Source organism: Myotis yumanensis, unplaced genomic scaffold (genome assembly GCF_028538775.1).
Source record: "Myotis yumanensis isolate MYYU_CA2020_CCGP unplaced genomic scaffold, mMyoYum1.0.hap1 SCAF_1, whole genome shotgun sequence".
Taxonomy (NCBI): domain Eukaryota; kingdom Metazoa; phylum Chordata; class Mammalia; order Chiroptera; family Vespertilionidae; genus Myotis; species Myotis yumanensis.
The window spans coordinates 80,018,083-80,160,929 of record NW_027223752.1 but is presented as its reverse complement, the minus strand read 5'-3'; the positions used below and the strand labels follow the sequence as shown (position 1 = coordinate 80,160,929).

At 44.2% G+C, this 142,847-nt stretch overlaps 6 protein-coding genes and 1 pseudogene across 9 annotated transcripts; 4 read left to right on the top strand and 3 right to left on the bottom strand.

The window, feature by feature from the left end:
• The first annotated feature begins 12,895 nt into the window (after nt 1–12,895).
• On the top strand, nt 12,896–13,385 carry LOC139003705 (jun dimerization protein 2 pseudogene; annotated as a pseudogene).
• A 26,972-nt stretch (nt 13,386–40,357) lies between these two features.
• On the bottom strand, nt 40,358–42,092 carry RNASE10 (ribonuclease A family member 10 (inactive)). Its single transcript, XM_070405866.1, has 2 exons — nt 42,052–42,092; nt 40,358–41,016 (listed from the first exon to the last, which is right to left on the bottom strand). Exon 2 carries the CDS (start codon nt 41,009–41,011, stop codon nt 40,358–40,360), a length of 654 nt encoding a protein of 217 aa, XP_070261967.1. The 5' UTR covers nt 41,012–41,016; nt 42,052–42,092.
• Nucleotides 42,093–77,843: 35,751 nt separating this feature from the next.
• Nucleotides 77,844–86,596, bottom strand: PNP (purine nucleoside phosphorylase). The gene is made up of 6 exons (XM_070425868.1): nt 86,480–86,596; nt 84,264–84,433; nt 81,293–81,396; nt 80,697–80,872; nt 80,395–80,585; nt 77,844–79,968 (listed from the first exon to the last, which is right to left on the bottom strand). The coding sequence occupies exons 1-6, from the start codon at nt 86,488–86,490 to the stop codon at nt 79,751–79,753; spliced, it is 870 nt and encodes a 289-aa protein (XP_070281969.1). The 5' UTR covers nt 86,491–86,596; the 3' UTR covers nt 77,844–79,750.
• A 15,291-nt stretch (nt 86,597–101,887) lies between these two features.
• PIP4P1 (phosphatidylinositol-4,5-bisphosphate 4-phosphatase 1) lies at nt 101,888–106,133 on the top strand. 2 transcript variants are annotated; one of them, XM_070425845.1, is made up of 7 exons: nt 101,888–102,160; nt 102,480–102,670; nt 103,058–103,164; nt 103,820–103,925; nt 104,108–104,160; nt 104,264–104,354; nt 105,302–106,133. In XM_070425845.1, the coding sequence occupies exons 1-7, from the start codon at nt 101,998–102,000 to the stop codon at nt 105,443–105,445; spliced, it is 855 nt and encodes a 284-aa protein (XP_070281946.1). In that variant the 5' UTR covers nt 101,888–101,997; the 3' UTR covers nt 105,446–106,133. The 2 variants fall into 2 exon arrangements, with proteins under 2 accessions (XP_070281946.1, XP_070281955.1); XM_070425854.1 differs by having other exon boundaries at nt 101,889–102,139.
• APEX1 (apurinic/apyrimidinic endodeoxyribonuclease 1) lies at nt 104,810–109,080 on the bottom strand. The gene is made up of 5 exons (XM_070425833.1): nt 108,991–109,080; nt 108,598–108,717; nt 108,195–108,388; nt 107,168–107,360; nt 104,810–106,988 (listed from the first exon to the last, which is right to left on the bottom strand). Exons 2-5 carry the CDS (start codon nt 108,653–108,655, stop codon nt 106,471–106,473), a joined length of 963 nt encoding a protein of 320 aa, XP_070281934.1. The 5' UTR covers nt 108,656–108,717; nt 108,991–109,080; the 3' UTR covers nt 104,810–106,470.
• Nucleotides 109,081–109,394: 314 nt separating this feature from the next.
• OSGEP (O-sialoglycoprotein endopeptidase) lies at nt 109,395–117,957 on the top strand. Of its 3 annotated transcripts, none has more exons than XM_070425805.1 (11): nt 109,439–109,702; nt 112,081–112,200; nt 112,366–112,541; nt 114,503–114,598; nt 114,733–114,782; nt 114,903–115,002; nt 116,917–116,982; nt 117,066–117,156; nt 117,383–117,458; nt 117,552–117,650; nt 117,779–117,957. In XM_070425805.1, exons 1-11 carry the CDS (start codon nt 109,588–109,590, stop codon nt 117,816–117,818), a joined length of 1,029 nt encoding a protein of 342 aa, XP_070281906.1. In that variant the 5' UTR covers nt 109,439–109,587; the 3' UTR covers nt 117,819–117,957. The 3 variants fall into 3 exon arrangements, with proteins under 3 accessions (XP_070281922.1, XP_070281906.1, XP_070281914.1); XM_070425813.1 differs by having other exon boundaries at nt 109,441–109,702; nt 114,924–115,002; XM_070425821.1 differs by lacking the exons at nt 117,383–117,458; nt 117,552–117,650; nt 117,779–117,957 and adding an exon at nt 117,284–117,374 and having other exon boundaries at nt 109,395–109,702.
• Nucleotides 117,958–129,099: 11,142 nt separating this feature from the next.
• KLHL33 (kelch like family member 33) lies at nt 129,100–138,466 on the top strand. Its single transcript, XM_070405852.1, has 5 exons — nt 129,100–129,209; nt 129,526–130,287; nt 134,367–135,291; nt 135,409–135,576; nt 135,700–138,466. The coding sequence occupies exons 2-5, from the start codon at nt 129,546–129,548 to the stop codon at nt 136,250–136,252; spliced, it is 2,388 nt and encodes a 795-aa protein (XP_070261953.1). The 5' UTR covers nt 129,100–129,209; nt 129,526–129,545; the 3' UTR covers nt 136,253–138,466.
• Nucleotides 138,467–142,847: the final 4,381 nt, after the last annotated feature.

Genomic DNA, 142,847 nt, shown 5'->3' with positions numbered 1-142,847 from the left:
ACATTCTTTCTGATTGGTGCTTTGGGTTTCTTAAGATATATTCCTAGAAGTGGGATCACTGGGTCAAATGGCATATCCATATTTCATTTTTTGAGGAAACTCTGTACTGTTTTCCATAATGGTTGCATCAGTCTGCATTCCCACCAGCAGTGTACTGGAGTTCCTTTTTCTCCACATCCTTGCCAGCACTTGTCATTTGTTGATTTATTGATGGTAGCCATTCTGACAGGTGTGAGATGGTACCTCATTGTCATTTTGATTAGCATCTCTTGGGTGATTAGTGACTGAGCATTTTTTCATATGTCTCTTGTGGACCTTAATATCTTTTTATAATTATTTCCTATAATTAAAATATGAAAAATGGGGTAAGGAGTAGTGATGGAGGATGGTAGGGAGAGTGTCTATTTCTCTTGCATACTTCTCTGCAATCCAATATGCTCATCTTTTTACCATTCCCTATCCTTGTCTTCAGACTTAGAGCTAAGGTCCTAATTCATCAATCAATTGATGTAAATAAGGGCCTACAATTTATTCATTTATTCAATAAGTATTTACTTAATGTCTATGTATGCCAGTCACTTTGCCAGCTATTGGGCCCTCAAAGTGAAAAAGAAGTATCTGGTTATAGGTTAAGTTGTTCCTAAAACCACAATTCAAACAGAGTTAGGCATACATAGTTAACTGATGAGGCCATGTTTGAAAGGATTCTAGTTACATGAGGAAAATTACTGAAGAGAAAATGTTCTGCATGATTAAAAAAGAAAAGAAAATGAAAACTGGGACAGAGAAGCAAGAATGGTGTTTCACTTCCATCTACCCCTCCATCCCATACTCCACATATACATAACACACACCTGGTCTTTTTGACCAATGTTTGAACACTATGGTGAGACAAGTTTTTTTGTGTGTTTTTTTCAGTTTTTTGTTTTTTTATTTCAAGAAAAATGATTTTAAATATAATAATGCTACATGCAATAAACCTTAATGTTTTAAGAAAAATGATCTTAAATATAATAATGTTACATGCAATAAACATTAATATCTCAAGAAAAACGATATTAAGTATGTTACATGCAATAAACACCAATTATTCAAGAGAAATGATCTTACATATAATAATATTACATGCAATAAACATTAATATTTCAAGAATAAAAGGATTTTAAGTATAATAATATTACCAAAACTATACTAACATAGCATATCACAAAAGTTGTAGGAAATATTAAAAATCTGCAAATAACAGGATTACTTCTATTATATTCTAGCATATCCCCCCCAGCTCCATTTTTTCTATCAGTTTATGTTGTTCATTATATTCCACAAATGAGTGAGATCATATGATATTTATCTTTCTCTGACTTGCTTATTTCACTTAGCATGATGCATTTAAAGTCTATTTTGTCGGATATGAGTATTGCTACTCCAGCTTTTTTTTCTTTTCCATTTGCATGGAAAATTTTTTTCCATCCCTTCACTTTCATCTTGTGTGTGTCTTTTGTTTTGAGGTGAGTCTCTTGTAGGCAGCATATAGTTGGGTCATGTTTTTATATCCATTCAGCAACCCTACACCTTTTTGATTGGAGCATTTAATCCATTTACATTTAGGGTTATAACTGAGAGGTACTTGTTTATAGCTATTTTAATTCTGTATGGCTAGGTTTTCTCTCTGTTTCATATTGTCCCACAGCTCCCTTAAGCTGTCCTCTTTTTTGATTGTTTTTTTTCTTTTCGGTTCTCTAATTGAGTGATATTTTCAACTCTTGTCTCCCAATTCATTTATTAGATCCTCAGCTTCCCCTAATCTACTGTGTATTCCATCCAATGTGTTGTTTAATAGTGTTATGTCATTCTTTATGTGAGGCTGTTCTTTTTTCAGAGTTACTATATCTTTTTTCCTACTGTTGAGCATTTTTAACATCATTACTCTGAACTCTGTTTCAGATAAATTTCTTTTTTTTTTTTTTTTTAAATATATTTTATTGATTTTTTTACAGCGAGGAAGGGAGAGGGATAGAGAGTTAGAAACATTGATGAGAAACATCAATTCAGCTGCTTCCTGCACACTCCCCACTGGGGATGTGCTCGTAACCAAGGTACATGCCCTTGACCGGAATCGAACCTGGGACCCTTGAGTCCCCAGGCTGACGCTCTATCCACTGAGCCAAACCGGTCAGGGCTTCAGATAAATTTCTTATCTCTGCTTCATTTATCTCTTCTTCTGGAGATTCGCTAGTTCTTTCATTTGGGGGTTGTTTCTTTGTTTCCTCATTTTGGTTGTCTGCTTGGGTTTGTGACTATGTATTAGGTAGATCCTCTATACCTCTCAATCTCTAGTGCAGTGGTTCTCAACCTGTGGGTCGCGACCCCTTTGGGGGTCGAACGACCCTTTCACAGGGGTCACCTAAGACCATCGGAAAACACAAATATAATTACATATTGTTTTTGTGATTAATCACTATGCTTTAATTATGTTCAATTTGTAACAATGAAATTGGGGGTCACCACAACATGAGGAACTGTATTGAAGGGTTATGGCATTAGGAAGGTTGAGAACCACTGTGTCTAGTGCAGGACAGTGTTAAAGGCTGTTTCTAACTAATTGGATCAGACAAAGACTCAAAGCCTCCAGAGACCTCTCTACAGACTAATAGGATTCCAACTTGAATTGCCTCCAGGGAATGATCCTCAGGTGGGGTGAGAGTTTTTCAACAGGGTGGGGCGGTTGCTTCTGCCTGGAGGCTAATTGTTACTTTTAATCTCTTAAGTGGCCTCAAGGCAAGGTCTTTTCTAATAGGTGTGTCTTCCCCCCAGGCAAGGCAGATGTCTATGTGAGAAAAAATGTCCTCCACTGTGTGAGGGAATGACTCATCCCAGGAAACTTGGGGTGTCTGCCTTCTGAGCTCTATCCCCTGAGTCCCCAGTCCTGGGTTCTGCTCTCACAGCTCCAGTCCACTTCACCCTCCCTCTGCCAGAGCACAAGGTGGGTGGCTCCACAGGGAATTTTTGTGCATTGGCCCTTTAAGAGGGTACCTGAACTTTCAGCTGCCACTCCCTGGAAGATAGCACACCACTGCTTTTCACAGTTAGATGTTATGTGGGTACCCTCCTCAGTTTAGTGCTCTCTGCTGGGGAGCCCAGCTTCAGGATTAGATCCCAGACTTCTCAGTAACACCCCCCACAGTTGAGATATCTCTCCAGGACTTCAGTTGGCATCTCTGGGTGCCCGGCCAGCCCTTTCGTGCCTCCGCCCCTCCTTCCAGTCTCTATGTGATCTCCACCTTCAGTCCTTGGGTATCAGGGTTCTCTCCTGTGAGTTTTCCATTGATTATTTAGGAAGCCTTTCCATATTTCAGTTGTAATTCCAGCTTGTTCCTGGGAGCATATCCGTGCAGCATCCTCCTACTCTGCCACCATTTTTAATCTCTGGTGAGACAAGTTTTAAGTAAAATATGTTAGAGCTATTTTGATGAGAGACTGAGGAACAAACAATACTGTTTTGGTTTTCAGGAGATGAAGAGTAATACAGAATGATAAAGGTATAATCTCTACCTTTCCCAATGAAAAAACATACACATCTAAATCGTCCAACTACATAGTTTTGATGCTGTTGGAAGAAAGCATATCCTATCTAATAAAAGAGAAACATGGTAATTAGCCATACCTCCGCTACCCTTCCCATTGGCTAATCAGCATATCTTTATGCAAATTAACTGCCAGCCAAGATGGCGGCCAGCAGCCAGGCAGCTGACGTGAACAGGGAGGCTTGCTTGCTTCAGTGATGGAGGAAGCCAGGTTCCCTGCCTGCCTTGCCGGCCTCTCAGCTGCTCTCTAAGAAATATTGTAACAAATATAGAAGCTAAACAAAACCCCAGAAACCTGCTTTAGTCAGCCGGGCTTCAGCCAGCAGGATCGCAACACTGTTTCAAATACAGAAGGTAAACAAAGGCCAAAAACCTGCTTTCAGCAACGGAGGCCTCATAGCTGGAGCCGAGCCTCTAGAATTTAAAAAAATAAAAAAAGGAGCGGTTGGGAGCTTCAGTCACCCGCCAGCCTGGAAACAGCCCTCAGCCCCTCACCCAGACTGGCCAGGCACCCCAGTGGGGACCCCCACCCTGAAGGGTGTATGACCAGCTGCAAACAGCCATCATCCCCTTATCCAGGCTGGCCAGGCACCCCAGTGGGGACCCCCACCCTGATCCAGGACACCCTTCAGGGCAAACCAGCTGGCCCCCACCCGTGCACCAGGCCTCTATCCTATATAGTAAAAGGGTAATATGCCTCCCAGCACCGGGATCAGCGGAGCCGCGGGGCATCCTGGCCCCTGGAGCAGCATGACAGGGGGCAGCGACCAAATCCCCTGATTGCCCTGCGGCTCTGTGTGTGACAGGGGGCGGGGCCACAACCTCCCTATCTGCCCTGTTCTGTTTGTGACGGGGAAGGCGCCCCAACCCCCTGATCAGCCCTGCTCTGTGCCTGATAGGGGGGAGCTCCCCAACCGCCTGATCACCCTGCAGCTCTGTGTGTGACAGGGTGCGGCGCCCCAACTCTCCCCCCACCACCACGGGCCCTGCTTTGTGTGTGACGGGGTAGAGCCATAACCTCCCCATCGGCCCTGCCCTGAGTGTGACAGGGTGTGGTGCCCCAACCCCCTGATCCGCCCTGCTCTGTGGGTGACAGGGGGGAGCTCCTCAACCCCCTGATGGGCCCTGCTCTGTGTGTGACAGGTGGGGAGCTCCCCAATCCCCTGATCGGCCCTGCTCTGTGCGTGATGGGGGGTGGCGCCGCAACCTCCCCATCGACCCTGCCTTGAGTGTGACAGGGGGCAGTCCTCCAACTTCCCAATCAGCCCTACCCTGCACGTGACTGAGGGTGGCATCCCAACCTCCCAATCCTCCCTGCTCTTTGCATGACAGGGGGCGGCGCCCCAACTCCCCAATCAGCCCTGCTCTGAGCCCGACCAGGGGCTGCACCTAGGGATTGGGCCTGCCCTCTGCCACCCGGGAGCGGGCCTAAGCCGGCAGGTCATTATCTCCCGAGGGGTCCCAGACTGCGAGAGGGCACAGGCCGGGCTGAAGGCCCCCCCCCCCCCCTCCCCGCCGAGTGCACAAATTTTTGTGCACTGGGCCTCTAGTCTATATATATAAAAGCCTAAGCACCATCTGTCTGACTGGCTATGACATGCAATGACCACCAGGGGTCAGACACTCCAGCTGGTAGCTATGACGCCCACTGGCCACCAGGGGGCAGACACTTAACAGAGGAGCTGCCAAGCTGCAGTTACTTGGCAGCTGAGGTTCTAGGGTGATGCACCCGGAACCAGAGAGGAGGGAGCCCGATTCTGGAGTGCATCACCTGTGAACCACCCTCTTTCAACCTGGGACCCCTCAGGGGATGTCAGAGAGCCGGTTTTGGTCTGATCCCCACAGGTCAGGCCAAGGTACTCCACCTGTGCACAAATCTGTGCACCAGGCCTCTAGTATTGGTATAGAAGCCAAGTGTCATGGAGGCACTGGCAGCCATGGCATTGATCAAATTCCCATAAGTGTCTTCGAGGGTAAAGGACACCATCAAGAAGGCATGGAGTAGAAGAAAAAAAGATACTATCTGATATATATGACCTACTAGTCTGGGAGCATCTTGAGACTTCCCCTAGAGAATATTAAATATAAGAGATATGACATGGATAAGATTTTCAAGTATGTAGAGAGTTATAGTAGTGCAGACACTGCCCATTGTACCTCAATATGCATAATCCCTTTCTTTATCTAGGAGTTATATTAGAAACCTGAAATTTTACCTGAGCACATAGCCACCCAAAATAAAAGAGGTATTTCCCAGGTGTGTGTTTGTGTGTGTGTGTTGTTGTTGTTGTTGTTGTTGTTGTTGTTGTTTTTCAATTAAAATTGACCATGTGACTAATTTCTAAACAATGGGGTGTCTTCGGAAATAGTGAAATGAGTAAAACTTCTTGGATATATCCTTGAAGGGAAGTGGAATCCCATTATTTTTCCTTCTCTTTTTCCTAATGACTGGCATATAGACATACTGATTGAAGCTAGAGCAGTTATCTCAGATCCTGACATGGAAGCCCTGTGCTAAGTTTGGCAGAGCAACAAAATAGAAAGAGCCTGGGTATCTAACCCCATGGAGCACCATACCAGAGCTGAACAGACTATCTCTGGGCTTTAGGAAAAGAAATGTGAAAGAGAAACAAGTACCTGTCTTGTTTCAGCCACTGCTTTTTGAAGTTTCTGTCACTGTTAAACCAATTCTGATTAATATATACAGAAACTGGGGCGAGGGAGCAAAATTATGTAAGGTGTATGTTGTTACCATTTAAATTAGCCCATCAGTAACCCCAGACTGATGAGGTCTGAGGAGATTTCTGTTGCCCAAGCACAGGCCTGGTGTAAATTTTAAGAATTACATATAGTGATCCATATATATAAAAGGCTAAGTGACCATCCAACCACCTGACAAGCCAGTACCTATGACATGCATTGACCACCAGGGGGCAGACCTCAATGCAGGAGCTGCAGTGACTTGGCAGCAGCAGTACTCAGGTTACACACCCAGGAACTAGAGAGGAGGGAGCCCAATTCCTAGAGGGGCTGCACGATTCCACCTTCGGCCATGGGTTATGTTGCTGCTGGGGCACTGTTGGCCCCAAATCTGGTTTACTGCACACTTGAGTTTGTGTTCTACACCCTGTACAACAGCAACTTTGCAGAGTGCCCTCTTGCACTCTGGGACCCCTATCTATCTACACTAATAAAAGACAAAGATGCTAATTGACCATACCTTCACTATGCCCCAATCCACGCCCACCAGCCAATCAGAGCGACTACATGCAAATTAACCCAACCAAGATGGTGGCCAGCAGCCACAGAGCTGGAGCAAGCAGGAGGCTTGGTTGCCCAGGCGATGGAGGAAGCCAAGCTTCCGCCTGCCCTGAGCTGGCTGTGGCCTCCGCTCATGGCAACAAAGTTTCAATTATAGAAGACAAATAAATCCCAGAGACCTGATTCCAGCCAGCCTCCAATGGGAGCTTGGGTGGCTGAGGGCCGTGGCCAGCCTGCAAACAGCCTTCAGCCACTCACTCAGTCTGGCCACACCCTTATGGGGTGAGGGTCCCCACTGGGGGGCTTGGCCAGCCTGCAAACTGCCATCAGCCACTCACCCAGACTGGCCAGGCAACCCAGCAGGACCCCCCCCCCCCCGATGGGGGTGTGGCCAGCCTAAAAATGGCCCTCAGGCCCTCACCCAGGATGGCCAGGCATTCCTATATAATAAAAGGGTAATATGCAAATTGACCCTAACAGCAGAAAGACTGGGAAAGACTGGTCACTATGACACACACTGACCACCAGGGGGCAGATGCTCAATGCAGGAGCTGCCCCCTGGTGATCAGTGCGCTCCCACAGGAGGAGCTCTGCTCAGCTACAAGCCAGGATGATGGCTGCCAGTACAGCGGTGGTGGTGGGAGCCTCTCCTGCCTCCTCAGCAGCGCTAAGAATGTCTGACTGCAGTTTAGGCCTGCTCCCTGCTGGCAAGTGGACATCCCCCAAGGGCTCCTAGGCTGCCAGAGGGATGTCTGACTGCCAGCTTAGGCCCAATCCCCCAGGGAGCAGGCCTAAGCCGCAGGTGGTCATCCCCCGAGAGGTCCCAGACTGTGAGAGGGCACAGGCTGGACTGAGGGACCCCCCCCCACAGAGTGCACAAATTTTTGTGCACCGGGCCTCTAATCTATATATATAAAAGGCTAAGTGACCAGCTATTAGTCCGATGCTCACTGGCGATTTAAAAATAAATGTTGTATCTCTACAACATTGTGATTCTTCTAATTAATTTCCTTTCAGTATGCATGAATCTATGCACTGGACCACTAGTCTACACTAATAAAAGAGAAACATGGTAATTAGCGTACGACCGCTACCCTTCCCATTGGCTATCAGAGTATCCTTATGCAAATTAACTGTCAGCCAAGATGGCGGCCGGCAGCCAGGCAGCTGGAAGCGAACATGAGGCTTGCTTGCTGCAGTGACTGCAGACTCCAACGTTCCCCACCTGCCTTGCCGGCCTCTGAGCTGGCAGTTTGAAACATTCTAACAAATATAGGCTGGGATCTCAGAGCTGAAGTTATACATTGTTTCGATTATAGAACCGAAACAAACCAGATACGAAGCCTCAGAGCTAGAGCCAGAGCTAAAGCTGGCCCAGAATAAAATTTAAAAAAAGGAGCGGTTGGGAGCTTCAATCAACAACCGCCAGCCTGAAAGCAGCCCTCAGCCCCTCACCCAGACTGGCCAGGCACCCCAGTGGGGACCCCCACCCTGATCCAGGACACCCTTCAGGGCAAACCAGCCGGCCCCCACCCGTGCACCAGGCCTCTATCCTATATAGTAAAAGGGTAATATGCCTCCCAGCACCGGGATCAGTGTGACAGGGGGCAGCGCCCAAACCCCCTGATCGCCCTGCGGCTCTGTGTGTGACAGGGGGCGGGGCCACAACCTCCCTATCTGCCCTGCTCTGTTCATGACAGGGGACGGCGCCCCAACCCCCTGATCAGCCCTGCTCTGTGTGTGATAGAGGATGGCGCCGCAACCTCCCCACCCCCACGGGCCCTGCTCTGTGTGTGACAGGGTAGAGCCATAACCTCCCCATCAGCCCTGCCCTGAGTGTGACAGTGGCGGCACCCCAACCCCCTGATCAGCCCTGCTCTGTGCATGACAGGGGGCAGCGCCCAACCCCTTGATTGGCCCTGCTCTGTGTGTGACAGGGGGCAGCACCCCAACCCCCTGATCAGCCCTGCTCTGTGCGTGACAGGGGGCAGCACCCCAACCCCCTGATTGGCCCTGCTCTGTGCGTGATGGGGGGTGGCGCCGCCACCTCCCCATCGACCCTGCCTTGAGTGTGACAGGGGGCGGTGCCCCAACCCCCCAATCAGCCCTACCCTGAGCGTGACTAAGGGTGGCATCGCAACCTCCCAATCCACCCTGCTCTGTGCATGACAAGGGGCGGCGCCCCAACTCCCCAATCAGCCCTGCTCTGAGCCCGACCAGGGGCTGCACCTAGGGATTGGGCCTGCCCTCTGCCACCCAGGAGCAGGCCTAAACCAGCAGGTCGTTATCTCCTGAGGGGTCCCAGACTGCGAGAGGGCACAGGCCGGGCTGAGGCCCCCCCCCTTCCCAACCCCCGAGTGCACAAATTTTTGTGCACTGGGCCTCTAGTATAATTATAAAAAACAGAAGCACAACAGCTGACACTGTTAGACAAATGGCTAATGTCTTCTACTAACTACTGTCCAGTCCCCATTCTTTAACTCAAAGGAGAACAACAAAAGCAAATTCAAATATCAGGATTAGTAAAAACAACTCTTATTTGGGAATTATAATTTGGTATGCATCACTGACCCTGAGCTATTTATAAGCCTGGAGAACTACAGAAATCCTTTGTGCTTCATTAGCCTTTTAGATGATTCCTCTTAATCTTGAGACTATTACAGTCAGACATGAGCCTCTTTGGTCAATCTTTTGGCTTTCTAAGCTCCTAGCCAAGACCCAAACTGAGATTCTCAGTGCTCTGCATCCTCCTATCCACCTAATGATTTACTACCATGGGTCACAAGTCAGCTTTGTGAGATATCCAAAGTGCAGCCAGGTTTCTACTGAATTTATGAATTTAATAATAAAATTTGCAAGTTAAATTTTAAAGGCAAAGGAAGAACTATGGGCTTTAATTTTTTATTTTAACCAAATTAATTCCCATTGTTAAAACCAAAATAAACATCTTAATAGGTATTCTGGAAAAACTGTTTTGAGGGCACCAAAAAATTTGAATCAACCCTCATACCTTCTGCTCCTCAATAGCCTTATACCATTGCCATGCCCTTGGTTTCTGCCCAGTGCTTAGCAGTACAGAAAAATCCCAGTGGTGAATGTGTTCTGGAACCTGCCCTGTGCCTTTGGTTTCTGGCTGAGAGCTAAGACAAGTGGAATGATAACTTTACTGGGAGACTCTGAGACATAGCCTGGTCATGATGAAAAGACAGAGTTGGCAAATTAAAAAAATAATAGAGGCAATAAGGAACATTCTGATATAAGTAGTATCTGCACACATTGACCTCATTATTCAGGATATATCAAAGTTTAACTGTTCCTTGAATGGGAACAGGTACTGATTTCCTTCTTATTTCAAAGAGTAGTGATAAAAATCATGAAAAAAACAAGTCTAGGCTTCAGTAGCCTATAAAATAAAGCTACACTTCCATTAAAACATTTTTTTAAAGACTACAAATGCCCACATCCCCAGTGAGGAATATAATCTCTCTTTAATGTACATGGGTAACTTTTGAATCTACTGGGAGTGCTGACTTTACATAGTCGGACAGGTGCTTCACATCCCTCCCATTGCTCTCTCTGTCCGGGTTCATAGCCACTGACTTTCCTGTCACAGGCCTGTCTCCATACTGGTGATGCTGTTTCCAACATCACCTCAGCGCTAGGGAGAGAACACTGCTTCCCATTTACTTTTGGATCCCAAGATACACTGTCCTTTCCTTTATTCAGAGCAGAGCAGCAATTAGATAGAAATGTCTTTAATTTATTTATTTATGTATTTATTTTTATTAATCCTCACCTGAGGATGTTTTTTCCCATTGATTTCTACAGAGAGCGGAAGGGAGGGGGAGAGACAGAGAGAAACATCAATGTGAAAGCGACACATCGATTGGTTGTCTCCCGCATGCATCTCAGCCTGGGCCAGGATCTAACCTGCAACTGAGGTATGTGCCTTGACCAGAATCAAACCCGCAAACTTTCAGTCCAAGAGGCCGATGCTCTAACCACTGAGTAAAACCAGCTAGGGCTAGATAGAAATATCTTTTATAAAAAATATTTTTATTAATTTCAGAGAGGAGGGGAGAGGGAAAGAGATATAGAAATATCAATGATGAGAGAGAATCATTGATTGGCTGCCTCTTTCACGTCACATACTGGGGATCAAGCCCACAACCTGGGCATGTGCCCTGACTGGGAATTGAACCGTGACCTCCTGGTTCATAAGTCAACACTCAATCACTGAGCCACACTGGCAGGCTAGAAATATCTTTAAATTAAATTTTAAGAAAATTGGAATTAACAACTCAAACAGTAATAAAATATGCAGAAGTTAGCATCCTTATATAAACCTTTTTATTTGCCTTTGAGGATATTTCCAAAGAATAGAGCAGGGGTCCTCAAACTACGGCCCACGGGCCACATGAAAATACAAATATTGTATTTGTTCCCATTTTGTTTTTTTACTTCAAAATAAGATATGTGCAGTGTACATAGGAATTTGTTCATAGTTTTTTTTTTAAACTATAGTCTGGCCCTCCAACGGTCTGAGGGACAGTGAACTGGCCCCCTGTTTAAAAAGTTTGAGGACCCCTGGAATAGAGTGTGATTCTACATGAGTATTTGATTTGTGATTATCACTGAAATGTGCATTTACACTTTGCGTACTTTTATGTAACTGTGTTATACTTCCGTTTTAATATGTTTAAATTTTTTCTGGATGAGAGCAAAATTACATTTTAAAATCCAAGGTACATTGACCAATTTTCTCCCTCAAAGTTATATCAATACATACTCTCATAAAAAGTTCCTCTAAATTCTTCTAACATTAATATCAAATATATCATATTCCATTCTAATATAAAAATTCTGATTTTGTTTGTCTGGTTATTAATGGGGTTAAACATCACAAAAGCTAACTGCCAACTTATTCTTTTCTTTTGTGAATTTTCTATTTATATTCTCTGCATATTTTTTCACTGGGTTGGTTATGTTTAATTTAGGAGCACGTATTATACAATGAATATTAATCCTTTTTTCAGTATATGCTGCAAATAGTTTTTTTTATTCTGATGTTTCTTTTAAAATATGTATATGATATCCTTTGTCATCCAGAGGTCTTAGAATGTATGCTCTGAATTACAATTTTGCATATTCTTTAATATTATAAATACATTTTCCTATATTTTCTGCTTGTGTGTTTATAATGTGATTTTTAATTGCCTTACATTTAAAATATTTAATTCATGTGAAATCTTTTTTAGCATATGATGCAAGACAGAAATTCAACTCCCCGTTCTTATATTTTTTAATCTTTAACCCAGTTTTAATAAACACAGTATAAACTTAAACACCAAGCACATTACATTCGCCATAACATTTTGCTACAAATGTTGAATAATACATATTCACACACATTCATGAGATGTGATGATAATCCAAACCAGGGGTGGGAAACGTCCAGGCCGTGGCCCTATAAGGTCCATGAAAACATTTGGTCTGGCCCTGCCAAGGAATTAGAAGTGAGTTAATTACATGTTTGACCAATATAGCAGGCTAATTTTTAAGTTGATAATTTTGTTTGGCCTGGGAATCCTATATAATAAAAGCCCAGGAACCATAAGAGCATAATGACCAGAACCACCAGAGGCCAGAACCACCACAACCCCTTGTAGGGCTGGCCCCACCCTCCAGCAAGCGGTTAGGGGTGATCAGGTAGGCAGAAGGTCCCAGGCAGGGCTGGCCTTGCCCCCCAGCAAGCGGTTAGAGGAGATCAGACAGGCAGACAAGTGATTGGGGTGATCAGGTAGGCAGGCGAGTAGTTAGGGGCGATGAGGCCCCACGATCCATCGCCTCAGAGAGGGAGACCCAGGCCACAGCCTGCAGGAGGGTCGCTCAGTGGCTGCGACAGGAGGCGCTGGCAGTGGTGGATGCTGCAGGGCAGGGCTGCACCACGCGGCTCCTGAGTGGCCATGCTGCCTGCAGCCTGGCCCAGGCCCCAGGGTCGCAGCCTCCCCCCGCAGCTTCTGCAGGGCTGGACTGCCACTCCTCCTGCTATGGTGCCTGGGCAGATCCCAGACCCTTCCATGACTGCAGGCTCTCTGCCAGGGCTCGGCCCCCTGACTGGACTCCCCAGCTCGGCCCTGACTGCAGAGGAGCTGAAATAGACTGACATCCACCACATTGGGCCATGATCGCCCCTTTGCGCTTCCTGGAGGTGAAACTGGGCAAGAGGCCTCAACCTGTGAAAAGGGAGCTAGACGAGGAAGAGGAGCGGAGGAAAGGCGCCGGAAAAAGAAAAAAGTGGTGGCAGCCCGATGCCAGAACAAGAAGAAGGAGCAGAAGGAGTTTCTGCAGCAGGAATCTGAGTGGCTGGAGCTCATGAATGCGGAGCTGAAAACCTAGATGGAGGAGCTGAAGCAGGAGTGGCAGCAGCTCATCCTGATGCTCAGCCGGCATCGCCCCACCTGCATCGTCAGGAACTACAGTGTTAAGACCCCCGACTCAGAAGGCAGCCCACTGCTGGAGCAGCTGGAGAAGAAGTGACCATTGCCTGGGAGGAGGAAGAGGAGGTGGAGAAGATGAGGGGAGGAGGAGGAGGAAGAGGGTCCCAGAGGGCTCTTCCTTTGCTGCATGAAAAACTCTTCAATGAGGCTCAGCACAGCCAGCATCAGCCAGGCTTTTTTGTGAAACTCAGATCAGCCACACCAGGGGAAGAAACCCAGGCTGATGAAACCCAGGACCGAGCGCTGAGACCAAAGTAGTCCTGAGGGGGGCCTGTTCTGCCTGGGGCCAGGCTTGCAGGAGGCAGAACAGAGGCTCTGGGCTGAGAGACGCTCAACCAGGCAGCTGTTGGCACTTCTCCAGCATCTCCGCCAGGGCACCCACCCAAAGGACCTCTGAGCAGCCAGGAAAAACCATGAGTTGCAACCAAAATTAGGCTGAGTATGGAACTCAGAGTGAAACTGCAATCTGCCTGCCCCCAGACCTGACCCTGACCCTGACCCTGACCCTGATCCTGGTACAAGGCTGGAGAAGAGCACAGTGCCAGGCCCTGCTGTACCCGCCCACCGTGGTCCAGCTCAGTCCTGCCTGGAGTGGCAGCCGGGGTGCACCCTCACCGGCCCTGCTGGAGTTGCTGTGGGCACGAAGGACAGGCGCCCTTCCAAAGCACACACTCACTGGATGTTTACAGACTGGTTGTCCTGGCAGGGCTTTCCACTGCACATGTTTTTTATACTTACTTTTTATATATATATATTTTTTACAAAAAAAAAAGATTTTATACAAGCAATATATAACTGGATTTCTATAATCACTCGATGTGATACAGTATAAATATGCTATGGTTTGTTTGTTATGAACAGACACGCAGCCGCTATGGCGGTTGCATGTAAATTCTAAGTACTGTAGTGTCTGGGTGTTGGGGGTGTCAGGAGCGGGGTGTGGTGCATTTCCATCCTGGTAAACTTTTCATAGTACTCAGTTCTGTATCGCATCGCTCAGTAAACATTACTCTTACTTTAAAAAAAAAGGAAAGAGGGAGGCCCAGGCCAGCCAAGCCATCGCACCCCACACCTGTTGCCTGCAGAGGGAGGTGACCGGTGGCAGGGGATGGGGGGGTGGGGGGAGGCAAAGCTGCACAGATGGCAAGCAGTGGCAGTGGAGGGGGGAGGGCCAGCTGCTTGCAGCTGGGGATAGGAAAGCCCCGATAGACCCTGATCTCAGGCCAGGCCTAGGGACCCTACCTGAGGGGTCCAGGATTATGAAATGGTGCAGACCAGGCTGAGGGACAGCCCCCCCACCCCCCACCCCCCCCCCCCACCCCGTGAGTGCACAAAGTTTTCTGCACTGGGCCTCTAGTGATGTTATAAATATCCAGATGACCCTTGGCAAAAAAAAGGTTCCCCACCACTGTCTTAAACAGTTAAATAATAAGCAGTGAGCTTAGCTAACATTGAAACAGGGACAGTGAATAATAATAGTAAATAATTTCTTCAAAAATAAAAATTTATCTTTTCACGTCTCTGTATATTATACATCAGTATAGATAGCAAGATAAATAATAGATACACATGCAGAGTGCTTCATGAAACTCACACCACATATCTCCTAATTTTACAATTTTTCATGGGGAAATTTAGTTGATATACACACTTTAGTTCCTGCCTTTCAGGCATGTTTCTAAGTTTGTTATAATCTCTACTAGAGGCCCAGTGCAGATTCATGCACCGGTGGGGTCCCTCAGCCAGGCCTGTGATAATCAGTGGACCTCCACACTGCAGCAGCCTGGCCTTACCTGTCAGCTCATTGGGCTCCAGACCGCTGTCCATGTCAATCCACACAGCACGAAGTAGTGTGTGAAGTGGCAGGCGGCAGGGAGGATCCCGAGCCTGGGCTGGACACCACACCGCTCCCGCTCATCCTGGCCTTCCGGCCCCTGCTGTGCCTGCTGCCACCTCTCACTGCTAGGTTCCGCTGTGGTCTGCGTGCATCTGTCCTAGGGCAATACTAGCGTGCCCATGACCATGCAGCCACCACTCGTCATTGCAGGCTCGCTCCTCCCATGGCTCCGGAGAACTAGCCTCAGGCTTTCGCCCAGTCAGTCCCAATGCTGGTCCCGATCCTGGTCTGGATCCTGGTCTGGATCCTGGTCCTGGTCTGGATGGGGGCGAGGTGCACAGGGGGAGTGTCCATGGGAGAGGCTCATGCCACCGCAGCTGCGCTCGCCAGCCATGAGCCAAGCATCTGGCACCCATTGGTCAACTAAGCAGTGCTCCTGCTTTGGGAGTGCACTGACCACCAGGAGGAAGCTCCTGCATTGAGCAACTACCCCTGGTGATCAGTGCACGTCATAGCTACTGACCAGTCACCCCGTTGCTTAGGCTTTTATTTATATAGACTAGAGGCTCGGTGCACGAAATTCGTGCATGGGGGGGAGGGGTCCCCTCAGCCTGGCCTGCACCCTCTCCAATCCAGGACCGCTGGCTCCTAATTGCTCGCTTGCCTGCCTGCTTGATCACCCCTAACCATCTCTGCCTGCTGGCCTGATCGCCCCTAACCATCTCTACCTGCCTTCCTGATCACTCCTAACTGCTCCCCTGCCTGCATGATTGCCCCTAACCAACTCTGCCTGCCTGCCTGACCACCCCTAGCTGCTCCCCTGCTGGCCTGATCACCTCTAACTGCTCCCCTGCTGGGGAGATGCAAATTAAAGCAACAATGAGATATCACCTCACACCTACCAGAATCGCTATCCTCAACATATTAACAGCCCTAGCTGGTTTGGCTCAGTGGCTACAGCATCACCTTGTGGACTGAAGAGTCCCAGGCTCAATTCTGGTCAAGGGCATAATGCCCAGGTTGTGGGCTCAATCCCCAGTAGGGGGCATGCAGGAGGCAGCCGATCAATGATTCTCTCTCATCATTGAAGTTTCTATCTCTCTCTCCCTCTCTGAAATTAATAAAAATATTTTAACAAAAAAAAAAAACAATAAGCCATAAGTATTAGTGAGGATGTAGAGGAAAGAGAATCCTAGTACACTGCTGGTGAGAATGCAGACTGGTGCAGTCATTGTGGAAAATCATATGGAGTTTCCTCAAAAAATTAAAAATGGGACTCCTATTTGATCCAGTGATCCCACTTCTAGGAATATATCCTAAGAAACCTGAAACACCAATCAGAATATATGCACCCCTATGTTCATACAGTACACTTTACAATAGCTAAGATTTAGAAACAGCCCAAGTGCCCATTATCAGATGAGTGGATAAAAAAGCATTTACACCATGGAATATTATTATGATGGTAAAAAAGAAGGAACTCTTACAATTTGCAAGAGTATGGATGGACCTGGAGAGTATTATGCTACGTGAAATAAACCAGTCAGAGAAAGATAAGTATCACATAATCTCATTCCTATGTGGAATCTAATGAACAACTCCACTGACTTTCAAAGGATAGTCCAATGTGTCTCCACTACTTTACTATTCCACTATTTCAGCTTCTGGCATGGTAGAATAGGTGGTTTCACACCAATCCCTTGCTAAAATAATTGGAAGAGCTGAACAAAAAAATGTTAGATCTCTTTGAAGGTATCAGAGAGTACCAAGTTAATGATGAATTATGGGGTTGTTTCAGGAAAGGAGATAGCTGAGCCTGACATTTGGGGTCACTGTCCCCCTTAGGCAATGCCAATTTCAAAAGTGCCATTTGGGAAGGTGAGGTGAACTTTACTCAAATTCACAGGCCTGAGTAAACAAAAATTAAAGTTTAAGACCCCAGAATGAGGAGACATCTGATAATATCGGGGGTATTCGGTTAGAATGCTAAGATATTTCAGGATTAGAATGAACCAGAAATAGACTTACCCTCACATGGACTAAATCCCAACCTCAAACCTGATTAATTAATTTAACTAGGATTGTTAATGGTACAAGCCCTACTTCTTGCAAAAAAACAATTGTTTTCTCATGGAGGAAACATGATCGCCCCTTTGCGCTTCCTGGAGGTGAAACAAGGTGAATACATTCCTCAGGGTCTTCGGTTAAATTTTTCAGAGCCTCAAATTCCCTTTCCAATTTTTCATTATATACCATAGTCAACATACAATAAAAAATAACCACTATACAAGAAGGCAAGTTATGAGAGTAAACCCAAGAACAAAAGAGACTGAGAAAACAGACAACCCCCACATAATTAAGAAAACTGAGTTATTAGGTACAAATTTTTGTATTACTAATATGTCTAATACATAAAAATATGTCCATACACAAATACAGTGTGGTAGTCTAGTTCTAATACTACTAAAATGACCTCTAAGAGGCTGCCTCTGCTTGTACATGCCCCTCATTATCTCCTTCCCTTGAGTGTGGCAGCGCTTGTGAGTATGATGGGATAGTCACTTCATTATGTTATGGTTTAGGGAACAGTTGACTTAAAGAAAGAGAGATTAACATCAGTGGGCCTAATTCATCTAGGTGAACTGAAAAAAGGAATTCAGCTTGTGAGGGTGTTGATACGTGGGGATTTTCCACTGCTGGCTTTAAGATGGAGGGACAACTTGGCCTGGAATAACAGGTGGCCCTGGAAGCTGAGTGTGACTCCTAGCCAACAGCCAGCTTTAAGACAACCAAAAGGAACTGGATTCAGCCAACCACTTGGATGAGTTTGGAAGCAAATTCTTCCCCAAATTCCCCCAAGAGTTCAGGTCAGCTGACTCCTGGAGTATGAGACACTGGACAGAGAACCCAGCTGAGCTAAAATTCAGAGCTACAGAACTGTGGGATAAGAAATATATGTTGGCCGAAACCGGTTTGGCTCAGTGGATAGAGCGTCGGCCTGCGGACTGAGGGGTCCCAGGTTCGATTCCGGTCAAGGGCATGTGCCTGGGTTGCGGGCACATCCCCATTGGGAGATGTGCAGGAGGCAGCTGATCGATGTTTCTCTCTCATCGATGTTTCTAACTCTCTATCTCTCTCCCTTCCTCTGTAAAAAGTCAATAAAATATATTTAAAAAAAAAAAAAAGAAAAAAAAAAGAAATATATGTTGTTTTAAGCTACTAAGCTTGTGGTAATGTATTACACAGCAATAAAATTAACACAGGTTGAGATTTATGGTAGGCAACAAAAACAATGCCAAAATAATAAATGGAATACCAGAACTAAAAAATACCACTGAAATAAAAACTTAATGCACGGGTTTAAAAGCAGATAGATGCGATTGGGCCCTGCAATGTAGGCAGGTTCCAATTTTTCCACATCCTCAACAATAGTTGCTATTTTCATAGTTTTTAATGATGGTTAAATAAATTGTGGTGTCCTATCTAATAATAGCCAAACATGGTAATTGACCGTACCTTCGCTACGCCTCCCATTGGCTAATAAGCGCAATAAGCAAGCCAGGCGGCCGAAAACAAGCTGGGTGGCGGAGGCGGGAGCAAAACAAACCGGGCAGAGGAGGGAGGTGGGAACAAAACAAGCCAGGGTGGGGGGCAGAGGGAGGCGGGAATGAAACAAGCCAGGCCGGTGGGTGGAGGGAAGTGGGGGCAAAACAAGCCGGTGCACAAATTGTTGTGCACCAGGCCTCTAGTCCTATATAATAAAAGGGTAATATACAAATCAACCAAATGGCAGAACGACCAGTCACTATGATGCACACTGACCACCAGGGGGCAGCCGCTCAATGCAGAAGCTGTCCCCTGGTGATCAGTGCCCTCAGCCAGAAGCTGGGCTGACAGCTGGCAAGGGCAGCGGCAGTGGTGAGAGCCTCTCCCACCTCTGCAGCAATGCTAAGGATGTCCAACTGCCAGCTTAGGCCTGCTCTCCGTGGAGTCAGATATCCCCAAAGGGCTCCTGGACTGTGAAAGGGCACAGGCTGGGCTGAGGGACCCACCCTGCCCCAAGTGCATCAGCCTTCTAGTATTCGTATAATAAAACTAAAGGTCCAGTGCACAAAAATTTGTACACTCAGGGAGCTGGGAAGGTCCCTCAGCTCAGCCTGCACCGTCTCACAGTCCAGGACACCTCAGGGGATGTCCACCTGCCAGCTTAGGCTCGATCCCCCAGGGAGCGGACCTAAGCTGCAGCTGGACACCCTTAATGCTGCAGAGGAGGCGGCTGTGGAGGAGGTGGGAGAGGTTCCCACCACTGCCGCTGTACTCTCAGCCGTCAGCCCAGCTTGTGGCTGAGTGGAGCTCCCCCTGTGGGAGTGCACTGACCACCACAGGGAAGCTCCTGCAATGAGTGTATGCCCCCTGGTGGTCAGTGCGTGTCATAGCAACCAGTCATTCCTGGTCGTTCTGCCATTAGGGTCAATTTGCATATTACACTTTTGTTATATAGGATATTATTCAACCATAAAAATAAAAAAAAGTACTGACACATGCCACAGTGAGGGCCAAACTGGAAAAGATTATGCTAAGTGAAAGAAATCAGACATAAAATGTCAATATTTGTGTGAAATATGCAGAATAGGTAAGTCCATAGCGACAGAAAGCAGACTGGTGTTTGCCAGAGGGTGAAGAGAGAGAAGAATCAGGAGTGACTGCTTAATGGATACAAGGTTTTCTTTTAGGATGTAAAATGTTTGACATCTATATAGAGGTGGTGGTTGCATAACACTCTGAATGTACTAACTGACACTGAATTGTACACTTTTACATGTTAATTGTATGTTATATGACCTTTACTTCAATAAAAAATCAAGTGCATTAAGTAATAGCCAATAAGGGCATTTAAAATATTAAGCATAAAAAACATTATTAAGAGAGTTGGTGAATGATGAATAAGGTCTTTAGATAAGACAATATGATAGCATGTCAATTTCCTGATTTTGATAATTGTGGATATTTAAGTGAATGTCCTTAGAAATTCATAGAAATATTTAGTGATAGAGAGGCATCATGTTTGAAACTTACTTTCAAATGGTTCCCCCAAAAGTGATTGATAGAATTCTAAAACAAATGTGATAAAATGTTAACAATTGGGGAAACTGGGTTAAAGATATAGGTAAGTTGTTTTTTTTTACTGTATTTTGCAAATGTTCTCTAAGTTAACTAATAATTCTCAGAAGAGGCAGAAGAGTAATGTGAATGGTCATTAAGCACTTTAAAAGATGTTCAATCTCACTGGTAATATGGAAATGTAAACTATTATGACAATGAGCTACAACTGCATATGCATCATAACTTGGAATTCTTCCTGTACTTATATATTCTAGAGAAACACACATATAAGTGAAGGAAGATGCACAAGAAAGTTCATTAAAGCATTATTTGTATAACAAATATTAGGAAAGTTAAATACCAGTTTATAAAGGGAAAAACCCCACTATACTTATACAATATCATAGTAAAAATCAATAAACAGATCTACATATATTAGTGTGAATAATCTCAATTAAAATGTTGACTGTTAATTGTGAGTGGCAAAATGATATGCATAACATGAGATAATCTATGTACATTAAAAAACATAAAATATTACAGTATATGTATATATATATTGTTTATGGTATATCCAGAGTTAATAAAAGCATTAAAAATCCACAGGGAAAATAATCACCAATATCATTTTAGTAGTTTCTTCTGGGGAATGAGGAGAAAAGAATAAGGGAGTAACATTAGCTGCATATACATCCTCTTTTTTAAAAAATTGATAAATAAAATACATGAACCAAATATGACCAAACATTAGCATTTAAAAATATTGATGAAAACAATTGATGGAAGTGTCTGCGTGTGTTATATTACTATTTTTATTCTTTTCTATATGTTTGATTTATATTATTATTATTTTTTTTTTTTGAATTTTAGAGGATATTTATTAAAGCTGAGGGCAGTGAAACAAGAATGAGCTGGGAAAATGAGCCTAGACTTTGGCTCACTAAGTCAGAGAAAAGAGGACCTTGGGGACAGGTTCAGGGGGGTTGCCTGGGATGAACTTATTATTATATTTTAAAAGAAATAAAAAAGACATAGTTATAGAGTTCTAAAATGTGGAGAAGGAAGATGGGGAAGTGGGAAATATCTAAATTTTTTAAGGGAATTAGGTGAAAAGAATCATTCTCATAAATTTGTTTATGAGATTAGGTTTGGAATAATATAAAACAGTGACAAGAAAATAATTAATGAGTCACCAACTTGTATCTATGTTAATTTCTTTCCCTCCCAAATGTTAAGAGCTATATATCATAACATTTGATATTGAAATTCAACTGTGTTACAGAGATACATCATTTTGATTTTTATCACTTGAATAATACATGTTAATTGTTGAAGACTAAGAATAGTACTCAAAGATTAATCATATTCTATCATCTATGGAAGTTATGATTAACTTATTAGTATATAACCTTTCACATTTTATTCAGTAAAATGAGTGCTAAAATACTCAAATGTATTTAAAAAGCTTAAGACATGTGAGAAAGTGAAACACCCATTTTCCAGTTCTGATCATGAGACTAGTATGCTGGTGCCACCTGGTGGTAAACTCACACACATTATAAATGCTGGCACAGGGGCAATGAGGGGTGGTGGTATTTTTTTTAATTGATCTTTACTGTTGAAAGTATTACAGATGCCCTTCATTTTTTCCCCATTGACCCCCCCACCCTAAATCCAATTGCCCCCTTACCCCCACCCAGGCCTTCACCACACTATTGTCTGTGTCCATATGTTATGCATATCCTATTAATAAAAAGATATGCAAATTGTCCCCTCGGGAGGTTGACCAACCAGGAATTCGACTGCTAGTTATGACCTGCTCTGATCACCACGGGGTAACGTGGAATGAAGGAAGGCCCCGGTTGGCAGCATGAAACCCTACCTGTGCATGAATTTCATGCACCAGACCTCTAGTATGCATATAAATTCTTCGGTTAATCTCTACCCACCCACCCACCTACCCCTGAATTCCCTCTGAAATTCATCAGTCTGTTCCATACTTCTATTATCTCTGGATCTATTTTGTTCATCAGTTTATTTTGTTCATTAGATTCCACATATGAATGAGATCATGTGATACTTGTATTTCTCTGATGGCATATTTCACTTAGCATAATACTTTCCAGGTCTTTCCATGCAGTCTCAAAGGGTAAGAGATCCTTCTTTTTTACAGTTTCATGGTAAATGTACCACTGTTGTTTTTTGTTTATCCACTCATCTACCAATGGGCGCGTGGACTGTTTCCAGATCTTAGCTATTGTAAACAGCACTGCTATGAACATAGGGGTGCATATATTCTTTCTGATTGGTGTTTTCAGTTTCTTAGTGGGATCACTGGGTAAAATGGCAGTTCCATATTTCATTTTTTGAGGAAACTCCATACTGTTTTTCACAGTGGCTGCACCAGTCTGCATTCTCACCAGCAGTGTACTAGGATTCCCTTTTCTTCACATCCTCGCTAACACTTATGGCTTGTTGATATTTTTTGTTAATATATTTTTATTGATTTTAGAGAGGAAGGAAGAGGAAGAGAGAGATAGAAACTAATGAAAAAAAAAATAGGATTCTACCGACTCTCCTATCTACCAACTCCAGGATTTCTGTGAGGAGCAAATGAGATGAGGCACGTGAAAAGACTTCACAAACATTTGGTTAAACTGTAAAATGTTTGCACCTGGCTATAAAGTAAGTTGGGTTCCTGGGTTGAAGAAACTCCAAGAAGGCTAGTCACTAGGGATAGGAAGCCAGGCATTGCTACATGATGTCATTACCCAGTGTCCACAGTGACCATTTCCAGGCTGAACTGGGATGTGGGCTGCATTTTGCACCAGGGTCTTGGCAGTGTTGGCTGTGATTTGGTGGCATGTCACTCTGGGTTGGTGGCATGGCCTGTGTCCCACTTGGGGGAGGCTGAGTATTGCTTTGTCAGCACCAGGTCCGTGGTGCTGTTTATTTTTAAATGGCCAGTGTCTGTCATGGCAGCTCCTTCATTGAGCATCTGCCCCCTGGTGGTCAGTGTGCATCATAGCTACCGGTCAGACGGACAGACACTTAGCCTTTTATATATATAGACTAGGAGCCCAGTGCACAAAAATTTGTGTACTCCAGGTGGGGGGGAGGTCCCTCAGCCCAGCCTGTGCCCTCTCGCAGTCTGGGACCCCTCGGGAGATAACGACCTGCTGGCTTAGGCCTGCTCCCGGGTGGCAGAGGGCAGGCCCAATCCCTAGGTGCAGCCCCTGGTCGGGCTCAGAGCAGGGCTGATTGGGGAGTTGGGGCGCCGCCCCCTGTCATGCAAAGAGCAGGGAGGATTGGGAGGTTGGGATGCCACCCTCAGTCACGTGCAGGGTAGGGCTGATTGGGAAGTTGGAGGACTGCCCCCTGTCACACTCAAGGCAGGGTCGATGGGGAGGTTGCGGCGCCACCCCCCATCACGCACAGAGCAGGGCCCGTAGGGGGTGGGGGGTTGGGGCGCCACCCTCTATCACCCACAGAGCAGGGCGGATCAGGGGGTTGGGGCGCCGCACCCTGTCACAGACAGAGCCGCAGGGCGATCAGGGGTTTGAGGAGCTCCCCCCTATCAGGCACAGAGCAGGGCTGATCAGGGGGTTGGGGAGCCTTCCCCTGTCACAAACAGAGCAGGGCGGATAGGGAGGTTGTGGCCCCGCCCCCTGTCACACACAGAGACGCAGGGCAATCAGGGGGTTTGGGCGCTGCCCCCTGTCACGCTGATCCCAGTGCTGGGAGGCATATTACCCTTTTACTATATAGGATAGAGGCCTGGTGCACGGGTGGGGGCCTGCTGGTTTGCCCTGAAGGGTGTCCTGGATCAGGGTGGGGGTCCCCACTGGGGTGCCTGGCCAGCCTGGATGAGGGGATGATGGTTGTTTGCAGCTGGTCACACACCCTTCAGGGTGGGGGTCCTCACTGGGGTGCCTGGCCAGTCTGGGTGAGGGGCTGAGGGCTGTTTCCAGGCTGGCAGGTGACTGAAACTCCCAACCGCTCCTTTTTTTCTTTTTTTTTTTTATTCTGGGCCAGCTTTAGCTCTGAGGCTTGGCTCCAGCTCTTAGGCCTAGGTTGCTGAAAGCAGGTATCTGGTTTGTTTGGGTTCTATAATCGAAACACTGTTTCAACTCCAGCTCTGAGATCCCGGCTGGCTGAAAGCAGGTTTCTGGGGTTTTGTTTAGCTTCTATATTTGTAACAATGTTTCAAACTGCAAGCTCAGAGGCCGGCAGCGGCAGGCAGGGAACGATGGAGTCCTCCGTCACTGAAGCAAGCAAGCCTCCTGTTCGCTTCAAGCTGCCTGGCTGCCGGCCACCATCTTGGCTGGCAGTTAATTTGCATATCGCCCTGATTAGCCAATGGAAGGGTAGCGGAGTGACACCAATTTGCATGTTTCTCTTTTATTAGTGTAGATAGTTACTTATCTGTTGCAATTTTAATTCTTTATGCCTATGTTTCTTTCTCTCTATACTTCTTCTTATTATTGAAGCAGTCCCTTTAACATTTCTTGTAATACTAGTTTAGTAGTAATAAATTCTTTAGCCTTTTTTTTTCTGGGAAGCTCCATATTTCACCATCTATTTTGAATGATAGCCTTGCTGGACAGAAGAGTCTTGGTTTTAGAGCCTTGCTTTTCATTACCTTGAATACTTCATGCCATTCCCTTCTGGCCTATAGAGTTTCTGATTAATAATCAGCTGATAGCCTTATGGGAGCTGCTTTGCAGGTAAAAAATTGCATTTGCCTTACTGCCTTTAAGATTCTCTCTTTGTCTTTAATTTTTGGCATCTTAATTATGATTTGTCTGGGCATTGGCCTCTTTGGGTTCTTTTTGCTTGGGACTTTCTGTGCCTCCTGAACTTGTGTAACTTTTTCCTTCAGCAAGTTAAGGAAGTTTTCTGCCATTATTTCTTCAAACAGGTTCTCTATCCCTTGCTCAGTTTTTTCACTTTCTGGTACTTCTATGATGTGGATATTGTTATGTTTCATGTTGTCCCACAGCTCCCTTAAACTGTCTTCCTGTTTTTTAATGTTTTTTTCTCTTTTTGTTTCTCTGATTGAGTGATTTTTTTTTCTACCCTGTCTTCTAATTCGCTGATCCAATCCTTGGCTTCCCCTAATCTGCTGTGTATTCCTTCTTATGTGTTCTTTATTAGTGCGATGTCATTCTTCATTTCTGACTGGTCATCTTTTAGTTCCGATATATTTTCTCATGCTGTTGAGCATAGTTGTAATCATTATTTTGAACTCTATATCTGATAAATTGGTTATCTCCATTTCATTTGTCTCTTCTTCTGGAGAATTTTCTTATTCTTTCATTTGGGACTTGCTTTTTGTCTCCCCATTTTGGTTGCCTGTTTGGATGTGTTTCTATATACTAGGTAGATCTGCTTCAACTCCCAGCCTTTTTAGAGGGTCTCTTGTGTAGGACAATGTCAGATGCTGTGGTCTATCTTTGAGAATGTGACTGGCTCTGAGTACCCTGTTTGGAGCTATCAGCAATCCACAGCTTGTGGCTCCCTCTGCTGGGGCTGAATGCTTTTGGACAGGACCAAGAGGCACATCAAAGTTGCTTTTCCTAGCCCTGGGCCCAGAAGCAGATCAGGCAAAGACTCAAAGCACCCAGCAATCCACCTCTGATTGTTTTTCTCAGTCTCCTAATGAACCTCAGTCTGTAGACCACAGCAAGGCATAAACTCCACAGAATGGGGAGAAAGGTTTTCTAATATGGTGTGACAATTACTTCCTCTCCCCAGGCAAAAGCTTCCTTAATGTCTGCCTGAGAAAGATGTCCTCTGCAATATGGGGAATAACTGCACAGGAATCCAGGTGGCTGCTCTCCAAGCTCTATCTTTAGACCGGAACTCTGGATTGTCCTCACACAGCTCTAGTCCACTCTGCCCTCCCTCGGTGGGAGCCCAAGTTGAGTGGCTGCACCCAACATTTTGTGTGTTGGCCACTTAAGAGGGTGCCTGCATATTCAGCAGGCACCCTGGCAGACAGAAACCCTACTGCTTTTCACAGCCAGATGATATGTGGACACCTTTTTCAGTTCTGGTGTTCCGGGCTGGGGAGCCCAACTTGGGGTTTAGACACCAGAGTTCTCAATGAGAACCCCCCTCCAGAACTTCAGCTGTTGTCTGTGAGAGCCCAGCCAGCATTCTTATGCCTCCACACTTCCTACCAGTCTTTATGTAGTCTCCACTTTACATCCTTGGTTATCAGGGTTCTCTCCAGTTATTCTTCAGTCGATTTTTCAGGATGGTTTTTCTATATTAGTTGTAATTCCAGTTTGGTCCTGAAAAAATATCTTTCAGGCAAACGGAAATGAAAAAAAAAAAAGTAGCAATACTTATATCTAACAAAATAGACCTCAAAGTGAAGGCCATAACAAGAGATAAGGAAGGCCACTTCATAATACTAAAGGGATCGATACAACAAGAGGAAAGAGGATAAAACTCTGGTAAACATATATGCACCCAATGCAGGAGCACCCAGATACATAAAAAAAAAAAAAACTTCTGGAAGATATTAAGGGAGAGATCAATAGCAATATGATCATAGTAGAGGACTTGAATACCCCACTGACATCACTGGATTAATCCTCTAGACAAAAGAAATCAGCAAAGAATCAGCAATCCTACGAGTAAATGACTCACTAAATCAGATGAACTTAATTGACATCTTCAGAACATTTCACCCCCAAGCTACAGAATATACATTCCTCTCAAGTGCACATGGGACATGTTCAAAGATAAACCACATATTGGGCCACAGGCAAAGTCTCTTCAAATTAAAGAACATTGAAATCATATCAAGCATCTTCTCAGACCACAATGGCATAATATTAGAAACCAACTACAATAAAAACAATTAAAAAATTCAAACACTTGGAGGCTGAATAGCACACTATTAAATGACGATTGGGTTAACAAAGAGAACAAAGAAGAAATTAAAAACATTTTGGAAATAAATGACAATGAAAACACAACAATCCAAAACTTATTGGACACAGTGAAAGCAGTCCTGAGAGGGAAGTTCATAGCTCTACAGACCTACCTCAAAAAAAGAAGAAAAACTGGTAATAAATTATCTAACGCTAGAACTTAAAGAATTAGAATGAGAGCAACAAGAAAAGCCTAGAGTGAGCAGAAGGAAGATAACAAAGATCAGAGCAGAAATAAATAGCATAGAGACCAAAAATAATAATAATAATAATAATAATAATCTAAAAGATCAATGAAAACAAGACTTGGTTCTTTGAAAGGATAAACAAGATTGATGAACCTCTAGGCAGACTCACCAAGAAGCAAAGAGAGAGGATAAACAAAGTCAGAAATGAAAGGCGAAATAACAACAGACCCCACAGAAATACAAAGGATTTTAAAAAATACTATGTACAACTCTATTCCAACAAACTAGACAACCTGGAGGAAATGAACATATTCTTAGAAAAATACAACCTTTCAAAACTCAATTATGCTGAGTTAATATTTGACAAAGGAGGCAAGAGCATACAATGGAATCAAGACAGTCTCTTCAATAAATGTTGTTGGAAAAATTGGTCAAGTATATGCCAAAAAAAAAAGAAAAAAGAAAAGAAATTTGACCACCAACTTACACCATACACAAAAATAAACTCAAAATGGATAAAGGACTTAAATGTAAGACAAGAAACCATAAAAATCTTAGAAGAAGCCATAGGCAGCAAAATAGCAGGCATTTGTCAACAAATCAACAAACAAGTGCTGGAGAGGATGCGGAGAAAAAGGAACCCTCTTGTACTGCTGGTGGGAATGCAGACTGGTGCAGCCACTGTGGAGAACAATATGGACTTACCTCAAAAAACTAAAAATGGAACTCCCATTTGACCCAGTAATCCCATTTCTAGGAATATATCCCAAGGAAACAGAAACACTAATCAGAAAGGATACATGCAGCCCTATGTTCATAGCAGCACAGTTTACAATAGCTAAAATTTAGAAACAGCTTAAGTGCCCATCAGCAAATGAGTGGATTAGAAAACTGTGGTACATCTACACAATGGAATATTATGCCGCTGTTAAAAAGAAGGAATTCTTACCATTTGCAACAGCATGGATGGAACTGGAGAACATTATGCTAAGCAAAATAAGCCAGTCAGAGAAAGATAAATATCACATGAACTCACTCATTTGTGGAATATAATGAACAACATAAACTGATGAACAAAAATAGAACCAGTCATAGAAGCATTGAACAGACTATCCAACCTATGAGTGACGGGTGGGGGGGGAGGGGGCGGGGGGTGGGGAGAGGGGCAGGGCGTATGGAGGTAAGAGATCAACCAAAGGACTTGTATGCATGCATATGAGTATAACCAATGGACACAGACTGGAGTGGGGGGTGAGAGCGTGTGCTGGGGGGTAAGGGTGGTCAGGGAGAGGTCACTGGGGGAAAAAGGAGATTTATGTAATACTTTAAACAAGAGAGAATTTAAATTTAAAAAGTAATAAAATAATTTTTAAAAATGCAGTTAAGACTGATCTGTCAAAAATAAAGGAAGAACAGAAGAAATCCCTATAAAAAGGACTAAATGAAATGGAAGCAAGCAAACTACTAGATAGAGAGGTGAAAACAATGATTATAAGGATGCTCAAGGAATTTAATGATACAAGGATCTTAGTGAGAATGTCAAGAAATTAGTGAGAATTTCAAGAAATTAGTGAGAACATCAAATACATTAAAAAGGACCAATCAGAAATGAAGGATACACTAAATGAAATGAAGAATAATTTACAGGGAATCAACAATAGAGTAGAGAATGCCAAGAATTAAAAAACAAAAAACCACCCAATCATAACAGAAAAAAACAGCACATCTTTAAATATGAAGATAAGGTAAGGAGTCTCTGGGACTACTTCAGGTATACCAACATTCCCATCATAAGTGCCAGAAGGAGAAGAGTGAGAGCAAGGATTTGAAAACCTATTTGAATAAATAATGACAGAAAACTTTCCTTACCTGGTGAAAAAAAAAATGGATTTATAAATCCAGGAAGAGCAGAGAGTCCTAAACAAGAGGAACCCAAAGAAGCCCACACCAAGACACATCATAATTAAAATCCCAAAGGTTAAAGACAAAGAGAATCTTAAAAGCAGCAGGAAAAAAAGCAGCTAGTTACCTATAACTGTCAACTAATTTCTCAACAGAAGGAGTGCCCATACAACTGTCAACTGATTTCTCAACAGAAACTTTGCAGGCCAGAAGGGAGTGGCAAGGAGTATTCAAAGTGTTGAAAAGCAAGGACCTACAACCAAGATTACTCTAGCCAGCAAAGCTATCATTTAGAATTGAAGGCCAGATAAAGAGCTTCCCAGACAAGGAAAAGCTAAAGGAGTTCATCACCACCAAATCATTATTACAAGAAATGTTAAAGGGACTTCTTTAAGAAGAAAAAAAAGTAAAAAAAATGTGAACAATAAAATGGCAATAAATACATATCTATCAACAACTGAATCTAAACATCAAAATAAGCAAACAAGAAATCTAATGAACAAAGTAAAGTAATAAATGGAATAGAACCAGAGGCCTGGGAACATGGAACAGACTGACAAATCTCAGAGGGAAGGAGGGAGGGAAGTAGGAAGAAATTAATCAAAGAACTTATATGCATACTAGAGGCCCAATACATGAAATTTGTGCAAGGGGGAAGGGGAGGAGTTCCCTTCAGCCCAGCCTGTGCCCTCTTGCAATCCAGGACCCTTGAGGGAATGTCCAACTGCTGGTTTAGGCCTGACTGGGCCTAAACCGGCAGTCAGACATCCCTCTCGCAATCCTGGACCCCTCGTTCCTTACCACCCGCCTGCTTGCTCTTTATCGCTTGGCACACCACTCCTTAGTGCTGCTGTGGAGGCAGGAGAGGCTCCCGCCACTGCACTCGCCAGCCGTGAGCCCGGCTTCTGGCTGAGCAGCACTCCTGCTGTGGAAGCACACTGTCCACCAGGGGGCAGCTCCTGCATTGAGCGTCTGCCCCCTGGTGATCAGTATGTGTCATAGTGACCGGTTGTTCTGGTCATTCTGCCGTAATGGTCACTGGGCTTTTAGATATATAGATATGCATTACCCATGGACACAGACAATAGGGTAGTGAAAGGTTGTGGTGGGGTGAGATCTGGGTGGAGGTGGGCAATGGGGAAAGAAAGGAGGGGACATCTGTAATACTCTCAACAATAAAGTTGTTTTTTTTATATGTCAGGGGTAAGAAAAGAATCAGTATTAGGATAAAAAGATAAAATAAAATAAATTTCCAAGAATTTAGTCCCAAAATACAAGAAAAACATAGAAGAAAGAATAAGAATTATAGAAAAGCAATTCAAGAGATCCAATATTTAATTCATGTAGTTCCAGAAAGAAAAAAAAAGAGAGGAAAAGAAAAATTGAAAATTTAATAAAGTAAATTTCCCAGGCCTGAAAATTTGTGTGTCCAGATGAAACCCTATCATCACTGTCACCAGAGAGGGACCGGGCCTAGAGTGGATCTGCCTCAGGCTGGCTTGTAGTGTGTGGATTCTTGAGATGCAGGAAACATCCAGGTGATTTTGAGAGTATGCTTATTAAAGCTGGGGACAGTGAAACAAAGGAAGGACTTAGGGTAGAAGAAGAAACAGGAGAGAGCCTGTGCGGTACCTGACTTTGGCTCCCTAGAAATGTTAGAGGAAAGAAGTGAGCTAAGGTGGGGCTGCTGTTAACTCACTGGGAAGGGAACCTTTAGGGCGTAAGCCCAGGAGGAGCGGCTGCTGCTCACTTGTCCTCTGGTTGCAAGTCTCATGGGTACCCTTAGAGTTTAGGAGAAGGAAAGTAAAAAGTTCATCTCCAGGAAAAGGCATGGACATGTTCTAGACCAGTGATGGCGAACCTATGACACGCCTGTCAGAGGTGACACGTGAACTCATTTGTTTGGTTGATTTTTCTTTGTAAAATGACATTTAAATATATAAAATAAATATCAAAAATATAAATCTTTGTTTTACTATGGTTGCAAAAATCAAAAAATTTCTATATGTGACACAGCACCAGAGTTAAGTTAGGGTTTTTCTTTTTTTTTTAAATATATTTTATTGGCTTTTTACAGAGAGGAAGGTAGAGGGATAGAGAGTTAGAAATATCGATGAGAGAGAAACATCAATTAGCTGCCTCCTGCACATCCCCTACTGGGGATGTGCCCACAACCCAGGTACATGCCCTTGACCGGAATCGAACCCGGGACCCTTCAGGCCGCAGGCCGACGCTCTATCCACTGAGCCAAACCGGTCTCGGCTGTTAGGGTTTTTCAAAATGCTGACACGCCGAGCTCAAAAGGTTCGCCATCACTGTTCTAGACTCTAGAGAGAGCCAATACTGGGTTGTTTTGAGGGGTTTTATCTTTCTTCTGTGGGAAAGAATCTTAAGGGAGGGTTTTAGCAGAATATCCAACAGCTTCCCAGTGTGTTTTTATTATGCTGATGTATCAAAATGAGCTCTCTGGTCAGCTTCAGTGCTTTGCTTTATCTTGGATCTGTGTGACTCTAATAGAATTTTTGTTATTTATTCCTCCGCCTTTGTCCATCCTTGGATTTGGCTGGTACAAATGGCATCAACTGTGTCTCTGTTCTCTATCTCCCTGACCAGGGTGACTTAAGTTATATATTCTCTGGTTAGGGAGGAGAGATACAAACCATTTGTTCTCAAGTGTCCCTGGTTAAGGAAGATAAGGTCTTGTGATTTACTAGCTATCTGTAAGTTGTTCAAATTGTTTGGCCTTATTAAATTATTTTGTCTCGGTTTCCCCATTCCACTTGCCCAGGAATTTTCTTGTGTGTTTTTTTAAATATATTTTTAATTGATTTTTCAGAGAGGAAGAGAGAGATAGAAACATCACTGATGAGAGAGAATCATTGATTGTGTGCCTCCTGCACGCCCCACACTGGAAATCGAGCCCACAACCTGGGGATGTGGCCTGACTGGGAATCAAAACGTGACCTCCTGGTTCATAGGTCAACTCTCAACCACTGAGTCATGCAGCTGGGCCCTAGGAATTTTCCTAGCTTCTTATTATCCTGCTTTATCACCACCAACATTCCTCCTCCAGTGCAATATGGCCTATACATACTCCCATCGATGTGAAAATTGAGAACACAGGCGTAACAAGATCCTTAAAGCTTGTTCACGAAATTAAAAAGACTCATGGCACCAGACTTCTCAACAATAGCATTGTTGGTGATATAATATTTATTAGTTTCAAAAGAAAAATAATGGTAGCTTCAATAGAGGAACCTGGCAAATTCCACCTGAGCCAAGATCAAACAGATCAAACTGGAATTGAAAGGGAACTGCTAGACTGCAGTGGGACGAACACGCCGCATGGCTGTGACATCTCTGCTAAAGGTGCAGAATCTGAATCCAATCAGGACAAACATTGAGGGACAGTCTACAAAATAACTTGCCTATAATCTTCAAAAGAGTTAAAGTCAAAGAAAGCCTAAGGAACTATATCAGACCCAAGGAGAATAGAGAACTACGACAACTAAAAAAACCCACATGACTCTGAATTGAGTCTTTTTGCTATAAAGGACATTATTGGGACAAATGGTAAAGTCTGAATAAGGTCTGCATTAGATGTTACCATAATGTCAATGTTAATGTCCTGGTTTCGAAGGTTGCATGGTGGTCATGTATGCAAATATCCTTGCTTATAAGAAGGACACACTAAAGTATTCAGGGATAAAGGAGTTCTTTGTCCAGGACTTGCAATTTTTCTGTGACTTTGGTATTATTTCAGACATTTAAAAATATATTTTTAAAGTATAATACAACACTGCAAATAATATTTGATTCTAATTTTGCTTTTAAGGATATTAATGTTGTATTTATATTTGCACATAAAAAGGCTAAAAGTATATGCACCAAAATATTTAGAGTGATTAACTTTGAATAGTGTAAGTACATTTGACCATAACCCTTTGTATTTTTCTAATTTTCTACAATGAATTTTGCTTTTTTCTTGATTAATTAAATTACTAGGAGAAAAACTAAGAACATTAATTAAAATTACACTAAATTTTAACACTGAAAGTTAATCATTGATGACGTTTTGACATATATCCTTCTAGGATTTTTTAAATACAAGTATATATATAAATTTTTAATGCATGCATATTTTCATAAAACAGAATCATAACAAATACACTATAAACTTTTCTTCACTGAACACATCTATATTCTCTCATGTTAATAAATGTAGATTTTCATTATTACTTTAAAGGGCTGAATAGTATTTCACTGTTAGACTACTTATTTAAATAACCCCTATGGCCGGACATTAAGGATTTTCCACTTTTACTATTATAAACCATGCGACTGTGAACATCCTTATTCATGCAGCTTTAAGTACTTGCCAAATTAAGTTTTTAGGATATATTGTGAAATGTAAAATCCCTGAATCAAGTAATATGAAAAAATATATATAAGGAGCTTTTAGTACATCTTACAAAATTACCCTTTTAAAGAGGGTATGTATTTTTTAGTTTATATTCTTAACAGTCTAGTACACTAACCCATAACAACATGGAATGTTATTTTTCTTTGTGAGGAATATATATGATCGGAATAAGTAGTAATCCAACATTTCTGGAGACAAGTTGATACATTTCAAAAGTCCATAAATGTCCTGGAAATAAGTCTATGGTTATTAACTAAGTTGATAGGTCATTTATTAACTGGGGTGGGAGATAAATGTAATCAACTTTAGGTCCCAGATAAAGAAAAGAAAGTAATGACCATGAGTGGAGAAATTAAAATAAAACCCACAATGAGCCAGGGTGGAAATCTTGCATTTCATAACTATCCTGTTTACTTATTGCTGTGTAACACATTACCTCAAAACTTAGCTACTTAACGCAACAAATATTTATTCTGTCACAGTTTCTAAGGGTCAGGAGCTTGGAAGCAGGTGGTTCTGGATCAGGGTTTCTCATAAGTTGTAGTCAAGATGTCAGCGGGTATTGCAGCCCTCAGACGGGCTGGAGGGGCCGGTTTCAAGAAAGCTCACCGCATGGCTCTCGGGAGGAGGCGTAGGTCCTGCCTGCTGCCAGTCGCAGGACCTCAGTTCCTCACCACGTGGTGCTCTCCCTCGGCTGCTTGAGCGTCTGGCTCCAGCTCAGCCCAGCTCAGCCCAGAGCAAGTGATTCAAGAGCAAGAAGCCCAAGGCTGACTGGCTGCCCCGAAAAGCCATCTTTGCATTGTTCCCGTGGCTGCCTCTCCGTCGCTGCAGTCACCTCCGCTTCGTCTCCAGAGTCCTCCAACACCCGCTTTAAAAAAAAATCCGCTGCATCGGATCACCCGCGTGCCCCAGACACGGACGTGAACACCAGCTCCGAGCTCACCACCAAGGACTTAAAGGAGAAGAAGGAAGCTGTGGAGGAGGCAGAGAATGGGAGAGCTGCACCTGCGAATGGGACCGCTCATGAGGAAAATGGGGAGCAGGAAGCTGACAATGAGGGAGAGGAAGAAGAGGGAGGAGGAGGAGGAGGAGGGAGAAGGGGGGGGAAGGAGGAGGGAGATGAAGAGGAGGATGCTGAGGCAGCGAAGGGCAAACAGGGCAGCTGAAGATCATGAGGATGACGATGCTGACACAAGAAGCAGAAGACGGATGAGGGTGACTAGACAGCAAAACAGGAAAAGCTAAACTTAAAAAATATATAAAAGCCTCCGTGAGCTATTCACCCTCCACTTCCCCTCTAGAATGTAAACGTGGTCTCGTTCAGTAGAGACTCCCGCCCGCCTGCCCACCCACCGCGGTAGCATCACCGCCCAGCCAAACCCACAATGTCAATTTGCAACAGGGGAGAAAAAAAGAACCAAAACTTCCAAGGCCCTGCTTTAAAAAATAAAAATAAAAAAAATAAACCACAACTTTAAAAAGGAAAATGTGTTTGTATTGACCTTTTATATTTTTGTACATATTGTTAGAGGTCAGCCATTTTTAATGACCTTGGGATGACCAAACCAGCCTTTGGTGCATTCTCTGTCCAACTTCTGGCTTTATTTGTGATGTGACCATGTTCATTAAAATCTCAAAGGAGAAAAAAAAACTTTATTAAAAAAGCAACAACAACAAAAATCTTATTCCAAGCATTCCAGTAACTTTTTTGTATATGTACTTAGCTATACTATAAGTAGCTGGCTTGTATGAGATCTTTAAGAAGGCCAAAGATAAAAAGGTTTCTTATTTATCCTTTTTGGGGGGGGTTCTATGATATTGCTATTTATTGTGGGGTTTTTGTTGTTATTGTTGTTGTTGGCCTGTTTGATGTGTGTGTGAAACAATGTTGTCCAACAATAAATGGTACTTTTATTTTGCTGAGTTGTTCTAACAACAACAAAAAAAAGGGAGGAGGAGGAGGAGAAGTGGGAAGGAGAAGGAGAGGACGAAGTCCAATGCTTTCTTTGACCTACCTTGGAAGCAGCATGTCGTCACTCACTTTGATCATGTTCTGTTCATTAGAACTGAATCACTAAGTTGAGCCCACACTCAAGGAGAGGGGAATTAAGCTCACTTTTTAAATTATTTTTCTTGTTGAAAGTATTACAGATGTCTCCTTTTTATTCCCCATTGACCCCTCCCCCCACATCTGCCCTTTCCCCTGAGACTTAAGCCTATCTTTTTAAAAAAAATATATTTTATTGATTTTTTACAGAGAGGAAGGGTGAGGGATAGAGAGTTAGAAACATCGATGAGAGAGAAACATCGATCAGCTGCCTCCTCCACATATACATATACATGGAGCACCTAAAATTTACAAGACATTCTGTTAGTTCTGCTTCAGGATACTTCCCACTTACTGATGAACAAGAACCGAGAGTTTATTTACTCGAGATCAGCTGGTAGATGATAGAACTAGGATCTGAACATAGGCTGTGCAGTTCCAGATTCTGTGTGTTTAACCACTATGAGACACTGACATCCTAGAGTCTACCTTACCTGCCTACCTGAGGTGACCTTCAACCTGAACCCTTGCCCTTCAGCTCCTTGAAGACCTTCAAGTAAAATGAATTTTCCATCCCTTCCTTAGAATATGTACAACAAGCATGTCAAATTCCCGGCCCACGGGCCACATACGACCCACAATGAATATTTTTGTGGCCCAGCCAATATAAAGGTATATAAGAAATGTTTTAATAAAAATTTTATAACTTAATTTTTATAATATCCTGTTATACATAATTATTAATAACAAACTTACAATGTTCATTAATGACTGATTACTATAATCATGTTGCATTCATTTCCCTTACACGCCTTACGCGCAGGCGCACCATTCTCTCCACTAATACTAGCAGTGAATACTTTAGCAGCCAATTGCCATGTCATTAGTCAAGTCTTGGACTGACTTGTTTGGTGTATGCAACAGGAAATATTTTGCTTTTGGAGAACAAGAAAAATAGGTTTATTTGCATTATGCTTATTAATTTGTGCAGTTATTCAGTGTCTGGTAAGTTAATGTTCAAGAAAAATATTAATTTTTATTAAAATGTTCTATTATTTTATGTTAATGACTAGGGGCTAGTGCATGAAATTCGTGCACTGGAGGGGGGGGGGGTCCTTCAGCCCAGCCTGCACCCTCTCACAGTCTGGGACCCCTCGGGGGATATCTGACTGCCAGTGGGCCTAAGCCAGCAATTGGACATCCCTCTCACAGTCTGGGACCCCTCGGAGGATGTAGCAGTGCGCCAAGTGGCAGGCAGTCAGGGAGGACCCCGAATCAGGGCTGGGCGCCGTGCCACTTTTGCTCATCCTGGTCCGCTGCGCCTGCTGCTGCACCTGCTGCTCAGCCAGAGCCATGAGCCTGGCTTCTGGCTGAGGGGTGATCCCCCTGTGGGAGTGCATTGACCACCAGGGGGCAGCTCCTGCACTGAGTGTCTGCCCCCTGGTGGTCAGTGCACATCATAGTGACTGGTCATTCTGGTCGTTCCGCCATAATGGTCACTTAGGCTTTTATTATATAGACTAGAGGCCTGGTGCACAAAATTCATGCACGGGGATGGGGGGCCGTCCCTCAGCCCAGCCTGCACCCTCTTTAATCCGGGACCCCTCGGAGGATGTCCAACTGCTGGTATAATGACTTATCAAATGAAGATTTAGAATTATGGGTAGAAAAAAGATGTATATTTGTTTATTGTCCAATCAGTACACAGGCAGATTCTTTGTCCTATGCAGGCACAATCTCTTCCTGTTAAATCTAGGAACCATTTCTTCATTCTTGGATAATTTTGTATCTTTCACAAGAAAAAAGCAGCACATTAAAAAAAAAAAAAAAAAAAGGTTACATTGTTGATAATGGCCACAAATGCAAGTCTTACCTAGCACCATAGTCCATTAGTTTGCTGGAACAAAATACCATAGATCAGTCATCTTATAAACAACAGAAATTTATATATATCATAGTTTTGGAAGCTAGAAGTCCAAGACCAGGGTGTCAGCATGGTCATGTAGGGCCCTCTTCTGGGTTGAAGATCCTCATACAATTCTCAGATGGCAGAAGGGACTAGTGGGCTCTGGGGGATCTCTTTTATTAAAGCACTAATCCCTGCCCTAGCTGGTTTGGCTCAGCGGATACAGCATCGGCCTGCGGACTCAAGGGTCCCAGGTTAGATTCCGGTCAAGGGCATGTACCTGGGTTGCGGGCACATCCCCAGTAGGGGGCGTGCAGGAGGCAGCTGATCGATGTTTCTCTCTCATCGGTGTTTCTAACTCGCTATCCCTCTCCCTCTCCCTTCCTCTCTGTAAAAAAATCAATAAAATATATTTTAAAAAAAATAAAGCACTAATCCCGTTCATGAAGACTCCATGACCTAATCCCTTCCCAAAGGCCCCACTTTCTCACACTTTCACATTGGGCTTTAGGATTCCAACATGAATTGGGGGCGGGGGAACACAAATTCAGACCAAAGCACTTGGAGTATGCAGGAGAATGAGAATAATAATTCGTTTTCTGGTCATGGGGAATTTGCCTTTTGGAATTATATAGTGTAAACACAAAATAACACATCTTCTAATTATATCTTCTCTTGAACTCTTTAGGCCAGTGGTCAGCAAACTGCGGCTCGTGAGCCACATGCGGCTCTTTGGCCCCTTGAGTGTGGTTCTTCCACAAAATACCGACTTCTGTGCATGGGCCACGAAGTTTCAATCGCACTATACGTGTGCGCCCGCACGTGGTATTTGTGGAAGAGCCACACTCAAGGGGCCAAAGAGCCACATGTGGCTCTCGAGACACAGTTTGCCGACCACTGCTTTAGGCCATGATCACTGCATTCCTAGGATGTGACCTCTTTCATAACTGACCACACCACATCCCTGCCTTCCACACTTGCCACCAGCCAGAAGGACAGGCAAGGAGCCCCTGGGCAGAGTGAAAGAACAGTCCTGTTTATGCAAGTAATGACTATCCTTCATCTTGCACAGATTAGGACCAACTCGAGAAAGTATACCATCATCCATCAATCAGAGCCAAGAGAGGACATTGATTGGAAGTGCCCCATTGGCACTGCAAAACAATGGCCTCGCAAGTCCTTGCAGGAAACAGGAGCAGCCCCCCCATACTTCCATGTGTGTGGAGCCTGCAAATGGGTGTAGTAGCCACTCTGGTGCCAGCAGTTGGGGGTTCAAAGGAAAAGAAATGTGTACTGCTACCCCTGCCACCGTCAAGTGCTACGGAACAGGAGTAGCACTTGGATGGCTGAAAGCCTCCAACACATGTGCTCAAGTCCAAAGATCAGTAGTGACCATTGATAAGCCAGAGTCCCAAATTATCCTATGTACAGGATGTGTTTGAGTCACCCAAAATCAATATGTCAGCACCATTCTGGTGACCTGCTATCATGTGATCCCACAAAAGAAATACTACACCAGCCAAAAGGAGCCATCCACTTACCAGGCCACCCTCCTGGAACCAGGGCCTGGCTTCAGGGGCCTACGATGACCCCCTGGGCACAAGTTTCAGAACTCTTTGGAGGCAACTGATTGAAAGAAATGAGACTCAGGACAACAGGTGTCAGTTCAAGCTCAGGGTACCTCACCTAAATGTCACTGCTTGTCCCAGTCAGTCCCAGACACCAGAGGGCGACTTTCTATGTGAGGCGGGAGGAGAGGAAAGAAGAGCGCATGTCAGAGAAAATTAGCCATGTTAGGAATTTGTCCAGTAGGTGAACCAAAAGCATTTAGGGTTGGGAATGAAATGTGAAAGGGTCCCAAGTTTGACTTCTTCTTAACCAAAAGCCACGCAATTCATTGTGTGGTGAACTATTAAGACACTAGAATGAGTTCTGTCTTGGTCTGCAAGACCATAACACCTTACCAGCAGACCCCTAAATTCCTAAATCTAGGCCCTATTCAGACCCCGTCCCCTTGACTTGGGGTGGAGAACACACAATGCGGTGTACAGATGGTGTGTTGTGGAATTGTGCACCTGAACCTGGATAATTTTGTTAACCAGTGTTACCCCAATAAAGCCAATAAAAAGGAAAAAAAGAAAGAAAAACACCCATTCCACATAGTTCTCCAGCTGCAGTCAGAGATGCAATTACTTTTGTTTGCATCTGCAGTGGAGAAGTGCCATGTGGGAAGTCCAGGTTTATCAATCTAGGCTTAGGGTGGGTAGCAGGGAAAGACGTGGGTAAGGGATGCATCAAACTCTTGTAGTCCACACCCAAAGGCAAACAGACCAGGAACAGGCTAATGACCAGGACCACAGGAATACATTTCTTCACCAATCTCTTTCCAGGGCAGGAGATAGGAGGCGAGGAAGAACCTATCTAGATATCATTAACCTACTTTGCCACTGCTAATCCCAGGAACACAATACAAGCGGTGTGAACCCTGGGGCAAAGAAGAATTGTGTTTTCATGAGGGGATAATAAAAAAAAAATAGGCCAGTCTTTCTTCCCAGAACTTTTATTGCAGAATACCTAAGAGGAGGAAATCAGCATGAGAAAGAGGAAGTGGAAAGAGGAAGAGGAGAGGTGAAGAAAAAGAAGAAAGTAAGTTGCTTCACTATCTATTAGGTATTACCTGGACTTTCATGTCACTACAGGATATAATAATGAACTTTTCAAAAATGAAAGTTAGGTAATTGCAGTGAGGAGTGACTTGGCCTGGTTTGGATAACCTGCAAAATGTCAAATCAAAAGGACGGGAGCTTTTGTGACATTTGTGTCCCTGGAGCTCACAGGCAATGACAGGACCCTTACAGACAGCTTTGACTGTATCTAGCTCCTCGTGGATGAACGTGTACTGGGTGATGCATGTGTGGTTGTGCTCCTTCATCTTGTGTGCCATCATGGTATTGCATTCCCGGGCCATCAGGTCAAGCCTGGGATAGTCTCTGTTGCTCTGAGAGAGAGCCTCAGCTCTGAGCATCTTGTTTCCTCCAACTTCATCTTCATTGACGATGGTCTCTTCAGGCCAGCCAGGTTGTACCACTCCTTTGTTGCTAAGCAGCAGGGTTTCTGTTGTTCGGGTGCCCTCTCCCTCCTTAGTGACTCCAGCCTTGTCCTGTGAGTCACTGGACCAAAATAATTCATTCAGGGATTGATCACTATCCTCCAGGACTGCTGCAGCCATCCGAAGGCCCAAACCCAGGCCCATCCCAAGGCCCAGCAACAGCAGCAACATCATAAAAAAGATTTGCACCAGAGTCATCTTCATTTTGCCTAGAGGGAAGGAGGGAAAAGGAAGGACTGACTTTGAGATGAAACTTGACTCCACTAGAGACCCTAGGCTCCTTAAACCCTGACCGCAAAGCCTTTGGGGTTTCCTCTCCCTCTCCCCACATTACCCCATGCCCCGCAAGTCACCTCCTGTCCCTCTCCTCCACCACCTTCCCTGTTGTTGTGTAATGACCTGAAGATCCTGCAGAACAGGAAGAACCAGGGGAAGTGGTTCTAAAATTGGTTCATCTGTGGGGCAACAGTAGAGGGAAGTTGACTCTCAAACAGAAATTAGTTCCAATAATCCAAGAGACTGGTTGAGAAGACAAACAACTACAGTGTCACACTTTCCTTGAGAGAAATTATTATAGACTAGAGACCTGGTGTACAAAAATTCGTATGCTGGGGGGGGGGGGGGGGGTCCCTGAGCCCGGCCTGCGCCCTCTAGCAGTCTGGGAGCCCTCAGGGGGTGTCCACCTGCCAGCCTAGGCCCACTCCCTGGAGGATCAATGATTCTCTCTCCCTCTTCCTTCCTCTCTGAAATCAATAAAAATATTTTTTTTAAAAAACCACAAATGTTTGTTTTTTTAAAAAGGCCTTCCCTAGCAGAAAAACATGGCTATAATCTGTTGAGTAGGTAGGAATATTGTATCAATGCTTGATATACTGAATTTGTAAAATTGTACTATCATTATTTAAGAGAATCGTTGTTCTTAGGAAATGAACCCTAAAATATTAAGGAGCAAAGGGGCATGGTGTATGCAAACTATTCTCAAACCCTGTGTGGTTCAAAATATAGGTTATATGTATATGTGTACTATGTATGTGTACATGTGTTTAGAGTGAAAGAATTATTTTTAAAAAGTGGAAAAGCGTTTTTTTTAAATAATGTATCTGGATAAAGGATATTCAGGATTCCTTGAATCATTATTGTAATTTTTCTTTAAAATTGAAAATATTGCAATTATTTTTTAATTTTTAAAAGAGAAAGTCTAGTCCATGTTGTTCCCTGGGGCACCCAACACCACTGTGACTTACCTGCACACTTAAGTAGCTTCCAAAATTGTTTCCTCTTGTTTAACAAGTTCTTCTCTCCCAGGGTTGCCTTCCCTCTGAGAAGTGCATTGGATGTTGGTCTTCAGAAAAATGATTACCACCTTGTGGTCCACGTGCTCTTAAACCCAGACTTATTCCTAAGCCCACTCCCCGCCCACTTCCCCCACCCAGCACTGATTAAACATACTAAGCCAATTCTCCTTTCTGCTCCCACAAACTCTTTGAAGTAAGGCTATTTTGGCATGAAGACAGACCCAGACATCCAAGACAGGAAATGTCTTGAGCTTGGGAAACTGCAGTTTGATTTTGTCAATAAATTGTTCCATTCCTGAGTTACACCCACTCTTTTGTGGTTTATAGCACCCTGATCTTGTCCATGGATTTTAAACCAAGTAATTTCCTTATATTCTTCATATGAACTTCCTTTAATCATTTCCTGTAACTTCTGGAATGTCAAAATCTTTGGCCTTTATTTGGGTCATCTCACCAAAATGGCTATTTTGCTTTTCACATTTTAGAACATTTGAACATTTTGAGTATATGAGTCAATCATGAGTTTTTACATACCTTCCCTATGAAGCCCATCTCAGCTTTCCACTCTCCACTCCTCTGCCAATTTCCGATAAGAATATCTAGATTTTTCAATTCTGATCATTTAGCCCTAGAAAAGAGAATATCCAAAGCTGCACCATCACTACCAGTCCCTATAACCTGGGTGAGTAAAACTAGAAAGTTTACAATGCTTATTCCAGTCACTTCTTTAACTAAAAGTGACATCGTGAGTTAATATTTTTAAAAGCACTTTGGAAATTAATAAAGCACCATCCAAACCCTGTCAAAGACATAAGCAAGCCCCTTGACGGAGAATGTTTTATTTTATCATTCAAGCTAGAGTTTTCAAATGGTGGTCTGAGAGCCTTTTCAGTGATCTGCAAAGTCTACCAAGTTGGTCTTTGTAGATATTGATAATTTACAGCAATAATTATTTACAGCAATAATAATAAAAACAATGATATCAATAATATTGAGCACTTACTTCATGCAAGGCATTTATTGCATTTTACCCTCACAATTTGTTTGTGGTATTCCTCTTTAGTGCCCAGTTTGCCCATTTATTTTGATGAGGTCTATTTGCAACATAGAGAGGGAATAAAGAATCCCCTGATGAATCTGGTTGCCTAGAGTCAGCAGGGGTAGCATATTCAACTACGTGCATCACCTGTCTCTTTATAACTCCAGTAGTTTTCTTCCTATTAAGGATTGTTTGAAAGTAACCCTTAATTAAATATGAAGAAATGACCTCTGTGTTCAGTCTAAGTATATAACCTTTAGACTGGACAGGTTTTTATTTTTGTTTTTTCCTCTTATGACTAGAGTTTTCTCCTCTTCCAAATTTGCATAATACTTCATAGGGATGTTGTGAATGTTATATAAGATACTGCCTATAAAAGGACAAATGTATTCTATTGCTGTTATTGCTATTACATATTACCAACACATGCTCATTATTCCATCAATTCCATTTTCCTATTTAGAAATAACACATACTAAGTACTACAGCTACCAACATTGCTCACTGCTTCTAGAATAAGTCAAACAATATCCTAGAATCTCAAAGTAGGAATTAAGGCTTATATGGACTGACACTTCATTTCACAAATAAGGAAGTAACTCAAAGAGGTTAATGTCTCAGATGCTATAGATAAGTAGTGGCAATTCTGATAGTAGAACTCCTGACTTTTAGTTAAGCAAAATTTATGATGATAGCTAGATAGATAAATGATAGATAGCTAATAGAGTTATATATAGAAAGATAGATACTATGATTAGAAAATTGACAATGAAGCCTTTTAATACTTAGATTCTAAGCATAAGCACTACTTCTCATTTCAAATTAATCTAAAATATGGACTTTCACTTGCAGTCAAGATGAAATAACAGCAACTGGAATTTGCCTGAAACTCCCATAAAAATGAACAAGTTATATAAAAAAACAGATTTTCAAGACATTGGCAAACAGGCAATGCAGGATAGTGATCACTGAGAGATGGGAAGCAAACAAAATGGGCTTACTCCCTGGAGCTTCTGGGCCATGTGGCAAAGAGAAAAGGAACCCAGGCAGAGGCTGTCAATCACGCTAAGTTGGGAAGATAGATTGGGAGTCCCAAGAGGTCAATGCAATTAGAGTTCACAGGGCAGAGTGTGAGAGGGGGTACAAGACTGCAGAGGAAGAACTCCAGAGATCTACAGTAGAAAGATATCACTACACGTTTATCAGAATGACTCACATAAAAAAATAGTGACAATATCAAACACTGGCAAAGATGCGGAGAAACTGGATCTCTCATACATTACTGTTGGGAATGTAAATTGATACAGTCATCCTAGAAAATAGTATGGCAGATTCTTAAAATAATAAATATACACTTACATATTTACAACCCAGCAATCACATTCCTAGGCATTTATCCCAGAGAAACGAAAACATGTCCACACAAAACGCTGTACACAAATGTTAATAGCAGTTTCATTTGTACTAGCCCCAAACTGGAAACATACCAAATATCCTTCAATAGGAGAAGGGCTAAACAAACACTGATACTTATATACCATGGAATACTACTCAGCAACAAAGAGGAATGAGGCAGCCACAGTGCTCAGTGGTTGAGCATCGACCTATGAACCAGGAGGTTAGGGTTCCATTCCCAGTCAGGGCACATGCCTGGGTTGTGAGCTCTATACCCAGTGTGGGGTGTGCAAGAGGCAGCTGGTCGATGATTCTCTCTCATCATTGATGTTTCTATCTCTCTCTCTCTCCCTTCCTCTCTGAAATAAAATAATAAATAAATAAATAATAAACAGGAATGACCTGTTGGTGGTACACACAACAAATTAGATGGATCCTAAAGGCATTTTGCTAAATGGGAGGGGGCGAGGAGATCAAGTGGTCATGTACTATATGATTCCATTTATATGACATGGAGAACATAGTAGTGGTTGCCAAGGGTTAAGATGGTGGAGATGGGGATGTAGGTGTGACTATAAAGAAGTACCACAAGAGAGATTTTTGTGGTGATGAAATAGTTCTATATCTTGACTGCAGTGGTGGTTACATGAATTCACACATGAAATAAAATGACATAGAAACACACACACACACATACACACACACACATACACTTTGCTAATGTCAATTGCCTAGTTTGATATTATAGTAGTTAGGTAAGATGTAATCACTAGAGGAAACTGGGTAAAGGATACATGGGACCTTTGTGAGCCATCTTTACAACTTCCTTTAAATCAACAATGATTTCAAAATAAAAAGTTTTTTAAGTGTTAATACTCATTATAGAAGCTCTACATCCTACATAATAAAGAGGTGATATGCAAATTGACCATAACACCCTCACACAAGATGGCCGCCCCCATGTGGTCACAAGATGGCCACCATAAGATGGTCCACAGGGGAGGGCAGTTGTGGGCAATCAGGCCAGCAGGGGAGGGTAGTTGGGGGTGAACAGGCCAGCATGGGAGGGCAGTTGGGGTCAATTGGACTGGCAGGGGAGCAGTTAGATATTGATCAGGCTGGCATGGGAGTGGTTAGGGGGTGATCAGGCTGGCAGGCAGAAGCGGTTGGGGCAATCAGGCAGGCAGGCAGGCAAGTGGTTGGGAGCCAGCAGTCTCAAATTGTGAGAGGGATGTCCGGCAGCCGGTTGAGGCCCCATCCCTGTGGGATCGGGCCTAAACCAGCAGTCAGACATCCCCCAAGGGGTCCCAGATTGGAGAGGGTGCAGGCTGGGCTGAGAGACCCCTCCAGTGCACGAATTTTGTGCACCGGACCTCTAGTAATAGGATAGCAAAACACACAAGACCATTATTTACATTTTGGTCTATTTCCTTGCAGTTTTCTCCCACCCCACCCAACCCTGTGTGATGTTAAGTTCAGCATGTCTACTAAAATACAAGTTGAGCCCTAGTCTGTTTGGCTCAGTGGATAGAGCATCAGCCTGTGGACTGAGGGGTCCTGGGTTCAATTTCAGTCAAGGGCACATGCTCAGGTTGCAGGCTCCATCCCCAGTGGGGGCCATGCAGGAGGCAGCCAATCTGTGATTCTCTCTCATCATTGACATTTCTATTTTTCTCCCTTCCTCCCTGAAATCAATTATATATATATATATATATATACAAGAGGCCCGGTGCACAAAAATTTGTGCACTCGGGGCGGGGGGGGGGGGGTCCCCCAGCCCAGCCTGTGCCCTCTCGCAGTCTGGGACCCCTCGGGAGATAACGACCTGCTGGCTTAGGCCTGCTCCCGGGTGGCAGAGGGCAGGCCCAATTCCTAAGTGCAGCCCCTGGTCAGGCTCAGAGCAGGGCTGATTGGGGAGTTGGGGCGCTGCCCCATCATGCACAGAGCAGGGCGGATTGGGAGGTTGCAATGCTACCCTCAGTCACGCTCAGGGTAGGGCCAATTGGGGGGTTGGGGCACCGCCCCTGTCACACTCAAGGCAGGGTCGATGGGGAGGTTGCAGCGCCACCCCCTGTCACGCACAGAGCAGGGCCCATCAGGGGGTTGGGGTGCTGTCCCCTGTCACGCACAGAGCAGGGCCCATCAGAGGTGTTGGGGCTCCGTACCCTGTCACACACGGAACAGGGCTGATCAGGGGGTTGAGGAACTCCCCCCTGTCACACACAGAGCAGGGAGGATCAGGGGGGTGGGGCGCTGCACCCTATCACACTCAGGGCAGGGCCAATGGGGAGGTTATGGCTCTACCCTGTCACACACAGAGCAAGGCCCGTGGAGGGGGGTTGGGGCACCACCCTCTATCACCCACAGAGCAGGGCCGATCAGGGGGTTGGGGCACCGCCACTGTCACACTCGGGGCAGGGCCGATGGAGAGGTTATGGCTCTACCCTGTCACACACAGAGCAGGGCCCGTGGGGGGGTGGGGTTGGGGCGCCGTACCCTGTCACACACAGAGCAGGGCGGATCAGGGGGTTGGTGCGCTGCACCCTGTCAAACACAGAGCTGCAGGGCAATCAGGGGATTGGGGAGCTCCCCCATATCAGGCACAGAGCAGGGCTGATCAGGGGGTTGGGGCACCTTCCCCTGTCACAAACAGAGCAGGGCGGATAGGGAGGTTGTGGCCCCGACCCCTGTCACACACAGAGCCACAGGGCGATCAGGGGGTTTGGGCGCTGCCCCCTGTCACGCTGATCCCGGTGCCGGGAGGCATATTACCCTTTTACTATATAGAATAGAGGCCTGGTGCACGGGTGGGGGCTGGCTGGTTTGCCCTGAAGGGTGTCCTGGATCAGGTTGGGGGTCCCCACTGGGGTACCTGGCCAGTCTGGGTGAGGGGCTGAGGGCTGTTTTCCGGAAGCGAGTGACTGAAGCTTCCAACCGCTCCTTGTTTTCTTTTTTTTTTTTATTCTGGGCCAGCTTTAGCTCTGAGGCCTCACCGCTGAAAACATCGATACAATGTTGCTAAAGCCCGGCTGACTGAAAGCCGGTTTCTGGGCTTTTGTTTAGCTTCTTATTTGCAACATAGTACATAGTTGCTTAGAGTTGCAACTGAGAGGCCGGAAAGTGAGGCGGGGAACATTGGAGTCCGTAGTCACTGAAGCAAGCAAGCCTCATGTTCGCTTCCAGCTGCCTGGCTGCCGGCCGCCATCTTGGCTGACAGTTAATTTGCATATACTCACTGATTAGCCAATGAAAAGGGTAGCGGTCGTACGCTAATTACCATGTTTCTCTTTTATTAGTATATATATATATATATATATTATTTCTCTTTTATTAGTATATATATATATATATATATATATATATATATATATATTTAAAACCCTACAAGTTGGTATGTTGAATGGCAATTAAATAGAGTGAGTATAGGAGTCTGGAGTTCAGAAGAGTGTGAGCTGCAGATGGAAATTTAGAGGACTTCAAGACATGACTAAGTCATGAGACAAAATGAAAGTGAGTGTCAAGAGAGGGTTGGCTTTTTACTTTGTTTTATTTCTTTAAATGGAAAAATAACAGCATGTTTATTGATAATAAAGATCAAATAGAGAGGAAAACCTGATAATGCAGGAGAGAAATGTTGGAACAATGATTCTGAGTATTCAGACTCTAAAGATGGATTGCCTAGGTTTATGTGGTGTAAAGGTGTTATTTTATCTGTAAATTACACTTCAGGATAGTAAAGAGGACATATAACATGTTTGCTATAAAAGACTGAATCTGGAGAATGGTTGAGAATCACTGGTTTAAAAGAATTAGTAATGGGTTTCCTCCCGGCCTCTGGCACGCAGCAACAGTCCCTCGCTTTCCCGGTCCTGCCGGCAGCCCACTGTGTAAGAACCATGCTTTCTGTTTCTTTTTCAAGTCCCTGTGGGCATGGATATGGTTGTGAAACTCAAGAATGACCTGGGACCCTCCATTCTGTGGATCAGTATCTCAACATCAAACTGACATCAGAATTGAAGGAAGCAAGATGGCGGCATAGGTAAACATCTATACTTGCTGCCTCTCACAAACACCTCAAAATTACAACTAAAAGGCAGAACAACTACTCCCCAGAACCACGGGAAAGCTGGAAGAGTGGAAATTCCACAACTAGAGAGGTGAAGAAAACGAATTAAGACTGGTAAAAGGTGCAGAAGCACAGGAAGTGCTGCTCTTTTAATTGGGAGGGAGATACAAGCTCCCACTTGCTCTGAACTGTTAAGGGCAATTAGAATACACTTGGCTTGCCCTAGCTGGTTTGGCTCAGTAGATAGAGCGTCAGCCTGCAGACTGACGGGTCCCAGGTTCGATTCCGGCCAAGGGCACATGCCTGGGTTGTGGGCTTGATCCCCAGTAGGGGATGTGCAGGAGGCAGCCGATCAATGATTCTCTCTCATCATTGATGTTTCTATGTCTCTCTCCCTCTCCATTTTTTTCTGAAATCAATAAAAATAAAATAAAATAAAAAAAGAATACACTTGGCTTAATTTATGTCATCTGGAACTCAGGGGGAGGGCAGAGCCACTCCCTGAGGGCGGGATCAGTCAAAGACTGGACACCACTCAGTCTGACTCTCCTGCCCAGTGTTAAGGGGATGGATCTCATGATGTCAAAGGCCCACCCAGATGTGATGTAACTTCCTGTAATTCGAATATATAATAAACAGCTTTCAGAGCTGGCGCTCTCTCTGTGTGCTCTGTCCCTCCAGAGAGCAGGCACCACACCCAGCCCAAGCTTTTAATCTATTTTATGTCTGTCTTTCATTATTCTTTAATCCCGAAAGCACCTCCTAGCTTGCTCAAACCAGTTCAAGTCTCCTCCTCCATGTGGGATGGGGAGAGGAGACCCCAGCCCCAGCACGCCCGACATATCTGAACTCCAGTTCTGGGTGAGACTCTGGGGGACCCAGACACATACAGGGAGAAACTGGACTGTCTGGCATTGGGACAGGAACATGAGGGCAGCTTTCTCTCAGAGGTGCTCACATCGATCATTGTTCAGCACAAGGGTGTGGGTGCGGAGACCCAGGGACCTCTCCAGTGCAGGGCTGACTGGAAGCCATTGCTGTTTGCTCCACCCTGGTGATTCCCAGAGATCCCTCCCCACCCAATTTACAACCCCACCCAAGCTGTGCGCATCGGCTTTTGCATATGAATGGCTTGTCCTTTCTCCGCCTAAAACCTGTCAAACTGCAGCTGGGTCAGAGAGTCCCAGAGCTTCTAAAAGAAGGCCCAAGGCCTGGCAGCAGCCTGCCTTGCTTCACAGCTGGGCCTCGTCTGGGCACTTCCAAACCCAATACAAAGAGGAAGAATCTGAAGATCTCTCTGTAGCTCCTGCTGGGTGGCCCCAGACAATGGCTGACCTTGCACCTCCTTGGAGATCCAAGAACCAATGTACCCAGTGGCCAGAGTGAGACCATACCAGACTTAACTCTTCACATCCATAATAGACACACTCAAGAGGCAAACTCAGTGAGCATCAAAGCCCCACTGAAGCAAGTCCTACCCCATAAGGGTGTCTCCTGTGCAACAGATCTTCCAGTGTAGACACAGCTGGTCATCACAGCCAATTGGCCTGGAAGTCAATTCCTCCCAGTGATACCAACAGCAATCAAGGGTTAACTACAAGACTGTGCACACAGCCCACAAAGGGGTGCACGAAGAGCATCCACCTCAGGTGATTGGGGAGGCTGACCCACTGGGCCCTATAGGACACCTACCACACAAGGCCGCTCTATCAGCTCAAGGAGACTTAGCAGCTACCCAGTACATAAAAACAAACATAGGGAAGCAGCTAAAATGCGGAGACAAAGAAACACGTCACAAATGAAAGAAATGGAGGAAAGCAACTACTGGATATAGAGTTCAAAACCACAGTTATAAGGTTACTCAAGAATCTTCTAGAAACCTCTGCGAAATTTAGTGAGACCCTCAATGATATGAAAAAGGACCAATCAGAAATTAAGCATACACTGAAATAAAGAATAATATGCAGAGATTCAAAAGCAGACTAAAGGATCCCAAGAATCAAGTCAAAGATTTGAAATGTGAAGAAGCAAAAAACACCCAACTGGAAAAGAAAAAAGAATCCAAAATATGAAGATAGTGTAAGGAGCCACTGGGACAACTTCAAGCGTACCAACATCCAAATTATGGGGTTGCCAGAAGAAGAGAGCAAGATATTGAAAACCTATTTGAAGAAATAATGACAGAAAACTTCCTCTACCTGGTGAAAGAAATTGACTTACAAGTCCAGGAAGCACAGAGAACCCCAAACAAGAGGAAGCCAAAGAGGACCACACCAAGACACATCATAATTAAAATGCCAAGGGTAAAAGACAAAGAGAGAATCTTAAAAGCAGCAAGAGAAAAACAGTTAGCTATCTACAAGGGAGTACCCATATGACTGTCAGCTGATTTCTCAACAGAAACTATGCAGGCCAGAAAGGAGCAGCAAGAAATATATTAAGTGATGAATACCAAGAACCTACAACCAAGATTACTCTATCCAGCAAAGCTATCATTTAAAATTGAAGGTCAGATAAAGAGATTCACAGACAAGAAAAAGCTAAAGGAGTACATCATCACCAAAGCAGTATTAGGTGAAATGCTGAAAGGTATTATTTAAGAAGAAGAAGAAGAAGAAAAAGGTAAAGAGAAAAAATTATGAACAACAAATACATGTCTATCAATAAGTGAATCTAAAAATCAAATGAAAAAATCTGATGAACAAAATAAACTGGTGAATGTAATAGAATCAGAGGCATAGAAAGGGAGTGGACTGACAATTCTCAGGGGGAAGGGGGTGGGGGGGTTGTGGGAAGAGATTAGACAAAGAGCTTACACCTATGGACAAGGATAGTGGGGCGGTGGCCTGGGGTGGGGTGGGAACTGGGTGGAGGGGAGCTATGGCGGGGGGGAAAAAAGAGGAACATCTGTAATAATCTGCCCCGCTTGCTGGCCTGATTGAACAATAAAGATTTTTTTAAAAACCCATCTTGCCAGTGATGCTTTCTTGTAATATTACATAGTGTGATTCTTCTTGCAGAAATAGTTCTGAAGATTATGCTCCATTCAAGCATGGCCAGCCAAGGTGGTAAGTAGAGACTGAAACCTAACCCATGCTCTGCTCACCAAATTATACAAACTGGCCCAGGGTTGACTTCCCCCTGAGAAGGAGCCTTTCTTCCAATCCACACAAAAATATTGTTTTGGCTTTCTAGGAAGCCAAATAGATGGCTTTACATTTTACTTCATTTTCACATAAATGACCTCATATAACCCTTACAACATCTCCACCAAGTAAAAAGAGCTAAAATTATTTCTCCTGTTTTGCCATAAAATTGAGGCCCTGAGATATTAAGTGACTTGCCTAAGGAAGAACAAGAATGAAACCCTGATCCATTAACTCCCACCCATTGTTCCTTCTCTTACATTCTCGCCTTGCCCTTAATAGTCTGCTCAGTTTAGGTCATTTCCTCATGGATCTAGAGAACAATTGGTTACCATCAATGCCCAAAACTATCTTGCATATCTAAGATGGATATTTTCAGTTATTATTAGAAACCATAAAAATTCACATTTGTAAAATGAATTCACACAAACCCGCTACAATCCACAGAACCCAATCCTTCCAACTTCTGCTAGATCTTTCAGTTATAAACCTCTTATCCCCTCTCTAACCACTGCAGTTCCCCTGATTTGGGCTCTCACTTGTTCAGGCCCTGCATAGTCCCAAGTCTATCTGTTAGATGATCTTCTGGGGGAGTTATCACACTATGACTTGTTCTTTCTGAGTGATTTTGGCAGCTTCTGTAAAGTTGGAGGAGTTTTAGTAATAGCATACGATCAATAAAACAGACCACAACCATCCCACTCTTCAGAACAAAGTTTACAGAAAGAACTATCCAAAATCATATCTAACTTATGAATCCCTTTGCCAAGTTCTCTGTCTTCTCACAGCCTACACCTATGCTAGGAAAGTTGGATTGCATGCTCTATAAAAGTTCTGTTCATCCATTTTTATGGATCAGTGTGACATTCACTGATTTCTTTGAAATAGGCTTAATAATAATCTTTAGAGACATTTTCTCTAAAAATATTTTTGAAATGGCTTTATTAGCTAGTTTGGAACTGGGAAAATGACCCTCAGGTCCAGCTGCCCACCACTAAGAAAGCCAAACTTGGGAGACAGGTGCTGGTGAGAGGGAAAGTGGTTTATTCAAGTGTCCACTACTGGAGAAGAAGGGGGAATGGAGACAAGGGGTGGAACCTCCTATGTCTCAAAAATCCATCTTAATATCTCTGGTCAAATATATATATATATATATAGATATATATATATATCTGGTCCAGCCAGTGATTCCTATAGGGAGTTGGTGGGAATTCAGAAGGTGGAAACTTCCTTTTTTAGCATGTAAACTCCAGTTTTGATAAGAAAATCCAGTTAGAGTAACAAGCTGGGTTTAGTATTTATTAAAATTATATGGATAGCTTTATATAAGTATAGTATATCCATCCCCTGTTACAGTTTTGCATGTCAAATAAACAACCAAATTTCCCTGTAGGTTGCATTATTCTTCTTAAGAATCTTCATAACCTTTCACATTTGAAATTTATCAGATATAAATTAACCCTGAGCATTTTTAGGTTCTGTCACTTACACATAGTTTTTGTTTTACTCTAATATTTGCCTGAAGGTTCTCCTATAAATTACAGGCCAGAATTTATATCTTCAACAAAGAAGGGCCCAAGAAAAGGGACCAAACCAGATACTTCACACTATTAGTGCCTTGAAGTATAGACTCCTAAGTACGGGTTTTGAGTTAACATTACATAGATAACTTTCATACCAAACCAGTGGACTAAGTCAAGATTTCCAGAACTCTTTTTAATGAAAAAGCAGACAGTTTCATGGAATTGCTATCTCAAGATTTAGCAGAACAAGAATTAGTTATATAGGACTAAATGAACAGAAAAGGAAAATTTGTGGTTATTCATTTGGAATATTGTTTTAATGTTCTACTTTAATGTTATTGTTGTTTTAACATTTTATTCTAAATATATGAAGAAGGCTTTTTCTTCTTCTTAAACTCTGTAATTCATAACAAATTACTAGGCTCTGTTTTTTTTAACTGAAATAACCATTTTTTATTGAATTTATTGGGATGATATTGATTAATAAGATTATATAGGTTTCAGGTGTACAATTATTCTATAATACATCATCTATATATTGTATTGTGTCAAGTCAAATCTCCTTCTATAACCATTTATCTCTCCTTTACCCTCTTCAATCTTTCCCTGCCTTTCCCTCTGAGTGAAATTAAAGCATCCATCTTATATAAAAACTGCTGTTTGAAATTTTAACCCTGCTATTTTGGCTTCTGTAAATGATTGCTTGCTTAAATAATAAGGAATATAGACTACTCCCATTTCAGAGAGGCCATTAAATCTTCCCCAGACGAAGTTATCAGTGCTGGCACCAGGCCAAGCCTTTGTTTGAGGTCTCAAATCCCCAGCACATAGGGGCTCTTTAAGAACTTGCAAAGGGGACCGGAAAACCCCATATTTGGGAGACAAAGAGGGTAAAAAGGTATAAATACAGGAAACTTCCTGTGTGACTTCACCCAGATTTCCAGAGATTTTTTTCTCTGGGCCCACTCATAATAATAATAAATGTAACTCCATCTCTCTAAGTGTTGCTTGGTTCTTCTCTGTTCTTCTGTAACAAAAGAAACATTTTTAAATGTTATCTGATTCTCATTACCCCTTATACCCCAGCCAAGAATTTAAAAACTCTTAACAAGACTCCGTACTTGTTATTATAGCATAGTTATTTGCATAGGTTCAGTAAGAACTTGTCCTCCTTTTTACCAGGATATAATGGAAAAGTAAGTTATGCAACCAAGATTTTTTCCAGAATGTTATTTATTTAAATAATTTTTTATTGATGAAAGAGAGAGAAAGAGAGAGAGAGAGAGATAAACATCTATCAGTTGCCTCCCATACACTGACTGAAAACTGAACCCAAAACCTGGGCATGTGTGCTGGTCAGGAATAGAACCAGAGACCTTTCAGTGCACAGGGCGATGCTCAGCCAACTGGGCCACACCAGCCAGGGCCAGAACGTTATTTTGGGAATGATGCTCACTTAATCCATTATAATGAACCAATTCCTACAAAGGCTCTCAGAAAAACTTGCCTAGGACTTGGCTATAGCACCCCAGCTTTGCAGGAGATAAGGAAGATAACTTCCTGGCACACCGGGAACTTTAAGGCATTGTGGGGATTTGGGGAAGAAAGGAATTTACCCAAATTGTATTATGGGTGAAACTGGGTGGAAAGGGTTTATTTGGCTTGGTTTCTCTATATTCAAGATAGCAAAAAATAGAGGCTTTTAAAAGGCCAACTTGAGATTCCTTTAGAAAACTTTCAGAAAGAAGTTAATTCTGTGGCCTTCTCAATAATATATGGCTCTAGCCGTAACCGGTTTGGCTCAGTGGATAGAGCGTCGGCCTGCGGACTGAAAGGTCCCAGGTTCAATTCCGGTCAAGGGCATGTACCTTGGTTGCAGGCACATCACCAGTAGGGGGTGTGCAGGAGGCAGCTGATCACTATTTCTCTCTCATCGATGTTTCTAACTCTCTATCCCTCTCCTTTCCTCTCTGTAAAAAATCAATAAAATATATTTTTAAAAAAATATATATATGGCTCTAGATTCACAAAGCAGACATAAGGAGGCCTGTATAGCAACTTAACACTCTTGCTGCAACTATAATCTATAATAATAAAAGCATACTATGCTAATTAGACCGGACAGCCAAACATCCTTCCAGGCCTCCTTCCAGAGGAAGTCGGGGCTGCGAGGGCTGAGCCCCTTGCATGAATTTCATGCATCGGGCCTCTAGTATATAAATAATCAAGCCACACCAACAGTATTGCCCTTTTGCTTTTTTTCTTTCCCACTGAACTGAGAGGTTCTTATCCTAGCTCTCTTCCTTTCCTCAGTACCCAGCACAGTTTCTGGCATAAAGAATGTAGTCAACATTATTTATTAGAAGAATAAATATCAGGCTATGAGATTTTATTTGTACCTGGTGTGACTCTGAGGTAGCCATGGGGAGCTAGAGAGGCAGAGTTGAGGGCTGAACACATTAAGCTTGGTTTCCTCTGCTCGACTCCCCACTTTAAAATACACTTATAATTAGCTTTAGAAATACCCTAAGAATAAATGAATACATCAATAAAAATAGTAAAATAGGGAGGAGAAATGAAACAAGATGGGAAAAATGTTAATTATTGTTGAAATTGGTGGGAACTTAGGGATTAATTATAGTCTTCTCTACCTCAGTGTATGTTTGAAAGTTTTCATAATGAAAAATAAAAAGAAAATCACCTTGAAGGAAAAGGAAATTACAAAAAGGAAGTTTGTGGGCTTGCTTTGTGAAAAAAGAATTGAAGGATGAGTGAGTTCAGGCCGTTTTATTTTTATTTGGGGGATTTTGCACCCAGTAGTTTAAACCACTTCCTGACCTACGTCTGCTTTCCTCTTCCCACTGCCCAGTTCTGGGAGATAGTATGCAAAATAGCAGAGGTTTCAAGGAAGAGTGAGCCTAGGGAGGCAAGTACTAGTATACAAGTGGCACTATTTCAGCCCTGGGTAGTGGCTAGCCTCACCTCACACACTAATGCTGAGTCATATCAGGTCTGAAACTGGGCAGCAGCCAGCTATTGCTGTCCACCAATTATATATGCATGAGGAGGACTTGACTAGACATAGTTGATAAAGATTTACTCAAGTATCTTGCAAACCAGAAACACAACTAGGCAAAACCAAGAGTGCTGCAAAGAACAACGAACAGCTAAGAGTTCTTATAGTTAAACATTCATTCTTGAGAAGTATCAATCCTGCATTCTGGATCAGCCCAAGATTATAATCTTCCAGATGTCTGATGGTCTGGATAATGAACATCAGGTCGTCTGGACATATGAACATTCTCTCCCAAGTCTTTCAGGGGATAATCAGAAGGTTATCTACAGGAAGAGTTCAAAAGTTTAAGTTCCCAGGCTTGTTAGCATAAGAGTAGAATAGTTTCTTCGTGCTTCAGCCTACTTGATTTTTTTTTATATATATATTTTTTACAGAGAGGAAGGGAGAGGGATAGAGAGTTAGAAACATTGATGAGAGAGAAACATCAATCAGCTGCCTCCTGCACACTCCCTACTGGGGATGCGCCCACAACCAAGGTACATGCCCTTGACCGGAATCGAACCTGGGACCCTTGAGTCCGCAGGCTGACGCTCCATCCACTGAGCCAAACTGGCTAGGGCGAGCCTATTTGATTTTAGTCAGTGTAAGAGACAGGCCTCTATGATTCATCTTCATAGAAAAGAAACAGCATGTGGCCAGTTGGTTACTGAATTTCCCCAGGGCAAACAGAAGGTGAGGAGTGGGTGGGGAGAGGGTATGAGAACTGTGCGCATGGCTGGTAGTGCATTTTCCAGGAAGATTCCACTAGACAAAGGGAGGTGTAGGCAATTAGAAAAGGCCTCAGCCCAATTTTTTTTAAAATGGCCCAATAGGAGACAATAAGGCCTGGGGAACATATGAGGACACAGGTGACCCCATTGAACTCAGCCAATGAGGAACCAGAGGAGGGGCTGAATAAATAGACTATGTTCACCACTCCAGGTGTGCCTGTATAACCAGACAGACACCCACTCTCAAGAACATATTAAAAGTCTCGTTTTTGCCATACTTCTGCCTCCAAGTCCATTATTTGAATTCGGACAGGTGAGCATTTCTCACAGTTAGTAGCTTGACAATAGTGACTCTTTGTATTTGTTCACTTTTTTCTATCATGAGCAGAATTGAAATGGGATTCTCAAGGGCTGAGGGAGAGACAGAAGAGGGGTGAATGTATGTGGGGGAAATCAGTGCTGGAGATCAGGGGAGAGACACCAGGAAGGTTAGCACTGTGGCCCCTATTTGTCATCCTCTACCTCCAACAGTAACTCTGGAGGGAATCAGGAGCAAGTGGAATCAGCCTGCCCTGGGAGAGAGGAAGAAGAAGAGAGAATGGATGTTGCTCATTTGCATGAGACTACAAAAATGCCTTCAGATTCTCTTCAGGGCCCCATGGCTCACACAGGGCCAGGCTTGTTGGATAAAAATAAATCACCTAATGACATGATTCTTTTTTTAAAAAAATATATTTTATTGATTTTTTTTACAGAGAGGAAGGGAGAAGGATAGAGAGTCAGAAACATCGATGAGTGAGAAACATCGCTCAGCTGTCTCCTGCACACCCCCTACTGGGGTTGTGCCTGCAACCAAGGTACATTGCCCTTGACCAGAATCGAACCTGGGACCCTTTAGTCCACAGGCCGATGCTCTATCCACTGAGCCAAACTGGTTAGGGCTGATTCTTAAAGGTTCTTTCTATTACAATCCGAAAAAATATCCTTTCCTATTAGCTGTTCACTTTTAAGATTCCACCATTTGAGATACATTCCTTTAACAGTCATCTTCTTTCCCTGACTTTTTTTTTTTTTTTAATGAAATTACTCCCATCACCGAAGTGGTTTTGTACCTGGACAACTAATAAGTCCAGGCTACCTGTCACTACTTGAGTCAATTAAGCAGAGACAGGGTTAAATCATATCTGAGTATTTATTCCAATAATGCAGGCAACATGATAGAGCAGCAGGTCATTGACAAAAATCTGCAACCCCCCATAAGTCAGCTGCTTATATTGAGTAGGACAAAGATTACTTGGGGAAGTAGGAATTACAGGCATGGGAAGTAGACAATGTGGCCTGGGGCGCATTATTTGTGCAACAAGTTGTTAATCTTTCCATGATAATAGGCAGTTCTTAAACGGAATGGACAGCATTCCAAGGTTGACTCCCAGTTCCAAGGTTAACTGCCAGGTCCAAGGTTGACTCCCAGCCAAGTTAGAATGAGCTTTCCTTAATCAGAACAAAACAATCATAGTTAACAGAGCATGATTGATATTTCTTGCTTTATTTCTTACTAGTAGCCCTGCGCACAAATCCGTGTGCCAGTAGCTTGCTGCTGCCCTCCAGTAGCTCTCCGCCTGCTGCCCCATCCTCCTATAGCTCCCTCCGCCCCTCTGCCCCCTGTAGCTCTCTGCTGCCTGCTTGTAGCTCACTGCCCCACCCTCCTGCTGATCCGTGATCCAGTCGTTATGCAGCCGGTCATTATGCTTCATGGCATAATGACCATTTGCATATTACATCTTTATTATATAGGATAATAGCTAAGCCTCAATATTCTATTTCTGCCCCTAACAGTTTGGTTGTTCATTAGTGCAGCTTCTTTACTCTGCTTTTGACTGAGTCTCCAACTTGGGCAGCAGAAGCAGCATGGCCAATGAAGAAGCAGCCTAAGACTTCAGAGCTGGGTAAAGAATATGGCCCAAACCAAACAGAATGCTCACAAATCCATGGCTGGGAAAGTGCCCCGCATCTAGTAGCAGGGTGAAAAAAAAACCCTCATCATTACAGGCCCAGGACCATTGGGTTTAGAGAAATCCATTGTTACCAGAAATCCACTGAGTTTCAGAGTACCACCACCCATGTGCTGCAAAAGGCTACTTAGCTTACCTGGTGGGTTTATTTGAAGATATTAATCTATGTGCCAGCCATGCTAAGAGAGTCATCATCATATTCAAAGACATCTAGCTGGCTGGCAGGATAAGGGGAGAGAGAGCTTAAGTGAAGGCAAATCTGTAAAATACTTTGGTTTAATTTGTGACTTTTTGGTAAGAAATTGTTTATAATATGTTGCATTTATACTTAAGTTATTCCATCTTTTACTCAGGATGAATGCAAAAAGTGACTGTTCACAGACCTCTGTGAGGTGAATACTATTGCTCAGGAGGGACAAGTTGCTAATATGAAGAAGGGTTGGGTAGTACTTCTTGCTTCTCATGATCATATTTCTGTATTGACTTGTTGGGTAACTATTAAGGTACTAGAATTGGTAAATATGTACAGGGACCTTTTGCAATAAAACTGGTTATGACTTGTCGAACCGGTTTGGCTCAGTGGATAGAGTGTCAGCCTGCGGACTCAAGGGTCCCGGGTTCGATTCCGGTCAAAGGCATGTACCTTGGTTGCGGACACATCCCTACTGGGGGCTGTGCAGGAGGCAGCTGATCGATCTCTCTCATCGATGTTTCTAACTCTCTATCCCTCTCCCTTCTTCTCTGTAAAAATTCAATAAAATATATATTAAAAAAAAAACTGGTTATGACTTTACACAAGTGGTTAAATTTGGGGCTGTTAAGCCTGACCATTTATTGCTGTGATCAAATGTGGGTTTTTTCAAGGGTGAAGAGAGAAGTCTTAACCACAGCATAACTGGCCATTTCCTTTAAAAAAAGAAGAAAGAAAGAAAGAAAGAGAGAAAGAAAGAAAGAAAGAAAGAAAGAAAGAAAGAAAGAAAGAAAGAAAGAAAGAAAGACAGGCTTCTGGTCAAGATGGCATACTATGTAACCTTGGTACTCACCACCTCCCACAACCACATCAAAATTTACAACTAAAATATAGAAAAACCATCATTCAGAAACACCTGAAGTCTAGCTGAATTGAAGTCCTACAACTAGGTAATTAAAGAAGCATATGGAGACTAATAGGACAGACACCAAGCAGAATCTTGGAAATAGCTGGTCCCACATCCACATGTGGTAGTTTAAAATGGGGAAGAATATCTTGGCTGTGTGGGTTTCTAGGAGAGAGGGGTCCCTGTCCCATACCAGGCCCCCCAGCCCAGGGTCTCAGTACTGGGAAGAGAAGTCCCCACAACTTCTGGCTGTAAAAACCAGTGGGGATTGTGGAATGAGTGACACAGAGGCTGCAGGAGTCCCAGGCAGCTCCTCTTAAAGGGTCTGTGCATGGACTTACTTGGGCAGCACTGGGCAGCAGCTTGAAAAGAACCTGGGACATTCAGGGAGAAACTAACTTGTCTAGAATCAGGGCAAGAGCTTTCTCCCAAACAGAAGTGTTGACAGAGGCCAGTGTTCCTTTATTGAGTCCTTCCTGCCATAGAGCTGACAGGCTGCGCCATATCTGAATCTCCATCAATCTGGCTCACACTTTTCCCCCTGTTCTGATAATTCTCTTAGAACCTGGTTGTCCCTATTTGCAGGTCATCCAAACCATTTTTCGTATAACTGGCTTCTCTTGCCCCATGTTTTGGACTTTTCTAAAATCTCTCAAACAAGCAGTAGCTGGCTTCAGCATGCCCTATACCTCTCAATAAGTGGCTCCAGGCCTGGCACTAGTGGGTCACAGCTTGGCCTCTCCTAGGCACCTCCAAGCTCAACACAAGTAGCAGCCATCTGCAGTTTGCTTTGTAGCACATACTGGGTAGCCCTAGGTGGGGCACAGGCAATGGCTGACTTTTCACCTCCCAGGAGGCCCAGTGCCAGTACACCTGGTGATCAACTTCATCCATGCTGGATTACAACTCTTCCATATTCACCAGTGACACACTCAAGGGATGGACTCAGTGAGCACCAAAGCCCAACTGAAGCAAGTCCTGCTCCATAGGATTGGCTCCTGCATAGCAGCTCTTCTGCTGTAGTCACAGCTGATCTTCACAACCAATTGGCCTGGAGGTCAGTCCCTCCCAGTGACACCAGAATTAATCAAGGCTCACCTACAATAGGACAAAGCACACCTAACACAGGAGTGGACCTGGCATGCCCAACTCAGGTGTCTGGGGAGGCTGAGCCACTGGGCCCTATAAGACACCTACTATTCAAGGTGATTATATGAAGTCTGGCAGACATAGCAGATCTATCTAATACTCAGGAACAAACACAGGGAAGCAGCCAAAATGCAGAAACAAAGAAACATGTCACAAGTAAAAGTACAGGAAAATTTTCGAGAAAAAAAAAGAATTAAATGAAATGGAAGCAAGAAAACTACCAGATACAGAGTTCAAAACAATTTATAAGGATGCTCAAGAAACTTAATGAGAATTTCAAAGAACTTAGTGAGAATTTTAAGGAACTTAATGAGAGCATTAACAACACAAAAAAGGACCAGTCAAAAATTAAGCATACAGTAACTGAAATAAAGAATAATTTACAGAGGATCAACAGGAGAGTAGAGGACTCTGAGAATCAAATCAAGAAGTTGGAATATATTAACGAGCTCCTTAATGAGCTCAGTCTCAGAACGAATTAAACTCGTAAGTCAAGGCCCCACTGTATAAGCATAACCAATGGACATAAGACACTGGGGGGTAGGGGAGGCTAGGGGATTGTCAAGTGTGGGGGGAAAAAAAGGAGACATATGTAATACTCTTTGTAATACTTTAAGCAATAAAACAATTTTAAAAAAAAAACAGGAAATGCCCAGCAACAACAAAAATAAATAAATAAATAAATAAGAAGTTAGAATATAAGAAAGCAAAAAGTATCCAATTAGAACAGCAAAAAGAATAAAAAATATGAAGGTAGTGTAAGGAGCCCCTGGGACCATTTCAAGTGTACCAACAACATTTGCATCATGGGGGTACTGGAAGGAGAAGAGAAGGAGCAAGAAATCAAAAACCACCTGGCTGGCGTGGGTTAGTGGTTGAGCAATGACCTATGTATGAATCAGGAGGTCATGGTTTGATTCCCAGTCAGGGCACATGCCCAGGTTGCAGGCTTAATCCCCCATCAGGGGCATGTGGGAGGCAGTCAATCAATGATTCTCTCTCATTGTTGATGTTTCTATCTCTCTCTCCCTTCTCCTTCCTCTCTGAAGTCAATAAAAAAAATTTTTTTTCAAAACAAAATAAAAAACCTATTGGAAAAAATAATGACAGAAAACTTCCCTTACCTGGTGAAAGAAATAGACATACAGGTCCAGGAAGCACAAAGAGTCCTAAACAAGATGAACTCAAAGAGGCCCACACCAAGACACATTCTGGAGGAGAGCAGTTGAGATGAGCTCAGGAGAAAGAAAGAATCCTGAACTCTGAGAGATGCCCTTCTGACAGGCTTCCAGGTTCCCATGCTCTTGGCGGGTCCCTTTTTTACCATCCCCAGTATACAGTTGCCTTGGTTTAGCTGACCAGCCAGATAAATGATTGAAGTTCTGTCTTTAAAGATGACCAAGAGAAATAAGAAAAGGGAAAGCATGCAGAATCTGTAATAAGACATATATACATATATATATATACACACACACACACACACACACACACACACACACACACACTCACACACAGAGCCAGGGTCCGTCACATCCAAAACGACTGAAGGCTCAACCTAACGCCCAGGCTGTGAGCACAGTAGGCTCTGGTGGTTGGGGACTTGTGGCAGCGAGGATGGGGCCTAGGGAGGCGGGGTCGGCACTCGCACTCACTCACAACCACACACACGCACAGACACACACAGCGCCCACCAGCTCACAGCCTTTTCTCCCTTTCTTTCCCTTCCTCCCAGCTTGCTTTTGGAGTCTCTCTCAGAATGAGGCCCCAGGGCAGGCAGAGGGTGGAGCTGCCCCCACTGGCCCCACCCCCTCCCAGCTGGGAATGAGGAAGAGGGAGAGAGGATAGGCAGGGAGGCCTGGGGGACTGCTGAGAAAAACAAAGAGAGACAGAGACTAGGAGAGACTGGGATGAAGAGATGGAAACAAAATAGCAATATTAAAATTTTTCCTCTAATTAATTCCCTTTTAATGTGCACGAATGTCATGCACTGGGCCATTAGTTGATAAATAAGACAGATGCAATGCAGATCTGACTGAATTAATAATGATCTTTTTAAAATTATATATATATATGTATATATATATATATATATATATACATATATATATATTTCTTTATTGATTTCAGAGAGGAAGGGAGAGGGAGAGAGAGATAGAAACATCAATGATGAGAGACAATTATCAATTGGCTGCCTCCTGCACACCCCCTACTGGGGATTGAGCCCGTGACCCAGGCATGTGCCCTTGGCTGGAATCGAACCTGAACCTTCAGTCTGCAGGTGACACTCTATCCAAGGAGCCAAACCGGCTAGGGCTGTAATGATCTTAAGTGAGATAATGGTAACGTTGCCATGTAGGAGAATGTCCTTATTCTTAGAGATGCATGCCTATGTATTTCAAAGTGAATTGACATGATGTTTGCAACAACTTACTTTCAAATGGCTCAGGAAAACAGAAGGGTGTGTATGTGGCAGAATGTTAACAATTGATGGCTTAGGTAGAAGGTATGAATACTAATGTGTATCACGCTGTTCTTTCAACTTTTCTCTAGGCTTGAAGATTTTCAAAGTAAAAAGTTTGAGACAAAGTGGAGACTTAAAATTTCCAAAAAATATATCAAATTCATAGTAAGTAACAGTGAGAGGACAAAGGAGCTATTTATTTCTTCTTTATATTATCCAATTGTTCTACTCTAATATGTATTTTTATAATCCCATAAAATTTTTAAATTAAAGTTTTGAATTATATACATATATTTAAAACCCATAGCTGGGATGCTTCCTTCTGCCCCTGTAGCCTCTCTCAGGGCACCAAACACAGCCCCAGGAAAGCAAGTTCCCTGCAAAGCACATTTCTCAACAAGCCCTGCTATTCATATTACTAGCCCTATACCCTCTTCCTGACAAACACTTTCCTCACAAACTACTGCCCACAAAACACCCTCCCCCTAAACTACCTTTCAGAACAAAAGGCTTCTTTCACCACTGACTGAAACTCCGTGCTCGGCTTCCAGCCCAAAGTTCCTGTGTAACCCTTCCTGCTCTCATCCTCCCTGAGACACTGGTAAACTCCTGCTGAGATGCTGCTGCTGATTTTTCAATTGCTTAACTAACGGTTGCCTTCCCTGCCCAATAAAGCAGTGAATTGCTTTCACTTTTGCTTGGGATCAGTCACAGTTCCCTACTCTTCCTAACCTAGCCACCCGCCATCCCCCACTCCCACCCCAGACTCATCACCTACCAGCCTGCAGCTGGTCTGCAGAAATGGAAATACTTGGATATGTAATTATTGCAACAAGAAAGTACAGTAAAACATCCTGACTTCCTTCTGTATAACTAGAGTGTTGAGGAACTGTACCACTGTTATTTAGGTTTTCGCAAACCAGTCCTAATATTTCAAGAGACTTGATTTGAACACAATTTTAGAGGTTGTAAGGTCAAAGATTTCCCTTGATAGCTTTGCTAAATATTCATCTAGCCCCCGTTTCAACAGTTCAAGAACATAACAATTTCTTTTTTTGTGGAGCTCTTCCTAATATTTAGTGGGATCTGTCTCCTAGTTCTGGTCCTAACTCTTCAAAGTTGCATAGAATAAATTTGGTTCTCATTTTATATCATTCTTTTTTAAAAAATTTATTTATTTATTTATTTGAGAAAAAGATCGATTTGTTGTTCCACTCATCCATGCACTCATTGGTTGATTCTTGCGTGTACCCTGACTGAAGATCGAACCCACAACTTTGGCAAAATGAGATAGATGACTCTCTAACCAACTGAGCCACCTGGCCAGGGCTTAACAATTTTTTTTTAAATAATAGAAGACAAAAATTGATTGATTGATTGACTGATTGATTGATTAAATAATAGAGGACATTTCCTCATTACCTGATTCATCTTTAATGTGCCACCAACCTTAACTTCCTTGAGATCTTTCATATTCAGCCTAAATATGTGATGTGTTTTGACACATCATCCAGCCACATCATTCTCTGTAGATTCAAAGATACAAAGACAAAAGTCCTGAATCTGAGTCCTAGCTTAGCCATTCCTTTGCTTTGTGTGATGGTGGAAAAATCAAGTAACCTTATTCTATGCCTCTCTTTTTTCATCTGAAAAATGAAAATTAGAATAAAATTAATGATACTTACTCAGTAGCCTCTATAAATATCAAAACTAAAATGGAGCCTGGCTGGCTGGCTCAGTGGTTGAGCATCAACCTAGGAACCAGGAGGTCATGGTTCAATTCCCTCCTCCTCCCCAGTTTGCAGGCTTGATCCCCAATGGGGGGCATGTGGGAGGCAGCTGACTGAGGATTCTAACTCTCATCACTGATGTTTCTATACCTCTCCCTTCCTCTCTGCAATTAATAAAAATATATTTTTTAAAAACTAAAAAGGACAAAGAATGGAAATCATTTGTAAACTGTAATGCATTATGTACATGGTACATTCTGTGTTTATTCACATAAAAAGTCTATTGTCTTCCTCCCTCTCATCACAGATTAAGTTCTTCTCTACTTGCCTTTTTTGTTAAAATTTGGCCACACACTTTTGGTTCAGCATCAATGGCCCTTTTGAAATCATAGTGGCAGTGGTTACTCCCAGGGGAGTCAATCTATTTATGATACAGCCTCATTTTTTAAAAATGCTTCAACACAAATAGCTACAATTTTTCTCTATACTAGCCATTCCCCCACACACAATCAACTTTATAACTGCTTTTTTCCCTCCAGCTCTTAAAACCTGGCGACATTATACAAGTAGCCTTTGGGGTCTCTAAGCTAGATTTTAGCACTGAGGTTCTGGGAAGGGAGGAATGTGTTCCCTCTAATACCTTTGAAGAGTATAAACAGAGTCATTAGCCCCTGCGGGGACCACCTTATAGAGCAGTTTCTCTGTTTCTTAGCTCTCTACACTCTATGAACAGGCATCAAGTCAAAGTTAAACTCCCAATGTTGGACTCATTTCCTTTCACTATCAAGGCTCCCTATCCATCTTCTCTCCTCCTTCAAATCACACCCAAGTCCTAGTTGGTTCCTTTCCATTTCAAAACATTTCCCAACAAAAAATAAAAACAAAAGTTCCTTCTCTTGACTCCACATTCAACTACCACTCCTTATATAGCAAAATTTCTCAACCGGGTTGTTTGTACATGCGGTCTCTATTTCCTCATGTCTCATATCTCCGGTGTTTACTCCAATCAAGGTGTTGCTCCTCTGATACTATTTGTCAAAGTCAGCAGTGACCTTGACCACTCTCTTTACTTGCCCTCCAAGACATCCTACTTCCTGATTTTCCTCCTACCCTCCTAATGGGTCTTTCTCAAACCCCTTTGCTGGATCCTTCTCCTCATCCTGATTTCTGTCCTGGATGATATCATCCAGATCACTTGCTTTAATGCCATCTATATGCCAATGACTTCCAAGTTTATATATCTAGCTTAAAACTCTTATTTTTTATCCTAGACTAATTTATTCGACTGCACACTCCACATGCCCAGCTGAAGGTCTAGATTTTCCAAACATAACAGCTGAAAAAGCAAAATTACTCTTCCCTCAAGGTCTCATCTCAGGAAATGGCAATTTCATTCACCTGATATATCAGGCCGAAATAGAAGATATTCTTGATTTATCTCTTTTTCTCATTTCCTACTTCTCAGTCATATCTGCTATACCTTCAAAATATCTCCAGAATCTGGCCTCTTCTTATTACCTCCATCACCACCACTGGTCCAACCCCAAACCAACCTTCAGTCTGATCTACCACAGTGGTCTCCTATTTGATCTCCTTACTTCCATTTTTGCCTCATACTGTTGATTTCCTACAAAGTATCCAGTGAGGCTTTGTTAAAAGGCAATCAGGCCCTAGCTGGTTTGGCTCAGTGGATAGAGCATCAGCCTGTGGGCCGAAGAGTCCCGGGTTCAATTCTGGTCAAAGGCATGTATCTCGGTTGCAGGCTCCTCCCCAGCCCGGTCCCTGGTCAAGGCGTGTGCAGGAGGCAACCCATCAATAGTTCTCTCTGTCTTTCCCTCTCTCTTCTACTCTCTGTAAAAATCAATGGAAAAATTATCCTTGGCATGTTCGATTCCAGTCAAGGGCATGTACCTTGGTTGTGGGCACATCCCCAGTAGGAGGTGTGCAGGAGGCAGCTGATCGATGTTTCTCTCTCATCAATGTCTCTAACTCTCTATCCCTCTCCCTTCTTCTCTGTAAAGAAAATCAATAAAATATATTTTAAAATAAAATTTTAAAAAAGGTCAATCAGTTAAAAGTCTTTTCAGGCTCTGGCCAGTTTGGTTCAGTGGATAGAGTTCAAAATAAATAGAAAAAAATGACAAATATAAATACAACACAAGATTGTCAAGTAAATGTATGGTCATCTGAGTGCCCACTATAATGAAAAATGTCAATATTAGGTATAGATTGATGACAATACCTGACACAGACATCACTTGAATAAATCAAACGGGATTCTTTATCCAAAAAAATCACACAATAAAGTCAGTGACTCAAAGAGATGAACAAGTTTTTCAATTCAGACAGTATAAACATCTTAACTCCAACATCTCCACCACAACCTTGCATTGAAAACGCTAAGTGACAGTCATATTAGACTGTAGAAATGTAACAGCCTTTCTCAGTCCAGCCTACTTGTTCTCATAAGCAAATGTCCAGAGCCCTTCCTTGAGCCCCTCGTGTGTCTAAGAATTATACAATGCACAATAGTATTGCAGGGTACAGTTAGTTTCTCTAAAGTATCTCTTTCAAACTCTCTAGGCTAGTATATTCTGTTCTGAGAACAATCCTGAACCCTGTACTATGGAAACATAACAAAGACCAGTTTCCTAGGTGCTTGGGAGTCCTGCCAACAAGCCCTTAGGCCAGCCATTGAGTTATCCTGAAGTGAAGAGTCAGTAGATAGAAAATATTTTAGAAGCTGGGTAGCCATAAAGAATGAAAAATTTAGAAAAACGAAGACCAAAGAGGGAAAAAAGAGGGGAGAAGTGGTTTCTATTCATTTTGTGAAGGAGGAGGGAGAGTTGGCCAAGTAAGCATCCAAGGAAACCGAATAACTTTCTCCTGTCCTCCCAAATTCAGACACAAACAAAATCTTGCATTTCAGGGGCTTCACAGAGTCCCTAACAGCCTCTCTATAGGTGTGCAGAGTGAGAACTTTCCCACGTCCAAAACAAGCATATCCAAACAACCACTGTGACAAATATCAACTTGGTCCCCTAGTGGAGATTAAATTATTTTCATACTTTGTTTGATGGAGTTGGTGGGATGCTAACAGTGGTGGTAGCTATATATTATTATTTGGAGGAGCTGTGGGGATTAATATTATGAACTGGAATTGACCTTAGACAACTTTTGATGGTAAAAAGAACACTTGACAGAACTGGAACGGGTCAGGCTACACATAAAGTAGCATTATATTTCTACCAGTCTTTTATTATAAAACTAGAGGCCCGGTGCATGAAATTCATGCGGCGGAGGGTTGCGGGGGGTCCCCTCAGCCCAGCCTGCACCCTCTCCAATCCGGGACCCCTCAAGGGATGTTGGACTGAAGTTTCAGCCTGATTCCTGTAGGCTGCTCATAGTGCCGCTGCAGCTGCGCTCACCAGCCATGAGCCCAGCTTCTGGTGCACAATGGTCAGCTGAGCAACACAGTGCTCCTGCTGTGGGAGCACACTGACCACCAGGGGGCAGCTCCTGCATTGAGCGCCTGCCCCTGATGGTCAGTGGGCGTCATAGCTACCAGCTGGTCATCTGGTTGCTTAGGTTTTTATATATATAGATTAGAGGCCCGGTGCACGACATTCGTGCACTTGGGGTGGGGGGTGTCCTCAGCCCAGCCTGTGCCCTTTTGCAGTTCAGGAGCCCTTGGGGGATCTCTGACTGATCTCCCTGTGGGAGCGCACTGACCACCAGGGGGCAGCTCCTGCGCAGAGCATCTGCCCCCTGGTGGTCAGTGCGTGTCATACTGACTGTTTGGTCTATTTGCATATTACCCTTTTATTATATAGGATTAGAGCAGGAGCTTGGGTAGAAACATTACAAAATAAAATAGAAAAAGAAAAGACTAAGGCTGACAAACAAAATGGCATAAAAAACATTAATAACAGAAAGAAGAAAAGAGAACAAGAGAAAACAAAAAGACTGACAAGTGAGATAAAGTAAGCTTCCTGGAATGAACAAACTGAGATGGAAGTGAAAGTGAAAACCTGATGGAAGAATGGGACTTCTTTGACTGTATGCATTCAAGAGAACAAAGGCAGAGTAATCCCAAACAACATCAAATCTAATTTAGGCCAAAATTTAAAATCTGGCATAAAGATTAAAGACAGGAAATTTTTCATTTTTATTAAAATTCAAATTTACAATGACAGAAAAAGCAGGCAGGTAGCCAGTGTTTGTTCAAAGGGTGTCCCTTAGAAACAAAAGTCATTATGAAAAGCAGAGGCCTATTTACAAAGAAAAAGGCAATGCAAATCTAAGCCAAATCAATTTAAATAGAAGGCACAGCACAGAATGAATGGTTCCAGTCTCCCCATCTTCTGGCTTTGAAGGGGCAGCAAGTAACATTATCTCTTTGTCTGTATTCCTATTAGTAACCAACAAACAAAGTGGGTAATGACTAAAAAAATTTAAGGCCATGTTCTTCCTTTGCTTCTAAAAAGTGCGAGGTGACAGATATGCATCTTTGACAACACTGACCTAACTCAACAAGAAAGCACACTGATTTATTGATGTGAAAAGATATCCAAGATATATTAAGATACAATAAAATAGCAAGATGCAGAACAGTACCTATAAAATGCTAACTTCTGTGTGTAATAACAAGAGAAGAAAAAAAAAGAATACATATTTTTATTTGTTTATGTTTTTATAAATCCTGGAAGAACACACAGAAACTAATAAAAGTAGTTACCAGTGGATGGGGCAGAAAGGGCAGATGGAGGACAAAATGAAGGTAAAACTTTTCACTGTATGCATTTAAAGTTACTTAATTTTTTAACTATGTAATTATATCACCTATTCAAAATTTTAATCTAAAAAAGAGAAAACTAATTTAACTTAAATGTATATTTTCATTTCTAATTCTTGCACTTTGCCTTTACGTTTTATTTTATAACAGCCTATTATTCTTATTTTACTTTTTAGAGAACATTTATGAGTTTATTTTAGCCAAACTGACACATATGCAGGGGAGCAAGATCTAAAATGCTCCCAACAGCAAATTCTTTTAAACAGTACAAAATACCTCAACCTGATTAAAAACCAAATTCTTAACACCACCAATTATGCTATTCTATACAGCTATTTTGGGGTGAAAGTAATTCTCCCATCAAAACAAGCCTTTCTGCTTTCAGTTAAGCTTCAATTCATCAAAATACTACCGTGTGATTTTCACCTGTGGGCCCTAAGTTTAAAAGCCTTCAATGATTCCCATCTTGCCTCAAGAATAAAGTTCTTACTTCTCACCTGGAATCAGAGCCCTAAACCATGTAGTCCCTCTTCACTGTGGACAAAAAGGAGCCACGTGCTAACCTGACTAGCTCAGGGAAGGCTTGCATGGAAGCCTTGCAAAATCAGAGACCTAAAGTAACTTCAAAGGATGGTCCGAAATTAAAACTTTTTAAACTAAAAAGCAGTTTATGGTGGCTAGTCATATCCTAGACCGGTATCTTCCCTGACAAAGGTCAATCTTTACCTGAACTAAGTCTGTCTATTGCCTTTTTGCATCTATAATAATATATCATTGGAATGTCAAACCAATTTTCCTTTTCCTGGACCCCTCAAAGCACAGGCACACTCTGCAGAGACCACAAATCCTCTCACTGGTATTGAGTTAATTGTTGACTGTTAACTATCTTGTACCCACCTACCTAGAAGAAGTACTAGTATGTGTCTATCATTTTACTTTGTATGCAAGCCCAGAAGTTTCCCCGCTTTGCTTTCTCCCACCTCTCTGATCTATCACCAGTGGATTTCACGTAACTTGCTTACATCTCCTCTTTTTTATTGTAATGTCTAAAACAAGGTGCAAAACTGACATTCTCCAGAACTTTATCTCAATCCTTTGAGAGTCTGCTTCCTGACATTTGTCAACAATTTGGCTCAAATAAACTCACAAAAAATTCTCCACAGGTTTGAATGTTTCTCACATTCACATTCTATGGAGTAGTCGGCAGGATTCTAAAGAAGCTCACCCAGACGTTCTCCCTCCAGGAAGCACACCCTTCCCTCTCCATCCTTTCCCTTCCCCCTCCCCAGGAGGAAGAAAAAGAAGGAGGAGGAGAAGGAGGAGCTCACCCAGGACCACGCTGCAGACCCGGGCCTGGTCCTAGGATTCAGCAAAGGGCCCATTGAGTCTACCGGTTCCCCACCCATTGGGTAAACTTGGGTGAGTTGTTTCTTAGATCCAGGAACTTCCCTTGCTATTGCTAGAGGGTCGGACTTCATTTGAGCTGTATTTTTAAATCCTTGAGGTGGAGCTAAGGGTTAACAGAACTCAGGCTAAGGCAAGACAGGAGGAAAAAAAAAAAATGGGTGGCTGGTTTTTAACTCTGGCTTTTCAATTGGAATTGCTTTCTGAGAGTCTAAGCAAAAAATCCTTCACTGTATAAATGAGAGCTATACCCGTTCAACTCCAGAGATAAAGGGCACATCCTCCCTCAGCCCGAATCTTAGATGTTCTTAGGCAACAAAGAATCCTTGTGGAGGTGTCAGAGGTCATTCCTCACAACATGCAGGAGCCCCAAATGGAAATCCCAAATAAACTGTAATTAAACTGATTGGCTCTTCCAGTGGAGCAGCCATAGTTTTAGTCGATCAGTGCCCCAAGCCCGTCTGATTGTTTTAGACAGCCGGGAGAGAAACTGAGGCATGTAAGAGGGTTACATGGGACTTGAGGGATGAGAGCTTCGTGGAGTTCAACCCATAAGCAGCACACTTTGACCCACTACATAACAGCCCTGGAAAAGTTGCTCAGACAGCAGATATAAAAACAAAGACAGACAAACAAACAAAAAACTAGAATTAACATGAGAAATTGTGCCTCCAAGGTTGGAAACTCCCAGCCCTCAGCCCTCATTAATACTCCTGATAGGAAGTCTTTACTTGCAAGTGCTTTACAGAAATGGGAAGGTTTAGCTAGAAAATAACTTAAAATTGCAGTTGTCTTTGGGTACATGCAAAAAAAATCAGAAAAATGCCAGCTCTAAAATGAAACTGAATGAATGAATGAATGGAAAGAGTATCTTGATTTGGAAATTAGAAGCTTCTAAGGAGAAACACAGATAAATTCTTTTTTTATAGCTCCATTATATCTTTTGCTTTCTGAGCTTTCTTGTCCTTTCCCCTCCTTTCTTCCTTCCACTCTGTCTCTTCCACTACCACTGACTTATGGGAAAATGAGAATAGGAATTCTAATAGCTCCCTTTGGAAAAAAAGCTTGTCTCAGCTAGACAGAAACCAGCAACTGTTCCCAATTTTATCCGGGACCCTGATGGATTCACAAAGAAATTTAACTGTTAGAACATGTAATCCTGGATGTTCTGACCTATTCCAATTAATACACCTACTGATTTCTGAGAGCAAGGCAACAGAATTACTAAATAAGGTCTGCTGTGAAACTGTAGAGGAGTCTGTTTTTACAATTAAAGCCAGGTTAAAAAAAAAAAAAAAGCAGGTCACCATAAGATTGTAGAAAACTGAAATGGGATTTACAAAGAGAAAGTAAACATAGGGCTGCTCTAAGGACTATGAGAGGGTATTTCCCCTTCTCCATACTAATACTTTAGGAGAAATTGAAATTATCATAAAAGAGGAAGTTATTAAGGCCCTTGTAGATACTGGGGCCACTTTGTCCATTCTTAACCCTACCTGACTGAGTTTCCCTCTCCCTCAGAGTAAAGCTTCGTGCAAATGGTAGGGATATCTAACCAACCAATGACTGTTTTTAAATCAGAACCTATCCCCTTTCAACTAGGGGATGTTATGAGGCAACATATATTTTACTGGTCAAATCAACCTCAATTCACCTGATAGGGGAAGATTTTCTTGAGACCCATGATATCCACATGTTCAGAAGGGTGGTATGTATTTAGAGCTAAATGAGCCAGACACAGAACCTAAAGGGAAAATGATGATTTTAAAAAGGGAACCTCCCCAGAGGGAAAAAATCTTGAGACTGACTGAATGTCTGCTAACCATCTTTTTTTCATTATTAACTTCCACGAGAGCCTGAGAGATAGCTAAACAGAGTACCCGTCCTACTCAGAATGGCCCAGAAACTTGCAGGCTTGATCCCCAGTAGGGGGTGGTGGGGGTGCAGGAGGCAGCTGATCAATGATTCTCTGTCATCATTGATGTTTCTAGCTCTCTCTCCCTTCCTCTCTGAAATCAATAAAAAATTATATTAAAAAGGAAAGAAAAACAAAACTTAGGACAAGCAGCAGGGGGGACAAAGAGGGGATAAGGACACATTTGTAATACCTTAATCAATAAAGGGGGGGGGGGGAGACAAGCAGCAAAATGATTCAGATCATAGTCACTCAAAAATTAGAAACAACCCAGAATATTTTTTAACAAGAACATATAGGCTCTGACTGCCTCTGATTCACCTGTCTTTTTACTTTAAATAATAATAATTTGACTTTGAATGCCATCTAAGGTTTATGGTCTTGCCCATCCCCAGTGGTCCACCCTATTCAGCAAGTCAAATGCTGACACTGAGACTTCCTAATAATGAGCCTTCCTAGCACCATAGGACCCCGTTATCTAACCAAAAGGTTGGTTATCAATGCATCCTTTGGGTTGATTGTGACCAAAGGGGCTATGTGTGGACGAAAAGGGGCCACACGCTACCCTGACTAACTCAGGGAAGGCCTACATGGCAGCCTTGCAAACTTAGAGACCTAAAGTAACCACAAAGGATGGTCCAAAATTAAAACTTTTAAAACTAAAAAGCAGTTTATGGTGGCTAGTCATGTCCTAGGCCAGTGATGGCGAACCTATGACAGGTGTGTCAGAGGTGACACGCGAACTCATTTTTTTGGTTGATTTTTCTTTGTTAAATGGCATTTAAATATATAAAATAAATATCAAAAATATAAGTCTTTGTTTTACTGTGGTTGCAAATATCAAAAAATTTCTGTATGTGACACGGCACCACAGTTAAATTAGGGTTTTTTAAAATGCTGACACGCTGAGCTCAAAAGGTTCGCCATCACTGTCCTAGGCCATTATCTTCCCTGACAAAGGTCAATCTTTACCTGAACTGAGCCTGTCCATCGTCTTTTTGCATCTATGATAACATATCATTGGAATGTCAAATCAATTTTCCTTTTTCTGGTTCCCTCAAGGCACAGGCACTGCTCTGCAAAGACCACAAATGCCCTGATTGTTACTCAGTTAATTGTTGATTGTTAACTATCCTGCACCCAGGTAAGAAAAGTATCATTTTACTTTTTTATCCCACACAGAGGTTTGCCTGCGTTGCTTTCCCCACCTCATCTATCATCGATGGATTTTATGTAACCCACTTACGTCTCCCTTTTGGATTGTAATGTATAGAACAAGGTACAAAACTGCCATTCTTCAGAGCTTTATCTCAATCCATTGAGTTCTGCTTTCTGGCATTTGTCAACAATTTGGCTCAAATAAACTCACAAAAATTTTTCACAGGTTTGAATGTTTCTTACATTAACACCATCTTTTCTCCCACTGCTCCCTTCAATGATTTCTTCAATTTAACTGTTTCAATCTGTTAAATGATTAAACATTCCTGAATTCACCTGCATATAGTGCCTTCTGCCAATCCTCATTACCTCTCGTTCCTGTATACCTAATTCAAGTCTCAGCAATCTTTTGCCCACTTCCCATCCCCAGTGTTAGTTCTCTCCTCTGAATTCCTATAGCACAAGCCAGGACCTGCTACTCTTCATACATTATTGCTCTATTTGGCTCAGATAGAGTGTTGGCCTGTGGACCAAAGGATTCCTGGTTTGATTCCAGTCAAGGGCACGTACCTTGGTTGCAGGCTCCTCCCCGGCCCAGGCCCTGGTCGGGGCTCCTGCAGGAGGCAGCCAATCCATGTATTTCTCTCACATTGATATTTCTCTGTCTTTCCCTATCTCTTCCACTCTCTCTAAAAACCAATGGAAAAATATCCTCGGGTGAGGATTAAAAAAAAAAAAGTCCATCTTATTCATAGTTCATAAGGGGAAGCCAATTCTAAACAATGACAATATAACGCAGGAAAAGACTACAAGTAGGCAGAGAGGACACAACTAATTCAGGCTTTTGTGTACATATATCCTGTCTCCCATCTAGATTGCAAACACTTTGTCTTATTATCAATTTATATTGGGGTTTTTAGGACAATGTTCTATTTAAAGTACATCATTAACAAACTTTATTGATGTTGATAAAGATGATCATGATAGGGTCAGGGAAGAAAGCCTAACTTGATAGAGAGTATGTGTTTTGACACCTATCATGAGATTCAGGAAAAACAGTCCATTTTGCAGATGTTCTGCAGGCTCCTCTGGAGAATAGTCTCATGATCAATTTTTTTCCCCAAGAACAATCCTTCTTTAGGTGTCCCTTCAAGATCTATCTTCCCTGACTTTGTTACCTAAACTGATACATTCCATTTGGGCTGAATTCTCTTGGTTACCTAAACTGATACATTCCATTTGGGCTGAATTATTTGGCACTTTGAAATTGAAGACATTGATTTTTTTAAAAAGCAGTGAATCCATGCAATGGAATATTATCCTATATAATAATAGGGTAATATGCAAATCGACCGAACAGCAGAAGCCGGGCTCACGGCTGGCGAGTACAGCAGGCAGCAGGCGGTGGCAGGAACCTCTCTCGCCGCCGCAGCAGCAGGGCTAAGGATGTCTGACTGCCATCAGTTGGACATCCCCTGAGGGCTCCCCAACTGTGAGAGGGTGCAGGCCGGGCTAAGGGACCCGCCCCCCACCGAGTGCATGAATCTCATGCACTGGGCCTCTAGTTTGGTCATACCAAGAAAGTATCCACTCATCTCTCTGATATTTTTCAGGTGGCAGCATTCTGGTTCCTGATCCATCTCACAGGAGGCAGATCAGGGGTAAGAAAGCAAAGCACCAGCCCTGGCCAGTGTGGCTCAGTTGGTTGGAGTGTTGCCCTATACACCGAAAGGTTTTGGGTTCCATTCCCTGTCAGGGCACATACCTAGGTTGCAGGTTTAATTCCCCAGTCTGGATGTGTATTCCCTCTCTCTCTAAAATAAACATATCTTGCCCTGGCTGGTTTGGCTCAGTGGATAGAGCATCGGCCTTCAGACTGAAGGGTCCCAGGTTCAATTCCGGTCAAGGGCATGTACCTTGGTTGCGGGCACATCCCCAGTAGGAGGTGTGCAGGAGGCAGCTGATGGGTGTTTCTCTCTCATCGATGTTTCTAATTCTCTATCCCTCTCCCTTCTTCTCTGTAAAAAATCAATAAAATATATATTTTTGAAAAATTAAATAAAATAAACATATTTTGGGGTGAGGATTAAAAAAAAAATTTAAGCCAATCACCAAATGCAGCCCTCCTCTGGTCTCCAAATAGCTGTCTGCCCACATCTCACTGGAGCAGTGGTTCTCAACCTTCCTAATGCCGAGACCCTTTAATACAGTTCCTCATGTTGTGGTGACCCCCAATTTCATTGTTACAAATTGTACATAATTAAAGCATAGTGATTAATCGCAAAAGCAATATGTAATTATATATGTGTTTTCCGATGGTCTTAGGTGACCCCTGTGAAAGGGTGGTTCGACCCCCAAAGGGGTCGCGACCCACAGATTGAGAACCGCTGCACTAGAGCCTCTCCTGTCCTCTGTTCCAGTCACACCTGTGGTGACAATGCCCCACGAACATGCCTAGTACTTTTCATAGCTCTGTGCTTTTCTCACCCTGGGGTGAAATCCTCTTCCTCGCTTCCGCCCTAGACTGAACTCAAAGTTTTCTATAAAACTTTCACTAAACCAGTTCTCATAGTCCAACGTATACAATCTCTCCGTCCTTTGGGCTCCCATCACATGTGACTTGTACCTATTTTATACCGTCTTATATTAACAGTTAATGGTTTTACCAATGTATCTCTCTTAAGACTGTAGGGCACTCATAAAAAAAGAGTGAAATCTCATCACTTGTGACCTGGATGGACCTAGAGCAGCGGTTCTCAACCTGTGGGTCGCGACCCCTTTGGCGGTTGAACGACCCTCTCATAGGGGTCGCCTAAGACCATCCTGCATATCAGCTATTTACATTACAATTCATAACAGTAGCAACATTACAGTTATGAAGTAGCAACGAAAATAATTTTATGGTTGGGTCACAACATGAGGAACTGTATTTAAAGGGCCAGAAGGTTGAGAACCACTGACCTAGAGGGTATCAGGCTAAATGAAATAAGTCAGAGGAAGACAAATTCTACTTCTATGTGGAATCTAAAGAACAAAATAAATGAACAAATGAAACAGAAACAGCCTCATAGATACAAAGAACAAATTTATGGTTGCCAGAGGGGAGCGGGGGTTGGTGGACTGGGTAAACAAGGTGAAAGGATTAAGAAGTACAAATTGGCCCGAGCTGGTTTGGCTCAGTGGCTAGAGCACTGGCCTGTGGACTGAAGGGTCCTGGGTTTGATTCCAGTCAAGGGCACATGCCCAGGTTGTGGGCTTAATCCCCAGTTGGGGGCATGCAGGAGGCAGCCAATCAATGATTCTCTCTCATCATTGATGTTTCTATCTCTCTCTCCCTCTCCCTTCCTCTCTAAAATCAATAAAAATGTATTTTTTTAAAAAGAAGAAGTACAAATTAGTAGTTACAAAATAGTCATGAGAATATAAAGTGCAGCACAGGTAATATAGTCAATAATATTGTAATAACTATCTATGGTGCCAAGTACTTAAATTATCAGGGGGACCACTTCATAAATTCTATGGCTGTCTGGCCACTGTGCTATACACCAGAAACTAATACAAAATAGTATTGGATGTCAACTGTAATTGAAAAATAGAAAAGAATAGGCACTTAAGGAAAAGCCATTTTTATATTCTTAATTTAACACTATGTGAAAGAGTTTTCAAAAGCTTTCCATCCAAAATGCTTCTTCCATATTTTACTACTAATTGAAATGTCATCATTAGAGGCTCATCCAGCCCTATCCTTTCTCAAAAGGCAAATAGGCTAGGAATATAGTGTGGTTGTCAAACATGCCAGCCAGCTAACTGCAAGCTGATAAGCACAAACAGTGCAATGATCCAAAAAAGGGGCTATGTCTGGCTGCTGCGTCACAGAGAGGTTCTGACTAAGCACAAATGAAGAGAAAGACTAGAGCCCAGAATGTGAGCAACGGGAGAAAAGAAAGTGCTCAAATAGAAGTTAAGTAAAAGCCAACTCAAGTTACCTGGGGTTGACAAAACTAATCAGCAGTCAAGTGGCTGGCAGGTTAGTAAAGGGGTATTTGCCACGGCATTGTCAGAATGGATTGAAGAAGAGTACAGTTGCTATTAATTATGAAAGAAGCTGGAGTAATGGAGAGAAGGAAATCAAGAGGAAATATAACTAGGGCTTAACAAGGAACTGGCAACAATGGAACAGAGTGGAAATCAGTAAGATAATTCAGATATTCATGAGTATAAACAGGAAAACATTCAGAAGGCAAGGGACAGAGGCAAGATTGGCCTGAGGGAAGTAAGTGGCCTTTATAGACCATAAGTTAGCCCTTCCTTACCATTTTCTAACATCTTTCTCTATTTTCATCGTCTTGCCTTTTCTTCAACCTTTCCTTAATTTACATACATCATCTCAGTCCTTAGCTACTTGTCTGAGAAGCAGATAGTCTCACAAGACATGTGCTCTCACAGCCTTTTATGCCAATCTTGGCCTGTGCCCCAGCCTTATCCCAAATTGCACAAAAAATAAAAATAAATTATTTCATCTTTCTCTTTATTCTCAAAATATGGTAGTATTAAGGTCCAAGAGGTATTGAGCTGGTCCCGGTGTGGTCTCCAGTGCTTTATGGGAAGTAGAACTAAATCCCCAGGAATGTGAAAGCATTATCTCAGAAAGCTAGCAGCAACTATTACTGTATCCAAGTCAGTAGCCCGAGTCAAATCCTGGGAACGTTCATGGATGTGTAGTAGGGTTTGGCTTGGGCTCCAGCTCTTGAAAATAATGGAAGTGAAAACTGTTACGAGAAGACAGTTGAGCCAAAGAGCACTAGGCACCAGAAGGGTCTGGTGGGAGAAGTGGGGAAAGTGAAGGATAGGGGTCTTCCTCTCCTTTCTGCCACTATCTAACTCCAGAGGCATGTCACCTCGGCAGGGGTCCAAAGTAGGTAGCAGCTACGTGGGTCCCATAATGTGGAGGGCCAGGCCACTCCGGGGTTGGTTAACTGGCACGGTCAGGCAGTGGAATGCTAGCCATAAGAATGGAGACAAACTGTTCCAATTTCTGCGAAGCTTGTTTCCCAGTATTTAGTACTTCCTCGTGGTTGGCTTTCTCCAGGTTTTCATAATCCATGATGACCTTGTTAGTGATGAGGGAGAAGCCGAAGACTCGAAGTCCACAGTGCCTTGCAACTACAACTTCTGGTACTGTGCTCATGCCTGATGGAGAGAAAGGAAAGCCACATGTCAGGATCCTTAAATGACTCTTTTCCTCACCGTTTAACCTAATCTATAACTGTCTGTGGTCATTTTGAAGTCAGTTCAAATGATGCAGCTCCATCTTCCAGCCAGAAGTACAGAAGGTGACTATGACATTTGTTAGAATAATCTTTACAGTTATCAAATCAAGTACAGGTCATTAGCATTACAGCTGTTTAAGCCCTTGATGCTGAGTGGGGAGGTTTGATGCTATAACACATCAAACTTCACCACCGTAATACCTTTCTAGAAATCACTTTCTAGAAATTCAATCTTTCTCAAGTCAGATCTTCTCTCAATCCACTATCAGGTCTATAATCTTTTACTCCTTCCCTTCTCTACCAGATCCCTCCCTCTTCAAGCCTCTAGCCAAGTATCCCTTCTCACCAACAGCATCAGCACCCAGCTTCTGCAGCATACGACATTCTGCCACAGTCTCAAAGCTGGGGCCTGTCACCATAACGTAGGTGCCTTCCTGTAGGTCTCTCTGCTCTCCCATTTGTTTCCAGGTACTGTGAGCCTTCTGCCTCATCTCCCGGTCGTAGGCATCAGACATGGCAGGAAAACGAACTCCAAACCTAGGGCACAGGTTGGATTATCTCAGATTAATGGAATACAATGAGCTCTCTTTCAGACAAGTCCTTGCACCACCACTCCCCCATGTATAAACAAAGGAGCAAAATAATTACCTTTCATCGTTGGGCCCTATGAGAGGGTTCTCACCGCAGAGACCTGGCAGGTTAATGTGATCACGGATCAGCATGATATCTCCAACCTCAAACTTGGGGTTGAGCCCTCCAGCTGCATTGGTGACCACTAGGGTGTCCACACCCAGAAGATGGAAAACCCTCACTGGGAATGTCACCTTAGAAGCAAAAGATAAAAGATCAGAAAGTGTTCTTTAAAATCTCACCAATCCACTATTCAGATATGCATGCTATACATCATGAAAGGAGGGAACCAAAAATCTGCCTAGCTCAGGTAGTTAGGCAATAAAGTGGGATAGAGAGCTCTCTCCCTTTCTTCTAGACCAGCCATGGGCAAACTACGGCCCGCGGGCTGGATCCGGCCTGTTTGAAATGAATAAAACTAAAAAAAAAAAAAAGACCGTACCCTTTTATGTAATGATGTTTACTTTGAACTTATATTAGTTCACACAAACACTCCATCCATGCTTTTGTTCCGGCCCTCCGGTCCAGTTTAAGAACCCATTGTGGGCCTCGAGTCAAAAAGTTTGCCCACCCCTGTAATGTAGATCCAACCCAGACTGATGTCCCCAATTTACCTTCCAGACTGGGTAGCCTTCATACATGTGGAACCTGCCCTGCATCATCACACAGGCTCTGCCATTCAGGACCCCAAACACCAGTCGACCAGCATGACCTGGCACTGAATACAAAGAAAGAAAGGGAAATGAATGGGATGGTGTTTTCATACAACATTGAGCACCTGCTCAACATGTGAGGATATAATTAAGCAAAAGAAGATATTACGTTCACTTTCAGAAATTTAGGTCTACTGGAGATAGAAATTAATCATAAACTTACAAATAAATACATAAGTACATTCAAAGATTAGAACTATGGGGGTAAGGATGTTCAATGTGAACATATATAAAAGGAGGGGGGGGGAGTTTTTTTTAAAGAAATTTCCAAAGAATGAGAAAGCCATCTGGTAAAAGAACAAAAGTGAGCAAAAAATAGAATAATTGGGTAATAATTAATGCAATAGACCGCTTTCCCAAAATTCTCAAAGTATGTATTCCTATTTATTACCTGAACTAAACTGTATGCATCTTCACTCCTGAAAGGAAGCTCATAGTATATTCTGCTTCCTAAAGAGGCTACTACATAAGGGCAAGGAGCTGAGTTTGGACCCACACAACGTCTTCTCCAGTAGGACTCCCAAACTGTCCCGTGGGAGCACATGCCCATGATGGGGCGTGGGAATGCAGAAATAACTCCCACACAGGTGTAATAACCATCATTACCATTTTCTTTATCTGACATTTCTCCTCTAATGAACATGGCCAACTTATCTTTTAAAAAATGGATGGTCTGGGAGAGGAACCAAAACCAAGGGGAAGAGTTGAGAGATATTCAGAAATAGAGAAGTTTAATTTTTTTTTAAAATTACCGGTAATAGAACATACGTGAGACTTAGGAAAACTCAAGTGGAATATAAATAAGTTGATAAAGCTTAAAAAATGAATCCCCTTATTACTTAGTACAGTGTTCTTCTCACTGCAGATGGAAGTGGTAGGTGGAGCCAATGTCACTGCTGTCTCCCTTACAAAATGTTGCTCTCCATCTCTCTTTTTAGTATTTCCTTCTCCAACCCCCATTCCCACCTTCCTGCTCTGGCCTCCCAGTCTTCCTCCAAAGGGTTTGAAAAATCTGTTTCATCATCTGGGCAAGATGGCCAGTGACTGAGCATTGACCCAGAACCAAGAGGTCACTGGTTTGATTCCTGATTGATGTTTCTTTCCCATGGATGTTTCTATCTTTCTATCCCTCTCCCTTCTCCTCTCTCTAAAATCACTAAAAACATTCTTTATATCTGTTAAAAATCATAACTCTTGCCCTAACCGGTTTGGCTCAGTGGATAGAGCGTCGGCATGGGGACTAAAGGGTCCCAGGTTCGATTCCGGTCAAGGGCATGTACCTTGGTTGCGGGCACATTCCCAGCTGGGGGTGTGCAGGAGGCAGCTGATCGATGTTTCTCTCTCATCTGATGTTTCCAACTCTCTATCCCTCTACCTTCCTCTCTGTAAAAAAATCAATAAAATATATTTTTAAAAAAATCATAACTCTCCAGGGAAAAGAGGAAGGTAGAAATCCAAATAAGTATTATATTAACCAACAGAAGTTAATTATCTGAAAAATTAATAAGTAAACCAATAAGCTACCCTTGTACCTGACTTGAAACTTGCCTCTGTTTCACTTGGCCCTTTTGTAAGCCTTAGCTGTAGAGCTTTCCAGCTGCTATTAGGATGCTGGGTATGTTATCCTCAGGTCCCTCTGTGCATAGGGGACATCTGCCCTTTTCCCCCTCAAAAGGGCCAGTGTGTTAGGTTCTGTGTATTCATGGACTATTTGTATATTTATTTTAAGAAAATGGTAGTCTGTGTGTCCATTTGTTGTTGTGCTCTAGCCTGTGCCTTATCCTAGGACTGAAGCTAGAGCTGGGGAGATTAGAAATGGCAGGAGGACACAGGACCGAGGAGGCCTGACTTTGTCATGGGAGGTTACAGGCAAGGCTTTCTCCATTTACTGTAAGCTGCAGAGTAATAGATATGATGTAGGTGTGTGAGTATGCATGTGGTGACTACAGTGTGTATGGGGGAGGGGTTGTAGAGCTTTAAAGGAGTGCTGAGTCATTAAAGCATAGGAAATGTGTCATCATCTATTACCATTGACACACATGCCCTATTATGACCATCCTTCTAGGGGAATTTCATTCTAAAGTCATTCTGATTCATGGTGGTTTATTTTCTACTCTTACAAGTTGTCTTTTGTCCCATGCTATAGAGCAGAGGTGGGGAATTTTTTTTCTGCCCAAGGCCATTGGGATATTTAGAACATCATTTGAGGCCATACAAAATTATCAACTTAAAAATGAGCCTGCTGCCCTAGCTGGTTTGGCTCTATGGATAGAGCGTCGGCCTGCGGACTGAGGGGTCCCGGGTTCGATTCCGGCCAAGGGCACATGCCTGGGTTGCGGGCTCGATCCCCAGTGGGGGGCATGCAGGAGGCAGCCAATCAATGATTCTCTCTCATCATTGATGTTTCTCTCTCCCCCCCTCCTTTCCTCTCTAAAATCAATAAAATATATATTTTTAAAAAATGAGCCTGCTATATTTAGTCAAACATTTAAGTAACTCACCCCTAATGCCTTGGCAGGGCCAGACCAAATGATTTCATGGGCTTTAAACAGCCCACTGGCCTGATGTTCCCCACCCCTGCTTATAAAAGTCTGGGCACAGAAGTATTGCTCTCCCATCAGAATCCAATCAATGTCGAATCTGAAGGAAGGTGGGGGTGGGTGGGAAGAGATTAACCAAAGAACTTATATGCATAACACATGGACACAGACAAAAGAGTGGTAGAGGCATGGGGTGGGGGTGCAGGGGGCAGGGTATAAGGGTCAATGGGAGAGAAAAGGTGACATATGTAATACTTTCAACAAAAAAGATTTTTTTTAAAAAAGAATCCCATCAATATCCCTCAGCCCCATCCCTCTCTCCTTGCCAGTACCTGTACTTTGGGGAAAGTTCGGTATCTCACTGTAGTCAAAGATCTGGGTCTGAGTTAATTTATCAGTCAGACCTCCTAAGCCAGAACCACAGATCACTGCCACTTGAGGTCGGTGTTTGGTGTGGGACAGAAGCCATTCTGCAGTATGTTGGTAATCTTCATATGTGAACCTAGAACAAAAGAAAAAAAAAATCAAGATGAGTTTTGCTCCCATACCAAGGGCATCGGAGACTAATGACCTTTACTACAGAAAGGCTGGCAGGTACACCGAGGTGGCAGGGGACAGAGCAGCTAGCCGAAGAGCGGCTCAGATTGGAGGCTCCTCTCGCTCAGGAAAGGCAACACTAAGCTCGCCCACCTGCCCACTCCTCTTTCTGAATCAGACCCACTGAAAGTATGATATGAAATTCATTCGAAAGCCTGACAAAAGTTAATGTTTCCACCACCAGCCCCACCTTAAGTTTTGCTATCGCTTTCAGGTTTAATATCTCTCCTCATGACAAAGATTTAAAGAAGGGACCAGAGTCCACAGACGTATAGTTGAAATAATCAAATCAAGGAGGGTAAAGAGACCCTCCTATCTTACAGGCTCAGTTTAAAAATTAATTAATTTTGCTAATAAGCTCCAAATACCTATGACTCATAAATCATGCTTCTGATCCACAGCTCTTGAACCTTTCTCCCACTTTCCCCCCTGCTGTGTTCTCCTCCCAGTCTCCTCCCATTTTGCCTTCTCTTCACCAAGGTCCTTTGCCCTTCAGACACCTAAGGAAACACCCTTACCCAGAACACATACATTCCTCAACCCTCCCCCCCCCGCCCCCCCCCCGTCCCACCCAAATCAATCTAGAATTTTTTCTCGCAGGTCCAGTTCAATTCTCACACCCATCTGGAAAGACCAAAGATTGAAGAGGAAAAAAAAGTCAAACTGAGGTGCAATAGAGCTGAATACAACTAAGGAAGCCTCTAGAGCAGTGGTTCTCAACCTTCCTAATGCCGAGACCCTTTAATACAGTTCCTCATGTTGTGGTGGCCCCCAACCATAAAATTATTTTCGTTGCTACTTCATAACTGTAATTTTGCTACTGTTATGAATTGTAATGTAAATATCTGATATGCGGGATGTATTTTCATTGTTACAAATTGAACATAATTAAAGCATAGTGATTAATCACAAAAACAATACGTAGTTATATATGTGTTTTCCGATGGTCTTAGGCGACCCCTGTGAAAGGGTCGTTCAAACCCCACGACCCACAGGTTGAGAACCGCTGCTCTAGAGGAAATCCTATCCTTCAAAAGAAGAGCCTTCAAAACAAGATGGCTCTACAATACACCAGTAATGTAGCTGGGTAAGGGATAGGGGTGAGGGCAATGGAACTGGGGCAAGGGATGATGGAGAAGAGAAGCAATAAAATGGTTAAAAGTTCATCAAATAGCATCCCCAAGAGGTGCAAAGGAAATGAAAGAAGCGAGCCCTAGACACCTAGCGTGTCTAGCCACAGATTATAGGACTTCCTCATTGGCCATCAGTCCCCCAAGAACACCCTGGAGCCTGGGGCATGCAAAAGCCAGTGCTCCCTAACGCTGGGAAGAACTTGGTCTTTCCAGGACCAACGCAAAGAGAAGGGTTTTCAAAGGTAGTGGGCAGGGCCTGTTGCTCAATTCACTAAATAAAGATTTCCTTTTCTCCTTGGAGACTCCATCCCCAACTTAATTGAACCTCCAATTTGGAGGGAAAGGCTGTGTTGGTGAGTGACGTGAGCGGTATCTCCTCTGAAGGAGGAACTCTAGATAGGGGCACAAAAAGTACCTTACAGCTGGACCTAGACGCTAGAATGGGAATCTGTGAAGAGCACATGGGGATGAGGGCATGCCTCCCTCTACACTTACACCCCAAACGTGTGTGCGTGCGCGCGCGCGCGCACACAGACACCGGCTTCCTTTCCGTACAGACTGCACGGTCCTAACCGGTTCCCTCCCTGCTCTGGTGGCGCCACCTCAACTCTATTCCCACGTGCGCCCCTGCCGGCGCGAGCCGCCCCACTGCTCTGTCGCTTTGTCCCTGGCACCCGGCTCCATGCCAGGCCTCTGCATCTCCAGGGCACTCTCCCGGCCACCTCCGGGCTCGGAGTGCCAAGTTTCCAGGTCTCGGTGACAGCTATTTCCCCTCCCCAGGGGCCTTTGGGGTTCCTCGGGCCTGGTGCCCGCCTCACCGGCTCTCCATGATCCCGTGGACGCTCTCCCGATGAGTCTGCCCTTGTGCGCAGGGTTCTGCTCCGCTGAGCTGGGCTGCCGCCACCGGTTCGGCCCGCACAGTTAGTGCACTGTAAGCCGGGCGCGGGCTTATATCCCCAGCCCGGGAGTGCCCAGCCAATGGCAGCCACGCACGAGGGCCGGCCCCATCTCCATGGTGACACACCCAGATTCAATTGCTGGAGGCTGGGTTGTAAACCTGAGTTCTTCCCCGGGCTGGACCCTTACTCGCGCCGCCTCACCCAGCACCTCCAGCATTTCATCCTGCACCTATCGCGGCCCGCAGCGCCCCGTTTTCCAGCAAGAAGGAAACTGTGTGGGAAGACAGCTAGAAGCCAGGAGGGGGAGCTCCCCTCCCTGCCAACACCCCCCACCCTTCGCCCATGAACCGTACCCTGTACCAGCGGTTCTCAACCTGTGGGTCGCGACCATTGGAAAACACATATAGCATATCAGATATTTACATTAAGATTCATAACAGTAGCAAACTTACAGTTATGAAGTAGCAACGAAAATAATTTTATGGTTGGGGGGGTCACCACAACATGAGGAACTGTATTAAAGGGTCGCGGCATTAGGAAGGTTGAGAACCACTGAGTGTAACCCCATTCCAGGTGGTGTCTGCAGCACACCGTGAGAGATTAAAAAGAGAACATTTTAAATCTTAAATCGTGCAATCCCAGAAGAAAATTAAGTGAGTCTGTGTCTGAGTTCCTTCATGGACAAAGGAAACTGGGTCAACATTGCTGACCTGGAGGTTACAGGATCTGGGTCTAAATCTAGGCCCAGATGGGGAGATGATAAAACTTTTAGGGGAAAGAATTCCTGGATCCTCAACACGAAGATATGAGATGGGAAACCAGACAATCCCTTGATTTACACAATACTGGATCCAAGCAATTGAGATAACTAGAGAAAGATTCATGTAACAAACTATATAACATTCTTGTAAAAATATAGCTATTGCCCTACCTGGTTTGGCTCAGTGGATAGAGCATTGGCCTGGGGACTGAAGGGTCCTGGGTTCAATTCTGGTCCAGGGCACATGCTAGGGATTGTGGGCTCGACCCCCTAGAAGGGGGTGTACAGGAGGCAGCCCATCCATGATTCTCTCTCATCACTGATGTTTTCATCTCTCCCTCTCCCTTCCTCTCTGAAATCAATAAAAATATATTTTTTAAAAAATAAAGAAAGTGCAAACTTAATTCGTTTTAATTAATTCTCTAAAGTTAGTGTACAGAAACCAAAAGTAGATGCTCTACAATATATCTACAAAAGAAAATTCAGGGACAAGTCTCAATTTTCTATAGTAATTCTACAGCATCATATGGGACAGAATCTGCAGTATATATAAACATTCCCGTCACCCAAGAAATATACTGTTATTTGACAGGCAAGGACAGTTTACCAGACCCCTCCCTAGTCAGGTAGTATAACCTTCAGAACTACACAACATATTTTATTCTGAATTCAAGTTCAGCAACCAGTGTTCTGCTCCCTCTCCTGGCCAATTCGAGGCCCGAGTGCCAAGTTTCACTTGAAGCCCCAATCTCTTCAACCTCAATTTCACCTATGACCCAGAGGGGAGTCTACCCGACAAGGTCCAGCAGGTCTTCTCAAGCCACATCTTTATCTTGGTCTATTCAACACGAGGACCCAGGCTCTAGGTTGCGTTAAAACCTACCTTGGATCCTGTCCTAACCCTAACTATGGTTTATTTACATCTCTTACTGCTGTCCTCACAGGTTTTGACCTTTAAATAGTACGGATTCAGGTGTTCTGTGTTTGTGGGCATCTGCTGCACTACGAACCCTGGTGTATAGCAGATAGTTAGTGGTCAAAACTAGAAAATGTCTATTCTTTCTATTTAGGCCATGTTAACTTAAAAATAATAGGCCAGCCCAACCGGTTTGGCTCAGTGGTTGAGCATTGACCTATGAATCAGGAGGTCAGGGTTCCATTCCCGGTCAGGGTACATGCCTAGGGCTCAAACCTCAGTGGGGGGCATACGGGAGGCAACCGATCAGTGATCCTCTCTCATTGTTGTTGTTTCTATCTCTCTTTCCCTCTCCCTTCTTCTTTGAAATCAATTAAAAAAAAATTTTTTTTAAATAATAGGCCCTAGCCAGTTTGCTCAGTGGATAGAGCAGTGATGGCGAACCTTTTGAGCTCGGCATGTCAGCATTTTGAAAAACCCTAACTTAACTCTGGTGCCGTATCACATACAGAAATTTTTTTGAAATTTGCAACTATAGTAAAACAAAGGCTTATATTTTTGATATTTATTTTGTATATTTAAATGCCATTTAACAAAGAGAAATCAACCAAAAAAATGAGTTCGCATGTCATAGGTTCACCATCACTGGGATAGAGTATCAGCCTGCGGACTGAAGGGTCCCAGGTTCAATATCGGTCAAGGGCACATACCTCGGTTGCAGGCTCCCAGCAATGGAAAACAATCAGAGTGCATGCAGGAGGCAACCAATCCATGTGTCTTTCTCACATTGATGTTTCTCTCTCTGTCTCTCCCTCTCCCTTCCACTCTCTCTAAAAATCAATGGGAAAATATCCTCAAGTGAGGATTAAAAAAATAAAAATAACAAAGAAGCAGCTGCCACATGCAGAAGCAATTTCTAAAAAATAAAATAAAATAAAATAATAAGCCCGTGGCTGTCCCTCTCGGAGCATGCCCTGTTTTCCCTTCCACCTCTACTTCTCCCCAGATGCTGTAACTTTACCCTTCTCTCTCCTTTGCTCCAGGGGCCCTTCTTTTGCCGCTGTAACTTGTTTCCTGAATCCACAAAGCCCAGTGGGCTCACTCCTACTATCTCTGTAACTTTCTAGATAAACTTCCTTTTATAATTTGGAAATAATAATAAGCAAACAAGCATTTGAGATCCAAAAGAATAGCTATTCAGGAAGCACTGATTCATGCAGGAACCCAAATAGTAGGTGAAAGGAAATGGTGTTGGTGAGAAAAGGAAACGGAAGCAAATACACAAATAGAAGGAATTTCTTTAGGTGCAGCTCAGCTAATACAGTGATGTTAATTCTAAAGAATGTTTTTTAGGCCTGCAGTCATAATATCTGCTTTCTTCTTATCTACAGAAACAGTTGTTTGGGATACAATGTTTCTTTAATCCAAAGGTTATTTTGCCAGTTTTAACATTTCAGGAGTTTGAGGACTAAGACATACAAGGGAGTTCCCCTGCGCAAACAGTTCTGACTCAAAAGTGACTCTGTTTATTAGTTTTTATAGTCATCTCAAGCGAAGGCCCCATGCTCTATCCCAGTGATTTTCAACCTTTTTCATCTCATGGCACACGTACACTAGTTCCTAAAATTCTGTGGCATATCAAAAAATATATATTTTGCTGATCTGACTAAAAAAATAGACATAATTTTGATTCATTCACACCAGACAGCTGTTGTTGTGTTGGCCCTTGTCATTTTTTTATTTGACAATCTAAGGGAAAAGAAGTCAGTAGCCCTGGCTAAATAGTCATGTATGGCATGCTTTAAAAAATTTTTTCGGCACATCGGTTGAAAATTGTTGCTCTATTCCTTTATGACCATTTTGGTCTATTTTCAGCACTCCGGCCGGAGGTTACCAATTTCTTAGTTTATAATGAGATTATTATCTCAACAGTTTTTTTATAGCAACCCTAGGTCAAAAGAAATACCGAAGAGTTTGCTTTTTAAGTAGTTGGTTCATGACAATTTAGTAAACATTTTTTAAAAACAACATACACAAGTTGGAAGGAAAAAAATTTAATTTTTTTTCTTAAATAGCCACAAATAGTTACTAAAGGAATTGATGTGCCTGTTGGAGACTGCACAACTTCTCAAACCTTGGAATCCAACACTGCTACTCCCATTTCCTGTTCTGTGCTGATTTTCACATAGTGCTTACTTTTTTTTTAAATTAAATCTTTATTGTTCAGATTATTACATTGGTTCCTCTTTTTTCCCACCATAACTCCCCTCCACCCAGTTCCCACCCTACCCTCCGCCCTCACTCCCCACCCACTGTCCTCATCCATAGGTGCACGATTATTGTCCAATCTCTTCCCGCACCCCCACACCCCTTTCCTCCCCAAGAATAGTCAGTACATTCCCTTTCTATGTCCCTGATTCTATTACAATCACCAGTTCATACTGTTCATCAGATTATTTATTCACTTGATTTTTAGATTCACTTGTCGATAGATGTGTATTTGTTGTTCATAATTTGTATCTTTACCTTTTTCTTCTTCTTCCTCTTCTTAAAGGATACCTTTCAGCATTTCATATAATACTGGTTTGGTGATGATGAACTCCTTTAGCTTTTTTTATCTGTGAAGCTCTTTATCTGGCTTTCACTTCTGAATGATAGCTTTGCTAGATAAAGTACTCTTGGTTGTAGGTTCTTGGTATTCATCACTTTGAATATTTCTTGCCACTCCCTTCTGGCCTGCAAAGTTTCTGTTGAGAAATCAGCTGACAGTCGTATGGGTACTCCCTTGTAGGTAACTGATTTTCTTTCTCTTGCTGCTTTTAGGATTCTCTCTTTGTCTTTTGCTCTTGGCATTTTAATTATGATGTGTCTTGGTGTGGTCCTCTTTGGATTCTTTTTGTTTGGGATTCTATGGGCTTCCTGGATTTGTAAGTCTATTTCTTTCACCAGGTAGGGGAAGTTTTCTGTCATTATTTCTTCAAATAGGTTTTCAATATCTTGCTCTCTCTCTTCTTCTGGCACCCCTATAATTCGGATGTTGGTACACTTGAAGCTGTCCCAGAGGCCCCTTACACTATCTTCGTATTTTTGGATTCTTTTTTCATTTTGCTTTTCCGGTTGGGTGTTTTTTGCTTCTTCGTATTAAAAATCTTTGACTTGATTCTTGCGATCCTCTGGTCTGCTGTTGGGAGTCTGTATAATATTCTTTATTTCAGTCAGTGTATGCTCAGTTTCTAGTTGGTTCTTTATCACAACATCAAGGGTCTCACTAGATTTTTTGAAGATCTCACTACATTTATCGGCGGTCTCACCAGTCTTTTTGAGGGCCTTACTAAATTTATCAGCAGCTTCTAGACAGTTCTTTAAAGACCTTAAAAGTAAAAAAAAAAAAAAAAAAAAAAAAAAAAAGGACACATATGTAATACCCTTTGTAATAATTTAAGCAATAATATAAAAAAAAAGACCTTAAAAGTGTGGTTTTGAACTCTATATCCAGCAGTTTGCTTTCCTCCATTTCTGTCATTTGTGACCTGTTTCTTTGTCTTGGCATTTTTTTATGCTTCGCTGCGTCGATAGAGTGCCTTTCTGTGCTAAGTGTCCCAATTACCTGAGGTAGACACTCTTGGTGCAGCCCCTTGTGGGCTTTGTGCACAGTCTTGTTGTAATTAAGCCTTGATTGTGAGAATCAGCTGTGTCTGCAGTGGGAGAACTTCAGTGCTGGAGACACCTCTCTGGGGCAAGACTTGCTTCAATGGGGCTTTGGTGCTCACTGAGTCTGCCCCCTGAGTGTGTCTTTTATGGTTCCAGAAGCTGCAAACTGGATGGTCCCACTCTGACCTCTGGCTTCCTGGCTCCTGGATCTCTAGGGAGGTGCTAATCTAGCCTTTGCCTGCGGCTATCCAGCAAAAGCCTCCCTGCAGGGCTTGGGTGGGGCGGGTCCCACGGGATCAACAGGGCAGGGCTAGCAGTTATGGCTGCTCTCAGTCTTGCCCTCAGAGGCTCTGCTTCTCAGTGTCCCGGTAATCGCTGCAAGCCCCTCGGAGAGAAAGCTGCCCTCGGGTTCTGACCGATGCCAGACAGTCCCACTTCTCCCGTATGAGTCTGGGTCCCTAGAGACTCGCCCAGGACTGGAGCTCAGAGCCTGAGACTCCCTCGAAAACGACAACTGCGCCCTCAGCCGCCAGCCCGCTCCACATGCACTCCGCACCTTAGTATTTTACTTCCGCACTGTCCCTCCTCTGAGTCTCGGTATGCTTTTCTCTTTCCTTCTAGTTGTAGAATTTCCACTCAGCCAGCCTTCCTGTGGTTCTGGATGATGTCCTTTCCATCTTTTAGTTGTATTTTTGAAGTGGTTGTTCGAGGCAGCAAACTCCAGTGTTTACCTATGCCGCCATCTTGGTTCTCCTCTAGTGCTTACTTTTTTATCAGAGGGATCTAAAACCAGGTTTTGCAATGATATTTTGAAATCAAAAGGAATGTAGCAGAATCTAATGTTCAAATTGTGAATTACCTCCAGCTGCTAATTTGCATTGTATACAACAAATATTGACTATTGCTGTGTTTTCTTTAGTTTTTTTTGTTTGTTTGTTTGTTTGTTTTCATTTTTTTTTCTTTTTTTAATATATTTTATTGATTTTTTACAGAGAAGAAGGGAGAGGGATAGAGAGCCAGAAACATCGATGAGAGAGATCAATCAGCTGCCTCCTGCACACCCCCCAGTGGGGATGTGCCCGCAACCAACGTACATGCCCCCGACCGGAATCGAACCCGGGACCCTTGAGTCCGCAGGCCGACGCTCTATCCACTGAGCCAAACCGGTTCGGCTTCTTTAGTTTTTTTAAAGAATAGTTTATTGATTTAGAGAGAGAGAGGAAGGGAGAGGGAGAGATAGAAACACCGATGTGAGAGTACAACATCCATTGACTGCCTCTTCCATGCTCCCTACTGAGGATCCAGCCACAACCCAGGCATGTGCCCTTGAAGGGGAATGGAACTAGCAACCTTCTGGTGCACAGAACAACACCGAACCAACCATGCCAGGGCTCCTTTAAAAAATTTTAATATCCCATGGTGCCTCTGAATTTTTACCTTGGCACAGAGTTTGGGAAGTATGGCCTTAATCACTCATTGCCTCCTCATTATCTTGAATCTGTGTAGTCTAAATGAATGGACTTTGTAATCAAACTACTTGTGTATGAATTTCATCTCTACGCCTTACATACCTGTTATGTGACCCAAGGCAAGTAAAATTCTCACTATGCCTCGGTTTCCTCATATGTAAAATGGGATAATAATAGTACTTACTATTGTTGCAAGAATTATATAAAATGCGTAGTGTTTAGATAATGCCTGGAATTATAGTAAGCACACAGTAAATGTTGTCTATTATTGTTATTCCCCATTGTCTCTTTTTCTTTTTGAGTTCTCTACACCACCTAACTGTGAATTGGATCAGAAGAAAAGCTAGAGGTACACCCAACCCATCAACAGCAATTCTAATCCTGCACTATTTAAAACAGTACCCACTAGCCACATGTAACAATTTAAACTTAATAAAATAAAGATGAAATAAAAAATAAAAATTCAATTCCTTAGTTATACTAACCACATTTTGACTGCTCCATAGCCACATGTGGCTAGTGGCTACCATATTGCATAGCATAGAAACATTTCAATCATTACATAAAGGCCCAACACTGCTCTTATCATTTCTGGTCATGCTGCCCTGTACCCACATAAAAGAAGCTGGAACTATGTTTTATTCTATACATTTAGGGTTCCTGTAGTCAGGAACCAAATAATCATCAAAGGGTGATTATAGTCCTTTACTGCCGTATTACCCTTCTATCTTATCATGCCTTCTAACTGCCAAGGGACTCCCTTGTCCAAATGTACTCATTAACATGCCCATCCCCCACACTCAAGATCAAGGAAACTGAAGAACAGAAGGGACAGGTTCTAAGTCACTCAGCATTGCCTTACGGAATGAAAAGATGTCTCTAGATAGTGATTCCCGACATCAATGTTTATAGAAGGAGGCTCAGCCGCTCAGCATCCTTTAGGTGAAAAATCTATTTTATTCCTGCTCTCTCCACTGAGCTGTCTCATTCTCTCTAGACCAGAAGTAGATGTTCTCCTCTTTAAATACTTATTCCACCACCACTACCAATCTTAAACCCTCTATTTTATCTAATTCCTAAAATTAAAACATTATTTTATTTTAGGTGGAGGTTTTCTGCTGTTAAAGGATCGCTTTTATTTCTCTTCTCTAGGAGTGAGATCCCAATCTTGCCTCACTCAATGGCAGGAACAGAGTGAAGATTTAAAAACACACACAAAAAAACATTTTTTTAAAAAAGCCCTGGCCTGTGATTGGAGCATTGTCCCGTATACCAAAGGTTGAGGGTTTGATTCCCAGTCAGGGCACATACCTAGGTTGTGGATTCCATCCCAGATCAGGGCTCATATGGGAGGCAACTGGTCAATGTTTTTCTCTCACATCCATGTCTCTCTCTCTCTCTCTCTCTCCCCCTTCCTCTCTCTTTCTCTAAAAATCAATAAAATCATGTCCTTGCGTGAGGATTTTTTTTTTAAAAAAACTACTTACCCTCAATTCCAACAACCTTAGCACCCAGATAAGGAGGCAGACTATACCCAAATGAACAGGGCAAAGAACTGGGCACAGAAAGGGCATGGAACACAAGGGAGCAAAGGCTCAGTGTAATAAACAGTAATTGACCCCTTAAAACCAGACCACACCTTACCCCACCTCATCCAACCCTTCCATACTACCCCTTGTCTTGGTTAATTCACTCTGCGTATTACCAAAAACATTCTTTACCCTGGATATGGAGTAAGGAACTGTTTTGTTTTTACACAGGTAGTAAACTACCACTTCAGGAAGGGGGAAAGGAGAAACAGGGCATGTGACACTCTGGGTCACATAAGCCAGACAGATGTTTCCCACCCCATTCTCTGCCCATCCATGCAGTGTGCTAGTTGCCATTCAGTTGAAAGCCTGGAGAAAAAAGTACTTCCAAATCCCTACAGTTTCTTTCTTTATATCCTCCACTTATATGGACTGTTATGAACTGTCTCCTCAAAATTCATATGATGAAGCCCTAACCCTCTAACCCCAATGTGACTGTATTTGGAGATAGGGCCCTTTAAAAAGTAATTAAAGTTAGCCCTGGCCAGTGTGGCTCAGTTGGTTGAGCATTGTCCTGTGCACCAAAGGGTTGCCAGTTTGATCCCTGGTCAGGGCACATACCCAGGTTTCGGGTTCAATCCCAGGTTGGGTTTGTACAGGAGGCAACTAATCCATGTGTTTCTCACACTGATGTTTCTCTCTCCATCTCCCTTTCTCTCTAAAATCAATAAAAACTCATTTTTTAAGAAAATTTAAAATACAGAATTAATGTTAAATGAGGTCCTAAGGAGCCCTTCATTATATTTGTAAAGTTTTCTCTGCCTACTCTGACTAGAAGTGATTTCTTCTTTCCCTGAATTCATATTATAGTGTTTAATTGATTTGTTATGAAGCACGTGTTGTATCATGAATTTCTAGTATTGATATTTTTCTTTTCTTTTTTTAACTTCAGAAATGCTATTTCTTCTTTTTTTAAAAAAATATTTTTATTGATTTCAGAGAGGAAGAGAGAGATAGAAACATCAATGATGAGAGGGAATCATTGAGTGGCTGCCTCCTGCACGTTGGACTGAACTTGCAACCCAGGCATGTGCTCTTGACCGGAATCAAACCTGAGACCCTTTGGTCCACAGGCTGATGCTCTATCCACTGAGTCAAACTGGCTAGGGCTAGTTTTGATTTTTTTCATGCCTAGGAGAGAGGCCTGCTGACACCTTGATCTTGAACTTCAAGCCTCCAAAACTGTGAGAAAATAAATTTCTGTTGTTTAAGCCACCCAGTCTATGATACTTTATTATGGCAACCCTAGCAAACCAATACACCTCCATAGCCTGATTTTTCTCAATCTAAGTAAGAAGACCCCATCCCATAAATAAGATATCTAGTACCAGGGGTATTATTGAAATGACTTACCTATATAATACAGGTACTACCGACCAATAAAAACCCATGCCAGCCTTTAACAACTGATGTCAGCTGTGCTAGAGTCCCAGGCTGAATATTCAACCTGCTTGGTACTACAGCTGACAATATTGCTTGGTACATAAATTGACTTCAAGATGGAGCTCAAGTGCCCTAACCGGTTTGGCTCAGTGGATAGAGCATTGGTCCCCTACTGAAGGGTTCTGGGTTTGATTCCAGTCAAGGGCATGTACCTTGGTTGCGCCTGGATCCCCAGTAGGAGACGTGTAAGAGGCAGCTGGTCAATGTTTCTCTCTCATTGATGTTTCTGACTCTCCATATCTCTCCCTTCCTCTTCGTAAAATCAATAAAAATATATTTTAAGAAAAGATGGAGCTCAAGTTAATTAATTGATTGATAGCCAGTTATCAAGCAATTTCTATGTGCCAGGTATTGAGCATAAAAAGGGCTCCAGTCTGAATACCGTGCATTCTACCACCTCTGTGTTTCTATCCTTTTCAATCTGCTTAGCAGATGATGTGAATGCAAAAGCATTAAACAATAGTCATAAGACCTAGGCTTTTAGTCCCATTTCAATCTCTCTCAGCTTAAGTGACTAGCTCACAGAGCTTCAGTTTTCACATTTGTAAAATAAAAATAGTCTTGCCTTCCCTGTCCATCTCTTAAATTTCTTGGGTTGACATTGGTTAGTAGGATCATATAGGTTTCAAATGTACATTTCTATGATACATGATATATATTACAGTGTGTTCCTACCACCCAAAGTCAAATCATCTTCCATCACCATATATTTGGCCCCCTTTACCCTTTACTACATCCCCACTCTCTTCCCTTTGGTAATCACCATACATACCATGTCCATGAGTTTATTTTATTTTTAAAAATATTTTTTTATTGACTGCAGAGAGGGAGGGAGAGGAAGAGATAGAAACATCAATGATGAGAGAAAATCATTGGTTGGCTGCCTCCTGCATGCCCCCTTGTGGAGATCAAGCCCGAAATCCAAGCATATGCCCTGTCCAGATATCAAACATGTGACCTAGTTCATAGGTTGACCTCAACCACTGAGCCACACCTGCCGCATGCGTTTCAGTTTTATATCCCACGTATAAATGAAATCATGGTTCTTGGCTTTTCCTGATTGATTTATTTTGCTTAGCATAATATTCTCAAGGTCCATCCATGTTGTTGTAAATGGCAGTATTTGCAAATGACAGTATCATAAGGGGATTTGAAATGAGTATGAATATAAAAGTGTTTTATTAACTATGATCAAATTATAGATATTATCTTTACTTTTTGCATTTCTCTGCCAATTGACCTCAAGATAGAGCTCAAATCCAAGTTATCCATGAACAATAATATAATCCTTCATTGTATTCATTATATTCTTATTTATTTTTTAAATATAATTTTATTGAGCTCAGAGAGGAAGGGAGAGGGAAAGAGAAAAAGAAACATCAATGATGACAGAGGATCATTGATTGGCTGCCTCCTGCACGCCCCCTACTGGGGACCGAGCCCACAACCCAGTCATGTGCCCTTGACTGGGAATCAAATCCGGACCTTTAAGTCCGCAGACCAACACTTTATCCACTGAGCCAAACTGGCTAGGGTCCTTCATTATATTTTTAAAGTTTTCTCTGGCTATTCTGACTAGAAATGATTTCTTTCCCTGAATTCATATTATACTGTTTAATTCATTTGTTATGAAGTACATGTTGTATCATGAATTTCTAGTATTGATTTTTCCATGTAATAAAAGATTACAAGTGCTTATATTTTATACTGTTAATTTTTATATTATTATGTCACCATACCCAGAGTGTCAGTTTCTTAAGGAGTGCCTTTCACAAAGAGAAAATATTTAACAAATATTTTGCAGATGTATTGATTGCTGAAATTCTACCATTTATAGTAGGTTGAAAAACAACCAAAATATTTTGTGGCTCCTCTCACCAGGATTTGAAGTTCATTTCCCCACACCTTGAATCTGTGCAGGCCTTGTGACTTGATATGACCACTAGAATGTGGTAGGAATGAAGGACTTAAGATGCCTTTTATCTTCTCCTTTCACCCTCTTGGACCATCCTTCAAAGTACCACCATGTTATAAAGAAGCCCAACCAAGCCAGCACATACAACTACAAGAGATTTGAATGAGGTCATCTTGGACCATTCAGTTTTTACAGTTACCTCTGACTGCGTGATCATGAATGAGCCCAGGGAGACCAATAATAGAACCATGCAGCCAACTTGCAGAATCATGAGGAAAAAAACACAGCACTTTGTTTGGGTGTTGTTCATTATACAGGAATAGATAATTGAAGACCAGAAGAGGCATTTCTCTCTTCCATACTGACAGGGTTTGTCTTCTACCTCTTTTATGACTCTTTTCACAACTTACCTTGCCTTCTGGGCATGTGTCTTCTAACCACTACCAGATTGTTATGTCACTGAGGTGAGACAGAATTTATTGATCTTAGATATCTTCTAAAGTACTGTGCCCAGAACTGTAGGGAGTGGATGTTGAGTACATTTGCAGAATAAGAAATGGCTCCTTCCAATGGAGACTTGGAACTCAAGTTTCAGAGGAATTTATCATATTACATAAATAAATATGTTCTTTATTATAAAGCAGTTTCACCATGAGAGCACTTAGACAGCCATTGTCCTTCCCTTAACCTTGTCCCACACCTATATGAAAAGAGGTTAGTCTGGCATTAAAGGGGATCTATAGCCCTAGCCGGTTTGGCTCAGTGGATAGAGCGTCAGCCTGCGGACTCAAGGGTCCCAGGTTCGATTCCGGTCAAGGGCATGTACCTTGGTTGCGGGCACATCCCCAGTAGGTGGTGTGCAGGAGGCAGCTGATCAATGTTTCTCTCTCATCGATGTTTCTAACTCTCTATCCCTCTCCCTTCTTCTCTGTAAAAAAAAAAAAGTCAATAAAATATATTTTAAAAAAGGGGGGGGGGGATCTATAACAGGACATATTCAGGGATTATTCCATTATACCTTTCCTCCAGTGCCTCACATACCTGTCAGAGAGAACATTCTTTCTATTTGTTAATATTTACTTCTCCATTTACTTCTCTAGCCACATCCCTATATTTCACCCACAGGAGCCCAAACTACTACTACTATTACTACTACTACTACTACTACTACTACTACAAAAAAGGCGCCATTCTACTCACTCATTCCTAGAGGATCCTTGGTACTGAAGTACTGTATCTAATCCTCCATCTCTCCCACATTTTGATACACATAATACTAGATTTAAGTGAGCTTTAAGTAAGGCTTTGGTGAGGGTGGAAGAGTCACAAAAGGATAGGTTTTGTAATATGTGTGACCAAGATGCAAATAATAAACCTACTCCACCCCAGAGTGAACACTTGAGCAACTATGTGCTACAAACATCAGAAAAAGCGGCAGATTGGCCTGTCCCCTTGATTGGAACCCCTTGCCTATTTTTGTATCCAGAGGTCCTATGGTCCTTTAAGTGTCTGTGGGACAAAACTGTTGGGTGGATATTTACTTCTAAGTAGAAGCTGACTTGAAAACGCTGCCTCTAAACCTCAAAACCCAGGTGAAGTCTTCAGCACCTATAGCAGCTATAATGGCTGGGACAACAACACCTTTATTATTAAACATCTGGAAAGGGCTGCATTTTCCTCAATATTAGGCTCAGTGAAGAGGCTTCTAGCTAAACTGGTCTTCATCCTCAAAGTTGTTTTTTTCAATTCCTTGTTGCCTCTCTTGTATAGGGCAGTCACAACTTGGGCTATGACCTGGGACTGGGGTGTAAGGTGGGGAACCCAGGTGTGGTTCAAGCTTCCATGAAGGCCACAGGAGGTTAGGGAAGGGGCCTGACAGGGCACTATCGTCAAAGGTTGAGTTCAGAGGTTACTGATAGACTCTCAGAGTTCTGTTTTGATTTCTGGGAAGGGTTAAGATAGAACCCTCATCTGAGGGGCTCTTCAGGGGAGAGTGGCCATTCCAGCATTATTCTCAGTCAAGGAACCCCTGCATTTAATAGACCTGAGCTAAAGTATTCCTATTCGTAGCAATCAGATATTTTCCAAGAGCAGGAGCTCGAACCATCTCCATTTGATTCCTGGTTCTACCTTCTCCTATGACAATGGGCCCTTCCTATCCTGTACTGACTTAACTAAAGAATATTACTTAACATCATAAAACAAAGATTCGCTAAAGTGACTCACTTTTGAATTCCAGAATAACAGCCTACCCACTTTACCCTTACATAATCAAGGAAATCCTCCTAAATTATTCCTTGCATAACAAAGCTATTCACCTTGACTGCCCCTGCTCCACCCGGAAACACCCAATAAAGTTGAAACAAAGGGAAAAAGTTCCCTTTCCCTAAGCAGGGAAGAGGAAACCCACACATTTCATCTTTGCCTGGGTACCCATTTAGTAGAGCACCTAGTAAGTTTTAGCTGCTGTGCAAGTTAAGTACACGCAGGTGAATATGAAGAACAGGAGAGTGGGTAGGTGGATTGGCTCTATGTTTAAACGCCTGAGTTACTTAAGATCTTTCCCAATACTTGTCAGAGCAACCTCCATTGCTGTCTGGTGCCTGGAGGCAAAGTGGACACATTAGAAAGTCTCAAAACCTTCTCTTCTGCTAAAAGAAAATATCCTTGGGCGTGATTGGTTAACTCGATTAAAAAAAACAAACAACTTTCCATGCTGATGTGTTTAGGCTTGAGGGATCAGAAAATTGAGTAAAACTTTGAGATCTCCTTTCAGTGGTAGATGCAGACTCATAAAAAAGATACTCTCACAATTTAATTAGGGATAGGGGAAAGGTGAAATCTGCACACCAGCTTCCAGGCGAAGCCAGTCTTGCGTCCGGTTCCAGAAGTGATTCCAAGAAAGACTGGAATTACAATTTTAACGTTTTAAATCACTTCCTCGTGGTACATCTTTCACTGGCTTTTTACATGTTTTTTTTTTTTTTTTTTTTTTTTTTAGCTTAGTGTCTACAGATCCTCCTCTAGCTGCGCAGACGTCCCAAGCTCCGCACTTTTCCACTGCCCGTTCCTCGAGCCACGCCTCCGGGTTCTGGAGCGAAAATCGGGCCAATAAACTTGCGCCCAAGGATCACAGGACGAGGGAATGGAAGCCTCCAGCCAATGGGATGCCAATCATAACCGCAAAGAGGGAGAAAACTTTTTAATGGTGTCTTTGGACCAATAAGGAGCAATGATCATGCCCCGCTCTGGGCGCGTAACAGAGGACTCGCGGCTTCCTGACACGTGACCCGTGAGTCGGCGCTGCCCCGCCCCACCTGCTGGCCTGGAGGTAGCGCGATGGGCCGCGCGGCCAATGGCTTGCTCCTCCTCTCATCACGTGCAGCTTTTGCAGGCCCAGCGGCCTTTCGGAAGGTCATGTGACCATTGACGTTTTTGCAACGCTCCCCAATGGTAGAGAAGAGCTGCCGCCACAGGACCAGGAATTGGTTCCTTTCCACGAATGATCACCCGGCGGGGGCGGGGAGAGCCTATCACGTGCTGCGGGACAGACCAGGGCGGGGCAGGCCGCTGGTTGCGGTGCGAGCCGGGCGCGCGGCGCGCAGGCGCCCTGGGAACCCGGTAGCGGCGGTGGCTGTGGCTGCGGCGACCGAAGCCGGACCCTTGGCCGAAGCTGAAGGTGGTGGTGACGGCCATGGCGGCCGATGGAGAGCGATCTCCGCTGCTCTCCGAGCCCATCGACGGTGGCGCCGGTGGCAACGGATTAGCGGGGCCAGGCGGGAGTGGGACTGGGCCCGGGGGAGGCCTGACCCCCTCAGCACCACCCTACGGAGCCGGTAAACATGTCCCACCCCAGGGTAAGCCGGGTGGGTCCGCGGTGCTCCCGGGGGTACGCTGCGAGGCGGGAGGGGGCGGGGCCGCAGGTGGAGGGCGGGGCTCCAGCGCCAGGTGCGGAGCTGTTGCACTTGTGACAGGGCGAGGTTTTCTTCCTGCCGGATCGCCACCCGGTCTGGAAAACGGAAGGGATTTCTGAGGAAGCTGATTGCAGGGCGGGTCTGTAAGGAGCCCGAGTGTGGTCAGAAGGATTGAGGACCAGAAAGCGATCCCTGACCCCGTGGAGCATCAATGGTGGTGTCTGCGAGTGATGCCAGCCCTTGTCTTTACCTTCCTCCCCAGCATTTCCCCCGTTCCCCGAGGGACACCCAGCCGTGTTGCCTGGGGATGACCCGCCCCCCTACTCACCCCTGACCAGCCCAGACAGTGGGAATGCCCCCATGATCACCTGCCGAGTCTGCCAGTCTCTCATCAACGTGGAAGGCAAGATGCATCAGCATGTAGTCAAATGTGGCGTCTGCAACGAAGCCACCGTGAGTTACACATATATATACATATATATAATACAATATAAATATATCCTGTTTCCTGGATCCTTTTTCTGATTCCTTGATTCTAGACCCTGACCTTCAGCCAGAGCTCTACATAAAACCCAGCTTTCAGTTCCAAGGACTCTCATACAGCCCTTTCCCCAGAAGCCACTCACCAAAGCGAATGCTTACCATCCTTCACCTTCATGCCTATCCCAGATACTCGAGCCTAGTTTTCATGTGCCAGTCTCGTGCTGTATGCCTTTCTTTCATTTCTCGGTCCTGGCGAAGACTTTTATCTGTCTGATCTCTCCTCAGAAGGTGTTTTTGGAGGAAATGAGAGGAATTGGGATTAGAGGTTTGCTTACTGATATTCCCATTATTCTCTAGCCAATCAAGAATGCACCCCCAGGGAAGAAATATGTTCGGTGCCCCTGTAACTGTCTCCTTATCTGCAAAGTGACTTCCCAACGAATTGCCTGTCCTCGACCCTACTGGTAAGAGGCATCAGGTGGGGAAGGGCATCAGTGGGGAAACCTGGAAGGCCCAGAAGGGATGAATGGTTGTAGGGAATGTCAAGGTGAGAGAGCCTGGTGTTTATTTAGAACAGCGGTTCTCAACCTGTGGGTCGCCACCCCTTTGGCGGTCGAACGACCCTTTCACAGGGGTCGCCTAAGACCATCTTGCATGTCAGATATTTACATTACGATTCATAACAGTAGCAACATTACAGTTATGAAGTAGCAACGAAAATAATTTTATGGTTGGGTCACAACATGAGGAACCTTATTTAAAGGGCCAGAAAGTTGAGAACCACTGATTTAGAAGGAGAAAAGGCTAAGGACTGTTGTGCCTCTAGAATGTTGTAGCCATCTTTCTCATCTCGCAATAAAAAGATGGGGGTGAAATGGTGTACTTTAGGAAGATGGAGAGTTTTGGGGACTGGGTCAGTTATCCTGAGATAAAAGGGAAATTAGAGACCTGTAGTTAAAGCAGTGCTCTTCCTCAAGGACTCTCTGGGGTAGCATTAAGGAGCAGAGTATGTTCAATGTACAGAGAAGTAGAGGACCATAGTGAGGCAGGGAGTGAGGGGTATGAAGCGAGGGGTCCTTAGGATTAAAAACTTTTCAAACACTTCTTTCTCTTGTACAGCAAAAGAATCATTAATCTGGGGCCTGTGCACCCAGGACCTCTAAGTCCAGAACCTCAGCCCGTGGGTGTCAGGGTCATCTGTGGACATTGCAAGAATACTTTTCTGGTGAGGAGGGGTACGGGAAGTCCTGGGGGAAAACCCCAGGAGGAATCATGAATGTGTTTCTGACTTATGATATTGAATCCTGTTCCGTGAGAACCCATTTCCCACCCTCCCCTGCCCTAGGTCTCTCAAAATACATGACCCTGCTTATACTATTAATTGGTTTCTCCCTTTTTTCTCCATAGTGGACGGAGTTCACAGACCGAACCTTGGCCCGCTGTCCTCACTGCAGGAAAGTGTAAGTGATTCTGAGTGGCATCCTTGATCTGGTGATCGGGTAAGGGCTAGAGTAAAAATTACAGGAACATTTCAAACATCCATTTCTGTTTGCCTCCCCGCAGGTCATCTATTGGGCGCAGATATCCGCGGAAGAGATGTGTCTGCTGCTTCTTGCTTGGTTTACTCTTGGCAGTCACTGCCACTGGCCTTGCTGTGAGTAACTGTGATCCAACCCCTTTTATTCTTCAGCCTCATCTCTGTAGGCCAGTGATGGCGAACCTTTTGAGCTTGGCGTGTCAGCATTTTGAAAAACCCTAACTTAACTCTGGTGCCGTGTCACATATAGAAATTTTTTGATCTTTGCAACCATAGTAAAACAAAGATTTATATTTTTGATATTTATTTTATATATTTAAATGCCATTTAACAAAGAAAAATCAACCAAAAAAGTGAGTTCGCGTGTCACCTCTGACATGCGTGTCATAGGTTCGTCATCATTGATGTAGGCTAAGATTTGGGAATGGCTAACCTAAAAAAAAAAGGGAAAGAAATCAAGGGTGTTGTGTTTGTGTTTTAATGTATAGATAAGCTGAAGTTGAGGTGACTGAATAATAGTCCTCGTTACTATAGGAGTAAAGAACAGCCATCTTCTTTTAAAAAAATACATTTTTATTGATTTCAGAGAGGAGAGGGAGAGATAGAAACATCAATAATGAGAGAAAATCATCAATCAGCTGTCTCCTGCACACCCCACACTAGGGATTGAGCCCACAATCTCCCGGGCATGTGCCCTGACCAGGAATTGAACCATGACCTCCTGGTTCATAGGACAGTGCTCAACCCTTGAGCCACACTGGCCGGGCCAGCCCTCTTCTTTATGCAGAGAATAGGACAGTGGAGAAGTGGCTTAAGTTAGAAGTTGCTATTTAGGAAACCTGGTGCAATTGTAAGACATTAAGAAAAACTGGCAGATGTTTGGGATTGTGTGAGTATATTCCTGCCTAGGGGAAGGAAACTGAACTGGGTCCTTAAGCAGGTCCCTGAAGGTGGCTGCACATGGATAGGGAACAGGGATTGAAGCTTGTGTTACTGTGATTAGGGCTGCTAGAAGGTGGTGAGAGATCACAGTAACCCCATCATTCTTTCTTTTTCTTTGTCAGTTTGGGACATGGAAGCAAGCACGGCGATATGGAGGCATCTATGCAGCCTGGGCATTTGCCATCCTGTTGGCTGTTCTGTGTTTAGGGCGGGCCCTCTATTGGGCCTGTATGAAGGTCAGCCACCCTGTCCAGAACTTCTCCTGAGCCACAGGATGACCCACAGACTGTGCCTGGCCCCTCCCTGGTGGGGACAGTGACACTACAAAGGGAGCCAAGACAAAAGGCTCCCTTGGGCTTCTCTAAGAGGAGCCAAGCAGCTGCCTTCCTTTTCCCTGGGGAGTAGGAAGGAACCAGGCCCTCACCTAAGTTTGGAGGAGTAGATAAGACTGCTGCAGGCCATCTGCTTTCCTCCCAGATTGCTGTACTTAGGGTGAAGTAGGGGAAATGTTGCTCCTAAACCTGGATCTTAAAGAGATGGTCTAGCCTTGTCCTTCCTGTATGCTCCCTGAGCCATTCCTGTCCCTTATACATTCCAGGGCAGGGTTGGGGTGGGTTGCCCTGGGGGTTTCCCTCCCTCTTGTGCACCATTAGGACCTTGCTGCTATTGCACTTCACCAGGGACTGGCTCTGGCCTCAGTCCCCAGTCTCTTCTCTCCCCATTCCATGTCCTGTGGGGGTGGGGCTAACCGCTGCTTTGTACAGAACCACAGGAACTGATGTGTATATAACTATTTAATTATGGGGTATGTTCCCCATGTCCTGTGTTACCCTTAATTCCTCCTGCCAACCTTATCCCCCAGCAGTAGTATTTCACTGGGCTAGGTAGGGTTGCTGTGTTGGGGGAGGTTAAGGACTCATCCTGTGCTTGTAAATAAATAAGGTCATGACTCTGCCCTTTTCTAATTGTTAATCTGTATGTAAGACAAAAATGAGGAGGGGAATTTGTAGCTCCACAGAGGGGTAGAATACAGAGACAGCAAGGCTGAAACTATGGCTCTTTATTTTCACATGGACAGTTCAAAGGAAGTCATCAGTAGCTTGTTTAATGTAAAAAAAAAGGAAGAGAAAGCCCTCCACACCAAAAAACAAAGCCTTGGGCTTAAAGGAAGCCCATCTGTCACTAGGAGCCTGGCTGAAGGGTAACAGTGCAGAATTCTCTTGAAAGCAAAGAAGTTTTAAAGCTAATTTAGGGGCTTATTTCCCAGGCTTAAAATGATTTGGGGGAAGTATCACAGTGCTAGGTATAAGGTGATGGGACAGTGGTCACTGCCCAAAGCCTTGGAACGGATCTTGCTGTCACACAAAGCAGGTAACAGAGAATGAGACAACAGAAAGTAATCAAGGCGCCAACCAACGTTTTTGGATCGAGCATTCATCATATAGGTCCAAAAGGTATAGGCATAGGCGGTGTTGGGGTAGAGGTGCCGAAAACTATCAGCCAGTGGCACAGCCTGCAGCAATTCCCCAAAGCCTTGCCGCTCTTGTGGGGTGAAGCCAGCATTCTTTTTGTTTCCCTTGGGGTTGCGAAGGTCAATCTCTTCATGAGCCACATTGAGGTCCCCACACAGCACAAGGGGCTTGCGGGAAGCCAAGTCCTTCAGGAACTTGCGAAAGGCTTCATCCCAGCGCTGTCGGTACTCCAGGCGTACCAGACCTCGGCCTGCGTTAGGTACATAAGCTGTTACCAGCACAAATGCGTCATATTCAGCCACAATCACTCGGCCTTCCTGATCATGTTCCTCCTCGCCTGGAGAAATGAAACAGTATCAGTACAAAAAAGCATAAGGGGAAACATTTTTTTTAAAAATGAAAGTATAAATAAGCAAAGGGAAAGTAGAGAATAAAGGAATCAAGAATTGGGGCTGGGGTGAGGTATTAGCAATTAGTTTGAAAGCGTGCAGGCATTAGGAATCAGTAGGCTCTCACCAATGCCATATGAGACCTTCAGTGGGCACTGGCGAGAGAGTAGGCCCACACCACTGTACCCTTCCTTGTCTGAAGGAGCAGACCAGTACTGATGGGATAGTCCAGGCAGCTCTTGAAGTTCAGCTGGTAGTTTATTCTCTGAACATTTGGTCTCTTGCAAGCACAGGATATCTGGGGCTTCTTCCTTTACCCACTGAGTAAAATGAAAGGTATAAAAGATAGTATCAATACAGCAGATATTTATTGAATCTGCTAAGTACTAGAGATAAACAGGAGGTAGGGTCCCTGTGCATCAAGGAGTTTAACAGTCTAGCACCATGGTTGGCAAACTGCGGCTCGTGAGCCACATGCGGCTCTTTGGCCCCTTGAGGGTGGCTCTTCCACAAGATACCACGTGCAGGCGCACATACAGTGCGATTGAAACTTCATGGCCCATGCACAGAAGTCGGTTTTTGGCCTGGGCGAGTCTATTTTGAAGAACTACTGTTGATATTTGGCTCTGTTGACTAATGAGTTTGCTGACCACTGGTAGCACAATAAGCAATTAGATAACTGGTAACTAATGGAAGAAGGCTTACATGCAACCCTGTGGAGATAGTGTTTTTTCTATAGGGAGTGTCTAGCTAAGATTTTTTAAGCATTAGTTACTTATTTCCTTTTTAAAATTTATTGAGGTAATATTGGCCAATAAGATGTTTCAATAGTGCAATTATATAATATAGCATCTGTGAATTGCATTGTGTAAGCACTAGTTATTTAAAAACAAAATATGCTGGAGATAAAAATGGAGCAAGTCCAGTAAGATTTTTTTCAGTATGCTGGGGAAGAGATGAAGACATTAAACGTTTAAGGCAATGTAATGGATAGGCAGGAAATGGTTGGTATGACTTGGTGCAGCCCCTCCTTATAAAAAAAAATATAAAAAAATAAACCTGCATGGTGGGTACTAAAATGGGAAAAGGTACTTAAACCCCAAGATCATTCAATACCAAAGACTGTCTCTTTCCCCTCCTTGATTTCCACTCACATCTAATCCTTTCTTCTTAATCCAGGCTCGGAGCCCATCCACATTCCAGGAGCAGATCTTGAGGGTGGCTGATTTGCCACTGGGCGAGGTTTTCTGATCTGGGGGGTCCTCATATAGGACTGACCCCTCTCCTGCTGCCTCTTTTTCATTTTTCTTTGCTCCTGCTCCCGCCTTACGCTTCTTGGCCTCTGGTTCTACAAAATAAGTAATACATAGTGATAAAAGTTGGCGGTAACCAACTTTCATCCGGGGTTAACTATAGGCCCGCTGAGAGCCTGCAGTTGCCGCGAGTTCCTCAAACTGCAAAAATGCGGTGCGTCGGTCCGTACTTCGCGTTTATCGGATACATTAGAAGCACCACCATCACAGCCTCTAGGGAGAGGGGGTCATTTCACTCTCTTACCAATCTTGGGCTCTTCCCCGTCTTCAGCCACCGCTCCCTTTTTCCCACGCTTCGGCATCACGGAAACGCACGCCCTCCTGCACCAGGTCGCCCTGCGGAGCAGTATTTTCACCGCCTTGCCTAACGATGCAAAGAAATGGTGAAGGCAGCTAAAGCTGGGGAAAGGCTCCTCCCGAGAGCGGCGCGTTATCTCAGAATTCCTTCCCCGCCTCCTTGCGCCATAGCCCCTCACCCACAATACTAGATCCTTCCACGGTGATCTATGGACCCTCCTACGAGATCTCCCCTCAGGCCAATCGAGGGCCTTAATCAAGGGTCCCGGCTTATACCAGACGATCAGACGTCCAGAAAAGCCCTTCAGATGGGCGAAAGAACAGCAACCCGGTGTCTGACCTGCTCAAGTTGCCGCCGGGATCCTTCCTACCCGAGCACAAAGAATGGAGCACGCCGTGCCCCCACGTGGGTAACTGGCGTGGTCACGTGGCCTGGGGCATCACCGCGTAGCGCAGCAATGCCGGCGATTAGTGTGTCTGGCACCACGTGACGGAGAACCTAGGCCCGCCCTTCTCCAGAGCCTCCGGGGGACTAAGGCCCCAGCCCTCCATTCTCGGGCTGTTTATCCGTGTGCCCGCTGCGCGACTCCTCCTGCCGCCCGACCGAAGGGCCCAGCGCTGCGCAAGAGAGAAAATCAATCAGTGGAGAAGGCTGGGCTGGACCCCCGGAGAGCGGCAAAGCAGCGGATAGGCGTGCCAGGAGCGGATGCCGGCTCCGCGTCCCTGGCAGTTAGCAGGACAGGTTCCTGAAGGGGCCTTGACGGGTCGCCGTGACGACGGGGGCGGGACGGCGCGGCGAGCGGAGTTGTTAGTGCCCGTCCGTGTGCATTCGGCCGCTGAGCTGCTGCGGGCTCCTTCCTCTGCGCACGGAGCGGCGAGGCTTCCGCGGCTGCCGTGTTAGCTAGGACCCTGCGGGTGCGTCCTCCCCGCTTCGGCCATGCCCACTGTGCTGGGTTTTGAAGGCAGCGCCAACAAGATCGGCGTGGGAGTGGTGCGGGATGGCGCGGTGCTGGCAAACCCGCGGCGCACTTACGTCACGCCTCCGGGCACGGGTGAGTCGGGAACCTAAAGAGTCAGCCTCGCGCTGCCCCGCCCACCATCGTGTTCCATCGTCCTAAACGCTAGCCAAGTGGGGCGTGGAGAGCATTGTTCCCCCGTAGGGTTTTTGATTCGAGGCTGAGATGATGTGACGTTTCTTAACGTCACAAAGCTGATGGCTGTGAATCACAGGCACTTGTCCCTGGATCGTCAGGGTTCGTTCAGCTTTTAGTGAGTGCCTTTTAGGTGCTAAGGGTCAGTCGGCTGGCTGTTGGGGACAAAAATAGTTGCATACGAAAGAAGATGCGATGAGCCTGCTATGGACATCGACACGTAAACAACACTTTATGATAAATAGTATAACATACTAGTATAGATATAATAAGTTCCAGAATGAGTGTAAAGGCTCCCAGTTTCGGTGTCAGGCAGAACTGGCTGGCTTTACAATATTCATGGTCGATATGTGTTTTGGGAATTCTTTACTCTTAAAATGGGAATAATGCCTGCATCGTGGGGTCTTGAGAATCAAAGTGCCTGTCACATTACAACTTTCAATAAATATTGTTTGTAAGTTATGATGTTATATCATGCCTACCCGCTCCCAAATCACCTGTATATGTGTAGGAGAGGGCGACTGACGTGTGTGTACCCAAAAAGGCTCCCTGAGCAGCTGATGTTGTGACAGGTTACTCATTAGAAATATATGTATGTTTAGCACTCACTGTTCTAGGCATTTTAGCAACAGGAATGCAAAGATGAATTAAAGACCCAATGTTGGGAGATGCGCACAGTTGAACTGGGGAAGCTACAGGTAATCATAACGCTGTAATTGTTACATGCAGTTCTAAGTCTTTTTGCCACAAACATTGTCACTGCACAACCCATTGACTTTAAGGCAATTTTACTATAAAAGATAAAATAACTGGTTGACAGTTTGGTTAACATTTGGCAGACTTAATGTATTTCAGCTAGTTGACAGTTTGATTTCATTTCTCCATTGAGGAAATTGTTGCAGTTACTTCCATTTTTATATTAGAGAAATCATAGTCCTCATAATGGTCCCTACAGCGATGAGTAGATATGGTAATCTTCAAATAGTGGATGGTAACAACTATGTATAAGCCAGATTGCACAGTTATGTGAAAGTCAGATTGCATACTATACTGGAAAATGATAATTTATCAGTTTGCAACTCCTTTGTGAGTAATCTTCCCTCCCACCCGTCAAAACCAAAAGTTTACCAAACAATAGCAAATATAAAAGAGGCGGCTACTAATTCACAACAGTCTTCGAGAGCATTAGTTACGGTTTGGCTCAATGGATAGAGCGTCAGCCTGCGGACTGAAGGGTCCCAGGTTCGATTCCTGTCAAGGGCACATCCCGGGTTGCAGGCTTGATCCCCCAGTAGGGGGCATACAGGAGACAGCTGATCAATGATTCTCTCTCATCATCATTGATGTTTCTGTCTCTCTTTCCCTCTCCCTTCTTCTCTGAAAGCAATAAAAATATATTTATTTAAAAAAATTATTGATTTCTTTAGCTGAAACTGATACCTCTCTTAATGAAGAAAGAATTATAGTGAAAACAGAAAAATGTGATGCCAAAGGAGGAGATAAAATCAACAAGCAGGAAAAAAAAGTATAATACTGTGAACAAAAGACTTAGAAGACAATGTATTTTTATTTTTTACAATAAAGTGTTTTTAATTGTTATTAGTTTTTCATGTTCCAGTGCCCCTCTATTATTTTCCATTATTTTATCTTTTACTGTGCAATTGCCTTAAGGCCAAGTAGTTGTGCTGTGAAAATGTTTGTGGAGGAAATGCTTGTGGCAAAGATGTTACAGTGAACAGGCTCATGATGAAAATACTGGGCATGGTTAAATACAATATTGTGATCATGCACAGGGTTTGTAGGGTCACAGAGAAGATCACCAAAGGATATGAAGTAGGTGTCACTTGGATTGAGTCCTAAAGGCTGAAAAGAAGTTGGGTATGAAGAAGGGCATTTTGCAGGGGGTGGTCATGAGCCAGTGGTCGGCAAACTCAGTCAACAGAGCCAAATATTAACAGTACAACGATTGAAATTTCTTTTGAGAGCCAAATTTTTTAAACTTAAACTATATAGGTAGGTACATTGTTACTAACTTAATTACGGTACTCCTAAGGCTTAGGAAGAGCCACACTCAAGGGCCAAAGAGCCGCATGTGGCTCGCAAGCCGCAGTTTGCCGACCACGGTAGCCGAACAGACTGGCAATAGTATATCTGAGCACCTGGAAGACAGGATGGTTGAGGAGAGTGAAAGGGACTCGTCCTACTACTAAATCGCCTGTCTTGGATTGCTGTCTACCTTTTCTACCAAAAACCCCTATGATCTCTGCCTTCTGTTCTAGGATTTCTTCCAGGTGATACTGCCAGGCACCACCGAGCTGTTGTTCTGGACTTGCTGCAGGAGGCACTAACAGAGGCTGGCTTAACCTCCCAGGATATTGACTGCATTGCCTACACCAAAGGTATGGCAGGGTGAGTGGTGGGCAATGGAAGAATAGACCTAGAATTTGGCTATGTCAAAACAGCCTGCAGTTTGCCTCTGCTACCATTCACTACCTCAGCCCTATCTCATATTTCCTGCTTCCTCAATCTCTAAAGGATTCTATCTCCCATTTCAATCTCCCTAGGCCCTGGCATGGGTGCCCCACTGGTTTCTGTGGCTGTTGTGGCCCGTACTGTGGCCCAGCTGTGGAATAAGCCATTGCTAGGAGTGAACCACTGTATAGGCCACATTGAAATGGGCCGCCTCATCACTGGAGCCACCAGCCCAACTGTGCTGTATGTCAGTGGAGGAAATACACAGGTATTTAGAATGCTCCACCATTTCTTCTTAATTTCTAAGGAACTATTACCAGCACCTTTCATGCTCTACCTGAGTGGCAGGGACTACAAGAACAAAGCTGGGCTCATTTGAACCTAAACTGTGGCACATTAGAAAATTCACAATACAGTTTGTAACACTGCAGATTTGGGCAGGATAATCAAAATAAAATTACTTTTATATACAAAGATAAGGAATTTCCTTAGAAAATGAAAGAATGGTAAGGATTGAAGCCCTCAGAATAAAGGATTTTCAGTGTCATTATTCTGAAGCTAATTTTTGTACAGATCTTAGCAATTAAAACTAAAGGGCACTACACGATTTGTTTCTTTATGACAATTAAGTGCTTTGTTTGCATTACTGGTAGAAATATATAGAAGTTGTTATTTTAAGGGTGTAAAAATATAAGTAATTTTTAAAAAACTTTATAAATGGTTGAAGATACTTTAAGTTTATAGGGAAGTCATAGTTGTTTGGGATGCCTTATAAGACCTTTTTAGGTTGGGATTGGAGAACTCCAACTTTTTTTCCCAAAGAACACCTGGTGGAGTTATTGTCAGAAATAGACATTGTCTCCAGCCTATGAAAGGCTTATGTTCTAAAACTTCATTGTGTGAAATAGTTATTAAAGATGAAGCACACATTCCCACGAAAATAATGTGAGAACTTTAACAGTTAGAGGGCACGTAGCTGTTTGAGGCCTGAAGGATGACATGCAAGGTTAGGGACTTGGGGTGTGGAAAGTAGCAGTGGAGGCTTACAAGAGTTAAGAGGCTTAGGGTTCATTTCCTGGTCAAAGGCACATACCTCTGTTACAGGCTCAATCCCTGACCCTGATCAGGGCAGGTGCAGGAGGCAGCTAATCGATGTGTCTCTCTGTGTGTGTCTCTCCCCCTCCCTTTCACTCTCTCTAAAAAAAAATTTTAAAAATGGAAAACTATCCTCGGGTGAGGAGTAACAAAAAAAAACAAAAAAAACAGGAAGAAGAACAGAGGCAAGAAAATTTCCTTCCCCTTTTGTCACTAGCCTTTTTTTTTCTTTTTCACCTTCACCCGAGGATATGTTTTTATTGATTTTTAGAGAGGGAAGGAGGTGGGAGGAAAGAAAAAGAAAGAAACAAACGTCAACCGATTGTCTCCACTGGGGACCGAACTCATAACCTAGGTATGTGCCTTGACCAGGAATTGAACCCCCAACCTTTTGCCGCTCGGGATGACGCTCCAACCAACTAAGCCACCCAGCCAAGGCTGTCACCAGCCATTGACAGCAGAGTAAAATCTACATCAGAATGCAAGGAAATCCTGAGCAGCACCAGGGGGAAAGAGACTTCTCTGGTCCCTAGGAAACACTCACTGCCAAAAATATGAAGCATATGTGTCAGTGGGTGCTATGTTTCTGTGCTAGAAGTTGGTCACATAGGAAGAATGGACATAAGTTGATTGCCAGGGTTGAGTTGGATCAGCCATCAATCTGACCCAATATGGGATTTTTGAGGTGTTTTTTTTTTGTTTGTTTTTTTGTTTTTTTACCATTACCTCTTCTCATGTTTACAAATAGTACTGCTCTGATAGGATACTCTAAAAGTACTCTGGTTCCCTGTCTTAAGCAGGAAAGCCTGTTCCTTAGTCTGTCCCCCGTCAAGACTACTTTTAAGGGATATGTCAGGAATCTCCAAGCTAGAAAAATGTATTTAAGTGACAGTTTGCTTCTGCCCTGATCATCTTTTATAGATTAGGAATCTGCACTGGGAATATTCAAGGTATATGTGAGCTTCTCAGATAAGAGCTGCAAAAAATATCCACTCAGGGTTTGGCAAAGCACTTTCTATTTCTTATTGGACGCTCTAGTGGCCATGTTGATCCTCCTCTGCTGTATTGTTCCCCAAAGCCAACTGCTCCTCTTTACAGACTTGAGGTTTTCATGGACATCCTCATCACCCTTAGGTGATTGCATATTCAGAACATCGTTACCGCATCTTTGGGGAAACCATCGATATTGCTGTGGGTAATTGTCTGGATCGTTTTGCTCGAGTGCTGAAGGTAAGCCATTGGGCTGCAGAGAACATAAGGTGTGGATGACTTTTGGGGGAGCCATGGAAATAGAGGGAGAAAGTAGTAAATTCACTTCTTATGCTTCCTGGATATCTGACTGCATCGTCTTTTTTATCCGCTAGATTTCCAATGACCCAAGTCCAGGCTACAACATTGAGCAGATGGCAAAGCGGTAAGGGGCCATAAGGTGGAAGGAGGCTGGCTGGTGGGGCTTCTGGTATTTTCTTATATATAATTAATGAGGTTTGGGAGGGGCTTCGGAGGGTGAGCAGCCAGCTGACTACAGGCTTAGTCCTCATGTACTCCCACATAGAGGCAAGAAGCTAGTTGATCTGCCATACACTGTGAAAGGAATGGACGTCTCATTCTCAGGGATCCTGTCTTTCATTGAGGTGAGTGTGGAAGAGGTGAGAAGATGGGCACTTGCATGCTTTTTAATAAAGCATATCTGTTTTGCTCACCATTGTATTTCCTGCATATAGCATAGTACTGGCCCATATTTGATGCTGAATAAATTCACTCAGCAAATATTTATTGAATTAGAGGCCCTGTGCACGGATTCATGCACGGGTGGGGTCCCTCAGCCTGGCGGGTGATCAGAGCCATCTCGCCCAGTCGGATCGGGCAGATGGGACCCAGGGAGGGCTCCAGGGTGTGTCTGGCCCTCTCACCCCAGTCCACATTGGCCGGACCCCAGCAGCAAGCTAACTTACCGGTTGGAGCGTCTTCCCCCTAGAGGTCAGAGCTTGCATTCTAACAGGAGATGGATAAAGGAACAAAACAAAAAGGGAAGAAAGAGGGGAAAATAATAAAATATAAAGGGTTGCATAGTGGTAAGTGTGATGAAGAGAAATGCAGCAGGGTACGGGAGGGGTAGGGGGTGGTGCCAGGGCAGGTATTCATAATTATTGAATCTTGAATGAATGCTGCCCATTCTGTAGTTTGGTGCCAATGAAGGACAAAGTGTGTGGTCAATTGAATTGTGGTGAAACCTGGTGATCCTCCAACTGCACGAATTTTTATTCTCATGGCGTCTGCCAGACCATTGTTCATTGTTTTATCTGTTTCCCCACCATTTTTTTTCCTAATTAAATTTATTGGTCGACATGATCATACAGGTTTCAGGTGTGGCTTTCTATGTTACAAAAATCTGTATTTTGCACTGTGAGCCCAGCACCTAAGGTCAAACCTTCTGTCACCATATATTAGGACCCTTTTCTCTCCTCCCCTTCCCCTCCCCCTGGCAACCACCACAGTGCTGTTTGTGTGCACAAGTTTCAGTTTTATATCCCACATATGAGTGAAATCATACAGTTCTTAGCTTTTTCTGACTTATTTTTTTATCTTTTTTAAACTATTTTTTGAATTTTCTTTATTGATTAAGGTATTACATATGTGTCCTTATCCTCCCATTGCTCCCCCCGCCCCCCACTCATGCCCTTACCCCTCTGGTGTCTGTGTCCATTGGTTATGCTTATATGCATGCATACAAGTCCTTTGGTTGGTCTCTCCTCCTTAACCCCACCCTCCCCTGCCTGAGGTTTGACGGTCTGATCGATGCTTCTCTGTCTCTGGATCTGTTTTTGTTCATCAGTTTATGTTGTTCATTATATTCCACAAATGAGTGAGATCATGTGATATTTATCTTTCTCCAACTGACTTATTTCGCTTAGCATAATGCTCTCCAGGTCCAGCATAATATTCTCAAGGTCCATCTATGTTGTTGCACATGGCAGCATTTCATTCTTTCTTATGACTGTGTAGTATTCCATTGTGTATATGTACCACATCTTCTTTATCCAGTTTTCTTTGCTCTTTGGTTGTTTCCATATCTTGACCACCATGAATAATGCTGCATGAACATAGGGTTGCATATATCTTTGTGAATACATGATTTTGAGTTTTTCGGGTATATACACAGGAGAGGGATTGCTAGGTCATACGGTAGCTCTATTCTTAATTTTTTAAGGAATCACCAGACTGCTTTCCATAGTGGTTGTATGGTTGTACCAGTCTGCATTCCCACAGCAGTGAATGAGGGCTCCCTTTTTTCCACAACCTCTCCATCACTTGTTATTGCTTGTCTTGTTGATAACAACCACTCTAACAGGTGTGAGGTGGTATCTCATTGTGGCTTTGATTTGCATTTCCCTAATTGCCAGTGGGGTTGAACATCTTTTCATATACCTATCGGCTATTCGTATGTCATCGTGGGAGAAGTGTTTTCAGGTCCTCCGCCAACTTTTTGATTGTGTTGCTTGTTTGGTGTCGAGTTTTATGAGTTCTTTTTCCCCCTTTAATTATAGGATGTAGCCCAGCGGATGCTGGCCACAGGCGAGTGTACTCCTGAGGATCTGTGTTTCTCCCTGCAGGTAACGGAGTAAAAAGCTGGGACAGAAAGCTGGGGCTAAGTTGGGATTCCCTCTGATGTTTTCCCCTTGTCTGTCCCCCACAGGAAACTGTGTTTGCAATGCTGGTAGAGATCACAGAGCGGGCCATGGCACATTGTGGCTCCCAGGAGGCCCTCATCGTGGGAGGTGTAGGGTGTATGTATCATTGGGCTCTTTCCTATTCTTGGGCATGTGCATCTTCCTCCTGATGTTTAAATCTGAGGGTTTGGGGAAATTACCAGTTTTATTTCTTATCCTATGCTTCCTAATCCTTGCCCCCTAGGACCCGTACTTCACTTTCCTAATTAAATGCACATGCGGCATACAGCTAGACTGGAGAAATGGCTAAACTAAGTTAACCCTACCCACCACCTCGTCATAGGTAATATGAGGCTACAGGAAATGATGGAGACAATGTGCCAGGAACGTGGAGCCCGGCTTTTTGCCACAGATGAGAGGTAAAGGTCCTTGTCCTTTCTTGATTTTTTTCTCCAATTACTGTAGTTTTCTACTTTCAGACCTCAAATTTCATATCTCTGTTTCCTTCCCAGATTCTGCATTGACAATGGAGCCATGATAGCCCAGGCTGGCTGGGAGATGTTTCGGGCAGGACACAGGACTCCCCTCAGTGAATCTGGGGTCACGCAGAGGTAAGTACCCCCTTGGAGGGAGTAGATAGCAAAAATCAGCACATCAGAGGGTCCAGAACCATGAGAGCAGAGAAGAATGGAAGATGTTAAAGGATAGCCATCCACCAAGTTTTTCCTATTTTTCACAGGTATCGGACAGATGAAGTAGAAGTCACCTGGAGGGACTGACAAGGTGAACAGGATCAGAGTAGATAGTGCCCTAGTGGAGCCCATTATCTCTATCCTGATGGGAGTCCTGGCCAGGCTATGGACTCCCCATCATTTGAACCTCAAGGTGACTCAGCAATAAAATATTTTTGGTTTTGTATTTTGGTAATTGGCTTGTGTTTTGGAGGAACCATATGGAAATTGTTGGTGGTGGTGTGAATGGATAAGGAAGCAAAGGTCAGAGCAGCGTAGTCTTGGGGGTTGCTACTCTGAAGCAAAGATTGAGAGGATATCTTAGGCCCCCTTCTAACATCCCCTTAATAGTGGTATCATAACTAATATTTTAGTTTCAGGCTTTGTGCTAACTGCTTTACATTCATCGTCTCATTTAAATTCTTTGACATAGGTGCTCAGGACTTCCTTCAAAATAGCCTGGAGCCAGGTCAATTGCATACTAATTTATAACTCAAGAATAAAACTGCCCTGCCCTGGCCAGGTGACTCAGTTGTATGGAGTGCCATCCTATACACAAAGGTTACATGTAGGCTCGATTCCCTGTCAGGGCACATACCTAGGTTGTTGGTTCGATCCCTGGTACAGGAGGCAACCGATCAATGTTTCTCTCCCTTTCTCTCTCTCTAAAATCAATGAAAACATATCCTCTGGTAAAGATAAAAAAATGAATAAAACTGTCACTCCTACATGCAGGCTTGAAGGGGGGCCCCAGGTACACAAATCTTGTGAGAATTAATATCGTCATGCCCTTTATCTTGTTTATGTCACTCACCATAAGAAGTCCCAAACTACCGAGTCATCTCTCATCTTTTAGACTAATAACGATTACTCTTCACCCTCTTTTTTGTCCCCATCTACCTTCCTCTCCTAACTTCTGGAATCCTTTTGTGCTCTTTTCAACTAATGGCCAGTTACTAACAAAATTCCCTATACCCTTAGCCTCTCCTCTGAATGTTCCCTTTACATTCCTGCTCTGAGCCCTGCTTTCTCCTGAGGACTCTGCCTCTGCTACCACCTCCAATGGTGGTGTTTTCTCTCACATGCTTTGTACCACTGGGCCTAGAGGCAGTGAAGTTTTTCTCATTCTTCCTTACACCATTTTTAGACTATTCTCTCTTATCCATAACACTCTTCAACTTTGAAACACTTGTCATTCGGATTATACCATGCCAATACCACTCCTGTCATGGATCTTGATCTCAGTATCCATGTGGATTAACTTTCTAATGCTCTGGTCTCTCAGTTTTTTGCTCCTTTGGTGATCTTATCCCCTTCAGCCATTCATTCCCTTGGTCATATTCTAGACCTACAACCACTTCATAAGTCATTCCCAAACATCCCACTCTCCCACTATTATCTCCAATCTTTCCAGTTTATTCCCTTTAGTGCACTGAATCCAACAGTTCATCCTTTCACCAAGACCTATAATCCATTGATCTTCCTTTCCACTGACCTCATCCCCTCTGTGTCTTCATTTCCCTCCTCCATCTAAATTTTAATTACAAGCACTTTGTTGCAAACACCTCACTTCCCTTGCCTCTCTCTGTAATAGTCAACTCTTCACCTACTTTACGCCTAGACCCATGCAGCCGAAAAGAGTGGCAAAAGGTTGATTTGTCTTACTTTAAATCCATCACCATGAAACTTAAGTGAGTCCTTAGACTACCTAGCAATATTCCCTGCATCTCCAACATCTCCCCTCATTCTCACTCTTACTTTGGTTCCTATTTTAATGAGAAAATAGAAACAATCAGAAAAGGTTCACAAGCTCCCACCACTACATTTAACCATCTCTCAGTGCATGCACCCTGTATACTCTGCTTTTCCTCCTGTTACTGTGTACCAGTGGTTGGCAAACTCATTAGTCAACAGAGCCAAATATCAACAGTACAACGACTGAAATTTCTTTTGAGAGCCAAATTTTTTAAACTTAAACTATATAGGTAGGTACATTGTTATTAACTTAATTAGGGTACTCCTAAGCTGGCCTTTGCTAAAAACGTCCTCAATCTGATGGAGGTACATTCACTGAGGTCGACCCCTTCCAACTCTCCCATCCACACTCGTCTTGTATACTTGTTTTGTCTATCTCCTTTCCGAAAACCGACTTCTGCGCATGGGCCACAAAGTTTCAATCAGCGCCCGCACGTGGTATTTTGTAGAAGAGCCACACTCAACGGGCCAAAGAGCTGCATGTGGCTCACGAGCCTCGGTTTACCGACCACTGCTGTATACCAGTGGTTCTCAACTGGGAGGCAGTGCTACTGGCCAGTGGCCAGGGATGCTGCAAAATATCCTACAATGCACAGAACAGCTCCCTACACAAAGAATTATCTGGGCAAAAATGCCATTGGTGTCAAGGTTAGGAAACCCTGCTCCTCTCCAAAAACCTGAGCAGTACAGTCCATCCTCTAGCTTTTAGGGACGCCTCTCAACAATTCTCTCTCCTTTTCTTTAGTCAGTATTTCCTTTTCTTTCCTGGATCTTCCTATCAGCACACAAAGATGCTATCATTTTTCTCATCTTACAAGTACATGAACCCCTCAACCCCATTGCCACTTCCAATAGCTTCCCATTTTTCAGTAAAAATCTTAAAAGTTGTCTCCAGTTCCTCTCCACCAATTCCCTATTTAGTTCATTCCACCAAGACTGTTCTTATCACAGTCACCAATGACTTGGACAAATCTAAAGGCACATTCTGTTCCATCTTACACAAGCTGTCAGCAGCATTTGACTCCCTCTGAAACATTTTCTTTACTTGGCTTTAGGACATGTGCTCTTGTTGCCTCCTAGCTCACTGACTACTCTTTCTTAGTTTCACTTGCTGGTTTTTCCTGATCTCTACAACCTAGTAACTCTAGGGTTCAGTCCCTGGATCGCTTCTATACACATACCTGCAGTGATTTCATTCAGTCTTTTTTTAAATGTTAATCTTTTTTTTCTTTTTTTTTTTTTTTTTACAGAGAGGAAGGGAGAGGGATAGAGAGTTAGAAACATCGATCAGCTGCCTCCTGCACACCTCCTACTGGGGATGTGCCCGCAACCAAGGTACATGCCCTTGACCGGAATCGAACCTGGGACCTTTCAGTCCGCAGGCCAATGCTCTATCCACTGAGCCAAACTGGTTAGGGCTGTTAATCTTTTTTTAAAATATTTTTTTATTGATTTCAGAGGGGAAGGGAGAGGGAGAGAGATAGAAACATCAATGATGAGAGAGAATCATCGATACGCTGCCTCCTGCATGCCTTCCACTGGGGATTGAGGCTTCAACCCAGCATGTGTCCCAGATCGGAATTGAACCTGGGACCCTTCAGTCTGCAGGCCAACGCTCTATTCACTGAGCCAAACCAGCCAGGGCTCATTCAGTCTTTTATATTAAGACCATTTTAATGTGGATGACTCCAATTTTTTAGCTCCAACCTGGACTTCTGTCCTGAATATCTAGTTACCCATTGACACCTGGATTTCGACGACATTTCAAATTTGACATGTTGAAGTTGAACTTTTCTCCCAACTTACTGCTGCAATCTTTCCTATTTCAGTTAATAACAACTTCTGTGTCACAGCACCTTGGTATTATTTTGACACCTCTCTCATCTTCTCCAGTTTATCAAATCATGTTGACTTTACCTTGAGAATATATCCAGAATCCCACTTCTTTTCACTTCCCCTGCTCCGACCCGAGACCAAATCAGAATTACTGCAGTAGCTGGTCTATCTGCTTCGACCATTGCCCACTTACAGTCAGTTCTCGACACAGCAACCAGAGTGAATAGTGTTAATATGGAAGGCAGATTGTGTCACTCTTACACTCGAAACCCTCCGTGTTTTCCTATATTAGAGTAAAAACCAGAGTCCTTTAAAGTCTCTGAGACCTTTCATGAGCGGTCCCACCCTTCCCCACTTATTGCTTGACCTTGCTTCCTGCTACTCACCTTGCTCACTTTGCTCCAGCAATATTGGCCTTTTTGTTTTTCTTCAACACCAAAGGTGTGCCCACCCCTCAAGGTCTTTATATTTCTTGCTCCTGCCTGGAAAGCTCTTTCTCCAGGTGTAGCTTACTACATCAGAGTCTAAGTCTTTGCTTAACTTTTTCTTCGTCTTTTAGTGAGGCCTTCCTGACAACCCTACTTAAAATTGCACTCCTTCAACACTTTCTAGCTCTCTTCCCTGTTTTATTTCTCTTCATAGCACTTATCACCTTCTAATCTAGTGGTTTTACTTATGATCATTGCTTGTCTCTTCCCATTAGAAGATAAGCTCTCAGGATGATCACTTCGCGAGGTATATGTCTAATCACTATGTTGTACAGCAGAAAGTAATATAATATTGTGTGTCAACTGTAAATGAGAAATAAATTAAAAAAAAAAAAAAACTCCATGAGAGGAGGGGACTATCTTATTTTATTCATTGCCATATTATCTTCCAGTACTTAGAATGGCCATTCAATTAGTATTTGCCGAGGGATGAATAAGTTGATGGGGAAGTAAAGCAAAGAGATCATCAAAGGACTGTAAAGTAAGACAGGCAAAAATAAAATAAAAAAAGAATTGGGATTATATGAGCTTGGGAAAAGAGTAAGTTTCTGATTACTTACTAAGTAGAAAGTAGTAATAAACACTTTTAGTTACAAAGAAGAGATACATAAATGGGTTGAAAATGCATTAAGATAATGAAGTTTAAAATCAGAAACTTTGGCATGGAAGATAGAGTGTTCAGGATACAAGTAGAAAGAAGATAAATTTCCCTAGAATATATTTGAGAACAGGCATGATCTCTGCTTCTCTAGGCTTGGGCAGTTAATTTTATAATTGGGAGTCAAGTGAGTTATTAACATTTGCCTTGGGAATTTATGTGTAATTTTTTTATTAATATTATGGGGTAGAATAGATCTTGAAAGGAGGACCTTTGGCACTGTAAGTAGGGGCATTCTTACTTTAGCAAGTTTTGGGTGCTTGCTTTATTTTTGGAATGTATTTTTATTGATTTCAGAGAGGGAGAAAGAGATAGAAGCATCAATGAGGAGAGAGAATCGATCAGCTGCCTCCTGCATGCCACCTACCGGGGACTGAACCCAGTAATTGAGCCGTGACCTCCTGGTTCATAGGTTGACACTCAACCACTGAGCCACCTTGGCTGGACTGGGCTCTTGGTTGAGGCTTCCCAAGAATAGTCTTAACATTTGTGGAGCCAAGAGACTAAAATCATGGCTTTGTGAGTCCTAAATTATGGGTTCCTCCTCCTAGCTTAGTCTCCTGAGCCTCCTACAGGCTCAGTGTGTCCTGCTGTTTAACAGGAACGAAGCAGTGGGGGTTGTCAGGCCTCAGGGCAGGCTGACTGAGGGAGTTCGGGTGCTGTTCCTCAGTTTAGCCATTGGACTAGCCCTATCCTAGCATCTATGTCCTGCAGTTGGGAATTTTCCCAGACTCACATGACTGAGGGCAACACCTGGAGGAAACACTGCCATAGGACTTCATGAAGACGCATGTGCCACTCCAATCACATGGCTAGGAAGAAAAAGCAGAGGACAAGGTAAATGCCATTGTCAGTCCCTATTCTACAGCTTCTCTTTTCCCTCAGCCAGTACTCCCACTGCAGTCCTGTTTCATCAGATTCCGGCTCCTCCTCCCCCTCTCTTTATTTGCCAAAATATTCAGTGAAAGTGTAGCTTATCTGACACTTACTTGTTCCTTTAGGTACTTAGCTATGAAGAAGGAGGAAAGAGGAAGAGAAGTGTTGCGGGTGGGGAGTTGGTCCTGACCACATCTCTTGAGGTTTGCCTGTGAGCTCAGGTAGTGGGCACATGTTGGAAGCCAAGCCTGAACCTTGCGAGGACGAATGTATCCTAGGGCAAGACAAGAGAGGAACTGGACATTTTGCCTACATTTCACAGCTTTTTCTGTCCTTTCGTCAGCAACAAGTGGCCCAGTACTCTCTCCTTCCCTTCCCATCTTCTGTATTTTAGGCCATAACCTTGGGTTTTTGTGTCCTGCTCACTCCTGGTGTTTCTCCTCCAGCTGCTCAGGGGGACTTCTCACAAAAACTCTTACAGGGCATCCCATTTTTCCTTGGGAGCCAGTAAGTAGGAGATCAGCACAGTCAGCCTTCTGACTATAAGAGAGCAAGTGGGTAGCCTCCAGCCCCCCCCACCCCCACCTCCCCCTGCCTTCTAGGGACAAGGGAGCAAGCTGTGATCGCCTCGGAAGTGGGAGAAGGCTATTGGGTGCTTTGTACATGCAGCTTGTTCTTGAGTCCTCCCTCAACTTTATATCCCTACCCTCCCTTTCCTGTTCTCCTCTGGAACTTGCAGAAGAGTTGAGGCTTTTTAGGGAGAATCCCTACCTCTATCATCACTGAACCAGTACATGTCCCCTGTCCACTGGCCCTGCTTGGACTGGAATGGGATTTGAGGCTGCCAGTGTAAAAATACTACCCAAGAAGAGAGAGGACAAGAATAAGACACATTCCTTATCCAGCTTAGCAATTGCCCCCAACTCAGTATCAGACCTTCCCTCTCCAAGAAGAAAGCTGTTGCTATGCCAGAGAAATGTCATGTAGCTTCTTTCACATTCCTTTTTGTGTTCACTTTACTGGATTCCTTGCTCTTCTCTTCCTCACTCCCCAACTCTATTTCCCCTAAAACAGGATCAGTTTTACAATTGGTTTCCTCTCCCTTCTGAAAACCCATTCCTGTGGTATCCAGAAACCTTGGATTTACTGCGAAAGGTAGGGGTATAACAAAAAATGTTTTATTGCATCCTTCCTGGAGCCCACCCAATCAATTACCCAAGTGTAAGCTATTTAAATGTGTGCTATTATTAATTGCTTCTCTGCCTTTGGCTAAGATTGAGTATAGATGTACACTATTATTAGAATTGGAGTACTTTCAGCAGCCCTGTTCTGGTATTGGGTCATAGCTGACCACACTCCAGCTCACCCTCACCCTGCTACTATATTTCTTCATCCACATTCCTGCCACCTGAATTTAGGAGGTAACTTTAAAGCTTTCCCCCATTCCTAAGGTTTCAGGAGAACTTACTATAACAGGTAGGAACTCCAAAGCAAAGTTCATTTTTCTCACATTGTGTTACCTACGACTCGTCTTGGTAACTAAATAAGTACACTTACCTCCCATCACACTGTCTTTGACAGCCAATTTCTACACCAATTTTGACACCTTATCCTTCACTTAGGCCCATCCCTTTTTGACACACTTTGATGATGTTGGATAGGCAGGCTTAATCCCTGTGGCATCCTTATGAGGCAGACATCATAGTTGTAGTCAAAGTCCTTTATTGGGAAAAAGAGATTAGGAATAAGAGCTGAAGAGAGGGGAGCTCCCCTTCCTGGGGACACAGGTACTGCTTGGCAGCTGGAGGGAACAGGGCTTCACCATGATTACATTTCCTCTTCCCCTGGTTCCTGACCATTTCTAAGCCCATCTTCACCTCTCTGTGCCCTCCACCCTCCACTTGCTATAACATGCCAACACAGTCTTCCACAGCAGATATCAGCACCTCCTGCCAATTTTGCTTTTATTCCAAGACTAGTACATTGGGCTTCAGCTGACCCAAGTCTGTGATGTGAAAGGAGAGGCAACGAGGGAAGAAGGAGACGGGGTGACATTGGGCACAAGGTAACAAAAAGTGATGCAGTTCGGCAGGGTGACTTGCATGAGGCTTTGGGCCCTAGAACACAGCCTGGCGTTAGATATGACTATATAGAATGAATGAATCTTCCAGTCATTTAGCCAGTTGACATAATTCTTAGAACTTGAATGCCTTGGGCTCCTAAGAGGGGGAGGCAGAAATGTAGGCTGTGACTGTCCCTTCCTTAAAGCATCCTTCTACCAACCCTCACTACTCTCTGAGTTCTCTGAACTCACTCGCTGACCTGTTGATCTGCCCACCCCTTTTTCTTCCCTGTACTTAGTCCCCCCCCCCACCCCCCCACCCCCACTGAGAGTCCTTTCTTCTCTTACCAAGACCACATTCCCACAGATTACAAGATTCATGTTCTTGTGAAGACCTGCACAAAATCACCAGGGCTGGAGAACACCTGCCCTGTCCCAAGGGACAGCAAGCTCCCTGGCACCAGAAAAGTATGTCATATGTGATAGAGGCCCAAGACTACAAGCTGCATGTGAAATGTTGCCAATTAATTTTTTTTAATTATAAATGCTGTGCAACCTGAACCAAACTCATTTGAAGGCAAGATCCAGTTCAGAGGCTATCAGTTTTCAAACCCTGGTCTAGAGACTCCCTCACCGGAAGTTCTTGACATGGTCCTCGTGTTGATCAGGCTCACTGAGTAGGACGGTGCTCTTTCTCTTTTCATCACTTATACCCTAGCACCTCAGAGAGGCAGAAACCAGGACACTAGGTTATTCTGCATAGAAGGCAGGAGTGGAGGCCTTACCGATGGAGGTAAGAAAGTGTGGTCCACATGATGACAAAGAGGGTTCCTTTGGGGAGAGCTGGCGCAGGGTTCTGATAACAAAAGTTGAACCATTAATGAAGAGGAAGAATATGCTTTATGCCTGGACATCCTTCTCACCTTGAGGTCCCCAGAGATATTGGTCCCAATGAATACCCCATGGCTAAGGAGAAGATGGGAAACATACCAAAGAAACTGCCTTCCAGACCATGCCATTATTTTCCAAGAAAATGCTTCCAACATAAAAGTGCAGGGGGAAAAGATGGAGTTTTGAGGAGTATCTCTGGCTTCCCTTCATTCAGCCAAGATTATTACCCCTCTACTCAGTTTAGTGCCAGTAACTTAGGTGATGGTGGGAAGAAGAAGGGGATTTTGCAAACTAGCCAGCCTAGGAACTTACAGTCTTCGAGTGGCCTGATGGTCAGTTTGCAAATTGAATACAGAATCAGAAGTCAAGGGGTCTTTTCTGAAGAGGTTTGGGCTAATGAGGTCCCTGCTCCAAGGGGAGGCATTCGTTCCCTGTAGTGCATTTCTCATTTCTCAGCCATCTTCCCACTATCTCACCTTGGTACCCAAAGAAGCTAGTGGCTGGGGTTTGTGGGAGGAATGTTGCAAGCTGGTAGCTGATAGAGGAGGATAAGGAAGAAGATAATTTGGACCTGAAATACCACAAGTGAAGAAAAAAAAAAGAGAAATGTGAGAGGAAGGAAAGGAGTAACAATCTACTTCACCTCCTTTCTTTCTTTGTCCCATCTTCACTCTCCCCTCCTTTCCCACCAGTCTTTTCCATGAGTGTGGCTAAATGGGAGTCCTTTTTCTTCTTGCCTCAAACAGCAGTGTCCCATCGCATTCCAGGGGGGTGAATCTCAAGAGTATAAGTATCTGGAAGCAAGAAACAGAATTTCTCATCTGGTAGTCTTATCTGGTGCTCATCCCAACAGAGCCTCAGAATGAGTCCTACTTTCCCCTTGAAGAACTAACATGAGGAGTTTCTTCCAGCAAAACTGTCCAGTTTCAGATCTGGGCCCCTGGAAATCTGCTCTGCCAGCTACACACACATACATACAAACGTACATCTCCTCACATTTGGCCCCTCCCAGATCTGTGCAGATCTCAAAGCCATCCCCTCAGCCTTCTCCCCATCCTCCTCCCCGACCTTAATTCCAGCGCTTGCCTTAGACTCCCATGCCCAGAAAGGTGGTCACAGTCACCATGCCCACCACCTGCAACTCATTTTCGGAATCCATGTGTCACAGCTGCACCTGATACTTCTAGAAGTGCAGAACACAGAGGTTGGGGTCATAGAGACTTAACTGACCAATTTGATGCCTCCATCTGATTCTTAAAATGACTCACCCAGGCTAGAGTCATAAAAAATGCAGGCTGGTGGTCAGCTGGCTTGAGAAAGGATGCACCAAGGGAGAGGATGGGCAGTACTCAGAGCAGGTCCAAAAGGGTGTCCATGAAGCCTGCCATGTGCCAAGCCACAGCTACTGGGTTGAGAAAAGTGAAAATGATCCTGAAGAAACTGTCAAGTCTGGGACCCAATCCATATGAGATAAATAAAAAAAAAAGTACATGTCACCTGATCAGGACAGTCTGTGGTCTCAGCGATTCCTTACAGGCCCTGAGATAATCGAGTGGTAAGACATCAGCCTTGATTTTGCCATAGTGGAGATGGCGAGATAGGCTGGTGATGGTAGTGACTGAAGCTGACAGCAGGATAATGAGCCGTGAGCCCTGGGTGGGGATAGGAATGGGCCCCTTTAATTCACTCAGGGCGAATCCTGTAATCCCTTCCTACTGCCCAGCAGAGCCCTGCACTCACGCCTATGCCCACCTGAGCAGTGATCCAAGGCAGCAGCAGGTAGAGGATAATGCCCCAGGTGTTGAGCATGCAGCAGACCTGGTGGGGCAGGGTGGTGAGGGAGAAACTGAGGTCACCCTCAGACCTCCCCTCCCTCCCACAGAAATACCCTCTGAGAACTCTGGGCGAAGTTCTCTCTCCCCTGTCTAGACCCTCAACCTTTGGGAACCCTGAGCTACCACGACTCCCATAACCCAGTGGAAGTGCACGAGGGCTTTGCCAGGCCCAGCCCCCACAATCTCCCATCATCTTGGGAGTGTGGGGCCCCTCTGCAGAGGTGGAAGCCCGGCTAGCCCCTGACAGAGACAGCAAAGATGAGGCTGAGGTGCCCAGACCCTTCTGCAGCCAGCACATCAGCAACCAGGAGGAAGGCCAGTAGACCTGGAGGTTTGTCAGGGTGGGGCATGTCAGTCCCAAGGCTTTAATGGAGGGTGTCCCTAGCCCGTCCAGTCCAGGACTCTGGTCCCCACTATCTGGTCGTTTCCCTCTCTCACCAGGGACCCTACCGTGGTCTTGAAGGAAACCCCCAGCAGGGGTGGGTCACCTAGGGTGGTAGCCCTAACACTAGCCCCTTCACCTTCCCCACCCACTCCACCCATGAGGGACCCAGCGGGTTATGTTTGCATTTCACATCGGTACTGTTCGCTCCAGGGTCCCAGTTTCATCGTGCAGGGAACATTCAAGCCAAAACCCAGGAATGACCCCAAACATGCTTCCCCGCTCTCGCCCCCATTTCCGCGGGTCTACGCAGTCCAGTCTTCACCCACCCGCCCCAGCGCGGTCCGAGGAACGCAGCCTTTCCTTCCCGGCTCACTCCACCCAACCCCCGCACCCTCCGGCATCGGAGTTTGCCTCGCTCAGCGGCAGGACATGACCTACAGATGGAAGGGGATAGGCGGTCATCTCAGGACCCGGCCCAGGAGGATTGGGTGTCGGACTTCGGACACCCGGAGCCCAGGCCCACGCCTGCCAGCGCCGGCTAAAATTAGCGGATGCGGCCGCTCGCTCGGTTGCGGGCGAGTCCCCGCTGCCACGCCGCCCGAAGCAGAGCAAGCTGGAGTGAGAGGGCGAGCGGCCGCTGGTGTCTCGGGAAGGTGACGACTGGGATGCGGGCGAGACGGGTGGGCACGGCCCCGGGGACTGGACCTTTACGCACGCTTCTTGCTCGCTCCGCTGCACCTCATGAACCCCATCCTTGCGCGCTATCGCCTGGCTGCCTGAGCCTTGGAGTGGCGAGAGGGGTTGCGGGGGAGGGACTGGTGCTGGGGCGGGTGCAAACAGGAGGGTCGGCGGCGGTTTGAATGGCTTGAAGCAGGGAGAGATACTGACGTCGCCAGGCTGGAGGCAGGGGTTCCTCTGACCTCCTGGGTCAGCTCTGACCCCTCCTCTCCCTCCTCCGCGCCTCTGCAGCAATCCAGTGAACGTAGGCCATGAGCGTCTCGGCCTCGGAACACCGTCCCTCGGACCGGGGGCGCGTCTCCCTGCCCATCCAGAAGGATGGCCGAGGCTTCCCTGCGCCCGGCCGGAGACACCCGCCCTGGCCTCAGACCCCGGACGAGGATCCCAGTTTGCCCCCGTTTCCTCTGGAAGAGCCCGGTCCCAGGTCCGTGGCCCCAGGGGACCTCCCCTCTCCCGCCTGGTCCCTAGAGGAGGAGGACGATGAGGAGGAAGACGCCGCGGAGCCCGAGGGGCTGCGCAGCGAGGAGCATCCGAGCCAATTTTTCTCGGAGGCACAGCGGCTTCGGGAACAGAGGTTGTTGCTGGATGAAGAGGTGTCAGTGGCGGGGCGAGTCTACGGGGTGCATCGGGTGATCTTGGCCGCAGTTAGCAGCCTTTTTCGAGGCAGGCTGCTGGACGGCATTGGTCCGCGACCCCCCGTCAGCCTCGACGTGGCCCCCAAGGCCTGGGAGGCCGTGCTGACCTTTGCCTATGAGGGAGTGCTCAGTCCCGCCCCGCTGGGGCAGGTGCTGGTGGCAGCCAAGGCCCTGGGAGCACCCCGTGTGGAGGCCGCGGCCCAGCGGCAGCTCAAGAAGGCTGGACGTGCCCAGGACGAAGAAAAGCAGCCCAGCCAGGCGGAGGAGCTGAGGGAGAACCTGCGCGGCATTGAGCTCTTATACCAAGAGGGCGTCGGGTGTGACTTGGAGCTGGAAGCAGGCGGCTGCAGGCTGAGGGGTGAGGGCCTGTGGGGCATTCCTTACTGTAGGTGCAAATGCTACCGGAATGGTGTGTGCAAGCAGCAGGTGGTTTGATCCCAACCACAGTGGTTTGGATCTCTGCTGCAGTCAGAATTCCCCTGGGGGGTCTTTGGTGCCTCTCTGGAGCCACTGGAGAGTGGAGCATGCGCACTTGAATTGTTTCCTAAGAGCACTGACAAATTTAAACTGACTCTCCACGTGGTGGCTTCCTGGGCCCGGTAGCAAGGAATGAACAGCCAGCTGGCTGGAGCTAAGGTGCAGCCATTGCCAGTAGAACAAGCAGAAAGCGATTGCCTCAAACAGGAATTAACCAAAGGCCCTTCTTGTATTTAGGACGCAGGAAAAGCCAGAGGTACCTGGTGTGTCCTTTCATTTAAGTGTGTCCTTTCACCTAAGTGTGTAGGACTGTATCAGACAACATGGCTGATGTGGTCCTACAGCTAATGAGCAAGGTCTGGTACTGTTTTGCCAGAATCTTAAGGTTCTCAGACCATGGCACTTTGAAGTTAACTCTGCTCATCACCAGGAAAGCTAAGGAGGGGTGAATAAGTGGAGTTCAGATTCCACTAACATTTAGTGAGGCACTGAGTACCATGAATTGTTACATTTGCTATCTCTTTTAATTCTCATTGAAAACTGGTGAGTTAGGTACCATTATTCCTAGGTGCAGCTAAAGAACATTAAACTAAGACATGTTAACTGGTGAGAACCAGGATGCAAGCCTACATCCACTAGCCCAGCCTACTCTCATTAGGCCATGCAATGCCTCCTATGCAGCCAAACCAAAGACACATAGGAACTGGAGTTGGAATGCAGATGTTTAAAATGAAAAGGGGTTAGTTCAGAGATTATCTAGTTCAGCTCTTATTCTTTATTGATAAAGAAATCAGACTTGAAGACGTGTCCAAAGTCACATAGCTACTGCTCACGAGAGGAATGGCTGAGACCCAAAGTGCTTCTGGGATTCCCAGAAGGAAAAGCATCCTGTCTTGGCCAATTTGGGATGCTGTAACAAAAATAACAACAACAACAAAGTACAAGAGACTGGGTGGTTTAACAACATAAATTTATTTCTCACAGTTCTGGAGGCTGGAAGTTCAAGATCAAGGTTCTAGCATGGTCAGGTTCTGGTTAGGGCCCTTTTCCTGGTTTTCAGAAAGCCACCTTCTCACTGTGTTTCACATGGTAGAGAGGCACTCTCATCCCTAATCACCTCCCAAAGGCCCCACCTACAAATATCATCATATTAGGGATTAGGGCTTCAACATACGAATTTTGGAGGGACACAAACATTCCGTCTTTAGCAGATTTCTAATGTGTTTGTTATCATTTCTGATAACATCAGGTGAAATACATGGAGGGGGGGATTTAAAATGTCATAGTTACAAAATTCCCACTAGGGTTTGGAATTTACACACTGTTTTCATTTCTCTAAGAGACATTCCAACGTAATGGTGGGAGCCTGTCGCTTAAAATTCTAGAGACTATTGATGAGTAAGAAGAATACAAGTGGTTGTGAGCTCTTTCACAGTGGACTCTGAGCTATAGGTTGACTGGTGACATGGAAGATGAGATGGTTTACCTGCCTCGAGGAAGGCAGGTTTTCTCAGGCAATACTATATTTGAAAGCTGCCACTGATGGTTACCACTTGGGAAGCACCGAGCCACTACCTACTGACTGCTTAAAAAGACAATGGGAAGCCATAGCAACATCACCCCAACTTTGAGAGAGATGAACATGGCAAAGCTGGTCAAAGCAGCCTAGGGTTCATAAACTTCACTGGGAGCTTGGCCCTGGGCCACCTGCCATAGAGGACTTCAAGAAGCATCCCCATCCCCCTTTTTTAAAAAAATTATGATGCATTTCAAACACATAGAAAAGTAAGGAGAGTATTAGGATGAACATCCACCCCAGCTGGTTTGGATCAGTGGATAGAGCATTGACCCGTGGACTTAAGGGTCCCAGGTTCAATTCCCATCAAGGGCATGTGGTATCTCTCACATCGATGTGTCACATGGACATTTCTCTATCTCTGTCTCTCACCCTTCCTTCCACTCTCTCTAAAACTCAATGGAAAAATATCCCTGGGTAAGGATTAACAATAAACAAAAACAAACAAACAAAAAAAGATGAACACCCAAACACCCATCACCCACACTTAGCAATTAATATTTTAATTTACTTGTAAATCTGTGACATTTTACTCATAAATACTTGGGTATGTTTTTCTTTAAAAGAGAACATTTTCTCATATAACCACAATACCTTTTTTTAAAAAAAATATCTTTAGAGGAAGGGAGAGAGAGAGAGAGAGAGAGAGAGAGAAAGAGAGAGAGAAACATCAGTGATGAGAGAGAATCATTGATCGGCTGCCTCCAGCACATCCCCCATTGGGGATCAAGCCCGCATGTGCCCAGGCATGTGCCCTTGGCCAGAATTGAACCTCGGACCCCTCAGTCTGCAGGCCAATGCTCTATCCACTGAGCCAAACCAGCTAGGGCTAACCACAATACCTTTATCAAATCTAACAAAATTAACAACAATTCCTTAATATCACCTAATCCACATTGAAATTTTCTTACTTGTCCAAAAAATGTCTTTTAGTACTGGTTTGCTCATCCCAGGAGCCAATCAAGGACTGTGCTATATACTCAGATGTACGTCTCTTAAGGTTCCTTTCCTCTTGCATAGTCCTCCTTCCCTTTTTATGACTTGACTTATTTAAAAAATAAGATTCGTTATCCTATAGAATGTTTCATTTTCTAGGTTTGTATGTGTTTTCCCTCATGTTTTTAAAATTTTTTAATATATTTTTATTGATTTTAGAGAGAGAGAGAAACATGGATGTGAGAGAGAAACATCAATCAGCTGCCTCCTGAACGTGCCCAACCAGAGATCAAACCTGCAACCTGGGCATGTGCCTGACCGGGAATCAAACCAGCGACCTTTTGCTCCACTAGACAATGCTCAACCAACTGAGCCACAATCACCAGGACCCTCATGGTTTTAATTTTTTCCCTTAGTCTCTCAAATTCTTATAAATTTGAATTTAGAGCTAAAGTCTTGATTAGATTCAGGTTCAATATATCAGTCAGAATACTCCATAGGTGATGCCAAGAACCTCAAGTTGAGTTATGTTAGGAACCATATGAGATCTAGTTGTTTAACAGCATCTGTTAACAGGACAGTTTCAGTGTTATGAGGGTCATGCAGATAAGCAGGGTACTGATACACAAGTATGCTCACAGCAGCCTGGCATCAGTGACAGTGGATGATGAAGGTCTGCCCAGAAAGCCACTGCATGGCAATAGAAAATAAATCACTTCTTTTTGTTCATTTTCTTACCTTAAAGGGAGCAATTTAACTAGATGATTTTGAAGGTTTCCAGTTTAAAATGTTATGATTCCATAAATAATACCGAGATGCATAGGGGGTATGTGCAGAGGAAAGCTAGAACACATGGGAAATCTTAAGCACTAAATCTTGGGCAAGAGGAGATGGCAGTCTGAGTAGGTTGGCTCATAGCCATTCCTGAGTGTCATACCACTTTCTGAGTAAAACCTGACTAACAGAATGGCTGATGTCAGTGGCTCTTACAATTGTCAAGGAAAGAATTTTATTCTGTACACAATATAGAGACCTACACAAGTTGCACATTGGTCTTTGAGCTTATTTTGTGCCCGCTGTTAGCAAATGCTGTCTAAAGCATCTTCTTGACTTGATCTATCAAGACTTTTTCTAATTGACCTGGATCAAAAAGACTAAAGCAATGTTTACCGAAGTATCTTCAGGCCACTAACATGAGAGTCATGCAGGGTGCTTGGAAATGTTAAGATACAAAATTCTAGGAACTCCATTCAGACCTTCTGAATCAGCATCTCCAGAGGCAGGGTCCTGAAACCTGCATTTTAACAAGTACCCCATGGTATTCTGATGCACATCACAGTTTGGCCATTGGTCTTGGGTGGTTGGTTCAAGGTTGAGGCTGTGAACTTGGGATAGTACCTAGCAGTTTGCAAAACTGGATCCCCATCTACTTCTTCTCCCTCTTGCAGTGCACCGAGCAGCCCTGGCCTGTGGCAGCGAGTTCTTTGGGGCCATGCTCCTGAGTGGGATGAGGGAATCCCAGGGCACACAGGTGTCTCTACACACCATCTCTGCCCAGGACCTGCGACTCCTCGTCTCTTTTGCCTACTCTGGGGTTGTGCGGGCAAGATGGCCAGGACTGCTGAGAGCTGCCCAGGCTGCCCTGCAGTACCAGAGCTCTTCCTGCCTAGCTCTGTGCGAGACAGCCTTGGCACGGGGCCTCAGCCCTGCCCGTTGCCTGGCCCTCTTCCCCATGGCTGAAGTCCCCGGATTGGAGAGGCTCTGGAGCAAAGCCCGTAATTACCTCCTCACCCACCTGCCCGCTGTGACCTTGTGCCCCACTTTCCCTTCTTTACCGGCTGCCTGCCTGGCTCAACTCCTGGAAAATGATGAACTACACTTGCAGGAGGAGTTTGAGGCCTTTGCGGCTGCACGGTGTTGGCTTGCAGCCAACCCTGAGACCCAGGAGTCAGAGGCCAAGGCCCTGCTTCGATGTGTCCGCTTCGGCCGGATGTCCACCAAGGAGCTTCGGAGAGTACGGGCAGCTGGGCTGCCTCCACCCCTGCCCCCAGACTTGCTGTATCAACTGATAGTGGAGTCGGAGATTCCAGGTCAAGAGAGGCGGAGGGAACCTGACCAGGCTTTGGTAGTGATCGGTGGAGACGGGCTCAGATCAGACATGGCCATAAAAGAGCCATCCCGAGGAGTGTGGTGGGCCCGGGCCTTCCGCTGCGGCATGGGACTGGTCCGAACTGTGGAGTGGGGCCGGCTGCCTGCCCTGCCTGCCCCAGGACGCTTCCGGCATGGAGCCGTGAGCCTGGCAGGAAGTGAAATCTACGTGTGTGGGGGACAGGATTACTACAGCCACGCCAACACCTTGGCTTCTACTCTCAGGTATGCACCCCCCCAAGAATGGCAGACCCGAAGGTGGGCAGCTGAGGGAAATTGCTGGCCCAGCCAACCACAGACTCCCACACTCACTCTTCCGGTCTCTTGTCACACTGTGTCCAGGTGGGACCCCAGTCAAGAGGACTGGAAGGAGATGGCACCTTTGCGCCAGGCTCGGAGTTTTTTCCCTCTGGTGGCACTGGATGGACTACTTTATGCCCTGGGTGGACGAGCCAATGGTGTTGCCCTAAACTCTGTGGAGACCTATGACCCCGAGCTCAACGTCTGGAGGTGAGCAGGGAAAGGGGGGTGGGGGTGGGGGCGAGTTTCTAGGCATCAGGGAGAGACTAGGAGACTTGGAGGAGGAGAGTCAAGGATGATTGTTGCCTGATTACGTGCTCTGTTCTCCCTTAGGCCAGCACCTGCACTTCCAGCACCACGCTTTGCCCATGCAGCTGCTATTTTGGAGGGCCGATTGTACATAAGCGGTGGCTGCAACGGGAATAGCCAATGCCTGGCCTCATTACTGCACTATGACCCTAAACTTGAGAAACCAGGGACATTTCTGAGCCCTATGGGGGTAGCTCGAGCTGGCCATGTCATGGCTGCTCTGGGTGGGCGGTTGTATGTAGCAGGTGGGTTAGATGAGACTGGGGACCTGCTGAGCTTTGAGGCCTATGACCCAAAGACTGATAGCTGGACTCACCTGGTACCTCTGCCCTCCCCCCACGTGGGAGCTGCAGGGGCTGTGCTGCAGGGAGAGTTCCTGGTGCTGGGGGGCTACAGCCACCTTACTTACGCCCTCTCCCACCTTATCCATGCGTACAGTCCGGGCCTGGGCCGATGGCTCTGCCTGGGAACTCTGCCAAGGCCGCGGGCTGAGATGCCTGCCTGCATCCTGACTCGGCCCACTGTGCAGCACATCTGTTTAGGTCCCACAGGGCACCAAACCAAACCTGCCGGGTGAGTGTGGAGCAGCAGCAGTGGATGGGGGAGGAAGGGATAAGATATATCATGAGAGAAGGACAGAGATGAAGGGAAGACAAAGAGAAGTCTTTTTTTCGGGATAGTATTTTATTCTAGTACAGTGCTTTACAACTCATAAACTGCTTTTGAATATATGATCTTCATGGAAGAAAAGGTGGCTCCAGAATTGCCAGGGAAAGAGCGTTGAGGAAGGGGAGCACCTGAATGCCTAGGTAAGGAGAGGAGACCCAGAAGCAACTATACAAGGTTTGGGGATCCTGGTACTATTTCTAGCGGGAAAAGCACATCTAGCTGGAAGACAGTCAAGAAGCTCCAGTAGCCACGGTATAGGGGCTATGAGAGGACAGCTGGGAAAATGATGATTCTGACCCATGGAACAAGGAGCAAATCGTTTGAGGAGTCGGGGGGCATGGGGCAGGGAGGACTGTAATTGTTGAGTCTTTCCCCTTTCCAGTTTTTGCTCCTCTCTACTCTCCAATCCCTGAGTCACCTGAACCCTTTGACAATATTGTTTCTCAGGTGATTTGTAGGCCCAATCTAAAGTCTCCTCAGTCCAGACACCACAGGCTGCCCCTAGAGCCTCTTGGTATTTAATCTGAGGCAGAAGTTCCCATCTGGACCTGGCACAGCACAGGGGTGAGATGCCAGGGCACTAAGGTGGGAGTGCTGCATGTGGGGAAGACGAGGAGGAAAGAGGCAAAGTGGGGAGGCGCCACGGTGGAAAGGGGTTTGAGGGGAATGGGGGTAGAAGAAGTCAAAAGCTTAACTGGCTTCTTTCCTTCCTTTGGAGTCAATTGAGGGATTAGGAATGAAAGGAGGACAGTGTGGTATGAGGTTGTGGGAGGAAGTGGTAGGGAGAAGAGTGAGAGGCAGAGAAGACATGGGAAATTGGTTTTCCTCTGTTCTGTGCCTTTCCTCCAGACTTTTTTGAATCCGTTTCCCTTTTTCTTGGCAGGGAACATTGAGTCAGATGCTTTCTCTCTCACTTTCTCCAACCTACTCTTCCTTCCTTTTTCTTCTTCTTCCTTTCTCTCCTCCTTTCTCCCTCACAGTTGTTTATTCCTTACTATATGTCAGGAACTATATGAGACACTAAGGACACAGAGGTCAGAGAGCTCCTGACCAGCAGACAGACTTGTACACAAATACTAGTTTTTCAGTGGACTTAGAAGTGTGAACACTTCCCTCACATCTCTCATATACACTTAGCCTATGAGAGCCCAGAGGATGGAAGAGTGAAATATTTCCAGGGAAGGCTTCTGTTACAGAAGGCAGCATCATCAGATGGGTGTAGTTTGAACTGGATCTTGAAGGCTGCCTGGTTCACCAGTCGGAAAAGGAGGAAGGCATTCCTGATAGAGAAAGGAAGCAAGTGGGAAATGTAGTGCTCTGTGTCTCCATAGCAAAGGGGAAGTTAGAATTCCAGTGGTTCTTCAGAGAATTCTGCTGCTGTGGCCAACCGTCTTTCTTCTCTGGAGCCTTTCTGAAGACAATGGCTTTCACTTAATGATTGTATATTCCCTCCCTCCGCAATCCCCCTAAATCTTTTCTGTATAATATTTCCATTTCTCACCCCTGAGCAGCTTAGGACAAAGGGCAAGTTCTTTGCATAGATCAGCCTTCTGCTGGCATTGTTCATTAAGAATCTCATACTCCTAAGGGTGAGAAGAAGGAGCCTCATTGTACCTCTATTCATCCTGGCCCGAGGAGTACTTGAAATGTTTGTTGTTATTGTTTTAGATATTATTTTATTAAGGTTATTTTCTATATCTGTTTAGGAGCATAGTTGAAAATGAGGAAGGGTAAGTGGGATTTTTAAGAGAAAAGAGAAGAAAGCTCTAAGAACACAGGGAAGAAGGACAATGGAAGCATTGAGAAACTATAAGAATTGAGTCTTGCCCTAGCTGGTGTGGCTCAGTCGGTTGGACTTCACTCCATGCACCAGGAGGTTGTTGGTTCAATTCCCTGGTCAAGGACACATGCCTGGGTGTTAGGCTTGATTCCTGGTAGGCGGCATACAGGAGGCAGCCGATAGATATTGTGCTCTGGCATTGATGTTTCTATCTCTCTCCCTCCCCCTTCCTCTCTAAAAATCAATAAACTATTCTTAAAAAAAAAAAAAGAATTGAGTCTTTAGGGTGAACTGTGAACATATTTTTATGATTTGTATGCAAAGATAGGCTTAAATAAAGGTTTTCCCATGATTGAATCATTCTTGTTTGAGTTTATTATAAAAAGTATTTAAAATTCCCTGTAATTTGACTTCTGTCTCCAACACACTACTGAAACCATCCTTCGTCATCGTTATTATACCTACTTCTCACCAATCAAATCAGGTAAGGCCATTCTCATTCTTACTCATGTTTCTGCAGGAATTGACTGGCTTGAAAACTGGCTCTTACTCTAAACATTTCTCCTCCCCTGGCTCCAGATAGCACACTCTCCTGAGCCTTCTCTTATTTCTTCAATCCAAAGAGGTGACAGAAAGTCAAATCATAGTGTCCAAGAGGACATGGCTCCATCCCAGGTGAAGCTGACAGCCAAGAATCCAAAAGTATACAGATGGGAGCAGTTAGTTGTAGAGGTCTCTGGCTCATTATTTAGTTTTAAAATTGGGAGTGGAGTGAGAAGAGAGGAGGAAGTCTCTGATTTGAAAAAGGACCCTGGTCAATGATCCACTCTTGAGTGAGAGGGACCAGATATAGGCCATTTGACATTTGGGTCCCTCGCCAAGTGGACTGAGATTCAGGATAGTAACTTGGACCCAGAGGGGAAGTACAGTAAGAATCAGGAATTGGAACAGAAACCATTCACACAGACTGGGGAATCATGGCAATCCAGGGATTAAGCCACAGTTTGGTGAGTGTTTAGAGCCTCCAGGACCACCAATCCACAGCATGGAACTCTTCAGGCCTTCACAAGAGGCAGTACTAAGAGATTATCTGATTGTAATACGTATTCTAATCCCTCCTCTATAGACCAGATAGTTTCACTTTCTCTTTATGAATTTGCCAAAAGCTAAAGTAACATTGCCAGCCCCTCATCACCTAAATGACTGCACAGGTCCAGCAGGTCTCACAGTAGCCTCCAGAGTGTGCATAAGAAAGGTAGCTCATGGCTGAGGAGAGACTCTTCAACTAGAAGCAAAAACAACAGCATTCTGAAGCTCAGAGGAGGCGTAGTGTGGAAAATTTAAAGGTACGGTGGTGAGGTGGTGCACGCGCAAAGCGGGCTGGCGGCTGAGGGCGCGGTTGTCGTTTTCACTCAGGAGTGAGTCTCAGACTCTGGGCTACAGATCCGGGCGAGTCTCTAGGGACCCAGACTCAAACGGGAGAAGCGGGACTGTCTGGCTACGGCCCCTCCGAGGTTTGCAGCGGTTGTGGGGACAGAGAGGCAGAGCCCCTGGGGACGGACTGAGAGCGGCCATAGCGGCTCCCTCCCCCCGCCCTGTTGAGCCCGCCCCGCCCAGGCCCTGCGCACAGCCATTTGCCAATTGCCTCAGGCAAAGGCTGGATTAGCGCCTCCCCAGAAGACAGACGTTTTCCGCTCAGCTGATTCCTACAGCCAGTCGGCCTGGTGGTCAAATCCCTCTAGTGTTAACTACAACAATTAAGGCTTGGCTAGAACAAGACTGCGCACAGAGACCACAAGGGGGTGCACCAAGAAAGCATAAAAGATGCGGAGACAAAAAAACATGACAGAAATGGAGGATATGGAGCTAAGAATCGCAATTTTGAGGGCTTGCCATAAATTTGTGCAGAGCCTCACGAAAACTAATGAGACCCTCGATGCTACGATAAAGAAATTAGAAAGTAAGCATACACGGACTGAAATAAAGAATATTATACCCAATAGCAGACCAGAGGAGCACAAGAATCAAACCAAAGATTCGACAAAAAACACCCAATTGGAAAAGCAAAATGAAAAAAGAATCCGAAAGTGTGAAGATAGTGTAAGGAGCCTCTGGGACAGCTTTAAGCGGACTAATATCAGAATTATTGGAGTGCCAGAAGATGAGAGACAGCAAGATATTGAAAACCTATTTCAAGAAATAATGGCAGAAAACTTCCCCCACCTGGAGAAAGAAATGGACTTACAGGTTCAAGAAGCGCAGAGAACCCCAAACAAAAGGAATCCAAAGAGGACCACACCAAGACACATCATCATTAAAATGCCAAGAGCAAAAGACAAAGAGAAAATCTTAAAAGCAGCAAGAGAAAGAGGCTCAATTACCTACAAGGGAATACCCATACGACTGTCAGCTGATTTCTCAACAGAAACTTTGCAGGCCAGAAGGGAATGGCAAGAAATATTCAAAGTGCTGAATACCAAGAACCTACAACCAAGATTACTTTATCCAGCAAAGCTATCATTCAGAATTGAAGGTCAGATAAAGAGCTTCACAGACAAGGAAAAGCTAAAGGAGTTCACCACCGCCAAACCAGTATTATATGAAATGCTGAAAGGTATCCTTTAAGAAGAGGAAGAAGAAGAAAAAGGTAAAGATACAAATTATGAACAACAAATATGCATCTATCAACAAATGAATCTAAGAATCAAGTGAATAAATAACCTGATGTACAGAATGAACTGGTGATTATAATAGAATCAGGGACATAGAAAGGGAATGGACTGACTATTCTTGGGGGGAAAAGGGGTGTGGGAGATGCGGGAAGTGACTGGACAAAAATCATGCACCTATGGATGAACACAGTGGGTGGGGAGTGAGGGTGGAGGGTGGGGTGGGAGCTGGAAGGAGGGGAGTTATGGGGGGAAAAAAGAGGAACAAATGTAATAATCTGAACAATAAAGATTTAAAAAAAAAAAAAAAGAAAGGTAGCTCAGCCTAACCTGTGTGGCTCAGCGGTTGAGCATTGAGCCAGGAACCAAGAGGCCCCTGGTTCGATTCCCGGTCAGGGCACATGCCCAGGTTGCAGCCTGATCCTCTGTGTGGGGTGTGCGGGAGGTAGCCAATTGATGATGTTTCTCTCATTGATGTTTCTATCTCTTTATCCCTCTCCCGTCCTCTCTCTGTAAAAAAAAAATCAATAAAAATATATGTTAAAAAAAAGAAAAGAAAGGTGGCTCAGCCCTAGCTGGTTTGGTTTAGTGGATAGAGCATTGGCCTGCGGACCAAAGGGTCCTGGGTTTGATTCCAGCCAAGGGCACGTACATTGGTTGCAGGCTCCATCCCGGCCTGGCCCCTGGTCAGGGTATGTGTAGGAGGGAATGCAATTAATTTCATAGATATGAGTTTCCAGATACATTTGCCATATAAGTTGGCATTTATCTCAGCTAGCCCCCTCCCAAAATGAGCATTTCACTACGTGGAACTATTGCAGAGTACCAATGTGTTAGGAATTAGGTGATTTAAAAGGTTTAAGGAGAGCCCCTGGTATGGCTCAGTGGTTGAGTGTTGACCTATGAGCCAGGAGGTCATGGTTCAATACCCAGTTGGACACATTCTCGGGTTGTGGGTTCAATCCCCAGTGGGAGGCATGCAGAAGGCAGCTGATTAATGATTCTCTCTTATCATTGATGTTTCTATTTCTCTCTCCCTCTCCCTCTTCTCTCTGAAATCAATAAAAATATATTTTTAGCGCAGGTCACGCGTGGCCCCCTCGATGGCACGCCAGAGGGACACAGGCGTGACTCCAGGGTTCTAGACCCAAGGGCCTTCTCCAGTTTCCTGGGGGTTCTGAGCCCTCGGCTAACAGTTAGTCACAGACCAGAACATGGCATACCGTGTCACTGAGGAATTTTAAACAGGGGGCTGGGGGTGGGAGCTGGGTGCTTATCGAAGGGCACAGTGCTTTACTATCAAAAATATATTTTTAAAAATATATAAAAGGTTTAAGGAGAATAGGATGACAACAATGTAATCTGATGTAACCTAGCGTTAAACGTGCAGGTGTGCTATGCTAGTTATCTAATGCTGCATAGCAGACTGTCCCAAAATGTAGTGACTTCAAATAACAATCATCTATACTAATAATAGCCTAGGTGGCATCACTCCCTCACGTTATCACAAGATGGCTGTCAGAAGATGGCTGTCACAAGATGGCTGCGTTCACAGTGGAGGTGGGGCCTGGTGGCCGCTCTGCACAATGAAGCCTAGGGGGTCCCGCAGCTCTGTGCAGCGTGGAAGAGGCCGGTCCTGGCGGAGGAGGCAGGTCATGGCAGGGGAGGGCAGTTGTGGGCGATCAGGCCTGGCAGGGGAGCAGTTAGGTGTCGATCAGGCCAGCAGAGGAGTGGTTAGGGGGCAATCAGACTGGCAGGCAGGCGAGCTGTTAGGAGCCAATGGTCTTGGATTGTGAGAGGGATGTCTGACTGCCGGTTTAGGTCCGATCCCACAGGGATGGGGCCTAAACCGGCAGTTGGACATCCCCTGAGGGGTCCCAGATTGGAGAGGGTGCAGGCTGGGCTAACCCCCACTCCCCATGCACGAATTTCATGTACCAGACCTCTAGTCCTTTATAATAAAAGCCTAATATGCTAAGTGTCCGACTGTTTGTTCGACTGTTCGACCAGTCACTATGATGCACACTGACCACCAGGAGGTAGGTGCTCTGACC

Excerpts from the sequence above, each read along its gene's own strand:
- PIP4P1 (XM_070425845.1), top strand. The coding sequence starts at position 101,998 with ATGGCGGCCGATGGAGAGCGATCTCCGCTGCTCTCCGAGCCCATCGAC. Across the intron at positions 102,671-103,057 it reads GCGTCTGCAACGAAGCCACC|CCAATCAAGAATGCACCCCC; the intron begins GTGAGTTACACA and ends ATTATTCTCTAG. Across the intron at positions 104,161-104,263 it reads TGTCCTCACTGCAGGAAAGT|GTCATCTATTGGGCGCAGAT; the intron begins GTAAGTGATTCT and ends GCCTCCCCGCAG.
- RNASE10 (XM_070405866.1), bottom strand. The coding sequence starts at position 41,011 with ATGAAGATGACTCTGGTGCAAATCTTTTTTATGATGTTGCTGCTGTTG.
- OSGEP (XM_070425805.1), top strand. The coding sequence starts at position 109,588 with ATGCCCACTGTGCTGGGTTTTGAAGGCAGCGCCAACAAGATCGGCGTG. Across the intron at positions 114,599-114,732 it reads GTTTTGCTCGAGTGCTGAAG|ATTTCCAATGACCCAAGTCC; the intron begins GTAAGCCATTGG and ends TTTATCCGCTAG. Across the intron at positions 115,003-116,916 it reads GGATCCTGTCTTTCATTGAG|GATGTAGCCCAGCGGATGCT; the intron begins GTGAGTGTGGAA and ends CTTTAATTATAG.
- KLHL33 (XM_070405852.1), top strand. The coding sequence starts at position 129,546 with ATGAGCGTCTCGGCCTCGGAACACCGTCCCTCGGACCGGGGGCGCGTC. Across the intron at positions 135,292-135,408 it reads ACCTTGGCTTCTACTCTCAG|GTGGGACCCCAGTCAAGAGG; the intron begins GTATGCACCCCC and ends CACTGTGTCCAG. Across the intron at positions 135,577-135,699 it reads CCCGAGCTCAACGTCTGGAG|GCCAGCACCTGCACTTCCAG; the intron begins GTGAGCAGGGAA and ends GTTCTCCCTTAG.
- PNP (XM_070425868.1), bottom strand. Across the intron at positions 80,873-81,292 it reads AAGGCTACCCAGTCTGGAAG|GTGACATTCCCAGTGAGGGT; the intron begins GTAAATTGGGGA and ends TTTGCTTCTAAG. Across the intron at positions 79,969-80,394 it reads GCTGGGTGCTGATGCTGTTG|GCATGAGCACAGTACCAGAA; the intron begins GTGAGAAGGGAT and ends TCTCTCCATCAG.
- APEX1 (XM_070425833.1), bottom strand. The coding sequence starts at position 108,655 with ATGCCGAAGCGTGGGAAAAAGGGAGCGGTGGCTGAAGACGGGGAAGAG. Across the intron at positions 108,389-108,597 it reads CGGGGAAGAGCCCAAGATTG|AACCAGAGGCCAAGAAGCGT; the intron begins GTAAGAGAGTGA and ends CTTATTTTGTAG. Across the intron at positions 106,989-107,167 it reads GAAGGTCTCATATGGCATTG|GCGAGGAGGAACATGATCAG; the intron begins GTGAGAGCCTAC and ends TCATTTCTCCAG.